The sequence below is a fragment of the Thalassophryne amazonica genome, chromosome 18 (genome assembly GCF_902500255.1).
Source record: "Thalassophryne amazonica chromosome 18, fThaAma1.1, whole genome shotgun sequence".
Lineage (NCBI taxonomy): Eukaryota > Metazoa > Chordata > Actinopteri > Batrachoidiformes > Batrachoididae > Thalassophryne > Thalassophryne amazonica.
In genome coordinates, this window is record NC_047120.1 from 68037846 (window position 1) to 68160988 (window position 123143).

Below are 123143 nucleotides of genomic sequence, written 5' to 3' on the forward strand. Positions count from 1 at the left end.
CTGTGATGAAAAAAGCGGTCCTTTTTATTTTTTTCAAAAAATAAATGGATTTGATTCATATGTTTTTACGTCAGACATGCTTGAACCCTCGTGCGCATGCGTGAGTTTTTTCACGCATCGGTGACGTCATTCGCCTGTGGGCAGGCCTTGAGTGAGGAGTGCTCCACCCCGCCCATCGGAATCTCTTTGTCTGAATAGCCGCTCCAGACGGCGTGCGTTGCTTTATCAACATTTTTTCTGGACCTGTGAGGAATATCCGAGTGGACACTACTCAAGAAATTAAGCTGGTTTTCGGTGAAAAGTTTAACGGCTGATGAGAGATTATGGGGTGTTTCTGTCACTGTAAGGACTTCCCACGGAGCGGCACGTCGTGCAGCGCTTCCAGGCGCCGTCGTCGGCCTGTTTTGACCTGAAAATATCCCAATTTAAGGCTTAATTCACCCAGGACGTCGTGAGAGAACAGAGAAGATTCAGAAGAGGCCGGCATGAGGACTTTATGCGGACATTCCACTGTTTAAGGACATTTTGTAATGAAAGACGTGCGCGCAAATTCGCCGAGTCGTTTCCGTGACGACTCAGCAAATCTGTGTGCGCCGCGACAGGAAAAACACCTCCGTGTTGAAAACCATTTGTAAAATTCAGGCGGCTTTTGATGGCTTTCAACAAGTGAGTAACTGAGAAATTGTTTAACAGCTTGGGCATGTTCCAACTTGTCCGTTGTTTCCAACGGAGGTGTTTTTCCTGCCGCGACCCCCCGCGGTCGGGTCCGGCCCGACATGCGACTCTGCCCGCACGTTCTTTCATTACAAAATGTCCGTTAACAATGGAATGTCCGAATAAACTCCTCATGCCAACTTCTTCTGAAAGTTCTCTGTTCTCTGACGACTTACTGGGTCAATAGAGCCTGAAATGTGGAAGTTTTCAACTTGAAACGGTGAGACGCTGCCGCCTCGAAGCGCAGCTCGCCATCAGGCGCCGTGGGCCGTCCTTACGGTGACACTACCAGACCAAAATGTCTCATCAGCCGTTAAAATTTTTACCGAAAACCAGTTGAATTTATCGAATGGTGTCCACTCAGTTGTGTCTTACAGTTTTTGAAAAATTTTTTATCAAACAAAGCAGCAGTCTCTGAGCCATTCCTAAACAATGAAAAAATCAACGAGAGGGTGGGCGACTCCTCACTCAAAGACTGCCCACAGGCGAATGACGTAACCGACAGGTGTGAAAAAACTCTCGCATGCCCACGAGGGTTCAAGCATGTCTGATGTAATCACACGTGATTCAAATCCATATGGTTTTTGAAAAAAATAATAAGGTCGGATACTTTTCTAATAGACCTCGTATATATATATATATATATATATATATATATATATAAATTAAACTAATTTGCAGTCGAACAAAGTTTTCTGATATCATCCCTAGCCAAACATTCTATTCATTCTTTAATTCCCATTTTACTTTTCTGTTCTGTTGGGTACTTTGGGTATTTTCCAGGGTAGTGGGCAACTCCCTGTGGTTGCTGACATAACTTCTTAGGGCCCTGTCCCACTGGGGAGAGGTTCAATTGCGCAAGAATTGAGTACACAAATTACGGGCGTTCATTGTCGTCTGCAACAAAAATGACAAATGTCCCAGTATGAATTACGGATATATTAATAATATATAGCGAATATATGATGAACAATCACGGTTATATAACGCATGTAGTGAGGAAACTGAACTGACAATTTGAGATTATCACGGCAGTATTACAGGTGTATTATGAATGCATCACGCACGTGTTGCGCGTGCACGGCATCTGCATTGCAGTCATAAAAGAAGCGCACTCGCTCCTTTCGACATCACTATTCACACCAACAATACAGCCTCTGGAGCATTTGCTGGACTTGGACAAGTTGATCACAGAGTTAATGTTCATTTTGTCATGTGAGGGTTAACTGTTCATGAGTTTGGGGAGCGGGAGGGGGGAAGCTGCTCGGGGTGTGAGACAGTGTTTTTTTTTTTTTTTTTGAGTGTCACAGAAAACAGACTTCAGCATGAGTTGTGGCTAAACAGCAACTCTTCCTTTTGCTGGTGTTAAATAAAAGTTCTGGTGGAGACCTGATTGCAGCAGCTACGTCTTTGTGGGTCTACACAGCCGGATCGGCACTGACTGGCAGGTATATCACTTTCTGCCACATATAATACTTTGGGTTTAATGTGACGTGTTTGTTATGTATTCACAGATTGTCTGCAAATCAGCTGCAAAGCAGATGTAATAAAAACGCTTTATTCGTGGCCAATTTGTATGCATTCGCTACAACTTATTTTAGTTTGTGATGTGGACATGATGGGCATGATATATATCTGTTTTACACACTGTCCCAGTCCGCTGCCAAGCCGCTAATCCCCGTCAGTTGCGGGTATGAGCGGTTAACGGCAGATATACAGCGCATAGAGTGAGTATGTATTGTGTATGAATTGAGTATATATGGAGTATGTAAGGCGGATGTTATCCGCATCCAGATTTTTGAGCAGCTCAAAAATCCTGGCTGCGGACATGCGTGCCTCTGCGGATGATCACGAGCGTGTTCGGATGACGGCGACTCATACAGGCATGTTACACGGATATTGCAGATGTTTGGCGAATATGGGCCAATTTTGTGTGCAATCCATACACAAATCCTCCTAAACGCCAGTGGGACAGGGCCCTTAGCTGACACTTGGTGAAAGCTGGCAGCTGCACTAAACATCCAGCAGGTGGCAGACACCTTTATGGGATAATACATAGGCAAAACAAAGTGAGGTGTTTTTTTGTTTTTTTATCAATCTGGTGCACCAAAGTTCATGTTCATTATCAGTGCAAGACATAACTACTGAAACGTAAAAAGAGAAAGTACACGAAAGAAGAAAGACAATTTAAAAAAGAAAAAAGTGGTGGGTGGGGGGGTGTTTGTATATCTATTTCTCAGTGTGAGGACATGTTAATGTTTTGTATTAGCATGTATATTTGTGGCATGATGAGTTTTAGCACCTTTTTCTTGTACTTTAGTGTTTGGTGCTTTTGAATCACATTGCCATCCATCTCGTCCTTCTCCCAAACAGATTTCTGTTTCATAGAAAGATTTGTCATCGTCCATAACACAATCATATATTGATTTATCTTTTTGTACAGACAAACAAACAAACAAACAAAACCAAAATCCGTGGACAAAACCCAGAAACAGATTGTACTCTGTGAAGTATAAACAAGTGAATATGACTTAAAGAATCACTCCTTCATAACTTCTGGCTGTAAATAAACACACACGCAAGAGAAAATGTCTGCATTTGAAGACATTTTAAAGACATTATTTGCACATAATAATAAAAGTATTAATAATAATTATTATTAAGTATTAATTTATTTTTAACAACTAAAACATCATTCTATCAATTTTGTGTTGCCAAAATAAAATTTTTAACTTTTTAAAGCTGAATAGCCTTTCAAATTTGTTAAATATTAGTTGCTACCAAAATCCCACCATTATGTTGCCAGTTCTTTTTTTTTTTTTAATGTGGTGCTCAGTTTTAATGAAGCGAACACAGTTCTCTTCATTAAAAGTGAGAACAGTTTTAATGAAGATGTGTGGGGAGAATTCCTTAGCATTAGGCTGCCTTTCTTTACTCCATTTGGCTGTCAGCGTGTCCTTCCCAGCATCCACACACAGATCGGGGGAAGCCCCCACGTGATCTATGACTGTTGGGGAAAGTGTAATGCACGGACCCACAACAGGGGGCGCAAATGAACGGTCAATAGATAATCCAATAAATACAATTTATTGTGGCAAATGTGCACAACAGGTCAAATACTGCTTTTAGACAGTCGATCACAAAATACAATAGGTGACGTGTGGGCAGGCCCGAGGGTAGGAGACGCCTATCCAGAGAAGAGCCAGGGCCCACTAGGTTCCGCCGCCAACGAAGACCTGCAGTATACTGAAGCCGCCAAGTCCCAAGTCCCGAGTCCCCAGGTGGCCTCTGCTTCCAGCTGTCAGATCCGGTACTGCTGGCAGCACCAAAAACAGGTTAATGGTGGGTGTGTGGACACCCAGTAAGCAGTCAGCAAACTCACAGCTCTTTCTGGAGTGACAAGTGCTTCACTCTCAGGTAGCAGGAAAACCAGTTCGTGCAGTGCCTACTGAACACGAAGAAATTTAGGAGCGGAATCGCCGACTCCTCCAAATTTCCAACACACCAGCTCCAAGCTGTTAGTTACGGTAGGTAACGACTGCAAACAGATTAGCATTCAATATGTGCGTACGGCACAGAGAAAGGCTGAGAAGGTTACCTGAGTGGTAAACTGATATCTCGGGAGAGATGTGGTGTCTCCTCCAGGCTTTGATGGTGCAGTGATGATGATTACTGACAGCTGTCAGTCCTGGCTCCTGGGTAGTAACTGCGCCCTCTGGTGCCTGAAACCCGACTACAGGCAGGGCACCCTCTGGCATTGGCCAGCAGTACCTCCTCTTCGGGCGGCCCACACAACAATGACGTCACTACCAAATGTAGTTCATGACATCTGATCCTCCCCTTCAGGGGTCGAAATTCAAAATTTTTCCAGTTCATGACATCTGATCCTCCCCTTCAGGGGTCGAAATTCAAAATTTTTCCAGACAGTGATAATTGTGATCATATTGGCAACATAATATTATGAATCCCTTATTTAAATGCTAAGGAATAAAAAAAATCCAAGGAATCTCAGGAATACTAAAATCCCAGCATTATGTTGCCAGTTCTTTTTTAATGTGGTGCTCAGCTTTAATGAAGAGAACACATTTATGTGTGGGGAGAATTCCTTAGCATTAGGCTGCCTTTCTTTACTCCAATTGGCTGTCATCGTGTCCTTCCCAGCATCTGCACACAGATTGGGGGAAGCCCCCACGTGATCTATGACATCACTACCAAATGTAGTTCATGACGTCTGATCCTCCCCTTCAGGTGAACAGTGAAAATTGTGATCATATTGGTAATATAATATTATGAATCCCTTATTTAAATGCTAAGGAATAAAATTATAGTGGTGCCAAAGAAAATTATTTTTATGATTGAAATCTTTAAAAAACACAAAGGCCGTAGACTTTGAAATGAATGAATAAATAAAACCATTAGGGAGCTATTTCGATTGAAGGTGTTAATTAATGCATGGCAGGACTGTTAAATCAAATATACACATCAGGTTGACTTTAATGTGTCTGCTGTGTGCAAGAGCAATATCTAGGAAAATACAAGTATCAAATGGAGACTCGGTATCTGCAGATGTGCTGTATTAAATGAGTTGGATTGGGGTATAAAAAACAAACCCCATCTGATCCTGACATCCCTTGCTCAAAGTCATGGTGGTGTAGCGAGAGTCAGTCTTTCACACTCAGACAAATCCTTCCATTCGCATCACACTGGTGTTTCAATTTCTCAGCCTGTTGATTAATCGCTAAATCCCGATGTCTGCCACAATAGGAGTCTAACTTGGCACATCTTCCCTGCTACTCCTTAGCCAAGACCTCCTGTAATGAGTCTCAGCTCGTCACGCCTGGTGGCAGATTGCTTTGATGCTCCTTTTTACCGCCTTGTTTTGGCCGACTGTACAGAATGTGCAAATCTGCCTGAAAATTAGACCAGTGCACTTGTGGTAATGAGTGAGAAATGAGATAGTATCTCCACAACAAATGGAAAGCAGAATGGTATCGTCACTCACTTTATAGTGATGTGGTAAGACGTACATTTCCAATTTCTGCAATCCCTCAGTTGGGGTTGAACTGCTGCGGCTGATTGCTCATCAGCAACCGATATTCTGTTGACGGCTGACTGTCTGCATAGTTCAGCTGTAAGGATGAAATAAGAAAATAGCAGCAAACATCAGTTGGCTCTGGCTTTGACGTTCAATAATTCCTCAGTGTCACAGTGGAATACTAACTTTGTTCCGGCTCCTGATCATTGCCCCACAGACAGTACGACTGTTTGTCGTTCTCCCTTTGTTCTTTGTCGACTTTGTCATTTTCTTTCCACATCAGATCCTAACAAGTGTGTGCAAAAATGCTCAAAAACCATGCATTAGTTTTATGGAGAAAAAAGCGGCAGACAAGTAGGATCTGACGCCATTAAAGCTGTCAAGATTCCAGTTGGTCTGAGTTATAATAAATGGATTTACTTAGGTGCCGTTGACAGGATGAAATGTAGGGTCAAGACAGAATTATGCACATGGAAGAGCATCACAGAAAACATGCGACATATCCGGAAGCGTCACATGCACGTTTGTTGACTCCAAAGATGGATAAAGAGACAACAGTGATGTGTTCATGAACATACTGTGAAACATTTTTGTTATTCTTTTGTGTTACAGTTGGACTTTGCACTTTGTGTTCCAGTCCACACCACGTTCCTGTGACTTGCAATAAATCAGACAGGTGAGCTGTTTGTCTGATGATCGTGCAATTATGAAGTGACTACAAAAACTTGATTAAATACACTGAACAAAAATATAAACGCAACACTTTTGTTTTTGCTCCCATTTTTCAGGGTGGCCTTTTATTGTGGCCAGCCTAAGGCACACCTGTGCAATAGTCATGCTGTCTAATCAGCATCTTGATCTGCCACACCTGTAAGGTGGGATGGATTATCTCAGCAAAGGACAAGTACTCATTAACACAGATTTAGACAGATTTGTGAACAATACGAGGTCTATTAGAAAAGTATCTGACTTTATTATTTTTTTCAAAAACCATATGGATTTGAATCACGTGTGATTGCGTCAGACAAGCTTGAACCCTCGTGCGCATGCGTGAGTTTTTCCACACCTGTCGGTTGCGTCATTCGCCTGTGAGCTTGCTTTGAGTGAGGAGTGGTCCAGCCCCCTCGTTGTTGTTTTATTGCCAGGAAATGGCGGAATGATTTGGGCTTTTTTTCCATCAGACTTTTTTCAGAAACTGTTAGAGACTGGCAGCTGGAAACCATTAGAAAAATTTATCTGGCTTTTGGTGAAAATGTTACAGGCTTCACAGAGAATAAGGAGTGTTACTGTCGCTTTAAGGACGGCCCCCAGCGGCTGTGGGGCACGCCGCCCTCCGAAGCCGCCATCGACAGGCTGAATGACCATTTCATTTCTAAACGGATGGCTGTCTGGATCCGTGACCATCGTGTGCCATTTCTCTGGTTATCACAAGAGCTGGACATCAACCATTTTCCGGCAGATTTCACTTTTAACAAGAGATTTTGTCATGGAAAGCCGAGCGGAGGCTTCGCGCGTCACGATGGATTCGCTACTGGAGCGAGACAAATCCACCTCTGTCTTGGTCTCACAGGACGGCTTTGAGATGGCGTTCAGACAGCTGTCAGTGGTTTTTCCATCGAGTGATTATCCGAGAAATTGTGGATGTGCCTGGACATGCCAGAACATGTCCCGTGAGGCTTCATCACGGTGTTGCTGTGCGCCATGCGGCACTGCTGTGACGCACGAAGCTTCTGCTCCTCTTTCCATGACAAAAACTCCTGTAATAGTGGAATGTGCCGTTCATTTCCAAACTGGACGCTGTGTTTTATCCAGGACGTCGTCTGACTAGCACAGGAATTGTGAAAAGACGTGGACATCAGCACTTTTTCGACACATTGAGACAGATGTGCGGAGGAATTCCGTGCATCGCGGCGGTGCCGCATGGCGCACAGCAACGCCGTGATGAAGCCTCACAGACAGCCAGCCAGCCATCCGTTTAGAAATGAAATGGTCGTTCAGCCTGTCGATGGCGGCTTTGGAGCGCGGCGTGCCACACAGCCGCTGGGGGCCATCCTTAAAGCGACAGTAACACTCCTTATTCTCTACCAAGCCCGTAACATTTTCACTGAAAGCCAGATAAATTTTTCTAATGGTTTCCAGCTGCCAGTCTCTAACAGTTTCTGAAAAAATTCTGATGGAAAAAAAGCCCAAATCATTCCGCCATTTCCTGACAATGAAAATCCGACGAGGGGCTGGACCACTCCTCACTCAAAGCCTGCTCACAGGCGCATGACGCAACCGACAGGCGTGGAAAAACTCACGCATGCGCACGAGGGTTCAAGCTTGTCTGATGTAATCACACGTGATTCAAATCCATATGGTTTTTGAAAAAAATAATAAGGTCGGATACTTTTCTAATAGACCCCGTATTTGAGAGAAATAGCTCTTTTGTGTATATAAAAAATGTTTTAGATCTTTGAGTTCAGCTCATGAAAAATGGGAGCAAAAACAAAAGTGTTGCGTTTATATTTTTGTTCAGTGTTTTTACACAGTGTTTAACACATGCATTGCAGAACAATGCAGTGGTCACACATTTCAGTTATTTCAATTAATTTTTCAGATAAAATTTATATTAGTTTCATAAATATATATATATATATTTGAAATGTACTGTATATGTATTTTTGAAATAGGGCAGTCGTGGTGGCCAAGCAGTTAAGTGCCTTTGTTTCCACTGAGGAAGGTTCCTGGTTCAAGCCCCATTTCTGCCTCTTCTCCATCATGTAATGTAGAGTTGCATCAAGATGGGCATCTGACGTTAAAAAAAAACCTTGTTCCAGATCCACCTCGCATCTACTGCTGTCCACACGTCCAGCGTTTGCGTGTCTCATTAGTGGAGCTCAAAGACTGTATTAATACTGAACAAAACCAATTATCATGTTATTTAGCTCAAACAGAAAGACCCCTTGTCTTTATAATTCTGTCTGTATAGTGCACATCCTTGGTTATTCTTCAGAAGTTGCTGCCACAGAGATGAAAAGCTCTGTTACCTTCTTCCATCACAACGGTGAGTCAGGCTTTTACCTTTTATGGATGTTTCAAAGGCAGTAAAAGAGAACATTAGGCACAATCGAATTTAACATCACACCTGTCCTTGCTGCAAAGAGAATATCTGACACGCCGAACGTCCTCAGATGACCCAGAAAAACAAAGATATCTGCAAGTCCGTGCATACATTTTTGATACCCTTCACCTCAATGCACATGTATTGTGTGTGTGTGTGTGTGTGTGTGTGTTTATGCAGCTTCTTCAGTCAGATTTGTCCTTGTTGGTTAAAACACTGTAAGATATAAATGGATTTTGGAGCTGTACTTCTACATTACTTTTATTTTACTGAAGGGAATTTGTCTCAAATTCAACAAAGTCAAAGTTCAAGCTTTACCACTGTATCTCGAGAGATTACACAGCGAAATGCACATACTGCACAAAGAAAAGGTGAACTCATTTTATTTATATATCACATTTCATGACAAGTAAATTAAATTTCAGCCAATATTAAAATGCAAAAACAAAGCCAAGAAGCTGTAAAAGAATTATGCTGGAGTGAAGAAAGTCAGGCACGATAATAATATGCACTTTATGGTAGGTTCCAGATAAGAAAAGAGTAGGAGCATCGACGGTGGGTTCAAGTTGTTGTATCATGGTGAGGATAGGGTCATTTTAAAGGAGGAGTATGTTAAGAATGTGTTGGCGTTTAAGTGAATGTCTGACAGAGTGATGAGTGTGAAGTTGGAAATTGAAAGGGTGATGATGAATATCATCAGTGCATATGGCTCACAGGTAGGTTGCGAGATGAAAGAGAAAGAAGATTTTTGGAGTGTGTTAGATGAGGTGGTGGAGAGTGAACCCAAGCATGAAAGAGTGGTGATAGGAGAGGACTTCAATGGACATGTTGGTGAAGGGAACAGAGGTGACAATACGATACGATACACTTTATTATCCCCTTAGGGAAATTTGTCTTGGACTCATGCTAAGTGCCTTTACAAAAGGAAAACAAACAAATACAAGTAGAAACACAGCCACATCTATAACAAATTAACATGACAGGAAATCAAGAGAAACACCATAAGTGTTGCACAATTCCAGTTTAAGACATTATTGTTTAGCAATTTGATAGACATGGGGACGAATTAGTTTTTGAGTCTATTCAGTCTGCTCCGAGGGACTCTATACCTTCTCCCAGAGGGAAGGAGAGTGTACTCTGTGTGGAGGACATGAGCTGTATCTGTCAATATCCTCTGAGCTGCTTTCAGAACAGACTCTTCGTAGAGTGAACTGAGGGACTGATATTGTTTCTTTCCAATTATCTTCATTGCATTGTTAATTTGTCTGTTAAGTTTTGTTTTAAGTTGTACAGAGAGGTTGCCGTACCATGCAGTTATGCCATATCTGACTAGGCTGTCTAGAACTGCCTGGTAAAACAACATTATTTTTTGATTGACAAGGAAGTAATGGGTAGATATGGTATCAAGGACAGGAATGTGGAAGGACAGATGGTAGTTGATTTTGCAAATAAGGATGGAAATGGCTGTAGTGAATACCTACTTTAGCAAAAGGGAGGAGGACAGGGTAACATATAAGAGTGGAGGAAGGTGCACAGGTGGACTACATTCTTTATAGGAGATGCAAGCTAAAAGAAATCAGAGATTGTAAGGTGGTGGCAGGAGAGAGTGTAGCTAGGCAGCATAGGATGGTTGTTTGTAGGATGACTTTAGAGGTAAAGAAAAAGAAGAGAGTGAAACCTCAACAAAGAATCAGATGGTGGAAGCTGAAGGAGGAAGACTGTTGTGTGAAATTTAGTGAGCAAATGAGAGAAGCACTGGATGGAGGAGAAGCAATTTTGGACAACTGGAAAAATACTGCAGATGTGGTGAGGGAGACAGCTAGGAAGGCACTGGGTGTGACATATGGACAGTGTAAGGAAGACAAGGAGACTTGGTGGTGGAACGAAGAGGTCCAGGAAAGCATAAGGAGAAAGAGGTTGGTGAAAAAGTTTTGGGATAGTTGGAGAGATGAAGAAAGTAGACAGGAGTACAAGGAGAAGGCAAAAGGAGTACAAGGAGTAAGGCAAAATAAGAAGTGGCAAAAGTGAAGGAAAAGGTATAATGTGAACTGTACAAGAAGTTGAACAGTAAGGAAGGAGAAAAGGACTTGTATCGATTGGCCAGACACAGGGACAGAGCTGGAAAGGATGTGCAGCAGGTTAGAGTGGAAAAAGATGCAGATAGTAAAGTGCTGACAAGCGAGGAGTGTGTGTTGAGAAGGTGGAGGGAATATTTCGAATGAATGAATGAAGAAAATGAGAGAAAAGGCTGGATGATGTGGTGAGAGTTAGTCAGGAAGTAAGTAAGTAAGTAAGTCAAGAGAGTAAGTCAGAAGTGAGGGCAGCTATGAAGAGGACGAAGAGTGGAAAGGCAGTTGTTCCAGATGACATGCCAGTGGAGGCACGGAAACGTCTAGGAGAGATGGCAGTGGAGTTTCTAACCAGATTATTTAATAAAATGTTGGAAAGTGAGAGGATGTGTTAGGAAAGTGTAGTGACACGGACCCACAACAGGGGGCGCAAATGAACGGTCAATAGATGAGCCAAAATATAACAATTTAATGTTGTGAATGTGCACAACGAACATACAGACAATCTCAGAATATCACAACAGTCAATACACAAAGGTGACGTGTGGGCAGGCTCGAGGATAGAAGACGTCTGTCCTGAGAAGAGCCGGAACCACACGATTTCCGCCGCCCCAGAACCTGGTGAATACTGGAGCCGCCAAGTCCCGAATTCCCAGGTGATCACCGTCCCCGACTGTCGGATCTGGTACTGCTGGCGAAGAACAAAGACAGTCAAGTGTGGGTGTGTGTACACCCAGTAACAATAACGGTGGGAATGCCACCTCCACCTCTCACTCAATAACTTGCAGAGTACTGAAGATTCCTCAGGGAAAAGAGTGCCTTCTAGCGCTCTCTCAGCTTCCACTGACAGCGGTACCGGTACTCCTGCAAACACTCACAATATACAAACAATATTGCAAAACGGCTGAGGATATTACCTCCAATGAAGTATGATATCTCGGCAACGAGGTGGAGATGACGTCTGGTCTTTATGGAGTGAGATGATGTTGAGTAGATGGGTGACAGCTGTCAAGAAGTAATGAGCGACAGCTGTCACCCCCGGCTGTGTCCATGGCGGCAGCGCCCTCTCGTGCCTGAAGCCCGCACTTCAGGCAGAGCGCCCACTGGTGGTGGGCCAGCAGTACCTCCTCTTCTGGCGGCCCACACACAACAGGATGCCTGAGTAGCGGAGACGAAGTGTGCTGATTCCTAGTTTTAAGAAGAAGGGTGATGTGCAGAGGTGCAGTAACTACAGAGGCATAAAGCTGATCAGCTACAGCATGAAGTTATGGGAAAGAGTAGTAGAAGCTAGGCTTAGAAAACAGGTGAAGATCTGTGAGCAGCAATATGGTTTCATGCAGAGAAAGAGCACTACAGATGCAATGTTTGCTCTGAGAATACTGCTGTAGAAGAAGGCCAGAAAGAGTTACATTGTGTGTTGTGGGCTTAGAAATATTTTATGACAGGGTGCCAAGAGAAGAGTTGTGGTATTGTATGAGGAAGTCTGGAGTGGCAGAGAAGTATGTGAGGGTAGTGCAGGACATGTACAGGGATAGTGTGACAGCAGTGAGATGCGCAGTAGGAATGACAGACTCATTCAAAGTGGAGATGGGAGTACACCAAGGATCAGCTCTGAGTCCTTTCTTGTTTGCAGTGGTGATGGACAGGTTGACAGAGGAGCTCAGACAGGAATCTCCATGGACTATAATATTTGCAGATGACATGTGATCTGTAGTGAGAGTAGAGAGCAAGTTGAGTCTAGTCTGGAGAAGTGGAGATATGGAATAGTGGAATAGTGCAGTTACAAGGAGTAGAATTGATGAAAGTAGATGAGATAAATTCTTGGAGTGAACTGTCCAAAGTAATGGAGAGTGTGGTAAAAAGGTGAAGAAGAGAGTGCAGGCAGGGTGGAGTGGGTGGAGAAAGGTGGCAGGAGTGATTTGTGACAGAAGAATATCAGCAAGAGTGAAGGGGAAGGTTTACAAGACAGTAGTGAGACCAGCTATGTTGGAAGGTTTAGAGACGGTGGCACTAACAAAAAGACAGGAGGCAGAGCTGAAGATGTTGAGATTCTCTTTGGGAGTGATGAGAATGGACAGGATTAGGAATGAACATATCAGAGGGACAGCTCAGGTGGAACAGTTTGGAGACAAAGTCAGAGAGGTGAGACTGAGATGGTTTGGACATGTGCAGAGGAGGAACCCAGGGTATATAGGGAGAAGGATGCTGAGGATGGAGCCACCAGGCAGGAGGAGAAGAGGGAGACCAAAGAGGAGGTTTATGGATGTGCTGAGAGAGGACATGCAGGTGGTTGGTGAGACAGAGGAAGATACAGAGGACATGGTGAGATGGAAACGATTGATCTACTGTGGCGCCTCCTAATGGCAGCAGACGAAGAAAGAAGAAGACTAAAGAAAATAAATGAAGGTGTCCTGAGCTGGTCCAAAGTGCTGGAACTGTTCTTACATAGTACATCACTAAAGTTGAAATATGAAACACAGTTAGTAGCTCATGCTTCTTATTTTTACAATCTGACATTTGACTGCAACAACCTTGACCTTCACCCAAATATTGACCTTTCGCTGACCTTTCCAGGGTAGTTCTGGAATCTATCTATGTGCTACATTTGGACAAAATTAAGTTGGAAATCAAATTCCTTTATGTTTGTCAAAATGAATTCTTTAAAGACAATTCCAGCCTCAATCTTCATTGACAACAAGTTTGGTTGAGATCAGCAGATGGACCTGGGAGAAGTCAGCCAAGAAACACACAGGCAGGTAGGGTCCGGACACCAGTGACACTCCCCAATGACCTTGACACTAATGACTGACCTTTGCCGAATCTAGCATCGCCTGGGCGATTCCAGAACCCGCCTACATATGTGTGTCAAGTTTCATGGACACCAGAGTGAAAAATCAAATTTTTGTCTTCGATCCCAACAACCCTAAACTTCTTCCGAAACAAACCTTTTGTTACTATCTCATTCTGCAGTGTTTCTGTAAAATAAAACGACATCATCAGTCAAAGCTGATACATTTATAACTGAGCAGCGTGGATCCTTACCATCAATCATCAGTGGAGGAAAATGAGAGTGTAAGAGCAGCTCTCAGTTTCCAGCGTCCACTCGTGTCATGATGCACAGATCATGGATCAAATTTCTGACACCTAAAAAAGAAAAAAGGATTGACAGCGTGGCAGTGCAGTGACCATCCGTCAGGAAGGAATGACGTGAGCGATGTTCCTCGCCAGTGGAACGTCTGAATGTGCAGCTGCTCTCAGGACGCAGTGAAGGAGAGGAATAACGCCTGAAGAGTTCCGCTTTGACACAACGCGCTCTTTGACCTTTCTTTAAAAGATTGTTTCTTTGACAACTAAATGGGAAAAACCTGCCTGATGCCTTGATTGTGGAGAAATCCAGGTACTTACAGACGGGTACACGCTCATGCTTGAAATGAGTGTTTAGGTGATAGATATGTACTGTATATGACGACTGTTTTTTTCTGGTGGTGTGTGTGGGTGTGTGTGTGTGGGTGTGGGGGGGGGGGGGGGGGGATGGCAGCATCGTGCCTTTTGAATGATGTTTTAAAAACAAGATCTTTTACTGCACAAACATAATGGATACTGTGAAATTACAGGAGTAATTTAGGATGGTGAACAGCAGTTTAATCACTTGCACAGAGGGTTGAAGGGACGTTTATCATCCGTCCTCTGTCTGCATCCTAAGATGTTTGGCAAAGAAATTAATAAAAGTCTGCAATCAAATGTTGATGAAAAAGGAAAGTGAGTGTGTGAGAATATTTTTAATGGAAAAAAAAACTCCATAAAATAAAGGGCCTGTGACCAGCCTGCAAATTACAGGCAGTTTACTGAAAAGTCATTTCGAGCAATATTATTAATGTCAAGTAGAATTCATTACAAGCATCTGAAATCGTACACACCTATAATGTATTTTCTGGAGTATAAGTCAGGTTTTGTGTTTTTTGCTTGTTTTGGAGGTCATGCATCTTATACTTCAATGCAACAATATACCAAAAAAACAAACAAACAAACAAAAAACACGTTTGTTATTAATAATAGTAACTAGCGAGAGCTTTCCCAGGAATTAAAGCAGTAAACAAAGTAAGACTGGGTGAAGTAGTCAAAATTTTGACTACCTCACCTGTAGTCAGTTCATGGAGGTGAAAACGCCATCGGCCTCCTTATTGTGAAATAACAGCCGGCGCACGTTACAGCATCACATACTATAACTAAAACAGAAAATTACACATCAAAATCACACTCTACAGGAAGGGATTATGATCAAGAACAGCTCTGAAATAATACTTTCTCATAACATTATTGAGTTTATTCGCAGTGATAACTGTCATATTGTTTTGACTTTGTGTTGTGATGTCACAGTTTCAGGTCCGAGTCTGTGGTCAGGTTTAATTGAGGTTTCCGGGTCACGGTTTCAAACCCAAGTGTTGAAGGCGGCATCGATTAATCTGGCAGCAGACGGAGAGGTCGTGTTTACTGAATACTGTGTCATATCCCAGGCAACAAATCAGCCTGTTTTTCTCTCGACTGCATACAAGGCAAACAGATTTAATGAGGAGCCGCTGTGCTCCATTTGTGACCAGCACACTGATAATTCACCGCCAAGGAGACGTCCTGCTACTGCACGGGAACTCATTTAGCAGGATTAACTGGAAGATGATGTTTGATTTGATTTTGATTTGATTTTTTTTATTTTACGCAGTATTTAGCCATGGTAATGCAGTATTTAGCCATCAATAATAATAGTGGGAAATATGTTAAATTAAATATGAGGCTAACAACACCAAGCACAATGTGAAGCTAACTGAATGAAAAATAACTGCAAAATGCTAAACTGACAACACAAAACCCAAAAAGATCAAATATAAAGCTAACTGAATGTACAGTAAATACATTTAAAGCACTGAATATATAGTTATGTGAAGAGTTCAGAGAATATAAATTAATGTGGGTGAATATAAAACTGAACAAAACTAACACAACGCAGGTAACTGAACAAAAAACGAGCTCAACAACTTGAAACTAGAAAATAACAACTATTGAACAACAACAACAACAAAAAAAACCCTAAATATACAAACAAGCTAAAGTTATCATAATATAAACCTAATAAGCTAAAACCTAGAGCTAATTGAATATAAAACTAAAATTTAGTGGACTATCATTGGAATTGAAAACACAGCAACATAAAATGATCTAATGGCTACCTGAATATAAAGCTAAAAGGCACTAAAACTACGTAGCTAAACTGAAAATTTTTTCAATTTTCAATTTATTTTCCTTTACATAGCGCCAAATCACAACAGAGTTGCCTCAAAGCGCTTTACACAGGTAAGGTCTAACCTTACTAACCCCCAGAGCAACAGTGGGAAGGAAAAACTCCCTCTGAGGAAAAAAACCTCAAGCAGACCAGACTCAAAGGGGTGACCCTCTGCTTGGGCCATGCTACAAACATAAATTACAGAAATAATTCACAGAACAGTTCACGGATGAATATACAAGAATTGCTGTTGGTGCACAGGACAGGAGGATCGCCAACATGAACACAACTCCCATGTCTGGATGGAGCTGCACCTTAAACAGAGAAAAAACAGAATCAGGCTTCAGAAAGACAAAAAATACTGTATAATTTGTCAGCATTAAACAACAAGAAAAACAGAGAAATACTAAGGTGATCGCAGGCCACTAGCCCTAAGCTTCACTAAAAGACCCAGAATTTAGATAAGTTGAGGCTGCGGCCCGCTTCAATTACTAATAACATGAATTACAAGAGTAAAAAGCGTAAAACAAAACTGTACCAGCATGCTAGACATATGAAAGGGAAAATAAGTGCGTCTTAAGTCTGGACTTGAAAGTCTCCACAGAATCTGACTGTTTTATTGACGCAGGGAGATCATTCCATAGAACAGGGGCATGATAAGAGAAAGCTCTGTGACCCACAGAATTCTTATTCACCTTAGGTACACAAAGTAGTCCTGCACCCGGAGAACGTAAAGCCCGGGCCGGTACGTAAGGTTTAATTAGGTCAGCTAGGTAGGGAGGTGCCAGTCCATGAATAATTTTATAGGTTAGTAGCAGAACCTTAAAATCTGGTCTCACTGGGACAGGAAGCCAGTGAAGAGGCGCCAAAATGGGTGTAATGTGGTCGAACTTTCTGCTTTGTGTCAAAAGTCTGGCTGTCTGAAACTGAAACCTCACTAAACAACATAAACCTAAAAAAAAAATAATAAAATATAAAACTAACTGAACGCATATTATATAGAACTTTGTGAATATAAGTGAACATAAAATTAAAACTTAACAGAACAGTAAGCTAACTCAACATAAAGCTGAATGTAATGCTAACTGATAGCTAATTGATTTCAAAGCTAGCAAAAGCTAGTATAGAATAAATCAAACTGAATGGAAAGCTTAATGAGCAATAAAAAACTAAAAGAACTAACAAAATATAAAGCAAACTGAACATAAAAACAAGTTATTCCAAAATTTCCCATGTAAAGGTAAGTGATATTAAAATAAACTGAAGCTAAAGCGGAGTCTTCTCGAGGTTGGTGCCTATGTCACTTTGGCGAAGCAGCCAATCCGATGACGAGAATTCGTACTTCCACGACTGGCCGCTCGGTGATGACTCACTCTGGCTGCATTGATTGCGTATTGAAATCAGACGGTTTCTAACTTGCTTCTAACGGCCAGCTGACAGCTCTCATTGCCTCGAAGATTTATACACCAAGCTGACCTGAAATGAACCATTATACATTAACTTGACTTGATGAGTCTGATTTCTTCGAAAAGTGACCAAATTACATGTATTTATATTGAGCTCGTGATGTTTTTACTGAGAAAAACCGCCCCTCGAGGTTAAATGCCCAGATGACTAACCTTGAGAATAAACCTAGATGGCTATAAGTGAACCAAATCACTGCAAAATTAACTGAATCTTACAATACTAACTAAATCTAAATCTAATGCTAGCCAAACATAAAACTAACTCAATATATAGTGCTTTCTAACCAGTCTTTTTCAGTGACTTCTTGTTTTTAAGTTGTTATACACACATACATTTTTTAAATTGGGCTGTTTGTCAGTATGTGGATAATTTGATGCAGAATTGAAAGGACGTGAGCGGTATAGAAAGATCTGTGGAACTATGTCAAAGTAATTGTGTGCCTAAATTTGCTGTGCACCAAAGCCTCTTGGGTTATTTGCTGTCACTTCCTCTGTTGAAATCCTTCCATCGTGGTTAAGGGGATTAGGCCTCTGCTGACCTTAAGAACACTTGTACATTAATATGTAACTGTGAACTCCATCGCAGTCGAGACCCAGCAAACATACTGAATTACGACATAAATCCAAGGCATGAGGGCATAAGCAGGCCTGGGTGCTTTGTTGGGTCTTAATCCAGCCCGAAACACCTCAACGGTGTCTCTAAGATGAGCTCCCGCTCATCCTAATTAACATCAAAATGCTACACATGGCATAGGGGAGGATGAGAAACCACAGAACCTATGGCGATGGTCATTATTTTAGCAGTGAGAGCACAGAGACATGCGCAGGCCCATGGGGGTATTTTCAGCCAATTCGCAAATGTGATTTTGCCAATTTATGAAAAATGACTGCCCACACCATTAATATATACGTTAATCAAACATCTGAACCACGATTAGCCTGTTATCTTTAGTTTATCGGGCAAGTAGGAGATGGAGGCTGTAGCTGTCACCCTGGCCAAAAGCTCTGCCTCTTTACCCCGTTTTGAGCTGTCTTAAAGTGAAGCAAAATCAAGCACTGCCAAGATGGTGCCATTTGGAAGGGCCCCATTTGAGCTTCAAACCCACTCTACAGAAAACCAGTTAGGGTAGTGTCACTGAGGTATTTGTCCAGTGTATATACCGTGTGTGCTTGTTACCTATAATCAGTGGTGGGCACAGTTCCGCTAATCCGCTAACTGTTAATTAGCAAAGCTAACATTTTCGTTAGTGGATTAGCTTTTCAGATAACTTTGAAAACCATTAGTGGACCAATTAGCTTCTGCCAAATTTAGTTCCGCTAACTTTCAGCCCGCTAAAATTTTTTTGCTGGTAAAGTGAGTAAATTTAATGGTCATAAACATTTGTAAACCCTAAAATCATACATGTTGGTTCCTGTTTATGAATGCAGAGATCTAGCTAACACTTCTGGTTCACAGGTCAAAGCACACAACTGCTGGTAAGAAGACAAGAAGTTACACTGTAGACAAAAATGGCACGTAAGCAGCTCAAAAGTCAGCATTTTTATTTATTTTTCGTTTATTTGTTTTGTATTTGTGAACGCAATACAGGTGAGCCGTAGCTCCATTAACGGTTTATAAATATATAATATAGAGCTAAACTGTGACTACTAATACTGCAGTTTCTTGCTTTTGATAAAGGTGATGACAGTGTTTGTGGTTTTACCTTTATTTGTTATTTTTGTGTATTCGTTTTGTGTTTGTGATTGCCTTTGAATTTACCCACCAGCCCCTGCAGTGCTTAAATTCGAAACTGGTTTATCGGTAGCCGATAATGAAATCCGATGTGGCCGCGACCGAGTCAATACTAAAGATTAGTGGTTGGCAGTAACTTCTGCTAAATTTTTTATTGGTTTATTGGTTTAGCGTTACAAAAGTTAACTTTTGTATTAGCGGTTTAATGGTTATAGAAGCTAACTTTTCGGATAGCTGTGCCCACCACGGCCTATAATTAAAAACCATTTTGAGTCATAATGTTTGTAGGAAAGAATCCCTGGATTCCCCTGAATTTACCACCTGTACATCACAGGTTATTAATAATTGTAAGAAAGGAACAAATGAAACCTTTTTATCCCGTAGCTATCACTAAGTCTAATAAGTTTCAGACATGACATCTTCCTAAGCTGAAATTTAACCTTCCACAGTTTTCCCGTCATTCCAGTGAGTTGGTCCCACTGTGTGTTGCGTTGTAGCTATTGTAAGGCTTCATATAAAGTGCGCGTTGGGGCATATGTTTGGCCTTTCATGAACTGAATCAAAGCTGCCTTTTCGCCTCGCGCCTGATTCCAGATGAAATGCCACTGCAGGGACGATGCAAAACAACGGACAAACTCCTAACAGAATTCCAAACGTCGCCAACAACATGAAGAATACCACTGCAGACTGACTGCTCAGATCTTTCTTTCTCTCATCTGAAGACTCCATCAACATGAGGGCGTTCCTCTGGGACCATCACCGCTATATCGGTATTAAACCTTTTAAATACTAACATGAATGATGAGAAAAACTATGAAAACATCTCCAGCTTATGAAACCGCGTACATACTCCACAAACGACTGAGGACTTCTGTCAAAGTGGGCATATTCTTGCACTGCAAGAGTCTTTGAATCAAAGAAAGATTTGATGCAACAGAACACTGTGGGGAAGTTTGATTCCGAGGACGCCAGCAGAAAAACATTCTCACGCTGTGTTGGACAGAAAGCCGCCAGTCGCTGGAGGCTCCGCACAGCTCGGATAATTGGAAGACTCTCCAGTGTTCTCTCACGCCGGACAAGTAGCATCAAAGAACAGAGTGTCGATGGTGCTTCTCTAAGTCATAATATGTCTTCAGTTAAATCAGGCACAGCATGGATTCTTTGTCACGAGTGGATGGACTCTGCATTTCATCTGCACCCAAAACCCCATCAGGGAGACGCTGTTCTTCTTGTACATTTGTGCGAATTCCACTGTGGAAATGACACTTTTAAAGCCAGCAAGCCTGAAGTGTGTGTGTGCATGTAAAATGACTTTTGCTGCTTCAAACGCTGAAAACACAGAATGGAATTCCCAACGCAAAACTAAAGGAGCCCTTGTGCCTCTGACTATGAGCTGCTGGAAAATTTATCTTCAGTAAAAATGTACACGAGTTTCTTTCAAAACGATAAAAAGTGGAAAATGTAAACCTTTCATTTTATGCTAATTCACCCTATAGAGTGACGAATTAACTCGTCCATATGCAGAAAGTTAAAAAAAAAAGCAATAAAAGGCTGGAAAAAGTAAAAAGCAATTCAAAGCAACCCAAATAAACAGAGCTGAGGGGCTTAACAAAGAGAACGTTTCTTGCTCATTTATTGCCAGCCGTCACAAGAGGTGAAACAAAGGAAAGAACTTGTACAAGTTGCTTAGGAAATACTGAGTCCTGCTGGAGTCCACTCAGTAAAACAAACAAACAAACAAACAAACAAACAAACAAACAAACAAACAAACAAACAAACAAACAAACAGATGAAAGAACAATGATCAGCGTAAATCTGTTGGAGTTGCTGCTGGAGAGGTGCAGCTTTTTAGTTTCTCCTGCTCTATTCCCTGAACATCAACCTGAAGTTCATTTTGATGATGTTTGTGGAGTTCTTAGCTGCTTGACTTTGAGATGCACTGTTGATGTCATTTCTGATTTAATTAGCAGTAAGGTCTTATGCCTTTGTTGACGAGGAACGTTTTACTGACCTTGACTGCTGTGATCTTCGCTGAATCAGTGGATACTCTGATAGCAGCACTTGAGAAGTTGAGCGAGGAATCAGAGTGTCTGGGTTTCTTATTGTCTTGCATCAAGACCAAGGACTCTTGGACTCGGCCATCAGAAGTCTAACTGAAACTGCTGAACTTTGTACAGACCTTCACTTATCTCGGCAGTGACACTCGTGCAGTCCTCTGTCTTTGAGATCGAGAATTGCCTGCAAAGAGATTGCGTAATCATGAGGTCACTGGACAGCGGCATTTGGAGATGCTGACATCTTTGGAGGAGAATGAAGGACTTTGTGGTCCTGGTGCTTCCAGTGAGGCTTTAATGTTAACCTGTGACCGAAAGCTATGACTGAATACCTTTTGTAGTACTTTTTCAGCTATTTACCTGGCGTGATATTCAGTGGCGCCTTATGTGGGTGGGTTCACAATGCGCGTACACACAAAACCTGAAGTGAACACAACTATCAAACAAAATTAACAGTAAACACTAATGGGAAAAATACAAAACATCACCTTACTGCTACACTGCTTCACCTCAGGGAGCTTTGGGGGCCTCCCTTCACTCACACACTTTGATGCATTACATGTTCATTAACTGAACAGTAAAGCTCTCATTTGAGGCCACTGCTGAAACAGCACTGTGCCACGTTCCAGTGCACGCAAATTAAAAGGCTAAATTCAAAGTCTTTTCACTTTGCACATTACTTTGCGCTTAGCTTGAGTGCTGTGTAAATAGCAAAGTGAAGTTGGGCAAGTGCTGAATGCACTTATCAAGTTCTTCAAAAAGGGGAAAAATACAACAAAAAAATGTACAAATCTGGAACCTCTGGTCTTCAAGAGTTCAATATCAATTCAGTTCACTTTATTTATATTGTTCCAAATCACAATATGACACAATATTGCCCCTTGACACTTCACAAGTGTAAGGTCTAACCCCACAGAGCAAGCACATAGGCAACAGTGGTAAAGGAAAAACTCCCTCTGGTGTTATTTGATTGTAGGAAGAAACCTCAAGCAGACCAGATGCAAAGGGGTGACCATCTGCTTTGGACAAACTACCAATGAAAAAAATCACTATAGTAAAACAGAGAAACGGCATGCCAAACAGAGAAGATGCAACCAAGTATCTTTGTGAGTTCCAGTGGTCGAAATGATCAATCTGTCTAACACAAAGGCAGCAAAAGTCCTGGATCCATGAAGGGTGCCCATCATCTCCAACCTACAGTGATGAAAGTCCAACAGGCTTCACAACGTGTCCCCCAACTGGTTCCTTGTAGTCCAGTAAGTAAGTTCAAACTTGATTAAGTTATATTCAGCAGTGAGGTAGAAGACATTGGTGGCAGAGAACCTGTAGTACTCCTCTTCTAAAGTGCAGCCATCAGTTATTTGGACAGCAGCTCAAATCAATTGGCTGGAATGAAGAACTCATAGAACAAAATTTCTCCGCTGCAGTGAAATAAATAGGATGCTAATGTGATCGCTGGAAGCCAGCCCTACACTTTACTAACAATCAAGGAATTTAGACACGATGAGACTGCATTAGTAGTAACATTAATCTAAGATGGAGAGGGAAAGGTCTTTAATCTGGATTTGAATTAATCAAACTGTTCAACTCTGACGGTTAATTCTTCTCAGAAGAAGCTGGTTTGGTTTTCATGGATCTGTCACTTTGAACTTCAAAACAGTGGATTCAGTGGGTTCAATTACACATAAAACTGCTTTTACGGGCAAAATAATTTGTGCATCTCATCTAACAAATGTCTATTTGCCAAATTTTAAATTATTCTTGTGAGAGCATGCCAAGTCTGTGTAATTAAAGTGGAAAATCTTGTAATGCAGTGTGTTTAACGACTCCAGATCAGACTGATGTCGGTGTTATTCATCACCAGAGTGGCTGGAATATAATAAGGGGAAGAAAACTGATGCCAGATTTTGCTTTGCCAAATGCACTTTTGATGCCAGGTAACAAAGGTTGTTGTTTTTGGGTTTTTTTTTTTTAAGTACCTGGCGTTGTGTGTTTAGTCGGTCCCTCTCTGTGGTGGTCCTGCTCATTATGTACACATCCGCGGCTTCAGCCTGTGAGTTTGACAAGTAAAGCGCCTCCTGTAATGCGCCTCGACACCACGTGGTAGTGCAGCTCATTGTGTCTCTCTGTCCTAGAAAAACACTCTCGTCCTTATGCTAATTCCTCACACCGACACTCACAAGCTCTCCGGTGATGGAAAACACACTAATTCCATGGAAGATCAGTAAAGAGCGAAGTCCCATTTCAGCCCTATTTTGGATTCCGTAGCGGATACAAGTCGCTGTGGACGGGATTCCACTCTGGCACAGGTGACTTCCCCGGCTAAGACCGATGTCGCCGACCGAACAATCCCCCATAAAACTCGGTCCGCCCTGCCTCCACTGCGCATGAGTCATTTTGGACCACAGCAGCTCGTCTGAGTCTGACTCTCCGAGTCTGACTCCCTACATCCAAAGTGATCAACGGGATTATGAACCATCAGATGACAAAGTAAAACCGCTTAAATCATTCTAAAGTGAGTTTTAAGCAGAAACGAGGCGATAATCTGTGAACGCCTGCTGACGCTCAGAAATGACGCATGCGCAGTGAAGGCAGGGCGGACCGATTTTTAGGGGGGACCGTTCGGTCAGTCACACCTGTACCTTTTACAGCTGAGTGGACTGGAATTTTGTTTTTGACTGTTGCTGAAGGCAGCTATCTTAAAAATAGCATAACTCTAAAAAATAACCCCTGACGCTTTTTTGTTTGGCTCATCAGTTCATTTTAAAGAGTACGAACATTATTACTGTTTGATTTTACCGTCATCTGTATGATGCTCCTCAGAATCCACCATGGATCCACGTTAGTATGAACATCTAAGCCTGAAACGGTTCCTGGGTTCCACTTCAGTGGTTCTTGGGCCTTCAGATAAGAGTTTGGAGCACGCGGAAGCATTTTCTGCCTGCTGTGCGTCTTATCACTGAGGGAGCAGATATTTTTATCAGCAGACTGCCAAACACTCTCTGAAGCTCAGGAAGCAGCTTGTGCGCTGCTGAATGATAAACTGATCAGGTTCTTCCACACTGCCTTTTATTTTTGTCTCCTTTTTACTTACGGTACTACTACTTCTACTTTTAACCTTGTCTTTGTCTTTTCTCTCTGGATGTTTTTCCATCTTTATTTGACAGATGTGGTGACATTGTGAAGGGGAACAGGGAGACTGACAGCAGCAAAGGTCATCCAGGCCAGAACTCAAACCCGGGGACATTACAAGCCCGACTGTTCCTTCACCTTCTCTCTTTTTGCTCGGGGTCACCACAGCAGACTGTGCAGAGGTCAAAGGTTAAAGCTGCTCCAGTTTTGTAAAGAAAAAAGAAAAAAGTGATGCAAATTATTTGGTTGAGCAAACAGGATTACAAATGGAATAATTTTAACTGTGTTTAATGTTTGGTCGCCAAAGTAAAGGTCAAACAAAGGTCAAACTCCACTGTATTCAATGACACGTTGCCTCATCACATGATATTTGAGGATGACAGACTGTTGATTTTTTTTAAAATTCTTCAGTCCCTGTCAGTTATTTGTGTCCCAGCTCCTGAATCACTTCAGTGGATTTGACTGAACGGATCTTTAGTTTTGGATTATTTCTGCACACTTACTGTATGTTGCACAAAGCTGCAGATAGACTCCAGAGTGTACGTTATCCTGCACATTAAAGCTTCATGTGGTTTATTTATTTCAGTGGGGGGAAAAATAAGTCTCAAACTAATTAAAGCTGCAGAGTCTGGAGAGTCATAATTAGTGTTAAGTGTGGAAAAAACTCAGCAAATTAATATCTGATGAAGCAGTCTTCTCATCCTCATGAAGAGCTGCTCTGTAGTAAAAGTCTCTTTATTGCATTGATACGTTGACTTATCAAAGAGCCTTTTCCTGATGCAAAATGAATGATTTCAAATACAGATTCTGGCACGGAGAAGTCATAAAAACTGAGTTTGTAGTATTATTATTATTATTCACATTCTCTCTGCAGTCTTCTGAAGCAAAACCATCAGGGAATGATGCAATATTAAGCGGCATTCCAGGAGTGGGAGAAGCTTTGGGAATGCCATTCTGCATCTGCATAACATGTTCTAATCTCGCATTCAAAGATGTCACGAATAATTTAATCAGAACTCAAAAAGTTGCCAGGTTTTTTCTGTGTCACATGTCAAATAGAAGGGAACTCTCGCTTCACTGTACGATCACGTGCAAACTGAGGATGGAAGTGAAGAAGTGATGATAGTTTAGGTTTGGTGATGAAACTTGCTGACAAATGAGTGACTGACCCATTTGTTGTGTGCATGACCTCAGTGACTCACTCCACTGCAGACTTTCAGCGTTTGTCTCCACAAGGTGGCCTGATTTTATTTCCCATCTCTCTCACTGTGCACGATGATTGAAAGGATAACAGAGGCGCAGGCGCATAATCAGAAATGATTTCTGACCCGTGAAATGAATTTGTGACAGGATTTATTCCGATCCGTGCTCACTCAGAGAGGCCAGTGCACAACTTGTGCTGAAATGACATCAGACCACAGAAGTTAAAACGTCCTCATATTAACATCTGTGCATCATACCAACTGTTCTGCTCCTGTTTCATATGTTCTGCTTGAGAGGTTTTGTGGGTAATAAAGCACAGAAACATACTTTATTGTTATTATACATACATACAACCATCCTAATTACAGTTAGACACAATCCAACCACTAGGGGCAGTGAGCAGCCACAGTCTGGCACCCAGGGGCCAACTCCAGATGTAGAGACGCTGCCTTGGTCAGGGGCAGAAAAAGGAGCAGACCCTAAATAACTATGTTTTTGACTGTGGGAGACACAGAGAGAACATGCAAACTCCACACAGAAAGGTCAGGAAGCGATCCCATGACCTTCTTGCTGTGAGACACCAGTGCTAACCACTAAGCCACCGTGCCACATTCACTTTGAAACAAAGCAGCTAAGATGCAAAAAAAAAAAAAAAAAAAAAAAGCCAGACTTTCTACGAGTAAGAATCACAAAATAAATAATACATTTTTTTTAAAATAAAACATTAAATGCATTATAGCAGTTATTCCAAAAGTGTGGGCTGTGGCCTCCTGGTGAGCCATGAAGGTATTGCAGATGGCCTGTGAGAAGTTATTTAAATTAATAAATTAATTAAAATAAAATAAATTAGTTCATTAAACCTTTCGTAATAAGGTTTAAAATGACCAGAAAATATTTAACATTATATTAAAATGTAATCTGATGTAATAAAGCAAAACCACTGGAGTTAAATAAGCAAAGTGCGCAACGCATCTGGGCATGCGTGGGTCAAATGGGGTCAAAAATTCCAGCTACCAAACACCTGCCGCTACCACTGAATTTCGTATATGGTAGCATTAGCGGACTGTGAAATTTAAGACTTTTACAGGGATTGTTTCAAAGGCTTTAAGCCTTAAGCGACATATACAGTAATGACAGGGGCGCATTGTGCTGTTTTCAAATGCTTGAACGGAATTTATAGGCTTGAAAGTTGGCTGAAAACACACGATTGCAAAGGTCTGCCGAGTCCACACAAAGACAGAAAGAAGAAGAAATGTGGTTGTAAACCTCCGTTCATTCTACACAATTTCCCCACAGAAAAGAAAGATCCAGACGGACGTAAAAGACGGACTAAAATTGTAAGTTTCTTGCACACACTTATTTTATCAATATCCTGAAACCGTGCCGAATTATAATGTGGCTGATGGCGCCGTTTTCGTGCATCGGCTTATGACTGTAATGTCGTGCCATGAATGACGTGGCGTGTAATATTGTAATAACGACATGTTCTATAAACAAACTGCATGCATGCACATATCACTGGATGTCTGTCAACTTATCAAAACAAACATGACACCAAAAAGGTTATATGTGAGACCCACCTTCCTTGTAGTCATTACGAAGCCGGCGGAGTAGCGATTTCTTATCCCTGCTTAGCAAATATTCTGCAATATCCACAGTTTCAGACCCTGGACTTTGTCTAACCATCCGTCAGTTGCCTTCAAGGGGTCAGAAATTTGTTTGTCTTCAACTATCAACAAGGACTGGTCATCATTTTTGACAGCAGCTCTCTCTTTGTCCTTTGTTGGCACCAACGGTGATCTCTGCTCCCCTCCACAGCATGTCTTTTTCCTGGTTCTCTCCCTCAGCCCCAACCAGTCCCAGCAGAAGACTGCCCCTCCCTGAGCCTGGTTCTGCTGGAGGTTTCTTCCTGTTAAAAGGGAGTTTTTCCTTCCCACTGTTGCCAAGTGCTTGCTCACAGGGGGTCGTTTTGACCATTGGGGTTTTTACGTAATTATTGTATGGCCTTGCCTTACAATATAAAGCGCCTTGGGGCAACTGTTTGTTGTGATTTGGCGCTATATAAATAAAATTGATTGATTGATTGATTGAGCCATTGTTATTGTCATATTTGAATTCAACATGCCAAAATCCATAATAAATATCACATTTTATTGCTGAAGCAGACTTCTAAATATTTGTATACCAGTGTAACCACTCATTTATAGATACTGCATGCAAATTACACTGTGTGAGTCCCCGTCTGTGATTGGTGGATGGTCTCAGGGGCGGAAACAAAGCAGTGTGTCGTTTATGCTGTGTGTCCAGCATAAACTACATACAGTTGCATCGTTAATTTGGAAAATTGTCTTGTCTTTTCCAGCCCAACATTTGTCTTTTGGACATTTATGAGGCCATTATTGTAGGAAAAGTATTTGAAAATGTGTATTTTGATCTCTCTGAGGGACCAGTCAGGCTTAAAAGGACAGCGATGAGCGATGTCATTGGTGCTTGTGCCCTCTAGTGGAGGCACACAGACAAGTCACGCACAGATATTTTTGCGCATTTGTGGATGTGTTTAAACACACAAACATAGATCAGAATACGCACACACAGATTGGTATATGCATTTGTGGATCTGTTTACACACACGCAAATCAAAATACGCATTTGCAAATACGTTTGCTACAATAATGGTCCCATAGTCCGGACTGAGTCAAACTCAAACTGCCAAATTGGTGGCAGTATTTTTGATAGTTGAAGTTCAAAGTTTGTATATGTATTCATTCATATTCTTAGTTATTTTTGATAGTTGAAGTTCAAAGTTTGTATATGTATTCATTCATATTCTTAGTTATTTTTGATAGTTGAAGTTCAAAGTTTGTATATGTATTCATTCATATTCTTAGTTATTTTTGATAGTTGAAGTTCAAAGTTTGTATATGTATTCATTCATATTCTTAGTTATTTTTGATAGTTGAAGTTCAAAGTTTGTATATGTATTCATTCATATTCTTAGTTATTTTTGATAGTTGAAGTTCAAAGTTTGTATATGTATTCATTCATATTCTTAGTTATTTTTGATAGTTGAAGTTCAAAGTTTGTATATGTATTCATTCATATTCTTAGTTATTTTTGATAGTTGAAGTTCAAAGTTTGTATATGTATTCATTCATATTCTTAGTTATTTTTGATAGTTGAAGTTCAAAGTTTGTATATGTATTCATTCATATTCTTAGTTATTTTTGATAGTTGAAGTTCAAAGTTTGTATATGTATTCATTCATATTCTTAGTTATTTTTGATAGTTGAAGTTCAACGTTTGTATATGTATTCATTCACGTTCTTAGTTATTTTTGATAGTTGAAGTTCAAAGTTTGTATATGTATTCATTCACGTTCTTAGTTATTTTTGATAGTTGAAGTTCAAAGTTTGTATATGTATTCATTCACGTTCTTAGTTATTTTTGATAGTTGAAGTTCAAAGTTTGTATATGTATTCATTCATATTCTTAGATATTTTTGATAGTTGAAGTTCAAAGTTTGTATATGTATTCATTCATATTCTTAGTTATTTTTGATAGTTGAAGTTCAACGTTTGTATATGTATTCATTCACATTCTTAGTTATTTTTGATAGTTGAAGTTCAAAGTTTGTATATGTATTCATTCATATTCTTAGTTATTTTTGATAGTTGAAGTTCAAAGTTTGTATATGTATTCATTCACGTTCTTAGTTATTTTTGATAGTTGAAGTTCAAAGTTTGTATATGTATTCATTCATATTCTTAGTTATTTTTGATAGTTGAAGTTCAAAGTTTGTATATGTATTCATTCACATTCTTAGTTATTTTTGATAGTTGAAGTTCAAAGTTTGTATATGTATTCATTCACGTTCTTAGTTATTTTTGATAGTTGAAGTTCACAGTTTGTATATGTATTCATTCACGTTCTTAGTTATTTTTGATAGTTGAAGTTCAAAGTTTGTATATGTATTCATTCACATTCTTAGTTATTTTTGATAGTTGAAGTTCAAAGTTTGTATATGTATTCATTCATATTCTTAGTTATTTTTGATAGTTGAAGTTCAAAGTTTGTATATGTATTCATTCATATTCTTAGTTATTTTTGATACTTGAAGTTCAAAGTTTGTATATGTATTCATTCACATTCTTAGTTATTTTTGATAGTTGAAGTTCAAAGTTTGTATTTGTATTCATTCACGTTCTTAGTTATTTTTGATAGTTGAAGTTCAAAGTTTGTATTTGTATTCATTCACGTTCTTAGTTATTTTTGATAGTTGAAGTTCAAAGTTTGTATATGTATTTATTCACGTTCTTAGTTATTTTTGATAGTTGAAGTTCAAAGTTTGTATATGTATTCATTCACATTCTTAGTTATTTTTGATAGTTGAAGTTCAAAGTTTGTATATGTATTCATTCACGTTCTTAGTTATTTTTGATAGTTGAAGTTCAAAGTTTGTATATGTATTCATTCACGTTCTTAGTTATTTTTGATAGTTGAAGTTCAAAGTTTGTATATGTATTCATTCACGTTCTTAGTTATTTTTGATAGTTGAAGTTCAAAGTTTGTATATGTATTCATTCACATTCTTAGTTATTTTTGATAGTTGAAGTTCAAAGTTTGTATATGTATTCATTCATGTTCTTAGTTATTTTTGATAGTTGAAGTTCAAAGTTTGTATATGTATTCATTCACACTCTTAGTTATTTTTGATAGTTGAAGTTCAAAGTTTGTATATGTATTCATTCACATTCTTAGTTATTTTTGATAGTTGAAGTTCAAAGTTTGTATATGTATTCATTCACGTTCTTAGTTATTTTTGATAGTTGAAGTTCAAAGTTTGTATATGTATTCATTCACGTTCTTAGTTATTTTTGATAGTTGAAGTTCAAAGTTTGTATATGTATTCATTCACATTCTTAGTTATTTTTGATAGTTGTTCAAAGTTTGTATATGTATTCATTCACGTTCATAGTTATTTTTGATAGTTGTTCAAAGTTTGTATATGTATTCATTCACATTCTTAGTTATTTTTGATAGTTGAAGTTCAAAGTTTGTATATGTATTCATTCACGTTCTTAGTTATTTTTGATAGTTGTTCAAAGTTTGTATATGTATTCATTCACATTCTTAGTTATTTTTGATAGTTGAAGTTCAAAGTTTGTATATGTATTCATTCACATTCTTAGTTATTTTTGATAGTTGTTCAAAGTTTGTATATGTATTCATTCACGTTCTTGGTTATTTTTGATAGTTGAAGTTCAAAGTTTGTATATGTATTCATTCACATTCTTAGTTATTTTTGATAGTTGAAGTTCAAAGTTTGTATATAGTCGAAGTTCAAAGTTTGTATATGTACGAGGTCTGTCCATAAAGTATCGTACCTTTTGATTTTTTTTTAACTATATGGATTTGATTCATATGTTTTCACGTGAGACAAGCTTGAACCCTCGTGCGCATGCGTGAGTTTTTCCACGCCTGCCGGTGACGTCATTCGCCTGTGAGCACGCCTTGTGGAAGGAGTGGTCCCGCCCCGTCGTCGGATTTTCATTGTCTGGAAATGGCGGAATGATTTGGGGTTTTTTTTCCATCAGAGGTTTTTCAGAAGCTGTTAGAGACTGGCACCTGGAAACTATTCGAAAAATTTATCTGGCTTTCGGTGAAAATTTTACGGGCTTCACAGAGAATAAGGTCTGTTAGTACAGCTTTATGGACCCCTTTAAGGACGCTCAGCGCGCCGCGCTCCGAACTGCGACAACACAACACAAGCCACCAGACCATTTCTGAGCTGATGGCTCTGTGGATACGAGACCGTCGTGTGCTCTTTCTCTGGTTATCACAAGAGCTGGACATCAGCCATTTTCCGGCAGATATCACTTTTAACAAGAGATTTTGTCATGGAAAGCCGCACGGAGGCTTCGCGCGTCACGACCGATTCGCTTTGGAAGCGAGACAAAGGAACACCTCCGTTTCGGCACGTCAGAGGACAAGTTTGGACATGTCCAGCTCTCCACAATTTCACTGATACTTACTGGACTGGTAAGCATTGAAAGCCGAGATAGACATGTCCAAACTTGTCCTCTGACACGCCGAAACGGAGGTGTTCCTTTGTCTCGCTTCCAAAGCGAATTGGTCGTGACGCGTGAAGCCTCCGCGCGGCTTTCCATGACAAAATCTCTTGTTAAAAGTGAAATCTGCCGGAAAATGGCTGATGTCCAAAATGGCTTTAAACAGCAAATGTAAATATTAGAATGGAGAAATATTTCTTCATGAAATTCACTTAGTGTTTTGTGACCATTAGTTTTGAAGAGCCTCTTGATAGACAATGTTCCTTGTCATGCCACCTGGCGAAAGGATGTACAGGCTGTTCTGGGTTACCAACCCTGGAGCAGCCAACATACAACTGGCCGTGGGAGAACACAGGCTCTGCCAGATTCAGTCCAACCACCTTAAAGGACTGTCCCTGAGCCTTGTTGATGGACATGACTGGGGTACCAACTTTGAGCACCAAGCTGTGTGGTGGAAGGCCACACAGCTTGGTGCTCTATTTTACAGATTCAATATAATGTTATGTTGAATCAAATAACTTCTTTGGTGGATTGTATTCAGACAGGAAGGCAAACTGGGTTGTATAGGAGAGTCAGGTGCTCAACAGTTGAGAAACAGTGGAGAAACCACATGGTACAACACTGGATGGTCTTACATAAAAGGCTATTTTTTACATAAAAAGGCTATTTTGGGGGTAATTTTCAGTTCAACTTTTTAAAAAATGGTACCAGTTTGTTCCCCATGTCATGAGGATTCAGAATATATATAGTTTTTAGGGCTACATATTATAGTTTGGGTGGGGTGGAATTAGAATGGACCACTTTATGCTTTTTGTACTCAGGCTTTCTTGATGACATCATTAGGATGGGAGGGGGATTAGAATTCTGACCACTTTCTAATTTTTGTACTCAGGCTTTCTTGATGACTTCGTCAGGATTGGGGGGGGGGGGGGGGGGGATTTGAATTCTGACCGCTTTATAATTTTTGTACTGAGGCTTGATGACATCAAGTAACAATAAAAGATAAATAGATAAAGAGAATAGATTAAAGCATTAAATTATTGGTTGCCCAAGAATATTTAAAACAATGGTACCAGTTTGTTCCCCATGTCATGAGGATTCAGATTATATATAGTTTTTAGGGCTACATATTATAGTTTGGGTGTTTATCCAGATGGGAGTTTATCCCATCACATAAAGGCACATTAAAGCTCATAGTACTTTGTGATGTCATTAAGGCACATTAAAGCTCATAGTACTTTGTGATGTCATTAAGGCACATTAAAGGTCATAGTACTTTGTGATGTCATTAAGGCACATTAAAGCTCATAGTACTTTGTGATGTTATTAAGGCACATTAAAGCTCATAGTACTTTTGTCACACAAAGGATTTGAGCTCCACATAACTGAGTGTTCAGAAGTTCAGGAGTATCCTCGTGACACTGACTGTGAGCCAGAATCATCACACATCAATAACTCCCTGGAGATATTTATCAGAAACAGCGAACACAAAGATCCAAAGTTGACACCAGAGGGATCCACTCATCATTTGAGGACCAGAGCTGCTCATCACCACGAGGAGATGCAGGAGCTGAGTGAATATCAGAAACTGGAGAAGAGACTCGGACATCTTGAGGAGCTGCTGAAGAAAAAAGAGCTGGAGATCAGGAGGATCAAGAGGCATCAACTCCAGCTCTTGAAGGAGGCCAAGGATGCTGAGGTTCTGACAGCAGAGCAACTGGAAACCTACCAGAAGGAATTAAGATCAGAGATGGAAAAACATGTCAAAAAAGTTAGGAACTATAACTGGAAACGACTGGAACTGCAGAAGGAGACTTATATGCAGTGCAGTTGGGGAGCTGTTGACCCTGACTGATGATATTGTCGGACGGTGGAAGGAATACTTCAAGGATCTCCTCAATCCCATTGTCACGGCTTCCGAACAGGAAGCAGACACTGGGGACTCAGAGGTGGAAGCAGAGACTGGGGACTCAGAGGCGGACTCATCCTTCAGCCAGCCCGAAGTCACCGAGGTGGTCAGAACGCTCCTCGGTGGTAAGGCTCCTGGGGTGGATGGCGGGAGTCCTTGCTCTGCCCCGGGTCTCATGCATTTGCTGTTTTTCAGTTCTGCAGGAGAGGAGAGCACTGTGCTAAGGTTTCAGCACTGTGCTCGCTTTTGCTTTTAGTCTGCACATTGTGTTTTTGTTCACATTTGCTTTTCCACTTTTGCTTTATTTAGTGTGCACATTGTGTTTTTGTTCACTTTTGCTTTATTTTAGTTGTTACATTGTATTTTCATTTACTTTTGCTTCATTTTAGTCTGCACATTGTGTTTTTGTTCGCTTTTGCTTTTAGTTTGCACATTGTGTTTTTGTTCACTTTTGCTTTATTTTAGTTGTTACATTGTATTTTCATTTACTTTTGCTTCATTTTAGTCTGCACATTGTGTTTTTGTTCACATTTGCTTTTCCACTTTTGCTTTATTTAGTGTGCACATTGTGTTTTTGTTCACTTTTGCTTTATTTTAGTTGTTACATTGTATTTTCATTTACTTTTGCTTCATTTTAGTCTGCACATTGTGTTTTTGTTCACTTTTGCTTTTAGTTTGCACATTGTGTTTTGTTCACATTTGCTTTTCCACTTTTACTTTATTTAGTGTGCACATTGTGTTTTTGTTCACTTTTGCTTTATTTTAGTTGTTACATTGTATTTTTATTTATTTTTGCTTCATTTTAGTCTGCACATTGTGTTTTTGTTCGGTTTTGCTTTTAGTTTGCACATTGTGTTTTGTTCAAATTTGCTTTTCCACTTTTGCTTTATTTAGTGTGCACATTGTTTTTGTTCACTTTTTCTTTATTTTAGTTGTTACATTGTATTTTCATTTACCTTTGCTTCATTTTAGTCTGCACATTGTGTTTTTGTTCACTTTTGCTTTTAGTTTGCACATTGTGTTTTGTTCACATTTGCTTTTCCACTTTTGCTTTATTTAGTGTGCACATTGTGTTTTTTTTCACTTTTGCTATATTTTAGTTGTTACATTGTATTTTCATTTACTTTTGCTTCATTTTAGTCTGCACATTGTGTTTTTGTTCACTTTTGCTTTTAGTTTGCACATTGTGTTTTTGTTCACTTTTGCTATATTTTAGTTGTTACATTGTATTTTCATTTACTTTTGCTTCATTTTAGTCTGCACATTGTGTTTTTGTTCACTTTTGCTTTTAGTTTGCACATTGTGTTTTTGTTCACTTTTGCTATATTTTAGTTGTTACATTGTATTTTCATTTACTTTTGCTTCATTTTAGTCTGCACATTGTGTTTTTGTTTGCTTTTGCTTTTAGTTTGCACATTGCGTTTTGTTCACATTTGCTTTTCCACTTTTACTTTATTTAGTGTGCACATTGTGTTTTTGTTCACTTTTGCTATATTTTAGTTGTTACATTGTATTTTCATTTACTTTTGCTTCATTTTAGTCTGCACATTGTGTTTTTGTTCACTTTTGCTTTTAGTTTGCACGTTGTGTTTTGTTCACATTTGCTTTTCCACTTTTGCTTTATTTAGTGTGCACATTGTGTTTTTGTTCACTTTTGCTTTATTTTAGTTGTTACATTGTATTTTCATTTACTTTTGCTTCATTTTAGTCTGCACATTGTGTTTTTGTTCGCTTTTGCTTTTAGTTTGCACATTGTGTTTTTGTTCACTTTTGCTTTATTTTAGTTGTTACATTGTATTTTCATTTACTTTTGCTTCATTTTAGTCTGCACATTGTGTTTTTGTTTGCTTTTGCTTTTAGTTTGCACATTGTTTTGTTCACATTTGCTTTTCCACTTTTGCTTTATTTAGTGTGCACATTGTGTTTTTGTTCACTTTTGCTTTATTTTAGTTGTTACATTGTATTTTTATTTATTTTTGCTTCATTTTAGTCTGCACATTGTGTATTTGTTCGGTTTTGCTTTTAGTTTGCACATTGTGTTTTGTTCAAATTTGCTTTTCCACTTTTGCTTTATTTAGTGTGCACATTGTTTTTGTTCACTTTTTCTTTATTTTAGTTGTTACATTGTATTTTCATTTACCTTTGCTTCATTTTAGTCTGCACATTGTGTTTTTGTTCACTTTTGCTTTTAGTTTGCACATTGTGTTTTGTTCACATTTGCTTTTCCACTTTTGCTTTATTTAGTGTGCACATTGTGTTTTTGTTCACTTTTGCTATATTTTAGTTGTTACATTGTATTTTCATTTACTTTTGCTTCATTTTAGTCTGCACATTGTGTTTTTGTTCACTTTTGCTTTATTTTAGTTGTTACATTGTATTTTCATTTACTTTTGCTTCATTTTAGTCTGCACATTGTGTTTTTGTTCGCTTTTGCTTTTAGTTTGCACATTGTGTTTTTGTTCACTTTTGCTTTATTTTAGTTGTTACATTGTATTTTCATTTACTTTTGCTTCATTTTAGTCTGCACATTGTGTTTTTGTTCGCTTTTGCTTTTAGTTTGCACATTGTGTTTTTGTTCACTTTTGCTTTATTTTAGTTGTTACATTGTATTTTCATTTACTTTTGCTTCATTTTAGTCTGCACATTGTGTTTTTGTTCGCTTTTGCTTTTAGTTTGCACATTGTTTTGTTCACATTTGCTTTTCCACTTTTGCTTTATTTAGTGTGCACATTGTGTTTTTGTTCACTTTTGCTTTATTTTAGTTGTTACATTGTATTTTTATTTATTTTTGCTTCATTTTAGTCTGCACATTGTGTTTTTGTTCGGTTTTGCTTTTAGTTTGCACATTGTGTTTTGTTCAAATTTGCTTTTCCACTTTTGCTTTATTTAGTGTGCACATTGTTTTTGTTCACTTTTTCTTTATTTTAGTTGTTACATTGTATTTTCATTTACCTTTGCTTCATTTTAGTCTGCACATTGTGTTTTTGTTCACTTTTGCTTTTAGTTTGCACATTGTGTTTTGTTCACATTTGCTTTTCCACTTTTGCTTTATTTAGTGTGCACATTGTGTTTTTGTTCACTTTTGCTATATTTTAGTTGTTACATTGTATTTTCATTTACTTTTGCTTCATTTTAGTCTGCACATTGTGTTTTTGTTCACTTTTGCTTTTAGTTTGCACATTGTGTTTTTGTTCACTTTTGCTATATTTTAGTTGTTACATTGTATTTTCATTTACTTTTGCTTCATTTTAGTCTGCACATTGTGTTTTTGTTCACTTTTGCTTTTAGTTTGCACATTGTGTTTTTGTTCACTTTTGCTTTATTTTAGTTGTTACATTGTATTTTCATTTACTTTTGCTTCATTTTAGTCTGCACATTGTGTTTTTGTTCACTTTTGCTTTTAGTTTGCACATTGTGTTTTTGTTCACTTTTGCTATATTTTAGTTGTTACATTGTATTTTCATTTACTTTTGCTTCATTTTAGTCTGCACATTGTGTTTTTGTTCGCTTTTGCTTTTAGTTTGCACATTGTGTTTTGTTCACATTTGCTTTTCCACTTTTGCTTTATTTAGTGTGCACATTGTGTTTTTGTTCACTTTTGCTTTATTTTAGTTGTTACATTGTATTTTCATTTACTTTTGCTTCATTTTAGTCTGCACATTGTGTTTTTGTTTGCTTTTGCTTTTAGTTTGCACATTGTGTTTTGTTCACATTTGCTTTTCCACTTTTACTTTATTTAGTGTGCACATTGTGTTTTTGTTCACTTTTGCTATATTTTAGTTGTTACATTGTATTTTCATTTACTTTTGCTTCATTTTAGTCTGCCTGGGGGTGAGTTGGATCCGCTGGGAGGGGAGGAAGCCGGTCAGACCTGGCAGGCCCAAACGTATCATGAGGGCCTGCTGGGAACGACTGGCGAAATCCGCTGTCAGCAAGGTCTTCAAGTCCCAGCTCCAGGAGAGCTTCTCCCAGATCCTGGGGGAGGTTGGAGACATGGAGTCTGAGTGGACCATGTTCTCCACCTCTAATATCGATGCAGCCACTCGCAGCTGTGGTCACAGGGTGTCTGGTGCCTGTCACAGCGGCAATCCCCAAACCTGGTGGTGGACTCTGTAAGTTACGGGATGCTGTCAAGCTGAAGTAGTCCTACTTGTCTTTGTTGGCAGGTGGGACTCTGGAGGCAGCTGACAGGTAATGGCAGGCTAAGCGTGCTGCAGCTGTGTGATCACAGAGGCAAAAACTCGGGTTTGGGAGGAGTTTGAGGAGGCCATGGAGGAAGACTATCTGAGGTGGTCAGAAAGCTCATTGGGGGCAAGGCTCCTGGGGTGGATGGCGGGAGTCCTTGCTCTGCCCCGGTTCTCATGCATTTGCTGTTTTTCAGTTCTGCAGGAGAGGAGAGCACTGTGCTAAGCTTTCAGCACTGTGCTCTCCTCCTGGTAACTGAGAGGTTTACCTCCCCTTCAAAAGGGACCTATCTGTACAATAGTAGAGACACAGTTTTCAGAGTCAAGAACCATAGGAAATCAAGGGACATTTACAGAAAGTGAATGGGAATGAAGGAGTCTCGTTGTTTGTAATTGTCAGAGCAGGAGTCCTTGCTCTGTCCTTGGTTTTCATGCATTTGCTGTTTTTCAGTTCTGCCAGGAGAGGAGAATGCAGTGCTGTTACAACACTGTGCCCCCACTCCTTGAAATTGAGAACTTTACCTCTCCTTCAAAATGTCCCTCGTCCTGGGCATGACGTAAAACTGCATCCAGCTGTGGCTCTCACATGAGAGTGGTGAACGTGAGGCTGCACCTTAACCACAGTTGCCTCCTGGCTCCCCTTGGGCAGAGGTCAGTACCTGTACATTGCCTACCTGCTCTGTGCTACGAGTTTATCCCTGTGTGTTTACAGATGGGGAGCACCTGGAAAGCTGACAGCTTGATTCCCATCTTTTGCGTGCATGCCTACGCCTGAGAGCACCAACTGGTGAGACACTCTATGCTAGATTGTGTTTACCGATGGGGACAACATGAAGAGATGGTGGACTTGGTGTGGGAACATGCTGTACAGGAGATGCAATGATCTCTAATTACTCACAGACCATCAGCTGGACCTCCAGTGGGCTGTCGCTGGTGTTGCTGACCTCCAGGAGTGCTTGCTTCCCATCTCTTGCCTGCATGCCTATGCCTGAGAGCACCACCTGGTGAAACACTATCTGCTAGATTGTGTTTACAGATGGGGACAACATGAAGAGCTGGTGGATGTGTTGTGGGAACATGCTGTACAGGAGATGCAAAGATCTCTGATGGCTTAGACGATGACAGTCACAGCCCATGACCCTGGGATTCCATTGGGCTGTTGCTGGTGGTGCTGACCTCCAGGATTGTTTGCTTTCCGTCTCTTGCCTGCATTCTAGTCTGCACATTGTGATTCTGTTCACTTTTGCTTTATTTTAGTCTGCACATTGTGTTTTTGTTCACATTTGCTTTTCCACTTTTGCTTTATTTAGTGTGCACATTGTGTTTTTGTTCACTTTTGCTTTATTTTAGTTGTTACATTGTGTTTTTGTTTGCTTTTGCTTTTAGTTTGCACATTGTGTTTTGTTCACATTTGCTTTTCCACTTTTACTTTATTTAGTGTGCACATTGTGTTTTTGTTCACTTTTGCTATATTTTAGTTGTTACATTGTATTTTCATTTACTTTTGCTTCATTTTAGTCTGCACATTGTGTTTTTGTTCACTTTTGCTTTTAGTTTGCACATTGTGTTTTGTTCACATTTGCTTTTCCACTTTTGCTTTATTTAGTGTGCACATTGTGTTTTTGTTCACTTTTGCTTTATTTTAGTTGTTACATTGTATTTTCATTTACTTTTGCTTCATTTTAGTCTGCACATTGTGTTTTTGTTCGCTTTTGCTTTTAGTTTGCACATTGTGTTTTTGTTCACTTTTGCTTTATTTTAGTTGTTACATTGTATTTTCATTTACTTTTGCTTCATTTTAGTCTGCACATTGTGTTTTTGTTCGCTTTTGCTTTTAGTTTGCACATTGTTTTGTTCACATTTGCTTTTCCACTTTTGCTTTATTTAGTGTGCACATTGTGTTTTTGTTCACTTTTGCTTTATTTTAGTTGTTACATTGTATTTTTATTTATTTTTGCTTCATTTTAGTCTGCACATTGTGTTTTTGTTCGGTTTTGCTTTTAGTTTGCACATTGTGTTTTGTTCAAATTTGCTTTTCCACTTTTGCTTTATTTAGTGTGCACATTGTTTTTGTTCACTTTTTCTTTATTTTAGTTGTTACATTGTATTTTCATTTACCTTTGCTTCATTTTAGTCTGCACATTGTGTTTTTGTTCCCTTTTGCTTTTAGTTTGCACATTGTGTTTTGTTCACATTTGCTTTTCCACTTTTGCTTTATTTAGTGTGCACATTGTGTTTTTGTTCACTTTTGCTATATTTTAGTTGTTACATTGTATTTTCATTTACTTTTGCTTCATTTTAGTCTGCACATTGTGTTTTTGTTCACTTTTGCTTTTAGTTTGCACATTGTGTTTTTGTTCACTTTTGCTATATTTTAGTTGTTACATTGTATTTTCATTTACTTTTGCTTCATTTTAGTCTGCACATTGTGTTTTTGTTCACTTTTGCTTTTAGTTTGCACATTGTGTTTTTGTTCACTTTTGCTATATTTTAGTTGTTACATTGTATTTTCATTTACTTTTGCTTCATTTTAGTCTGCACATTGTGTTTTTGTTTGCTTTTGCTTTTAGTTTGCACATTGTGTTTTGTTCACATTTGCTTTTCCACTTTTACTTTATTTAGTGTGCACATTGTGTTTTTGTTCACTTTTGCTATATTTTAGTTGTTACATTGTATTTTCATTTACTTTTGCTTCATTTTAGTCTGCACATTGTGTTTTTGTTCACTTTTGCTTTTAGTTTGCACATTGTGTTTTGTTTACATTTGCTTTTCCACTTTTGCTTTATTTAGTGTGCACATTGTGTTTTTGTTCACTTTTGCTTTATTTTAGTTGTTACATTGTATTTTCATTTACTTTTGCTTCATTTTAGTCTGCACATTGTGTTTTTGTTCGCTTTTGCTTTTAGTTTGCACATTGTGTTTTTGTTCACTTTTGCTTTATTTTAGTTGTTACATTGTATTTTCATTTACTTTTGCTTCATTTTAGTCTGCACATTGTGTTTTTGTTCGCTTTTGCTTTTAGTTTGCACATTGTTTTGTTCACATTTGCTTTTCCACTTTTGCTTTATTTAGTGTGCACATTGTGTTTTTGTTCACTTTTGCTTTATTTTAGTTGTTACATTGTATTTTTATTTATTTTTGCTTCATTTTAGTCTGCACATTGTGTTTTTGTTCGGTTTTGCTTTTAGTTTGCACATTGTGTTTTGTTCAAATTTGCTTTTCCACTTTTGCTTTATTTAGTGTGCACATTGTTTTTGTTCACTTTTTCTTTATTTTAGTTGTTACATTGTATTTTCATTTACCTTTGCTTCATTTTAGTCTGCACATTGTGTTTTTGTTCACTTTTGCTTTTAGTTTGCACATTGTGTTTTGTTCACATTTGCTTTTCCACTTTTGCTTTATTTAGTGTGCACATTGTGTTTTTGTTCACTTTTGCTATATTTTAGTTGTTACATTGTATTTTCATTTACTTTTGCTTCATTTTAGTCTGCACATTGTGTTTTTGTTCACTTTTGCTTTTAGTTTGCACATTGTGTTTTTGTTCACTTTTGCTATATTTTAGTTGTTACATTGTATTTTCATTTACTTTTGCTTCATTTTAGTCTGCACATTGTGTTTTTGTTCACTTTTGCTTTTAGTTTGCACATTGTGTTTTTGTTCACTTTTGCTATATTTTAGTTGTTACATTGTATTTTCATTTACTTTTGCTTCATTTTAGTCTGCACATTGTGTTTTTGTTCACTTTTGCTTTTAGTTTGCACATTGTGTTTTTGTTCATTTTTGCTCTATTTTAGTTGTTACATTGTATTTTCATTTACTTTTGCTTCATTTTAGTCTGCACATTGTGTTTTTGTTCGCTTTTGCTTTTAGTTTGCACATTGTGTTTTGTTGATAGATCTTGATAGTTGTGATTGCTGACACTGACACCTCCATTTCATTGTGTTTTTGTTCATTTTTACTTTATTACTTGATTGCACCCTGATTGTGCTGGTTCTCATGTCGATTACAGTGGTACAAACTCAAGGACTGAATGAATGTGCTGACCTCCAGGATTGCTTGCTTCCCATCTTTTGCGTGCATGCCTATGCCTGAGAGCACCAACTGGTGAGACACTCTATGCTAGATTGTGTTTATAGATGGGGAACATGTGAAGAGCTGGTGGACTTGGTGTGGGAACATGCTCTGCAGGAGATGCAATGATCTCTGATGATTTAGACGATGACAGTCACAGACCTTGACCCTGGGATTCCAGTGGGCCATTGCTGGTGTTGCTGACCTCCAGGATTGTTTGCTTCCCCGTCTCTTGCCTGCATGCCTATGCCTGAGAGCACCACCTGGTGAGACACTCTATGCTAGATTGTGTTTACCGATGGGGACAACATGAAGAGCTGGTGGATGTGTTGTGGGAACATGCTGTACAGGAGATGCAAAGATCTCTGATGACTTAGACGATGACAGTCACAGCTCATGACCCTGGGATTCCATTGGGCTGTTGCTGGTGGTGCTGACCTCCAGGATTGTTTGCTTTCCGTCTCTTGCCTGCATTCTAGTCTGCACATTGTGATTCTGTTCACTTTTGCTTTATTTTAGTCTGCACATTGTGTTTTTGTTCGCTTTTGCTTTTAGTTTGCACATTGTGTTTTGTTCACATTTGCTTTTCCACTTTTGCTTTATTTAGTGTGCACATTGTGTTTTTGTTCACTTTTGCTATATTTTAGTTGTTACATTGTATTTTCATTTACTTTTGCTTCATTTTAGTCTGCCTGGGGGTGAGTTGGATCCGCTGGGAGGGGAGGAAGCCGGTCAGACCTGGCAGGCCCAAACGTATCATGATCTCTATCAATGATCTCTAATTACTCACAGACCATCAGCTGGAACTCCAGTGGGCCGTGGTTTTCATGTTTTCATGCATTTGCTCTTTTTCAGTTCTGCCAGGAGAGGAGAGTGCAGTGCTGTTACACCACTTCACATTGTGTTTTTGTTCCCATTGGCTTTATTTTAGTCTGCACAGTGTTCTTCTTCAGTTTTGCTTTATTTTTATCATGAGGATCTGCTGGGAACGACTGGCGGAACCCCCTGTCAGCGAGGTCTTCAACTCTCACCTCCGGGAGAACTTCTCCCAGATTCCAGGGGAAGTTGGAGACATAGAGACCTAGTGGACCATGTTCTCCACCTCCACTGTCGATGTGGCCGCTCGCAGCTGTGGTCGCAGGGTCTCTGATGCCTGTTGCGGTGGCAATCCCCGAATCCGGTGGTGGATGCCGTAAGTAAGGGATGCCGTCAAGCTGAAGAAGGAGTCCTACTTGTCTTTGTTGGCAGGTGGGACTCCAGAGTACCGGCAGGCAAGTGTGCTGCAGCCTGTGTGATCACAGAGGTAAAAACCTGGGTCTGGGAGGAGATCAAGGAGGCCATGGAGGAGGACTATCTGTCGGCCTCAAACAAAATTCTGGCAAATCGTCCGACACCTCCGACGCCTCCAGAGGCAGAAGCAGCCATCGTCAGCCCCATCGTTAAGAGGGACAGCTACCCTGTCATGAGGACGGTGCTAACTACAGCACAATAGGTGATAATTAGAGCAGTTGTTTAGTCACTAGCCAATAGCAGTCTACCTCTCAGTAGGAGGGTTCTGGTTTGGTTTATACTCCAGCTTTTGTGTCTTCTGTTATTCTCCTCTACAGAGTCAAGACAGAAGTCGGACTACCAGAGCAAGAATTTTAGCTGAGGAAGCTTCTGCGATTTGAAGTGAAAAGTCCTCGCGTCAAGCAACCCAGTCCATTCAAAGATTCAAGCTTCTCTATTATCATCGACCTAAGATTTTTTCACCTGTTTTTTCCACGCCTACTCCCCTATTCTAGTGTACTGTAATTCTACAGTGTTACTATACTATTATTCTAGTGTTTATGTACTGTAATTCTAGAGTGTTACTTACACTATTATTCTAGTGTTACTGTACTATTATTCTACAGTGTTACTTATACTATTATTCTAGTGTTACTTGACTGTAATTCTACAGTGTTACTACGCTGTGTTACTACTTACTGTACTGTTATTCTAATTTATGTACTGTAATTCTAGAGTGTTACTTACACTATTATTCTAGTGTTACTGTGCTATTATTCTACAGTGTTACTTATACTATTATTCTAGTGTTACTTGACTGTAATTCTACAGTGTTACTACGCTGTGTTACTACTTACTGTACTGTTATTCTAATTTATGTACTGTAATTCTAGAGTGTTACTTACACTATTATTCTAGTGTTACTGTGCTATTATTCTACAGTGTTACTTATACTATTATTCTAGTGTTACTTGACTGTAATTCTACAGTGTTACTACGCTGTGTTACTACTTACTGTACTGTTATTCTAATTTATGTACTGTAATTCTAGAGTGTTACTTACACTATTATTCTAGTGTTACTGTGCTATTATTCTACAGTGTTACTTATACTATTATTCTAGTGTTACTTGACTGTAATTCTACAGTGTTACTACGCTGTGTTACTACTTACTGTACTGTTATTCTAATTTATGTACTGTAATTCTAGAGTGTTACTTACACTATTCTAGTGTTACTGTGCTATTATTCTACAGTGTTACTTATACTATTATTCTAGTGTTACTTGACTGTAATTCTACAGTGTTAATACGCTATTATTCTTGTGTTACTGTACTGTTATTCTAGTGTTACTGTACTGTTACTCTACAGTGTGCCCACTGTAACATACAGCAGCTTCTTAATGTAAAAAGATTACTGTGCTGTATTAAATTACAGTAAACAGCTGTATTTGCCAGACTAATTCTGTAAAAAAAAAAAAATCAGTAAAATAATTAAATGTTAGATCATAATTGAGTAGTAATTAATTCATTCAGTAAAAAGCTGTTGTATGTTACAGTGGGCACAGTATTAAATAACAGAACAGTAACACTAAAATAATAGTATAACAGTATGAAGCTGGAAACCACCCCTTAGTTATGCTGCTATAGACTTAGACTGCTGGGGGGTTCCCATGATGCACTGAGTGTTTCTTTCTCTTTTTGCTCTGTATGCACCACTCTGCATTTAATCATTAGTGATTGATCTCTGCTCCCCTCCACAGCATGTCTTTTTCCTGCTTCTCTCCCTCAGCCCCAACCAGTCCCAGCAGAAGACTGCCCCTCCCTGAGCCTGGTTCTGCTGGAGGTTTCTTCCTGTTAAAAGGGAGTTTTTCCTTCCCACTGTCGCCAAGTGCTTGCTCACAGGGGGTCATTTTGACTGTTGGGGTTTTTACGTAATTATTGTATGGCCTTGCCTTACAATATAAAGCGCCTTGGGGCAACTGTTTGTTGTGATTTGGCGCTATATAAATAAAATTGATTTGATTTGATACATATCTGATATCAAAAATAAATGTTTGAAATCACACATTGAACAGAAAGTTACCATTTGTGCAGAATAATGGTTTGTGTGTGTGTGCGCACACAGGGGGGTGCTGAAAAGAGAGGTTCACTCAGGGTGTCATACATGCTAGACCCGCCTCTATTAGAAGGCATGTAAGACTGACCAAAAAGCCTAGTTCTTTCCAACATTGTGGATGGACTATATCAGGAGGGATTTTAATCCATCATCCTGTAGATACATCTATGGGTGCACCTTTGGAACATAATGTCAATACTCTAAAGCTCATGTAAGTCTTTCAGTGTCTTCGTGTATGTTCTTGCTCAGTTGAACTGCATGTATTTAAGCTTCCTTTCACAATTCCCAGTCACAGACATGTCTACCAGATGAAACTGTAGAGTAATTTGCTGTTTTTCAGTTCTGCAGGAGAGGAGAGCACAGTGCTAAGGTTTCAGCACTGCACTCTCCTCTCCTGGTAACTGAGAGGTGGTTTACCTCCCTTTTAAAATGGACCTATCTGTACAATAGTAGAGACACAGTTTTCAGAGAGTCAAGAACCAGGAAATCAAGGGACATTTACAGAAAGTGAATGGGAATGAAGGAGTCTCATAACTGTCAGAGTGGGAGTCCTCACGGCGGCAATCCCCGAACCCGGTGGTGTACGCTTTTAGGTAAGGGATGGCGTCATTGTCGGGCGGTGGGAGGAATACTTCGAGGATCTCCTCAATCCCATCGTCAAGCCTTCCGAAGAGGAAGCAGAGACTGGGGACTCAGAAGCGGACTCATCCATCACCCAGGTTGAAGTCACCAAGGTGGTCAGAAAGCTCCTCGGTGGCAAGACTCCTGGGGTGGGTGAAATCCGTCCTGAGTACATTAAGTCTCTGGATGTTGTGGGACTGTGTTGGTTGACACTCCTCTGCAACATTGCGTTGCTGTTGGGGACAGTGTCTCTGGATTGGCAGACCGGGGTGGTGGTCCCTCTGTTCAAGAAGGGGGACCAGATGGTGTGTTCCAACTATAGGGGGATCACACTCCTCAGCCTCCCCGGTAAGGTTTATTTCAGAGTACTGGAGAGGAGAATTCGCCCGATAGTCGAACCTCGGATTTAGGAGGAGTAGTGTGGTTTTCATCCTGGTCGCGGCACACTGGACCAGCTCGAGGGTTCATGAGAGTTCACCTAACCAGTCCACATGTGCTTTGTGGATCTGGTGAAGGCATTCGACCGTGTCCCTCAGGGCACCCTGTGGGGGGTGCTCCGGGGGTACGGTTTCCGGGATCCTTTGCTAAGCTCTAGCCGGTCCCTGTACGGCCGCAGCAGGAGCTTGGTTCGCATTGCCAGTAGTAAGTCAAACCTGTTTCCAGTGAACGTTAGCCTCCACCAGGGCTACCTTTTGTCACCGGTTCTGTTCATTACCTTTATGGACAGAATTTCTAGGTGCAGCCAGGGTGTAGAGGGGGCCCGGTTTTGGAACCACAGAATCTCATCTCTGCTGTTTGTGGGCGATGTGGTTCTGTTGGCTTTGTCAAATCAGGACCTTCAGCGTGCACTGGGGTGGTTTGCAGCCGAGTGTGAAGTGTCTGAGAAAAAATCAGCACCTCCAAATCCGAGGCCATGGTTCTCGACTGGAAAAAGGTGCCTTGCCCTCTTCAGGTCGGTGGAGTGTCCTTGCCTCAAGTTGAGGAGTTTAAGTATCTCAGGGTTTTGTTCACGAGCGAGGGACAGCTGGAGCGTGAGATCAACAGACAGATCAGTGCAGCATCTGCAGTGATGCGGTCGCTGTATCGGACTGTCATGGTGAAGAGAGAGCTGAGCAGGGGGGCAAAGCTCTCGATTTACCGATTGATCTACGTTCCGACCCTCACCTATGGTCATGAGATTTGGCTCATGACCGAAAGAACGAGATTGCGAGTACAAGCGGCCGAGATGAGTTTCCTCCGCAGGGTGGCTGAGCACTCCATTAGAGATAGGGTGAGGAGCTCAGTCACTCGGGAGGAGCTGGGAATCGAGCCGCTGCTCCTCCATGTTGAAAGAAGCCAGCTGAGGTGGCTCGGGCATCTTTTCCAGATGCCCCCTGGACGCCTCGCTGGAGATGTGTTCCGGGCATGTCCCATTGGGAGGAGGCCCCGGGGAAGACCCAGGACACGCTGGAGGGACTACGTCTCTCGGCTGGCTTGGGAACGCCTCGGGGTCTCCCCAGAGGAGCTGGGGGAGGTGTGTGTGGATCTGGAGGTCTGGGTGGCGTTGTTTGAGCTGCTGTCCCCATGACCCAACTCTGTATAAAGCGGAAGAAAATGGATGGATGGATGGAGGAAGGACTTGACAACATAACAGAAGATCTACCAGAAGAAATCCATTGCTACAAACATCATCTATAAGGATTGTGTTCTTCTGGGGGATGGACTCATCCTTGGATCTTTGGTGGCATGTTTTGGAAAGGTCTAAATTTACGGAGGAACTTTGGGGTTAGAAACACCGGAAGTTGTGCGGTTGGGGTTAGAAACACAGGAAGTTGTGTGGTGTCAGCAGCTCCAGTCAGGCTGTGAGAAGGTTCGCAGCCCGCAGAGGGGCTCTGATCTAAGGCCGACCCTTGGCCATAACTCTCACTATTCGCACGGCAAGATTCTGGTGGCAAAACTTGGAACTACTTGTATAAACAAACATAATGCATTCAAGATGTCATAACTCCTTTAATATTTGTCTGAATTTGATGATTTTTTTTTTATTTGAAGCTGAAGATGTCTTCTTTACAGTACACAAATCGATTTCATCATACATACAATGAAAAGAGCGTGGCAAAGCGTCAAAGCAAAAATGTCTCACACTTCTAGATCTTGTCTACAGTCTGCATCACAAAATGATATTTAAAAGAGGACTTACTATATCCCTAAGGATTACACTGGTGTAAAAATGATTTAAATATCATACATCCTGTAAGAAAGAGCTAAGAATAGGCCTACACTGTCTTTTGATGCTCTGTCACGAGAAGCTGTACCATATACTGCTGTATTATGTCAGTATTAGTCAATATTAGAACTGCTGAGACTCAAAGATTTTAGATTATTTTATTTTATTTTTATTAATAAAGATCATTATTATTATTATCATTAATTTTTTATTTTTTTATTTTTACATGCGAGCATATGCCACTGACAGTAGATACACAACCACCCGTAAGTGGCTGATTTTATAGATTCAACAGTTTAATTCTAGGTTTCAGGGGGTGCTCTTTCTTTTTATGTTCTAGTTCGCCACCAGGGTCTTGCTGGACGAATAGTGGAATGAGAGTTATTTGCACGGCGGCCGTGCGAATAGCCATTTCCCTGATTCTAAAGCGATTGTCTTTGTGAAACCTAATTCCATCTTCTAGAGCAAAAACAAGCAGCATTTTCTTAATTGTCACCATTTCGTCGACGTTCCAACAGGCTTCCATTCAGGTAAAATACTTATGAAGTTTGTCTGTCTGCCCGCAGCAGGCGGGCAGACGTCACTGTGGCAGCCGTGACATGGACTGAGAGGTAGACGTGGGCGGATCTATCCCAATATCGATAATATCGATACCAACGCTGGTATTGATATTGAATGATCCTCATGTAAAAAGATCGATACTCAAGCTTTTTTCTCTCCCGCACGCACTGACTGCTGCACACGCAGATTCATCAAAGTCTACTCTCTGTCTGTAAGAGCAGCGTTGTGCTGTGTCACACAACACGGAGCAGCGCACCCTTGTATTGTGGTTTGTCAGCCCTCTACCTCAGGAGATTTTATTTTAAGTTGTGTTGAGTGATTTTTTTAAAACAAAAGTGTTGATTGTGATAATAAAGTATTTTGTTGTCACGTACAATGTTTGGTGAAATTCTATCCTAGGTCTTTTGGATCCTTTGGATCTATGAAGCTTAAATATGAAAAAGTATCGGTATCAATATTGGCGATACTGGGCCTGTATTTACTTGGTATCAGATCAATACCAAAATTCCTTGTATCACCCACCTCTACTGAGCGGACCGTTCATCACAACGCAATGTGGAGCTCTTAAAGAGCTGTGTAAAAAATGTTTAGATGCACAGAACGTGTGTCAAATACGCACTTTTGTGCGCATAAGACAAGCGTCAGGGCTGGAAAAGACAAGACAATTTTCAGTGTCGTTTATGCAGAAAAGGTCCAATGACAACAAACAGCTTTTAGGGATGAGCAAGTACACCAGTATCTGTATCTGTATCTGTTCAACCATCTAAATTATATGTATCCGTATCTGTACTCGTAGTGGGCATAACCTAAACCGTAAGTGGGCGTGGTTTAACCCGAAATAGCTGGGGCTTAAATCAGTACATTATTTTAAGTCTGAAATTTATATGGATTGATTCAGAAGTTGCTATATTTAATTGTTTGTTTGAAAACTATTTACAGAACAGCCTCATAACTGAGATTCAAATCAATATTTTTGATCACAAAAGTAAGAGAACTATTTGCAAAACAAGTTATTTTTAAATGAACTCAGAACATGAATATTCTTAAGTGTATGAATGAATATTTTACAGAACAGCCTCAGAATTGAGATTCAATGTTTTTGATCACAATAGTAAAGGAACTATTTTACAGAACAAGTTTTTTTTTAATGAACTCAGAACATGAATATTCTTAAGTGTATGAATGAATATTTTTACAGAACAGCCTGTTGGGAAAGTGTAGGGACACGGACCCACAACAGGGGGCGTAAATGAACAGGACGATGGATGAGCCAAAAAATAACAATTTACTGTTGTAAATGTGCACAACAGAATACAGACAGAAACAGAATTTAGATTACAGTCAATTACACGAAGGTGGCGTGTGGGCAGGCTCGAGGATAGGAGAGCACCATCCGGAGAAGAGCCGGGCCCCACACAATTTCCACCGCCACCGGATCTGGAAACACACAGGAGACGCCAAGTCCTGATCTCCCCAGGTGGCCACAGTCTCCAGCTGTCAGATCTGGTACTGCTGGCAGGAAACAAAACAGAAAAAAAGAGGTGCAGGGGCGTGAACACTGAATCTAACAGGGGCAACGGGTATCGATTGCGAAAAGTAATCTCATTCAGCCCTCTGTAATCAATGCATGGACGGAGTCCGCCGTCTTTCTTGCCCACAAAAAAGAAACCAGCACCCATCGGGGAGGCGGAGTTCCGGATCAGCCCGGCAGCTAATGAGTCCCGGATGTAGGTCTCCATTGATTTGCGCTCTGGGCGTGAGAGATTGTACAGCCTGCTGGACGGGTACACAACGCCCAGGATCAAATCAATGGCGCAATCATACGGACGGTGCGGGGGAAGAGTGAGTGCCAGATCTTTGCTGAAGACATCAGCAAGTTCGTGGTACTCCTCGGGCACCGCCGTCAGATTGGGGGGGACTTTAGCCTCCTCATTAGCCATCACACCAGGGGGAACCGAGGATCCTAAACACTCCCGGTGGCAGCTTTCGCTCCACTGAGGCACAACCCCAGACGGCCAATCAATCCAGGGATTGTGTCTTATCATCCACGGGAAGCCCAAAATCACGCGGGAGGTAGAAGGAGTCACATAAAACTCAATCTCCTCCCGATGATTCCCAGACACTACCAGAGTTACTGGCAGTGTCTTGTGTGTGATTAAAGGGAGAAGGGTGCCATCTAATGCCTGCACCTTCAATGGTGAAGGGAGCATCACCAGAGGGAGCCCTACTTCCCTTGCCCATTTGCTGTCCAGCAGATTCCCTTCTGACCCCGTGTCCACCAGTGCTGGGGCCTGAAGGGTTAGATCCCCACTCAGGATCATAACTGGGAGACGTGCAGATATGCGTGTATGTCCCACATGAATGTTATGACCCACCCATAGCCCAGTCTCTAATGGCGAGTGTTGTCGTTTTGGCCGTTTGGGGCAGTTTTTCTGTATATGCTCTTTTGAGCTGCAGAGAAAACACTCCCCGTGGGCCAGCCTCCTCATTCTGTCATCTGATCTCCTTTTGGCCCTGCTCGTCTCCCTAGCAACGTCAGCAGGGGGAGCTGTTGCCACATGGAGCGGCTGAGGCTGTGGAGCGTGGGGAGGGCGGAACCTTTTCGGACCCGGAAGGGAGAGGGACGGCGTGTGCCCGGCCACGTCCTTCGTCTCGCTCCCGATGGCGTTGTTCTAACCGATTATCTAATCGTATGACTAGATCAATAAGCCCGTCCAAATCCCGCAGCTCGTCCTTAGCCACCAGATGCTCCTTTAGGACCAGACACAGTCCGTTTACAAAGGCGGCGCGGAGTGCAGCAGCATTCCAGCCGGACCTCGCAGCCGCGATGCGGAAGTCGACTGCATACTCGGCTGCACTCCGACGCCCCGTCTCATAGACAGCAGCACCGTTGAAGCGGTCTCGCCTCTATGTGGGTGATCGAACACCAGTCTGAACTCCCTCACAAACTCAGTATACACGGTTAGGAGCCATGAATTCTGCTTCCAAAGCGCCGTAGCCCAGGCGCGTGCCTCACCTCAAAGCAAATTAATCACATAAGCCACCCGGCTTGAGTCCGATGCGTACATGACGGGACGCTGTGCAAAGATGAGCGAACACTGCATTAACAAGTCTGCGCACGTCTCTACACAACCTCCGTATGGTTCCGGGGGACTTATGTATGATTCAGGGGATGGTGGGGGGGTTCGTTGAATGACCAGTGGAACGTCTATATTCGGCACCAGGACAGCAGGAGGAGGAGCTGCAGCCGCGCCCTGTGCACGCGCTTCCACCTCCGCGGTGAGAGCCTCCATCCTGCGATTGAGTATATTGCTCTGCTCGGTCACTAAGTCCATCTGAGCAGTGAAGGCGGTTAAGATGCGCTGCAACTCACCTAACACGCCTCTTGCTGGCGCCTGTGTACCCTGCTCTTCCATTGGTTGTTCAACAGATGATTGACGCCCCTCGGAATCCATTACGTTGGCCGAGATATCCTGTTGGGAAAGTGTAGGGACACGGACCCACAACAGGGGGCGTAAATGAACAGGACGATGGATGAGCCAAAAAATAACAATTTACTGTTGTAAATGTGCACAACAGAATACAGACAGAAACAGAATTTAGATTACAGTCAATTACACGAAGGTGGCGTGTGGGCAGGCTCGAGGATAGGAGAGCACCGTCCAGAGAAGAGCCGGGCCCCACACGATTTCCACCGCCACCGGATCTGGAAACACACAGGAGACGCCAAGTCCTGATCTCCCCAGGTGGCCACCGTCTCCAGCTGTCGGATCTGGTACTGCTGGCAGGAAACAAAACAGAAAAAAAAGGTGAGTGGAGACACTCAGTAACTCCTCGGAATAGTCCAGTTCATGCAGGTGGGAAACAACACCTCCACCTCCGCAATACTGAACACAGTCAATCCACCAAACCCGACCAGTTGCTTGTCTTACAAGTCGTGAAGGGTGAGATCCAGCAGTGTGTGCAGTCACACTGCATTTTTTTTCGATTCATCTTTTTTTCTTTTTTCTTTTTTTACTTACATGTGAGTTTTGCCATTATCTCTTTAAGTGAGTTATTATTTAAAGGCCTTTATCATGTAACATCAACATTTGAGCTTGTAACAAAGTTATGATGTTATATTATATTCTCGTCAAAAACATACCTGGAGTAGTGTTTTGTTAAAGCAGCAGCACGTGGGCAGACGTCACTGTGGCAGCCCCGACACGGACTGAGCATTAGCCTGCCTATCTTCTGTGGGTTATAATCTGACCACAGTCCAGTTGCACACACAGCAACCTACAAAAACACATGCACACACAAATTGGTTAAACTTTTTACAATAAAAAATGTATTATCAGAATGTAATATGAAAATTATGAACCCCATGGCCTTCAGTTTCAGACAAAGCTGCAGGTGCTGGTCCCTTTTCTTGTCCAAGCAACAACAAGGATGTTAGTGAAGGTGAACTTATGGAGCCACTTTACAAGCAAATGATTTAACTAAAATGTAATTGAATTTTAGTAACGTTTACAACATTTTTTCCTGTTTTGTGTGTTTGTTTGTTTGTTTTTTGAGCTAATATTAGGATTACCTAATAAATGGTGTGTCTTTGTAGTCGCAGGAACTGAGGGATGGATAAAAGATGACTATACAAACTATACAATATTATAGAGAATTACAAAGTGTACAGAATAAGAATAGGGCTGTTATGGTTTATATGCAGAGAGTATATAATATGAATGAATCTTTGTCATTATTTTTAACAAACAAAAATATATTGCATTGATTTATTCAGTCTAATATGTTTAAGAAATAACAGGAATTACCTTCTTTTTCAGATACAGGGTTATAAAATATCATTTTTATTATGACATTATTTATATTACCTCATAAGACAGTACAGTAATTCCTTAATCTACAAGTTGTGGGTTAAGGAAGTAATATTCTGAAAGTCTGTTTGTTATTAATATGGACTGAGTTTAGTGAATAACTTTGACCATAAGATGGGTAATCTGTTCTTTAATGTTTTGATTGTAGAATATTGTGTTATGTATTTTTTTTTCCTTTAAAAAGAGAATTACACACTGTTAAGCCATGAATTAAACTTACTTTTATTTACTGATTTTGGAAAATTGTGTTAAAACAGATATTTTGCAGTGAGTGTAGATCTTATATCCCAAACCCTAACCCTAATTTGTAGTCAAGTTAACATTGGGGTATATGTCTATTAAAATGCACGAGAATGCACCAGATTGCATTTTTTTAGAAAATGGTGCAATATGGTCCCCCAGACTCCCCCCAACTCAATCTTGCTCCCCCAACTCCCAGGTGTGATCTAAGGTATACATGATTTAGACCTGGTTTGACTATGCATTAGAAATTTGGCGTTTCTGTTAATAAAAAAGAACATAACAGTGTGGTGGTGGTGGTGGGGGGGGCTTCAATATGGCTAATACCTAGGGCCCAGAATTTGGTGCTACGCCCCTGTACAGAGCAAGAGCCCAGACCCATTGATCTGTCGGAAGTGACCAGGTATATGGTGGGTACCATTCTGAAGGGTATACCATGTAGTACCTGACAAGTGGATCCCTAAGTGCACCCAGTGGTGGTCAAGGTCACGGGTCAAGTTCAAATGAGGTCAAAATAATTAATTTTAAATCCCCTGTAACTGCTCTGCTGGTACAACCCCCATAAGACAGCGAAGCTCAGCTATTAATACTGTTGCCTCCCATTGTCTGTCATCATGTGAGTTGTGCTTTGGCAAAACAGTGCCCCACCACCACCCCCCACCCACCTTCTCTGGTTCAGGTGTTGTAACTGCCGGATGACTGTTGAGCCTTGGTGAAGGTCAGCGGTGCCACCAGGGATTTTGGGCCCCATGAAAAGAAATCTTACTGGGCCACCCTCCATATTATATTTGTATTAGGGGCATCTCTGGGCCCCTGTCAGTCATGGGCCCCTAGAATCCTTCTCCTTATTCTCCCTTTTTCAGCACCCCTAGTGGAGGAAGGTATATGTCGTCTGATGATGAAAATTAAAAATGGATCATAAAGATGACAAACCTGTACACAAGCACAAATAAGCCAAGAGAAAGTTGGCCTCCACGTTGTGCAAACAAGAGTTCTGGAATGATCTTTTCACAACTAAACTCAGGAAGTCCTTCTCTTTCTTAGAATTTTTTTGGGGGGGGCGCTTAAGCTTTGAATTTTTCTCACAGCTGAAGTGATAGTTGTTGTGTGGGCCGCCAGAAGAGGTGGTACTGCTGGCCCACCACCAGTGGGCGCCCTGCCTGAAGTGCGGGCTTCAGGCACGAGAGGGCGCTGCCGCCACGCACACAGCCGGGGGTGACAGCTGTCACTCATTATCTCTTGACAGCTGTCACCCATCTACTCTACAGCATCTCACTCCATAAAGACCAGACGTCATCTCCACCTCGTTGCCGAGATATCGTACTTCAATGGAGGTAACTTTCTCTGCCTGTAGTAATTGATTCTAAGAGCTATTGTTTTGCAGCTGTCAACCAGAGGACCGGCGTGGGTCGCGACTGTTTCGTCCTATGTCCGTCAGATAAGTGGTTAAACAGACGCTGCACGAGTGTGTGTTAGAGGTGGAGGTGGCATTCCCACCGTTGTTGTTACGGGGTGTACACACACCCACACTTGACTGTCTTTGTTCTTCGCCAGCAGTACCAGATCCGACAGTCGGGGACGGTGATCACCTGGGAATTCGGGACTTGGCGGCTCCAGTATTCACCAGGTTCGGTGGCGGCGGAAATCGTGTGGTTCCGGCTGTTCTCAGGACAGACGTCTTCTATCCTCGAGCCTGCCCACACGTCACCTTTGTGGATTGACTGTTATCATATTCTGAGATTGTCTGTGTATTCGTGGTGCACCTTCACAACATTAAATTGTTACTTTTTGGCTCATCTATTGACCGTTCATTTGCGCCCCCTGTTGTGGGTCCATGTCACTACACTTTCACAACAGGATATCTCGGCCAGCGTCATGGATCCCGAGGGGCGTCATCCATCTGTTGGACAGCCAATGGAAGAGCAGGGTGCACAGGCGTCTGCAGGAGGCGTGCTCGGTGAGTTGCAGCAAATCCTCACCGCCTTTACCGCTCGGCTGGATTTGATGTCCGAGCAAAACGCCATCCTTAATCGCAGGATGGAGGCTCTCACCGCACAGGTGGAAGCGCGCGATCAGAGCGCTGCTGCGGCTCCTCCTCCTGCCGACCCGGTACCGGGTATTAACATTCCACTGGTCGTTCAACAAACCCCCCCACCATCCCCTGAAGCATACATAAGTCCCCCTGAGCCGTACGGGGGTTGTGTGGAGACATGCGCAGACTTTCTGATGCAGTGTTCGCTCGTCTTTGCACAACGACCCGTGATGTACGCGTCTGACGCCAACAAGGTGGCTTATGTTATTAATTTGCTTCGGGGTAAGGCACGCTCCTGGGCTACGGCGCTCTGGGAACAGAACTCACGGTTGTTAGCAGCATACACTGGGTTTGTGGGGGAGTTCAGAACAGTGTTTGATCACCCTAACAGAGGAGAGACCGTTTCAACAATGCTGCTGTCAATGCGACAGCGGCGCTGGTGCGCAGCCAAATATGCAGTCGACTTCCGCACCGCGGCTGCGAGGTCCAGCTGGAATAACGTTGCGCTCCGCGCCGCCTTCATAAACGGACTGTCATCGGTCCTGAAGGAGCATCTGGTAGCTAAGGAGGAACCGCGGGATTTAGATGGGCTTATCGATCTCCTTATACGGTTAGACAATCGGTTGGAGGAACGCCGTCGGGAGCGAGGCGAAGGACGTGGCCGGATACGCGCCGTCCCTCTCCCTTCCGGGTTCGAAAAGGGGCCGCCCTCCCCACGCTCCACAGCCGCAGCGCTCCATGGGGCAACAGCTCCCCCGCTGACGTTGTTAGGGAAACGCACAGGGCCAAAATGAGGAGGCTGGTCCGCGGGGAGTGTTTTCTCTGCAGCTCAAAGGAGCACATACAGAAAAACTGCCCCAAACGGCCACAACAACAACCGCCCTCAGAGACTGGGCTAAGGGGGGGGTCAAAACATTCATGTGGAACACACACAGATTGCCACATGACTCCCAGTTACAATCCTGAGCGGGGATTTAACCCTTCAAGCCCCAGCACTGGTGGACACGGGGTCAGAAGGGAATTTGCTAGACAGCAGATGGGCAAGGGAGGTAGGGCTCCCTCTGGTGGCGCTTCCTTCGCCATTGCAGGTGCGGGCACTAGATGGCACCCTCCTCCCTTTAATCACACACAAGACACAACCAGTAACTCTGGTGGTGTCTGGAAACCATCGTGAGGAGATTGAGTTTTTTGTAACTCCTTCTACCTCCCGCGTGATTTTGGGCTTCCCATGGATGTTGAAGCACAATCCCCGGATTGATTGGCCGTCTGGGGTGGTGGTTCAGTGGAGCGAAACCTGCCATCGGGTGTGTTTAGGATCCTCGGTTCCTCCCGGTTTACAGGCTAAGGAGGAGGTCAAAGTCCCTCCCAGTCTGACGGCAGTGCCGGTTGAGTACCACGATCTTGCTGACGTCTTCAGCAAGGATCTGGCACTCACCCTTCCCCCGCACCGTCCGTACGATTGTGCCATTGATTTGGTTCCAGGCGCTGAGTTCCCGTCCAGCAGGCTGTACAACCTCTCACGACCTGAGCGCGAATCAATGGAGACCTACATCCGGGACTCATTAGCTGCCGGGCTGATCTGGAACTCCACCTCCCCGATGGGGGCAGGTTTCTTTTTTGTGGGCAAGAAAGATGCCGGACTCCGTCCATGCATTGATTACAGGGGGCTGAATGAGATTACGGTTCGCAACCGATACCCGTTGCCATTGTTGGATTCCATGTTCACCCCCCTGCATGGAGCCAAAATCTTTACTAAGCTGGATCTTAGAAATGCGTATCACCTGGTTCGGATCCGGAAGGGAGACGAATGGAAGACGGCATTTAACACCCCGTTAGGTCACTTTGAGTACCTGGTCATGCCGTTCGGCCTCACCAACGCCCCCGCGACGTTCCAAGGAGGCGCCCGTTGAGGGGGGAGTCCTGTTGTGTGGCGCCAGAAGAGGAGGTACTGCTGGCCCACCACCAGTGGGTGCCCTGCCTGAAGTGCGGGCTTCAGGCTCACTCATTATCTCTTGACAGCTGTCACCCATCTACTCTACAGCATCTCACTCCATAAAGACCAGACGTCATCTCCACCTCGTTGCCGAGATATCGTACTTCAATGGAGGTAACTTTCTCTGCCTGTAGTAATTGATTCTAAGAGCTATTGTTTTGCAGCTGTCAACCAGAGGACCGGCGTGGGTCGCAACTGTTTCGTCCTACGTCCGTCAGATAAGTGGTTAAACAGACGCTGCACAAGTGTGTGTTAGAGGTGGAGGTGGCATTCCCACCGTTGTTGTTACGGGGTGTACACACACCCACACTTGACTGTCTTTGTTCTTCGCCAGCAGTACCAGATCCGACAGTCGGGGACGGTGATCACCTGGGAATTCGGGACTTGGCGGCTCCAGTATTCACCAGGTTCGGTGGCGGCGGAAATCGTGTGGTTCCGGCTCTTCTCAGGACAGACGTCTTCTATCCTCGAGCCTGCCCACACGTCACCTTTGTGGATTGACTGTTATCATATTCTGAGATTGTCTGTGTATTTGTTGTGCACCTTCACAACATTAAATTGTTACTTTTTGGCTCATCTATTGACCGTTCACTACACTTTCACAACAATAGTCACATTGTTCCTGCAGTGTCTTGTCTCATGCTCATGATTCCAGGCTGCATGTCTTATAGTTTCATAATTCAAAGTCAAAAACAGTTAACTTACCACCCATTCATTCATTCATTCATTCATTATGGTTGAAATGAGCAAGAAAAGTGCACCTTCTCTGCGTGCTCCTTTTGCTTCCTCTCATCTTCATCACCGCTTCCTTCATTATCTCTGCAGACGCCCGGAGATCAAGTAATTAGACCCCTGAAGCGGAACAGAAACACCCTGCACTCCAAATCAAGCGTTACCCTCCAGCGTGCACACAGCAGTCACAGGCCTGTTCCCTTCATCCAGGTGATCTTTAACACTGTCTGCACACGTTTACTGACGAGCTGCTTCTATTTTCAGAAGTACTGAAGAGGTGACACTGCTGTTAATTATGATGAGTACAATTAAAGCCTCGGAATGGTTTCAGTAAAAACAACAATCTGCGTGTCACCGACAAAATTGCCTTTGATAATTTTCCGAATGAATGTATAATTACTCATTAAGCTCACTAATTAGGAAATCATCAGGTCCTTCGAATTTAAATGTCAGAGATGAAGGATGTGAGAAGGAATGATAATTTTATTCCTATAAATGGGTCGACAGCTTGAGGTGCACAGCTGTCAGCGTCAGCGGCGGGTTCAACATGTGGCGACGGTCAAACAGGCAGAGGCGCCAAAGGTTAACGCAATCACAGCATGTGACAGGCGGGGGCAACACCTCATTAAACAACAATTAAAACATATGACGGCAGCGTGAGTCTTCTCAGTTAAAGGAGACGTCGTTTGTGTCCATCTGCTGAGTCACGTGTGTGAACAAAACTCGAAAAGCTTTAATCCACTTTGGACCAAACACGGTGGAATAACTGAGAGTCAGCCAAGGACAAAGGGACTTGGGTTCAAGGTCAAAACCTGGGCCCAATACTTACCAGATTTTTGGGGGTATAAGTCATGTTTTTTGTTTTGTTTTTTTACTAATTTGGGAGGTCCTTTGACTTATACTCGGGTGTAACTTTAATTTTAAAAAAGCAGATTTGTTAATAAGAATAATAACTCCGCTGGGGTAGACCCTTCATTGGAATAAGTGATTATAGAAACTAAGTGAATAATTTCAACCTTCATCCAAATGGTCGACCTCTTCCTGACCTTGCCTAGGCAGTTCTGGAATCCACTGAAGTATGTGCCACATTTGGTCCAAATCAGGTTGATCTTGACCATTGTCACAATACATTCTTTGATTTCATGGTCAGCCTTTGTTGACTTATGGAGTTTGGTAGAAATCAGGAAAAGGACCTGCGAGGAACAGGCCAACAAACATACAGGCAAAGTGAAAAATCATATCAGTTGACCTTTGCAAAAAAAAAAACATCCCCCTGAATAGTGCAGCAGATAACAGAATATTTGCAGAGGAATCCTTCAAATCCAGTCGCAAGCACCAAAGTTTGACCATATTTTAGAAAAATAACATTAGCCATTTGAATTTTCAATAGGGGGCCAAATAGGGGTCAATTGAAGAACTGCATAGGGATAAAAAGTTCCAATCATATTGAAAGCTATACCACATTATGTGTCTGGTCACAAAGATTCCAAAAAGGTATAGTTTGGACTATCTGTGACTGAATGTTCTGGAGTTATGGGGTAAAAACAACAAGCATGGTGACAAAGGTCACTTTCATTTTGTACAGGGGTCAAAAGTTAAAGTTGCTCCAATTATGGTACAACATGATGCAAATTATTGGTTGAGTTAGTAGGATTTTAAAAAGGAATAGTTTGCACCATGTGTCATGCTTAGTTATCATGTTACGGGGTAACATATGTCACATGTCATAGAATCCAAAGGACATTGACATTGTTTGATCTTTACTTTGGAGACCACACATTCAACACAGTCAGAACTATTCCATTTATTAATCCTATTAGTTCAACCAGTAATTTGCACCATGTTCTACCAAAACTGGAGCAACTTTAACTTTTGACCCCTGTACAAACTGAAAGTGACCTTTGTCACCATTCTTGCTGTTTTTACCCCATAACTCCAGAACATTCATTCACAGATAGTCCAAACTATACCTTTTTGGAATCTTTGTGATCAGACACATAATGTGGTATAACTTTCTACCCCTATGCAGCTCTTCAATTGACCCCTACTTGGCCCTCTATTGAAAATTCAAATATCTAATGTTACTTTTCTGCAATATGTACCAAAAGGTATACACAGTCAAATTTTGGTGCTTGTAACTGGATTTGAACGATTCTTACTTATCTGCTGTACTAGAAGGGCAATTTTGGTGTCAGCCTTTGTGCACACAACAAATTTAGTGGAAACTGGCTCAAACACCTCAAAGTAATGGAACAAATAATCAAATGTTTCTACAATTAGAGCATGACGAGGTCAAATGAAGTCACTGTGATGCTAAACCTTCAAAACTACAGTTTTTAAAGCTTTGATTGTTTTGATTGTGTTCCAGGGGAGCAATTTCTGCGGCTGTCCCTGACTGAATCTGGACTTCCACCTACACACACACACACACACACACACACACACACACACACACACACACACACACACACACACACACACACACACACACACACACACACACACACGTATCCCATCCTGATTTTACAGTGGGACAACAGATACGTCGCTGCCACCTTCTGGTCACCATCTCTTGCATCTGCACACAGTCAAACACAAAGTTCATTTGATTAATTTAATTGCATAATTTTTCTTTGATCACTTTGTTGTTGTTTTTTTTTTTTTTTCTTACTCTTCAAACGAGCTGCAGGAGGGCGAGAGACCAAACAGACTTTGGTTCCTCGGCGTGTATTTGGATGCAGACACACAGGATTCCACTGATTCCTGTCGTGCAGCGTTAGAGAGCCTCCGTGGAGATGGATGTTCTTTAGAGGCCTTTATGAAGCAGTAGGTGGCGCTGTGGCTCCTTTTTGACTAAGAGAGCCTTTAGAAGAGTGAACTTCATGGAGGAAAGAGAATAAGTGATATGAAGTGACACCGTGGGAAGCAATAGCAGCTTCTAGTGATGTTTTTATTCCAGATTTTTCACTCAAACAATAATGTGTGGAACAGGAATAACAGAAGGATCTACTCCAGTGAATTTAGCAAAGCGGCGAAGCTGTGGATACAGGCCCGTGGATGGTCCCTGATAGTGAGGGACGCCGTCCTCTTCTTTAAGACAGAAGCGTGAAAGCAGATCCGGATCCAGTGGGGGGCAGTTTTCCCACTCCATAAGGACCTTTATGGAGTGGGAAAACTGCCCTCCGCCAGATCCTTAGGCAGTAATCTTTCTAGGAAGAAGAATGTTAAGTCATCTTCAACTCAGCCCCACCTTCTAGGCTAAAACGGAGAGATTCCTGAGAGCAGACACATCTTTAGTCATGTCTGAAGTCGTGTACGGGGCAAACTGAGGTCGGCAAGAGGGCTGGAGGCAGAGGAAAGAGGCAGCCTTCCTGTTTCTAAGTGGGAGACAGTTGTGGCCAAATCTGGGCAGGACTGGGGGAACTGCTTGACCGTGGGGTCTGGGCCCCGTCCCAAGAACACACACAAAATTGATTGTGTTTATGAAGTGGGATTTATTGCAGGGACAATTCTGAAGGGATTCAGGCCGTGTTGATTTATATGAAGATTTTCCTTCAAGTGTTTTTCACCCATCTGTAGTGAAAACGCTGGAGAGCTAATCAAAGACCATGTAGTCTAGGAACATAAACCAGAGTCCAGAAATGCAAGAAGATTGCTGCATGTTTGTATTTCTTGCAAAGCAAGCTTCAGGAAGTAACATACGTGCTTATGCACGCACACACCCTGCACTGACCGTATAATTTCATAATTTGATACAGATGCACATTCTGGGATTTTCCAGCAGGTGGCGGCACAGCGTGTGGAGGCTGATGCTGGTGGTAAGATCACATTGATAACAAAATTTGTTTTTCAACTGATCTGACGTATCAAAGTCAATCACTGTCGAATCATTTCATCCTCATTACATGTTCCTTTAGTGTGTTGACTTATAAGGTGATAGCATTTATTATTTTTGAGTTATTGCTTACATCAGGTTGGCTGGGAGGGATTAAATGCTGGACAAACTAAAAATTTTCACTAATTTGGTTCATATAATAAATCTGTAGTCTTGAATGAAGAATTTGTATATTTCATCTGTAATCTTTTCTGTCATAAAAATCTGATTTATTTCTGTCCACATGCCCATCAGATGGCGCTGTTGTCAACTTTCTCGTTCTCTTGCATCCCTGACATTTTGGAATGAGTGTTGTCCCTCACTTGGGTTTAACCCCTTAACGCCCATCGTCGCATATATGCTACAATCTCTGACTCAAATATGCAACTTACCAAATTGACCTGTATGCCCGTTGTCGCAAATTTGCAACATACCATCATTATTATAACATTAGAACATAAAGTCATTACCAGAATACCCAATATTACTATCTAGTTTTTGTGCAAAAGTGAAATTAATAATCTCAACATTATTTACCATCTACTTAAAGGCAATAAATTCGGGCGTTAAGGGGTTAAGAACAAACATAAACACAGCAGCCAAAGAAACGTCCGGTGCTGCGGTACATGTTTACAGATGCTGCAGAGTTAAACATCTAAATTATTAATTATTTGATCGTTATCGGCTGACTGGAGCAAAACAAATGGAGGCCATGAGCATGCAAGAGGCCAAAGGACATGCAAAGAGGAAGTTGCAAATACGCAACAGATTAGACAAATTACAAATACAATACAGGATGACTTTCTTGACAGTTTGATCATTCCAAAGCATTTATGTAACAAACTCACTCATTCATCTTGTTAAATTTGTTGTTGCTATTATTATTATTATTATTATTATTATTATTATTATTATTATTATTATTATCCAAACTAAACCACATGTTTGAGTCTAACTTTTGGTGACATTAACAATATTGGCAATACCATTTGTCAAAATGACTGAGATGAATAAATTACTTTTTAATTGTATAATTTTACTTTGTTGCTGCTCAAAGACAGATTGATTGTTTCTAGTTTGTTAGAAGATTCAGTGCCGCCTGACAACACCCAGAGCAAACGTTCTCGTGGAAAAGTTCTGTTGGACTGAGTCGGGTTGTTTACTAGTCTTTCCCCTGAGTTTAAACTTTGGTGTTGAGTGCGTCTTCAGGAGAATGTAAATAGACAGTAAGTCTTTGGAGACCTCCGCTGACAGTTTTTCTCCCCTGCTTTGCTATTTTCCTGTAGACAAGCTAATCCTTCTGTCTCCCAACGGGTCTCCATAGAAACATGTATGTTTTAATAATAATACACTTTAAGCAGCGTTTCTCTGTTAGTTTGCTCCTCTATTCCTGTGAGCTCCTTTGGTCATTTTGCACCAAACTCATACAGAAGTGAGTTCTGAAATTGCCAAAACGACGTCAAATTTATCAGAGGTTGTCCACTGAGGTCAAAGGTGAAAAGTGACCCCCCCCCCCCAACTCTGATTTGCAGCACATTTGGCACACATACGTATGTAGGTGGCATCTGGAATTACCCTGGTAAGGTCAAATTTGCCAAAGGTCACTCACTGGGGTAAAGGTCATTGGGATAATAAAAGGTCAAATTTAAGTTGTTCAAACTAATGTGCACCAAACCTGACACACATATGTAGGTGGGTTCTGGAATTGCCCAACAAGGTCAGTCACTGCAGTCCTTTTGCTGATTTCTAGCAAATTGGGTTTGTCAGTGTAGGTTGACCCTGAAATTGACCTGCAGGAATGACTTTTGCCAAAGGTCAAGAAGTTTTACTTTCAACCTGATTTGGACCAAATGCGACCAGAACTGTCCTAACAAGGACAGACAGAGTTCAATCTTTTGGGTGAAGGTCTAAGTCATCTGGATCAAATATTAGATTGCTGTAGCACTTAATATTTACCTAGTACTAGTAATTTGTGCAATTGCACTGTAGTACAGTCTCAAGAAAAGATGATTTGAAAATAAATAAGTCCAAATGAAATGGAATGGCAGATTTTTCTTCTTGTGAATGAATAGTGAAACTTTTGGACAAAGTGTTGAACTCAGTTCAGCCAGTTTTACTTAACTGAGACTACAGCCGAGCTCAGCTCGACTTAGATTACTGGTTCAGATACTGTCAGCAATTATTGTATTTTATGGAGTATGAATCACAGTTTTTTTTTAAACTCAGGTGCAACATGTATAATGAAAAATCACAAATTTGTTTTTTAGAACAATAATAATAGTAACTATTTATTTTGGACTTTCACAGAAATGAAACAGATAAACAAAATAAACCCCAACTTTAAAACAGTATATGCCAATAACAAGAAGTACACAACAGCAGCCTCCTGGCGCCCGACCAGGTTTATCCGGGTGACGTCGGTAGAAGTCGGCCAGGAGGTCCGGGTCCAGGATGAAGCTCCTCTTCACCCAGGAGCGTTCTTCGGGTCCGTACCCCTCCCAGTCAACCAGGTATTGGAACCCCCGGCCCTTCTGACGGACGTCCAGGAGCCGACGCACGGTCCGCGCCGGCTCCCCGTCGATGATCCGAGCAGGAGGCGGTGCAGGTCCAGGGGTGAAAAGTGGAGAGGTGTGACGGGGTTTCAAACGGGACACATGGAAGACAGGGTGGATCTGCAGTGAAGCTGGCAGCTGCAGCTTCACTGCGGCCAGGTTGAGGACCTTGATGATGGGGAACGGTCCGATGTAGCGGTCCTTGAGTTTTGGTGAGTCGACCTGGAGCGGTATGTCCTTGGTAGAAAGCCACACCTCCTGCCCGGGCTGGTACGCAGGGGCCGGGGAACGCCGGCGATCTGCATGGGCCTTGGCCCTCGTCCGAGCCTTCAACAGGGCAGAACGGGCGGTCCGCCACACCCGGCAGCTCCTCCTGAGGTGGGCCTGGACCGAGGGCACTCCGACCTCTCCCTCCACAAGCGGGAACAATGGGGGCTGGTACCCCAAACACGCCTCAAACGGGGAGAGGCCGGTAGCAGACGAGACCTGGCTGTTATGGGCATACTCGATCCAGGCCAGATGGGTACTCCAGGCCGCCGGGTGCACGGAGGTCACGCAGCGAAGGGCCTGCTCCAGCTCCTGGTTAGCCCGTTCTGCCTGGCCGTTTGTCTGGGGGTGGTACCCGGACGAGAGACTCACGGTGGCCCCCAGCTCCTTACAGAAACTCCTGCAGACCTGCGAGGAGAACTAGGGACCACGATCTGATATGACGTCCGACGGTATCCCATGCAGACGCACGACGTTGTGGACCAGGAGGTCTGCCGTCTCCTGGGCCGTCGGGAGCTTTGGGAGGGCCACGAAGTGGGCCGCCTTGGAGAACCGGTTCACTATCGTGAGGATGACGGTGTTGCCCTGGGACGGTGGGAGGCCCGTGATGAAGTCCAGACCGATGTGGGACCAGGGGCGATGAGGCACCGGCAGGGGCTGGAGGAGGCCCGTGGTCCTCCTATGGTCCGCCTTGCCCCTGGCACAGGTGGTACAGGCCTGGACGTAGTCCCGGACATCGGCTTCCAGGGACGCCCACCAGAAGCGCTGCTGGACAACAGCCACGGTCCTACGCACCCCGGGATGACAGGAGAGCTTGGATCCGTGACAGAAGTCCAAGACGGCAGCTCTGGCTTCTGGTGGGACGTACAATCGGTTCTTAGGGCCGGTCCCCGGGTCCGGGTTTCTTGTCAGGGCCTCCCGGACGGTCTTCTCCACGTCCCAGGTGAGGGTGGCCACGACAGTGGACTCGGGGATGATGGTCTTGGTTGGATCCGACAGCTCAGCCTTGGCTTCCTCTTCGTGCACCCGGGACAGTGCGTCCGATCGTTGGTTCTTAGTCCCGGGGCGGTATGTTATCTGGAAGTCAAAGTGCCCGAAGAACAGAGACCAGCGGGCTTGCCTGGGGTTCAGCCGCTTGGCGGTCCGGATGTACTCCAGGTTCCGATGGTCCGTGAAAACCGTGAAGGGCAACGCTGCTCCCTCCAACAGGTGTCTCCACTCTTCAAGAGCCTCCTTCACCGCGAGGACTTCCTGATTGCCCACGTCATAGTTGCGCTCAGCTGGGGTCAACCTGCGGGAAAAATAGGCACAAGGATGGAGAACCTTATTGGACTCCCCGCCCTGGGACAGCACGGCTCCTATCCCCGAGTCAGAGGCATCCACTTCGACAATAAACTGGTGATCAGGGTCAGGCTGCACCAGAACTGGTGCAGTCGAGAACCGACGTTTCAACTCCTTAAACGCGGCTTCGCACCGATCCGACCAGGTGAAGGGGACTTTAGTGGAGGTCAGGGCAGTCAGGGGGCTAACTACCTGACTGTACCCCTTAATGAACCTCCGGTAAAAATTTGCAAAGCCGAGGAACTGTTGCAGCTTCCTTCGGCTTGTTGGTTGGGGCCAATCTCTCACCGCCGCGACCTTGGCCGGATCAGGGGCGATGGAGTTGGAGGAGATGATGAACCCCAGGAAGGACAAAGAAGTGCGGTGGAACTCACACTTCTCGCCCTTCACGAACAACCGGTTCTCTAACGACCGCTGTAGGACCTGACGTACATGTTGGACATGAGTCTCAGGGTCAGGAGAAAAGATGAGTATATCATCCAGATATATGAAGACAAACCGATGCAGGAAGTCCCGCAAGACGTCATTTACCAAAGCTTGGAACGTCGCGGGGGCGTTAGTGAGACCGAACGGCATGACCAGGTACTCAAAGTGACCTAACGGGGTGTTAAATACCGTCTTCCATTCGTCTCCCTTCCGGATCCGGACTAGGTGGTACGCATTCCTAAGATCAAGTTTAGTGAAGATTTTGGCTCCATGCAGGGGCGTGAACACCGAATCCAACAGAGGTAACGGGTATCGGTTGCGAACCGTGATCTCGTTCAGCCCTCTGTAATCGATGCATGGATGCTTTTTTGCCCACGAAAAAGAAACCTGCACCCATCGGGGATGTGGAGTTCCGGATCAGCCCGGCGGCTAAGGAGTCCCGGATGTAGGTCTCCATTGATTCGCGTTCCGGACGTGAGAGGTTGTACAGCCTGCTGGACGGGTACTCAACGCCCAGGATCAAATCGATGGCACAATCGTACGGACGGTGCGGGGGAAGAGCGAGTGCCAGATCTTTGCTGAAGACGTCAGCTAAATCATGGTACTCCTTTGGCACCGCCGACAGATTGGGGGGAACTTTGACCTCCTCAGTAGCCGTCATGCCGGGTGGAACCGAGGATCCTAAGCACTCCCGGTGGCAGGTTTCGCTCCACTGCGTCACAACCCCAGACGGCCAATCAATCCGGGGATTGTGCTTCATCATCCATGGGAACCCTAAAATCACTCGGGAGGTAGAAGGTGTTATGTGAAACACGATCTCCTCCCTGTGATTCCCAGACACAACCAAGGTCACTGGCTGTGTCTGATGTGTGATTAATGGAAGTAGGGTGCCATCTAGTGCCCGCACCTTCAAAGGTGAAGGCAGAGCCACCAGAGGGAGCCCCACTTCCTTTGCCCATCTGCTGTCCAGCAGATTCCCTTCCGATCCCATGTCTACCAGTGCTGGGGCGTGAAGGGTTAAATCCCCACTCAGGATCGTTACTGGGATTTGTGCAGATTTGCAGGGTTTTCCCGCGTGTGTTATGGCCCACCCTTAGCCCAGTTTCTAAGGACGGGCGTTGTAGTTTGACCGTTTGGGGCAGTCCTTTTGCAAGTGCTCACATGAGCCACAGAAAAAACACTCCCCACGGGCCAGCCTCCTTTGTCTGATCTTTACTTTCATTTTGGCCCTGCTCGTGTCCATAGCTTCGTCAGCAGGGGGAGCTGTTGCCACACGGAGCTCTCTGGCAGTGAAACGTGGGGACGACGACACCCTTTTGGAACCGGAAGGGAGAGGGGCGGCTCGGGCCTGGCCACGCCTGGTCTCGCCTCTGTTGGGATGATCAAAAACCTGTTTGAACTCCCGCACAAACCCAGCGTAAGACATTAGGAGCCGTGAGTTCTGCTCCCAGAGCGCCGTAGCCCAGGCGCGTGCCTCTCCTCGAAGCAAATTGATCACATAAGCCACCCGGCTAGCGTCCGACGCGTACATGATTGGACGCTGTGCAAAAACGAGCGAACACTGCATAAGGAAGTCTGCGCATGTCTCGACACAGCCTCCGTACGGTTCCGGAGGGCTTATGTATGCTTCAGGGGACGGTGGGGGGGGGTCGTTGAACGACCAGTGGAACGTCTGTGTCGGGCCCAGGACCAGCGAGAGGAGGGACTGCAGCAGCGCCTTGATCGTGCGCTTCCACCCTGGCGGTGAGAGCCTCCATCCTCCGATTAAGGAGTACATTCTGCTCGGTCACCAAATCCAACCTAGCCGTGAAGGCGGTTAGGATATGCTGCAGATCACTCAACACACCTCCCGCTGACGCCTGCGCCTCTTGCTCTTCCATTGGCCGTTCAAGCTCTGGTTGACGCCCCTCAGGATCCATGACGCTTGGCCGAGAAATCCTGTTGGGAAGGTGTCGTGACATGGACCCACAACAGGGGGCGCTAAGGAACGGACAATGGATAAGCCAACCAGTAACAATTTAATGTTGTGAAAACACACAACGGAATACAGACAGAGATATGGATTGCCAATGAGACACCAGGTGACGTGTGGGCAGGCTCGAAGATAGAAGACCTCTGGCGAGAGAAGAGCCGATTCCCACACAGCTTCCACCACCAGCGGGCCCGAAGAACACCGGAGCCACCAAGTCCCGAGTCCCCAGGTGGCCTCTGCCTTCGGCTGTCGACCCTGGTACTGCTGGCAGAGAACAGAGAAAATCCAGGTGAGTGTGAATCCACACACTCAGTAGTCCACTCAGAGTCAATGTTGTTTTTGGGAGGGAGCACCTCCACCTCAAATCACACACTCGTGCAGCTCCTGTGTAACCACTTATCTGCTACGGAGCGTGATGCGAAGTTGTCTCGGTCACGCCCTTCTCCAGCTCCGATAAGAACACCACAGGGCAAGCGGCTGCAAGGAAGAGTTATGTTAGCAGAGAAAATTACCACAGAGAAGAGTACCTCTTGGTTGCTGATTTCTCGGCGGGGAGGTGGAGTTGTAGTCCGGCTTTTATGGTGATGTGGTGAATGAGTGACAGCTGGTGCTGATGATGAATGACAGCTGTCACTCTCCGTTGCTCCGACGCCCTCTCGTGCTTGAAGCCCGCACTCCAAGCAGGGCGCCATCTGGTGGTGGTGGGCCAGCAGTACCTCCTCTTCTGGCGGCCCACACAACACACTCAGTGCATCATGGGAACCCCCCAGCAGTCTAAGTCTACAGCAGCATAACTAAGGGATGGTTCAGGGTCACCTGATCCAGCCCTAACTATAAGCATTAGCAAAAAGGAAAGTTTTAAGCTTGATCTTAAAAGTAGAGAGGGTGTCTGTCTCCCTGATCTGAATTGGGAGCTGGTTCCACAGGAGAGGAGCCTGAAAGCTGAAGGCTCTGCCTCCCATTCTACTCTTACAAACCCTAGGAAGTACAAGTAAGCCTGCAGTCTGAGAGCGAAGTGCTCTATTGGGGTGATATGGTACTATGAGGTCCCTAAGATAAGATGGGACCTGATTATTCAAAACCTTACAAGTAAGAAGAAGAATTTTAAATTCTATTCTGGAATTAACAGGGAGCCAATGAAGAGAAGCCAATATGGGTGAAATATGCTCTCTCCTTCTAGTCCCTGTCAGTACTCTAGCTGCAGCATTTTGAATTAACTGAAGGCTTTTCAGGGAACTTTTAAGACAACCTGATAATAATGAATTACAATAGTCCAGCCTAGAAGAAATAAATGCATGAGTTAGCTTTTCAGCATCACTCTGAGACAAGACCTTTCTAATTTTAGAGATATTGCGCAAATGCAAAAAAGCAGTCCTACATATTTGCTTAATATGCGCATTGAAGGACATATCCTGATCAAAAATGACTCCAAGATTTCTCACAGTATTACTGGAGGTCAGGGTAATGCCATCCAGAGTAAGGATCTGGTTAGACACCATGTTTCTAAGATTTGTGTGGCCAAGTACAACTTCAGTTTTATCTGAATTTAAAAGCAGGAAATTAGAGGTCATCCATGTCTTTATGTCTGTAAGACATTCCTGCAGTTTAACTAATTGGTGTGTGTCCTCTGGCTTCATGGATAGATAAAGCTGGGTATCATCTGCGTAACAATGAAAATTTAAGCAATACTTTCTAATAATACTGCCTAAGGGAAGCATGTATAAAGCAAATAAAATTGGTCCTAGCACAGAACCTTGTGGAACTCCATAATTAACCTTAGTCCGTGAAGAAGACTCCCCATTTACATGAACAAATTGCAATCTATTAGATAAATATGATTCAAACCACCGCAGCGCAGTGCCTTTAATACCTATGGCATGCTCTAGTCTCTGTAATAAAATTTTATGGTCAACAGTATCAAAAGCAGCACTGAGATCTAACAGAACAAGCACAGAGATGAGTCCACTGTCTGAGGCCATAAGAAGATCATTTGTAACCTTCACTAATGCTGTTTCTGTACTATGATGAATTCTAAAACCTGACTGAAACTCTTCAAATAGACCATTCCTCTGCCGATGATCAGTTAGCTGTTTTACAACTACCCTTTCAAGAATTTTTGAGAGAAAAGGAAGGTTGGAGATTGGCCTATAATTAGCTAAGATAGCTGGATCAAGTGATGGCTTTAATGGTTTAATTACTGCCACCTTAAAAGCCTGTGGTACATAGCCAACTAATAAAGATAGCTTGATCATATTTAAGATCGAAGCATTAAATAATGGTAGGGCTTCCTTGAGCAGCCTGGTAGGAATGGGGTCTAATAGACATGTTGATGGTTTGGAGGAAGTAACTAATGAAAATAACTCAGACAGAACAATCGGAGAGAAAGAGTCTAACCAAATACCGACATCACTGAAAGCAGCCAAAGATAACGATACATCTTTGGGATGGTTATGAGTAATTTTTTCTCTAATAGTCAAAATTTTGTTAGCAAAGAAAGTCATGAAGTCATTACTAGTTAAAGTTAAAGGAATACTCGGCTCAATAGAGCTCTGACTCTTTGTCAGCCTGGCTACAGTGCTGAAAAGAAACCTGGGGTTGTTCTTATTTTCTTCAATTAGTGATGAGTTGTAAGATGTCCTAGCTTTACGGAGGGCTTTTTTATAGAGCAACAGACTCTTTTTCCAGGCTAAGTGAAGATCTTCTAAATTAGTGAGACGCCATTTCCTCTCCAACTTACGGGTTATCTGCTTTAAGCTGCGAGTTTGTGAGTTATGCCACGGAGTCAGGCACTTCTGATTTAAAGCTCTCTTTTTCAGAGGAGCTACAGCATCCAAAGTTGTCTTCAATGAGGATGTAAAGCTATTGACGAGATAATCTCACTCACAGAGTTTAGGTAGCTACTCTGCACTGTGTTGGTATATGGCTTTGAAGAACATAACAAAGAAGGAATCATATCCATAAACCTAGTTACAGCGCTTTCAGAAAGACTTCTACTGTAATGAAACTTATTCCCCACTGCTGGGTAGTCCATTAAAGTAAATGTAAATGTTATTAAGAAATGATAAGACAAAAAGGGGTTTTCAGGGAATACTGTTAAGTCTTCAATTTCTATGCCATATGTCAGAACAAGATCTAAAGTGTGGCTAAGGTGGTGGGTGGGCTCGTTTACATTTTGAGCGAAGCCAACTGAGTCTAATAATAGATTAAATGCAGTGTTGAGGCTGTCATTCTCAGCATCTGTGTGGATGTTAAAATCACCCACTATAATTATCTTATCTGAGCTAAGCACTAAGTCAGACAAAAGGTCTAAAAAATCACAAAGAAACTCACAGTAATGACCAGGTGGATGATAGATAATAACAAATAAAACTGTTTTTTGAGATTTCCAATTTGGATGGACAAGACTAAGAGTCAAGCTTTCAAATTAATTAAAGCTCTGTCTGGGTTTTGATTAATTAATAAGCTGGAGTGGAAGATTGCTGCTAATCCTCCGCCTCGGCCCGTGCTACGAGCATTCTGACAGCTAGTATGACTCGGGGGTGTTGACTCATTTAAACTAACATATTCATCCTGCTGTAACCAGGTTTCTGTAAGGCAGAAGAAATCAATATGTTGATCAATTATTATATCATTTACTAACAGGGACTTAAGAGAGAGACCTAATGTTTAATAGACCACATTTAACTGTTTTAGTCTGTGGTGCAGTTGAAGGTGCTATATTATTTTTTATTTTTGAATTTTTATGCTTAAATAGATTTTTACTGGTTATTGGTGGTCTGGGAGCAGGTACCGTCTCTACGGGGATGGGGTAATGAGGAGATGGCAGGGGGAGAGAAGCTGCAGAGAGGTGTGTAAGACTACAACTCTGCTTCCTGGTCCCAACCCTGGATAGTCACAATTTGGAGGGTTTAATAAAATTGGCCAGATTTCTAGAAATGAGAGCTGCTCCATCCAAAGTGGGATGGATGCCATCTCTCCTAACAAGACCAGGTTTTCCCCAGAAGCTTTGCCAATTATCTATGAAGCCCATCTCATTTTTTTGGACACCACTCAGACAGCCAGCAATTCAAGGAGAACATGCGGCTAAACATGTCACTCCCGGTCCAATTGGGGAGGGGCCCAGAGAAAACTACAGAGTCCGACATTGTTTTTGCAAAGTTACACACCAATTCAATATTAATTTTAGTGACCTCCGATTGGCGTAACCGGGTGTCATTACTGCCGACGTGAATTACAATCTTACCAAATTTATGCTTAGCCTTAGCCAGCAGTTTCAAATGTCCTTCAATGTCGCCTGCTCTGGCCCCCGGAAGACATTTGACTATGGTTGCTGCTGTCGCTAACTTCACATTTCTCAAAACAGAGTCGCCAATAACCAGAGTTTGATCCTTGGCGGGTGTGTCGCCGAGTGGGGATAAACGGTTAGAGATGGGAACGGGTTGGTGGTGTATAGGGGGCTTCTGTTTAGAACTATGCTTCCTCCTCACAGTCACCCAGCCGGCCTGCTTTCCCGGCTGCTTGGGATCTGCTGGGGGACAGCTAATGGCGGCTAAGCTACCTTGGTCCAAACCAACTACAGGGGCCTGGCTAGCTGTAGGATTTTCCAAGGTGCGGAGCCGAATCTCCAATTCACCCAGCCTGGCCTCCAAAGCTACAAATAAGCTACACTTATTACAAGTACCGTTACTGCTAAAGGAGGCCGAGGAATAACTAAACATTTCACACCCAGAGCAGAGAAGTGCGGGAGAGACAGGAGAAGCCACCATGCTAAACCGGCTAAGGGCTAATAGCTGCGCTAAGCTAGCGGATTCCTAAAAACACACAAAGTGAAGAATGTGAAAATAATTTAGAGGTGATTCAGCAGAGAGGGTGCTTTAGTTAAGGCACGTGAAGATTACACTGTGAAATAAATCGTTATCTAGATCAATCTAACTACGCAGATTAAACACTAACAGATACAGAAAAACACCGCTTTGCTCCGGAACAGGAAGTGATACAATACCGCAGTGAGAGCCAACCACCAGTAGAGTGCAGTGATCAGTGATCAGTGAACAAACAGAAAAAAGACATGTTACAAGATCATTAGGAAGGCAGCTTACGTATGCTAATGTCAAGATCAGAGCATGCAAACTTCACACAGAAAGGCCACAGGTGGGAATCCACCCCATGACCTTTTTGCTGTGAGGCTACAGTGCTAACTGTTAATCCACTGTGCTGCCCTCAAGGTCAGTTGGTTTATGCTAATTTTTTGCCATTTGGTTTTTCTTCCGCCCCAGTTAGCCTGCCCACTCAGCAGCTAAATAAGCATTAACGTTTCTCCAAAGACAGTTTCATTCTTTTTCTTGTAATAAAGTAAATTTGTAAACCACTTTGACAGGATTTTTTGAGTTCAGCATTTGATGTTTGTTTGGAAGCAGCTAGCAGAGGAGCAGAATTAAAAATATCATTCTTTTTGATTCAAGCAGCCCCGAGGACACGTGGAGCTGCTGATGGGGAATTAGAGGGTCTGGTGTCGCGGCCCTCATCCACATCTCGGCGGGTCATGTTCTGTCCCCTCACAGCTACAATTGGCTACAATTGAAAAGACACTTTATTCACCTTTTCCCCAGGCTAGCTAAAGCTCGCTATACTGCCAAAAAAAAAATTTATGTGAATTTATAACACTCATAACTGCTGAAATGTGACAGCGTTATTTAGCACTGTTTAAAAAAAAACGCAAATGTTGGGTGCGTTGGTCGTCTTTGCTCCTCATACTGCATTTTTTTTATGTACTTTACTGTATATTTAGTAATGACTCAGACCAGGAAAAGTGATGTCATGTCAGCTCAGGTCAAAGTTCTGTACGAACAGGTTATTTCTGTATAACTAAACCTGCAAATGGCTCTTTATCAACACTGAAAACACAAACTGGTCAAACGAGGAAAAAAAAAGAAAAAAGAATGACATTTCTTTGGTGCCTTTTCCATCTGTCCCAGTTTCTCAGTTGACCAAGAATTGACATCTCTCATCTTATCACTGGCTGAAGATGTCAATCGCACATCCATCTACACAAAGCAATTACTTTGTAGGCTTTGTGCACACACCTAGTCCTCGAACATTTGCAATGTTGCTTCGCCAGCACTGACAGTTTCCAGTTTGCACTTTGCTACCACAAGAGATGCTAAGATTTGCTAACAGTGGGTTTCAAACAAGTTTACTAAAAGAGAAAATACAGTGTTAAGTTTGCATAGATATACCATAGTGCCATCATTGACTCCATCACCATCTGGTACACTGCTGCCACTGCTAAGGACAGGAGCAGACAGCAGCGTATCATCCACGCAGCAGAGAAGGTTATCGACTGCAATCTGCCATCCTTACAGGACCTTTACACCTCCAGGGCCCTGAGGTAAGCAAGGAAGATAGTGGCCGATCCCTCTCACCCAAGACATAAACTTTTTTTGTCACCCTCCCTTCTGGCAGGCAGCTGAGGTCCATCACAACCAAAACCTCAAGACACAAAAACAGCTTCTTTCTGTCCACAGCTGGACTAATAAATAATGCCTGGGACCCTATTTACCCTGCCCCCCTCTCCCACAAAGTACAGATTGATCATCCCTGCACTGAAAGGTACTGTACATCTGCATGCCTTTGCACAGCCCCATTCCACTATGTTATATTTATTTGACAGTGAACATAGTCTTGCCTGTTTGTGTATTTGACTCCTTTACTTCTAACTTAAGTATTTGCTTTCTTTTTACTGTTATTTATGCAACGACACCAGATCAAATTCATTGTATGTGAGAACTTACTTGACAATAAATTTGATTCTGATTCACTTGCAATGGAACAGCATGTTAAATATTGATCCTTGAATTGGGGTCTTGTTTCAGGGGGATTTAGCACAACTGGTGTCCCAAAGCAGACAACGATACAATGGAGCAAGTACAAAGTTCTTTGTTGCGATTCAGGACAAGGTGGGTAGGCTCGAGCCTATCCCAGTGATCATCAAAGAGACTTTGCGTTGCCTTCGTTCAGTAACACGTAGAGCCTGAGGACATTCTGCCAGCTGGTTTCACCATTTTAGGCAAAACAGTGCCAAGTCTACTTAAGGTATGTAAGAGTTTTAAGTTTCTGTTTGTTTACAGTCACAGAAAAGAGCATCTTCCTCCATGCACTCTGTCGGGCCCCGTGGTGCTGTTTGCTGTTACACAATATGGGAAATTCTGACACATAATTTGTTAGCATTAGCTTCACTGCCCACTCGACGCTCATTGGCTGCGTGCACAAAAGTCTGCGTGCTTCATAAACTTTAAATGGAAAGCACCTCCGCAGTGTGCGTCTCGTCCCTCCAAGCAAAACTGTTGTAATGCGCCGCCTACGCAGTAGCAATGAGTGTTTTACTGCAACAGTGTGAACGCAGCTTGACTTCTGACTCAGAGCTGTTAATTGCTGTTGCGTTAATTTTACCTTATTAAAGCCTCGTTAAAGTTACTGAGCACATCTTACTGCTGTGTGATGACTGAAATTCACAGTCAGACACATAAAAAAGGTGAGTGACCTTTAATTTCATTTCGTGTCTGTGTGGCCCCCAGTCTAACTGAGTTTGATACCTCTGAAACGTCCTCACACCAGATGGCCTCTTTCCATGAAACGATTTGACTCTTCACCTGAAAAATGCTCGTTGCTCCAAAGCCCAAACAGCGGCGTTGGCCTGCAGACATCAGAGGCCCAAACAGTTTATGCACCGACAGCACGACCTGTTTAAGCCTCTGCAGAGCACCTGTCCTGTCCGCTAAACACTTTCTGCACTCCTTTGCAGAGGATCGTAAACATTTGCGTGTGCGAACGTTGTATTTACCTAATGGACCTGCACGGACGTGCACTGCAGAAGAGTCAGGTGTGTGCACGTGGACAGCCTCATTCACCTTTCACTTTAAAATAGCTGCCCAGTACTTTTTAAAGTAGTGTGTTGCACAGTGAGTTTCAAATTGTTGCATACAATTACACAATCTTGGCTCACCTGATCTGACCTCAAGTCAGATCAGGTGGCGCCTGGGAGCGGAGGCGCCACCTGATATCTTCCACTGGCAACTTCGACAGGTGTGATTTTATTACATGTTGAAAACATAGTTTGTATTTATGATCACATGTGTAAGTGAAAGCAACTTTTAGTCCACTGTTTATGTGTGTATGTGTGTGTGTGTCTGTGTGTGTGGGGGGGGGGGGGATGGATATTCTGGGGAAAATATTGTAAATCTCTTAACTAAAAGGAAGAAAAAAAGGGGGGTTGAGGGGTGCACCAGAAAAGAAAACTAGAATTTATCTGACAGCTGCTGCTGGAATGCAGTCCTTTTCTTTTTTTCTTTTTTTCTTTTTTTTCTTTTTTCTTTTTTTTTTTTTTTTTGGAGGATTTTCATTATTTGTGCCTGATGCCAAAAATACAAACCAGTCTGACATAAAATTTAGATGTATGAACTGTGACAAATGTGAAGTCCCATTATTGCACCGCAATTAGCCACGTGGTGAAAATATGCTTTTTCTATAAAAATTATTTCTGCAGAAGCCAAAAACAGCTGTAACATCCCCCCCCCCCCCCCACACACACACAACGTACAGGGTCTCTCACATATTTTTTCCACAGTTTTAAAACCAGGGCCCAAGAATTAAAATTAACAGTGCCCATAAAGTCCTTTCATTTTCATTAGTCATTAAGGGGTACAGTGTTTCCTTCCTCGAGGTAATTAAGTCCACTTTTGAAGTTCGATGGAATTTAAACTGTGCACACATAAATTACAAATATTTAATGAAAGTCTGACAGGGAATTATGTCATAATATTTTATATCTTAGGAACCACTGCATCTTGAATATACAGCATACACTTTTCTGTCGGCTCTGACGGAACACGTAGCATTTCCATGTTAGCAGCTGAAAACAGCTACTCAGTAACCACTTTATAACGTGGAGAACAGAGCTTGGAGATCTAATAAAGGTTAATATGCATGAATCCTAACTGGGTTAAGAGACACTGGAACATGTTTAAAAACCATCTGAGACCATCAACCATTCTGCAGGTTTCAAATGGGAACACTGGAGCCGTCGTAGTCTGTCCTCAACTGTCCTCCTTCCTTCAGGTTGAATCTGAGTCCACCTCAGTGCAGAAGGATGGGTTTAGATTCGACCCCGAGGCCATGTCTCCATCGAGCTGCTTTAACTGTCAATTAAAGTTTCAGGAAACAGAATGGGAAATTTATCCTTATTTTTCACTCTCGCTCTAAATCTGATATAAATCCAGTTATTTAGACGTGTACAAAGAGCCGTGCGCTGCAGCTGCATGGAGTCACACTAAATTAGATTTCACGGGTTCAGTCATTTATTCACACTAACATAAAAGTATGGTTGCTGCTCCGTGCACTGCTGAATGACGATAATATTCTGTGTGTGTGTGTGTGTGTGTGTGTGTATATATATATATATATATATATATGTCACCTCCACAGTGGATTCTGTCACATGATCTCCACAGGCACAAACAACCAAAACACACAAGGTTTGCTTCTTTTTTCTTTTTTTAAAATTTAAACAGACACACCATATTGACCATCTATGTTTGTGACCACCGTTCACCAGCATCTGCCCGTAATATTAAACTTTGTTGACTCTGTTGAATTTGACCACGTAGTCTAGCAAAATGGGCGGGGCTAGAGGCTTGTTGATAGGACATGCTGCAGGTGGATCAGCTTCAACTGCACTATCAATGTGAAGCTAACCAAATAAATAGTTAACAGCACAATTGCAAGATGATTTAATAAATGCACTCAGTGTGTAGCAGTGACCTCATACCAAAGTCATCTAGGTGACCAGTAGATGTCTTTGGTCTCCTCAGAGGATTCTTGGGTACTGCTGGAATGACTTGGTGTCACTTTTGGAGACGCCAATGACAAGGATCACTTGCATTGTGAGGGAGTACGACAGCTACGACATTTTCACCACGTGGTGCTTTTTTTTGGACATGATCCAGGAAGCAGGTGCTTCAGACCCAAGTAATTGGAGAAATGCAAAGAGTGGCTTGCATTTCACCTGATTACTTTGGAGAAGTGGGGCTGGATCAGATGTCTGCCTGGGTGGTTGCCTTCCAGAACCCAAGGCCACATTTTTTACCTGGCTGCATTTGGTTCCAAGTCCCTCCCAAGTGGGTCCAACAATTGGCACAAATTGAAAAAATACTTTTTTCCCCCCAAAATTCAAACTCCCAACCATTTTGGTCCATCCTGCATTGATCTCACGACAACCAGGACAAGGTCGGAGCAACTCAGTGTAGCTCCAGTCAAACTCTAGTGTACACTCTATACTCAACTCAGGATAGTTTGGGGATGTTTTGCTGTGATCAACGTGGAAATCAGGTGCTGAGTTGCACCAGCTCCACACCACGCCAGCCAAGCTGAGCACAAATCAAGCCAAGGTGAGCCGGAGTCCAACCAAGCTTTCCCTTTCCTGACTTCCCAAGTCCATGAGCCATACAGAGTCCCCACTCAGGAAAACTGGGCACCAGACACGGCCAAGTGTAGACCCTCTTCACTGCTGGAAGCAAAAACAGCACCCCAAAGTCCTCATTTTTATCCAGTGATGTTGTTTTTGAAACGCTGAAAGTGAACAGGTGGGATGTGGCTTTTATTTTCTTTCTTTTTTTGCACTTGAAGAATTATGAAGTTGTGTCCCTTTAATTACCATCTTACAAAAGCTAAAGAGTTTATCCAGAACTATGCAGTGAGGCTGATTTAATCCAAGCGGGAGCCTCAATCGTCTGCTGTCCCATTAGGATGCCTGTGTTTGGTTTCAGTGTCATTAGTTTGCACAACGTTCACCGTCGTGTCAGAAATCCTGGATGATGTCCAGTTGCTGTGTGACGGAAATAAACAGAAGGTGCAGTCCGGACCGTTCTCCAGTGTCGTTGGTATTCTGGTATTGATGCAGGTATCATGACATTCTGTGCTGGTGTTTGTGTTTTTGGAGATGTGGCAATTTGAAAGGAAGCTACCGTGCTGTTCCTCTGGTTCATGTGTAATCAGTTTTCCTGGACAACAAAGTCAGTCCTCCCCGGGCCTCGTCTTGATTGGTTAGGGGAGGACTGGGTGGGAGAGGCGATCTATTGGAGAAGGACCCACAGACGCTCTCAGTTGCGTTCGGTCTGTTGGACGTACAAACACGTCCACGTCCTTCACAGCCTGACAGATCTTCATGGACAGGCAGATCGAAGACCTGCCTGTCAAAGGCAGACGCTTACTCCCACATGTTTCCTGCTAACAACCCAAATTGAAATAAATCATCCTTGGATTTCTCTGGATTGCAAAGACCAAGACAACACATTAAAGGGACAAAAGAGGAAACTTCTTCACCGGCAAAATCAGGTGCAACGAAGCATCACGGGCAGAAGAAGAGACGTTTGACAGAGGAGACTAGGGGGAGGTGACAGGGAGGCACGGGTGAGGTATGAAGGTCCAAACCCGCCAAGGACCGGTTTTAATGTAAACACACGACAAAATGCCAAACCTGCTGCCAACCTGGCACACCGGGAGGTGGGCCTCGCCAAGAGACACCACGCTGCTGCTCCTGCTGTTGCTGCTGCTCGTCTCCAGCCGCCAGGTAACTCCGGTCATGTCTCATATACACACACGCATTTAAAACCTCAAACTTTAGACTTTTATTGTAGTTTTTACCCCAATTCATGTATTTGAGGGCACTTTAATAAAAACTAGACGTGTCTGTTCTCCAAACAATGTGAAGTCTGATACAGATCTGGATTGTATTTTTTATTATTATTATTATTATTATTATTATTATTATTATTATTATTATTATTATTATTATTGTTGTTATTTTAATGGATCTGAACCTCTGAAAATTTTGATAATTTCAGACATTCAGAATCAAATTTATTGCCAAGTAAGGTCTCACGTACAAGGAATTTGTTCTGGTGTTGTTGGTGCATAAACAACAATAAAAAAGAAAAGGAAAAAAAAAACACTTCTGTAAGAAGTAAAAGGGTCAAATAGGCAAAACTATGTTCACTGTAAAATAAATAAATATAACGTAGTGGAATGGGACTGCAAACAATATGATTGGTGTGCTGATGTACAGAACCTATCACATGCATTTACATTCTGTCTTATATCTCAGATGATGCCTTTGCTAATTTCCTGCCCGTCTGCACAGAATAATCCAGATGGAATGACTCATCTGGCTCTGGTGATCAGAAATAATATCATCATACGTGTTCTCTGGTGGCGCCGCGAAGTTCTGAATAGAACAAAACGCCATCTCTTTGAAGAAATGCGGAACTTATCTGCAGGGCACATGTCTGGAATCTGTAATTGCTGTTGATTTTAGATTTCATAATGAAAAAACCAAAAGGAAAAAAAAAAATAAATAAAAACCTGCAAACAGCTGAATGTTTCACACGTTTAAAGGAACACACTGCCAAAATATTTGCAGCATTTGGACTGACACTCAACCAGAATATGTGGGTTTAGAAAATGAATGGATGTAATAGTTTTGACATTTTCCCAGCATGCAGTTTGAGAACGATAGTAAAACTGATATGTACACTACTGTTAGCTTCACTACGCTGAAGACACGTGGTTGTCTGTGTTAGCTGTAGTTTTGTGATACACAATAGAAATAAATGTAATTTATTCAAAGTAAAAATTGTCAACTTTGTGAAAAATGCAGTGTGGTGCTCACCACAGCCACGCGTGCAAAATCGTTGAATGACTTCCGCTTTGGCACCGCTGTCTTACGCCAACATTTTTGTTCTTTCCCTGAATATTTTTGCAAAAATGCACTCAGAGTTGCAGTTTGCCTCCGCGCCTCAGTGGTTAGCAATGATGCATCACAGCAAGAAGGTTGTGGGATCACTTCCCACCCTTTCTGTGTGGAGTTTGATGTTCTCTCCGTGTCTGCACGGGTTTCCTCTGGTTTCATCCCACATTCTAAAACATGTTTATTTAGGTTCTGCTCCTTTCTCTGCCCCTGAGCAAGGCAGCGTCTCTACACTCCAAAAATGAACCACTGTCTCAACAAGAAAAAGTGATGAAAGAATTTGCACATTTTTTTTTATAGTTATTTCAACTTAACTAAAGTTATTTCAACTTAAGTAGAGAAGTCTTGTGGCATTAACACAGTTGAAAGTTGAATAACTAAGTTGAAATAACTTTAAAATATCTATGACAGTTGTTACATCAGTTTTTCTTATTGAAAAACTGGAGTTGGTCCCCGGGCGCCCGACTGTGGCTGCCCACTGCTCCTAGTGGTTCGATTGTGTCTAACTGTAATTACGATGGTTAAATGCAGAGGACAAATTTCACTGTATGTATGTACAATGACAGTAAATGCTTTATTATTATTATTATTATTATTATCAGTGTTAGTAGCAGAGTCCCGGAAAGCTCTCCGAATATTAGCATTGGACATGTGAGTCCATGTGTAACAGCTGTTGGACAGAAACACAAACCAGAACTCTTCCATTGATTTTTTTCATGCCACATTGCCTTATGGGTAATGGCAATAATAATAACTAGCGCGTTGGCCGTGGGGATCCACAGGCTCTAGATTATGTAGTGTTTATAAAATAGGTACCTGACATTTTTCAAGGGTGGTAATAAATTAAGCAATGAGTTGGAACGGTGTGAGTCCAGAAGGTTTTTAGAACCTTAGACCTCAACAATTTTTAGAAGAGGAACTCAGCCCTTTTATGTCCTGTTAATTGTGTAATTTTTTTTATGTTAGTTCATGCCCGTATATAGAGGGGGTTCACGGGGTTCAACCAAACCCCCCTCCCCTGAGAATTCTGCTGATTTTTTTCTGCTGATTTTTTTATGATCTGGATATCAACATTATGTATTTTCTTTTCACTGATAATAAGCAACAAGCACTAACTGTTACACAGCTATTATCACACACCCTCAAGTTTCAATTTCCTCTGCCAGAGTAATCCCTTAAGTAATGAAAGGGGAAACTGCTAGATAAGCTTTTCCCATGGGGGTTGAGAATTTTTGCTCCCTGGTCCCTATCCTCCTCTGATATCAAACAGATTAGTAGGCTTGTAAATTCCCATGTAGACACACAATTACACTTGTCTGGTTTGTAAAAACATGTTTGTATGTATAAGCTGAGAAATAAAGGGAGCTTCTCCTTCCTGTTGCAAATACTGTAAAGGTGCAAATATTCGCGTGGGATTTATTATGCGAATTTCGCGAGTTAAACAAGGTCGCCAAATTAAATTTTAATGCATAACGTACATATACGTACATATTCATAATGTAAACGCGAATATTAATACCGCTAAATACGAGGTCTGTTAGAAAACAATCCGACCTTTTTATTTTTTGCAAAAACTATATAGATTTGAATCACGTGTGATTGCATCAGCCAAGCTTGAACCTTCGTGCACATGCGTGAGTTTTTTCACGCCTGTCGGTTGCATCATTCCCAAGCAAGGACTATTTGTATATAAAAATGTATTTCCTAAAATGATACATTTTGGGTTTCAAATGAAATTTATGTAGCTTTATACCCCTCAAAATCCTCAAAAAGCTTCTGCTTCAGGGGGCTTCGCCCCCCTGAGCCCCCCACGAGGGCATTGCCCCTCGAACCCACCAGGGGCCCTGCAGCCCACTGGACCCCCAACTCAAGGATTTGAACCCACCTTTCACATTCCTATATACAGCCCTGTAGTTTACTGTCTTAATGTATTTATAAATCTTTTAGGTTATTGCTATCATATACACACTATTATTATTATTATTGTTAGCATTATTATTATTATCAGTGTTAATATTATTATTATTATATTAAATAAAACCACACACACATGCACTCATGCTTTTAATATAACAATGATTTACCGCCCCCTGCTGGAATGGTGTGCTAGTCCGGAATGTGCTAGTCCGGAATGTAATTAGCAATGTTAGCTAATATCTGCAGTTTCTCCAAAAATATTAGTCCTATCAATGTTCCGTTTTGGCACATTTCATCCTTGACCAAAAATACATAAGCATACCAAACGACAAATGTCAGCTGTCCCCAGTCGGATGCACACAGAGCTTTTTGTTTTTTTCTGCATTCTGCTGCAAGCAGGTGCTTTTAATTTTTACACACGCACAAACAGAGACAGTGGCAAAAGACATCAAAAGCAATACTCTTTTCACTCATGGTAACGACAACATGACACTTAACTAAACTTACTAACCAATTGAAGTACAACATCACAATAAATCAATACACAAACAGCACTGTTAAACTAACATGAACCACAATAACATTTAAAACCTTGAACTCCCATTGTGCATTGTAGCACAATATCCATTGCTTACTGGTTAGCTAAAATTGCTAATTTCTCCAAAAATATTAGTCCTATCAACTTTCCATTTTTGCAGCATTCCTCCTTGACCCAAAATACATAAGCATAGCAAATGTCAACTCCCCCAGTTTCTCCGTGATCTAAGTCATACACACACAGAGGCCACTTGGCTATTATAATATGAGCGAAGCGCCGTTCAGTTGCGTGAAGCTCCCTCATGGTACAAGGAGTCCCAAACAGGAAGTGCCAAATTTTGAGTCCACAGTGAAACAGGCAATGTCAAATGTCATATACTTCCTGGATCGATACTTCCTTGATTGAGAGACAAGATCCCATGGTAATCTTGCAGGAACTCAGTGGCAAGTTCACACTGAAACAGGAAGTGCCAAATTTTGAGTCCACAGTGAAACAGGAAAGGTCAAATATTGAACACTTCCTGGCATGGGTGGAGCCAGAGTGGAGGCCAGGGTTGCACTGGACTCCCCTGAAATCTGATTGGACACAGATGATTGACATGTCACGGCACCACAGGTCTGGTTGAAAAGAGTTGCATTTTGAAATCAGTGAGTCACATTGACTGCTAGGTTCCTCCTGTCCAGTAGTTGGTGCTGTGTACCACAATAAGTTCTAATCCACCTTATGGCCCAGTCACACGGCACTTAACAAAGGGCAATGAAGCCCTAACAAAAAAAGAAATCTGGACTTTTCTTGACTTTCGTTGACATCATTTAACCTTCGCGCAGCTTCATTCCTGCAGCTGGCGCTTTGTCAGGATTTTTAAACTGTTGAAAAATTTGAACAAATGCCACCGAAAACCTCAGTTCATCCGCATTTCGTTTAGCTGTCGTTCTTGACATTTTTTATCTTGTGCTTAGTTTTTGTAACTTAGCGTTTAGTTTGACTTCAGTCGACCAGCTGAATGCTTTCACACAGTACAGAAGCTGGTTTGTGAGCGCTGCTGCATTTATATACCATCAGAAATTACAGGGCAAACTCAGCCTGTTTGCTTGGATTTTTTTATCTGGGTTGGGGGTCAGCTTCACTGGGCTCAGGCACCTTATATAGGCCAGAATTAATCTTTTGAAAATTATTTTGAAAAAGATTTGAAAATTTTGCCACAAGCAACTGCTGAATTTGAAACAACCAAAACATTGTGTAATTTCCGACGGTACTTGAACGCAACAGTGGCAGCAGCAGCGATCGCCTCCTGTGTGCACTTATTATTTTTTTATTAAATATAATAATATCAGTATAGGAATGACATTCCAGCCCTTATGTACATGTGGCATCAGGTAGATGATTCAGATGATTATATAAAGAGCTGTTCTGGAAGACAGAATTCACGTTGTGGATCAGCTGCTCAGTGATCAGCTGGTGGAAATAACTGCACACATGGCCTGATCAGTTTACTGCTCTGATATATTCAGTCATCTTTACACTTCTATTTATTCCCCCTTTTGACAGTTTTCTGTTATAAATCAATATATATGGCTTAGTAACGTAATACAGTGATAGAGCAGCTACCATGACACACCAGCTTTATTTTTTTTATTGGGGTAAGACGGAGCATGCAACGTGTCGTCAGACAGTGAGGATTCTGTTGATGAAGGAGATGATCCCTCTTTTGTTCTGGACGAGGAACCAAAGCAGGTAGTAGATCCAGCGACATGCTCACAGATCTCCACAGTGGGTCGGATAACATGCTTCTGTTTGCAGCTGAGCTCCATCCCAGCGCCGAGTCCTGGAATGCAAAGAGATGCAGACACACACTGCTCTAGCAGTGGCTCCAGGCATGTTTTGTTTAAAGCGTGGAGATCAGCGTTAGCTTCGGTTTCGTTTTGTTCCTCTTTCGTCCCTTTCGCGCTCTTGATTCACAGGCTATTCTGTGATGGGAAAAGTCAAAAGCACATTCATCGACCTTTTCTCGACGAATTGTGACTTTGTAGGGTTTTTTCCCCCTTCGTTCAGGAATCGCCGTTGCCATGTGACTGGGCCATTAGTAGAAGAAGAAAAATGTTTTCAGATTTAAACTGAACACGTTTTTTGAACCATGGACTAATAATGACACCAAAGTTATACTGGTGAATAAACGACTGTATTTTATGCCAGAAATGAGGTCCAGGTAGTTAAAAGCAGCATTTCTCCTTTAATTCGGGTTGTCTTATATATGTGTTTGTCTCCAGTAATTTTTAAACAAGCAGGCAGCTGTTGATTAAATAACCTCTTAATTTTACTGTCTGAAGGACTTAAATAACCTCTTAATTTTGCTCTCTGATTGACACCAGGATGATGCATTTCACTTAAAAATACACATGCCACGGAGTGTTTTAGCCATGCTAATGCTCCCCTGAAGCATTTACTCAAAAAAGTCTGAACCTAAATGACATGGTGAGATGCTAAAGAGTTTCACTTGTTCATGTCCGTAACATATACATATTACAGATAATAATCCAAGTATATGTTTCTAAAATAGTGGCAGTGGATTGTAGTTTTCTGCCCTTTGGCATTTTTTATCATTCAAAACAGTAAGCATTGACACGCCCTCTCTCAACAACAAGGACTTGGGGGCTTGGGCTGTTTAAGGGCCTGAGCCTTTAAATTTAGTCTTTTATTGGCTGTAGGAGGTTAAATGTGCTTGAACTTCCAGTTTTATGGCACTTAAAAAAAAACCAAACCCAACTTGATATTCATTCATTTATTTATTTCATACTTATTCCAACTAAGGGTCACACAGGAACTGGAGCTTGTCTCTTTGGGTGAGAGTCAGGGTTCACCCTGGAAAGGTCCAATCTGATATAGTAAGTCCCTTCAGCTACTCCTGCTCCCTTGTTTTCCTTGGAGTCACCACAGCAGACCTGCATGTTGATTTGGCACAACTTTTATGCCGGATGCCCTTCCCACATTACATGGAGAAATGTTGAAGAAATGTGGCGGGGGGTGGGGTTTGAACCAGGAACCTTCCACACTGAAACAAAGCGCACCAACCACTTGGCCACCACCACGACCTGAGGTCAATCTGATATCTGCTTTAGAAATCGTAAATCAGGCGGACGTGTTTCTGACAGGATGAGAAAAAATTTACAAAACACAACAACAAAACAAATGAGTGTCACAAATTTTCGAGAGCGTCATAACTTTCCACCGACTCAACTTTGACATTTTCAAACCAGTGAATTTTCCAGGGAGTTAAAAGTCTGGATTTGGATGAGATTTACGAGAACAATAGAGGGGAGACGGTTGATTCACTGCTACCGGTGACAGTTTTCTGGGCAGAATCTTGACTCGGACCCGTCAGCCGCCTCGCTGACATCTTTGTGCTGAAGATTCTGGCTGAGTCAAACACACACCGAGACACGTGGAAGGTTCAGCCAAGATGGGAAACCACAGATACGACACTCCTCAAACAAATATAAAAGCATGTCGTAAATTAAGGAGCGCTCCTCACTGAAGATTTGTGTGGATTAACGTTCTGCAGCAGCGTGAGGCCATGATTTGCTGCAGGTTTGACACTGAAGCAGGAAGCGGCTCTGATGAACTGCCTTCATGAATTAAAGACTATGCTCTCACAACCCAGTGGTCTCAGTCAGTCAGGGCACTGAGGAAATAGTCCCACCAAGTGGAAAAATGCAAATACTGCAACACTAATAAAACTGTGGGTTATTTATTTAAACATAATTATTAGGTGACAACAAAGGTCATATTTTATTTTATATTATTATAAGTGATAAAGAAAGTACATTTCAAATTTCAGGAATCTAGATGGCAAAAGGTAATTCTGTGGGTTTCCTGTAATTCAACTCAACAAAATCGGAAGTTCAAAATTAACACCACAGTGTTACTTTTAATACTTAATGATTATATTTAGCAAAAAAAATTGTAATCTGTCAGGACTACATTTAGTGACCCTTCAAATACTTATATAAACTCTCATAGAATGAATTCACCTCTATCACAGTGCTATGTCAAGTTGTTCAACTCCAGTAAGTGTCATTTGTATGATGAGAGGGTTGATTTCACTCTGTGATAGAATTTACAGTAGTGTTCAGAATAATAGTAGTGCTATGTGACTAAAAAGATTAATCCAGGTTTTGAGTATATTTCTTATTGTTACATGGGAAACAAGGTACCAGTAGATTCAGTAGATTCTCACAAATCCAACAAGACCAAGCATTCATGATATTCACACTCTTAAGGCTACAAAATTGGGCTATTAGTAAAAAAAGTAGAAAAGGGGGTGTTCACAATAATAGTAGCATCTGCTGTTGACGCTACAAACTCAAAACTATTATGTTCAAACTGCTTTTTTAGCAATCCTGTGAATCACTAAACTAGTATTTAGTTGTATAACCACAGTTTTTCATGATTTCTTCACATCTGCGAGCATTAATTTTGTTAGTTTGAAACCAAGATTTTGCTCATTTACTAGTGTGCTTGGGGTCATTGTCTTGTTGAAACACCCATTTCAAGGGCATGTCCTCTTCAGCATAAGGGAACATGACCTCTTCAAGTATTTTGACATGTCCAAACTGATCCATGATACCTGATATGCGATATATAGGCCCAACACCATAGTAGGAGAAACATGCCCATATCATGATGCTTGCACCACCATGCTTCACTGTCGTCACTGTGAACTGTGGCTTGAATTCAGAGTTTGGGGGTCGTCTCACAAACTGTCTGCGGCCCTTGGACCCAAAAAGAACAATTTTACTCTCATCAGTCCACAAAATATTCCTCCATTTCTCTTTAGACCAGTTGATGTGTTCTTTGGCAAATTGTAACCTCTTCTGCACATGTCTTTTATTTAACAGAGGGACTTTGCAGGGGATTCTTGCAAATAAATTAGCTTCACACAGGCGTCTTCTAACTGTCACAGCACTTACAGGTAACTCGAGACTGTCTTTGATTATCCTGGAGCTGATCAATGGGTGAGCCTTTGCCATTCTGGTTATTCTTCTATCCATTTTGATGGTTGTTTTCCATTTTCGTCCACGCGTCTCTGGTTTTTTTTTTTTTTTTGTCCATTTTAAAGCATTGGAGATCATTGTAGATGAACAGCCTATAATTTTTTGCACCTGCATATAAGTTTTCCCCTCTCCAATCAACTTTTTAATCAAACTACGCTGTTCTTCTGAACAATGTGTTGAACGTCCCATTTTCCTCAGGCTTTCAAAGAGAAAAGCATGTTCAACAGGTGCTGGCTTCATCCTTAAATAGAGGACACCTGATTCACACCTGTTTGTTCCACAAAATTGACAAACTCACTGACTGAATGCCACACTACTATTATTGTGAACACCCCCTTTTCTACTTTTTTTTTTTACTAATAGCCCAATTTCATAGCCTTAAGAGTGTGCATATCATGAATGCTTGGTCTTGTTGGATTTGTGAGAATCTACTGAATCTGCTGGTACCTTGTTTCCCATGTAACAATAAGAAATATACTCAAAACCTGGATTAATCTTTTTAGTCACATAGCGCTACTATTATTCTGAACACTACTATATGTAGCTAAAGCTCTTCTATTGTACCTGCATGAATGGTAAATGTCCACCAGGTGGAGATATTGCTCCATTTCAAGAATCTTGCATACAGGCTGCTGTAGGACACGACGACAGCCAATCAGTGACTAGTGGTCAAATGGTGGGCTTGAGAGCAGAGGATCAGAGGATGGAAACTCTGGTTATATTTCTGTACGTAAAGCTGTATGTACGCTATAATTTGGACAGTAGAGGATGACGATCCATCTTCATGGACAGTGCAAAAGTGAGAAGATGAACTTTAACTGGAAAGAGGGCCTTGCAGATCTCCAACCTCTGGACAACTTCAAAATGCACCACTAAAGACACTGATGGTGTTCGCCACATGGCGGTGGTAGCTTGACAATCAGGAAGACGTTGTTTGACTCTCCCCAGAGTGGGTTAAGAATGTTCTGTGTGTAGAAGTTGGAATGGTATAAATTTTCTGCTGGGTGGTTGCTGCTGCTTCTTATTGTCAACTACAGTGACCCACCCTCATGACCATTCCAGCTAATTTCATTGAGCTTTTCCTTGAATGACTGCAGGGTTCATCACACTGAGTCAGACACAGAGAGGCAATTCATGGCGTGTAAACACGCCCTCATCCCCGCCAAACAAAGATAAGGTTGGTTTTTTTTAGAGGCGGAGGTGATGTCCTTAATTATCTGGGATGTAAAAAGCACCGTGGTCATATAATACCTTCCAAAGGGCCAAACCATAAAAAGAGGGTACTGTGCCAGCTAGCTCAGCGTGGAAATCAAGATTAAATGCAAAGAAAGCTGAGAAAGGAGTCCTTGTTTGCTCCATATCACAGGCTGGTGGTTTCCAGTTGTTTGAAGATCCATCATACTCTCCTGACTTAGAGCTATCTAACTTTGCTTCTTTATTCCTTATTTTATCTTCATTTTAATTGTTTTTATGTATTTGTTTTTCTTATTCATCTTTAAATCTACATACATATTCTGAATTCCATTTGTTTGCCTCACATCTGAGGTACTTTGGGGCAACTCCCGCTGTTTTTAAAGCGCTATATAGATGAAGTGACTTCAGTTGAACAGCATCATGAGGAATCAGTGCGTATGTGTTTGTAATTATCCTGGATCAAGACGATCTAGGCTTTCATTGGCTTCCTGGACTCGGCCATCAGATGTGTATTGTATTTGGTGAAAGTGCTGAATATATCTCTGTATCCTGGGCCTTTGAGATTGAGAGACTCTTGAGAAGATCTTATGGAGTCATGAGGTGTCTTGATGTCTCTTGATGATGTCTTGATATCTTTGCAGGAGAACAAAGGTCCCAGTGATTAGGGTCCTGTCTGACTGGACGGTTGTTTCTTTTTTTTCTTCATTTAATTTATTTTCACTTATATAACGCCAAGTCACAACAGAGTTGCCTCAAGGTGCTTCACACAAGTAAGCTCCAACCTTACTAACCCCCAGAGCACAGTGGGAAGGAAAAACTCCCTCTGAGGAAGAAACCTCAAGCAGACCAGACTCAAAGGGGTGACCCTCTGCTTGGGCCATGATACAAATTACAAAACAATTCACAGAATAATTCACAAAACGAGTATACAGGAAATGCTGTTGGCGCACGGGACAGGAGGATCGCCAACACGAATACAACTCCCATCTCTGGATGGAGCTGCACCTTAAACAGAGAGAAAAAAAACAGAATCAGGCATCAGAAAGACAAAAAATACTGTATAATTTGCCAGCATTAAACAACAAGAAAAACAGAGAAATACTAAGGTGATCGCCGGCCACTAGCCCTAAACTTCACTAAAAGACCCAGAATTTAGGTAAAGTTGATGCCGCAGCCCGCTCCAATTACTAATAAATGAATTAAAAGAGTAAAAAGCGTAAAACAAAACTATACCAGTATGCTAGCCATATGAAAGGGAAAATAAGTGCGTCTTAATTCTGGACTTGAAAATCTCCACAGAATCTGACTGTTTTATTGACACAGGGAGATCATTCCACAGAACACGATAAGAGAAAGCTCAGTGACCCACAGACTTCTTATTCACCTTAGTGACACAAAGTAGTCCTGCACCCTGAGAAGGCAATGCCCGGGCCGGTACGTAAGGTTTAATTAGGTCAGCTAAGTAGGGAGGTGCTAGTCTGTGAACAGTTTTATAGACTAGTAGCAGAACCTTAAAATCTGATCTCACTGGGACAGGAAGCCAGTGAAAAGGTGCCAAAATGGGTGTAATGTGGTCAAACGTTCTGCTTTGTGTCAAAAGTCTGGCTGCAGCATTTTGAACCAATTGGAGAGCCCTAATGCTGGACTGCGGTAAACCAGAAAATAGAACATTGCAGTAGTCCAATCTAGAAGAGATAAATGCATGGATCAGGGTCTCAGCATCAGCCATAGACAGGATGGGACGAATCTTCGCTATATTTCACAGGTGGAAGAAAGCAGTCCTAGTAATATTTCTAATGTGGAGGCCAAAGGACAGTGTAGGAAAAATTATACAAATTATTGGTTGAAATAAAAGGATTAATAAGTGAAATAGTTTTGACTGTGTTGAATGTTTGGTCTCCAAAGTAAAGGTCAAACAAGGTCAATGTCCATTGGATTCTATGACATGTGACATATGTTACCCTGTAACATGATAACTAAGCATGACACATGGTGCAAACCATTCCTTTTTAGAATCTTATTAACCCAAACAATAGTTTGCATAATTCTTTTACTGAAACTGGAGCAACTTTAATTTTTGAAATTGACCTTTGTCACCATTTTTGCTGTTTTTACCCCATAACTCCAGAACATTCAGTCATAGATAGTCCAAACTATACCTTTTTGGAATTATGATCAGACAAATAATGTAGTATAGTTTTCAACATGATTGGAACTTTTTTTTACACTGAGGTTGGATTCTAAGTGTCGTTTTGTCACCTTAACTGGTACAGATGAGGTCAAACTTGATGACTGGCTCATGGACTAATATGTGACAGAAAATATACCAAATCAAAAGAACACTTCAGACCTTGTACATCTGAAAAACCACATCCATCTTCATACAGCGCGCCAGAATCTGACAAATTTACTTTTTCTGATTACCTGCTGTGTGAAATAACTCACTTCAGACAGTGAAATATGACGGAATTAGGATACGTTTTCTCTTGTTTATTGACTTATTTTTTGTCCGTTTTATCTCTTAAAGGTGACAGGATCTGTGCTTGAAAGTCTGATTGCTAAACGGACAGAGTACTGGGAAAACTGCAGCCGGACTCTAGCAGCAAGCGCGCTGACAGTAACTGGTGAGATACCTGCTCGCGCTTCGTCCAGGTGTCAGTGATATTGATTATTATTCCTGATGAGATCTTCCTGTCATTTTGCAGGAATCTACTGTAATGGATCGTTTGACATGTTTGTGTGTTGGCCCCATTCGCCTCCTGGGAACGTGTCGGTTCCCTGCCCTCCTTACCTGCCGTGGATCACTGAGGGTGATCATCTTCAGTTCAGTTATATTTTATATGAGGAAGTGTTACTGTTAGCTGTTGAGTTTGTGACTAAAATTATAATCCTTTTTATCACAACTGTTAAAACAAAGCTTACGGTGTCCACGTCAGATTACTGAAGGTCCTCGAGGGACTGTTGTCCATGTACAGGTTGAAGATTGTCCACCCATGTAATTCCTCACTGAATTTTCTTTCAATGGCCTGCAGACGGCTCGCGGAGCGCCCACAGGGAATGCCTTAAAAATGGGAAATGGCGGCAGGAGGAGAATTCCTCGGAGACCTGGAGAGATCACTCTGAATGTCAGGAGGAACTTCTTCATTACTTTAAAGACAAGGTGAGAAAGTAATCAATTCCGTTAACTCTTTGAGCCAGACATGAGTTTTGGGGTTTCTTCTCCTTCATGATTGTCATTTTCTAAAAGCCATCATGGACTTGAAGATGGGCTGTTCCTCTTCATCTCTTTCATTGTGTGCTTCCCTTCAGGAGGACACAATGTTCCGGCAGTCGGCCCTCAGGCTCATCTCCATTACTGGCTATTCACTGTCCCTCTTCTCCCTCGTACTGGCCACTCTCCTGATGGCCATGTTGAGGTCAGTGCCCACAGATGGAGCAGACGATACACATTATGTGTCCGGAAATGGGCCGTCCCAGGAATAATTCTTAAAATAAATATTTTCATTACTTTAAATTACCTCCACACACACACACACACACACACACACACACACACACACACACACACACACACACACACACACACACACACACACACACACACACACATATATCATTATGATAAGATGCACATGATCTATAACAGTGTTTTAGTCAAGGCCAAAACTCCCAGGGCTTTAACCCCTCAAGGCTCAGTCCAAAACTTTGAGCCCTCAAGGCCCAGTCTGAGGTTGTGATCCCTCAGGGCTCTGTCCATGACTTTGAGCCTTCAAGGTCCAGTCCAAACTTTTGATCCCTCAAGGCTTAGTCCAAGACGTTTATCCCCATGGCTCAGTCCAAGGCTTTGACCCCTAACCCCTCAAGGCCCAGTCTGAAGCTATGATCCCTCAAGGCTTTGCCCAAGGCTTTGATCCCTCGAGGCTCAGTCCAAGACTTTTATCCCCATGGCCCAGTCCAAAGATCTGACTCCTAACCCCTCAAGGCCCAGTCCGAAGCTATGATCCCTCAAGGCTTTGTCCAAGGCTTTGATCCCTCAAGGCTCAGTCAAAGACTTTTATCCCCATGGCCCAGTCCAAGGATTTGACCCCTAACCCCTCAAGGCCCAGTCTGAAGCTATGATCCCGCAAGGCTCAGTCTGAGTCCTTGATCCCTCAGGGCTCACTCTGAGGCTTTTACCCCTAACCCCTCAAGGTCCAGTCCAAAGTTTTGATCCCTCAAGGCCCAGTTCAAGGCTTTAACCCCTCAAAACTCAGTCCAAGACCTTGATACCCCAAGGCCCAGTCCCAGTCCTTGATCCCTCAAGGATCAGCCTGAGTCCTTGATCCCTTGGGGCTCAGTTGGAAGCTTTGGTCCCTCGGGGCTCAGTCCATGACTTTGACCTCTCAAGGCTGCAGCTGTCTTAGACTAGTGTCATTTATGGTTTCACAGATGATCTTTCAGTCGATGTGCATAAATAAAGACCATTGTTAATAGCATTATAAAAACACAGAGGCTTCACATTCATGTATCATCACATTATTTCCTGATGAATGCATTCGATAATGCTCTCACGGTTCCGCTGTGGATCAATGTTCTTCCACAAATTGCTCCTGTATCTCCTCACCAGGAAGCTGCACTGTACCAGGAATTACATCCACATGAATCTGTTTGTGTCATTCATCCTGCGAGCGATGGCCGTCATTTCAAAGGAAATCGTATTACACATCATGTACACCAACCTGCCCACGGACGACCCCGGGTGGAACTCCTACTCCAGCTCTGCGGTACGCAAAAACCGCGTAATCTTTGACTAAAATGCAAACAGTAAACCTATGTAAGATGAGATAAAGTGTTTCTCAGACTAATCCAGCCTAAACATTCTGAAACAGATAGCGGTGATGTGCAAACTCTCCAAAGTGTGCATGGAGTATTTTGTAGCCTGTAACTATTTCTGGCTCTTGGTTGAGGCCGTTTTCCTTCACATGCTCCTGTTCACCGCCGTGCTGACCAAGAGAAGGCTGCTGAAGAAATACATGCTCCTAGGATGGGGTAAGCATCAAATAATCATTTGTTTATACTCAGACTATTAAAAAAAATAATAATCTGTTTTATAACAAGTAAAGGCACAATTTGACTGAAAAGTCAAATTTTGCACAAAAACAACACACTCATTTCAAATGACGACATGAAACTATACAGGCCCTAGCTTAACAATCTGTGGTGCAAGGTGGAACTCGCATAGCACACGTGCAGTTAGGGTGTGTCCAAACTAGGGCACAGGGTGAAAAGTGGCATTATTTAGTGACATAATTACTCATGGGTGTGTTTTGGGCACACTGTGAATTACACCAATCAGATGATCATCTCTCATTTTCTTTGAGACACATTTATATTTCGATGGCAAAGTCAGAAGTGAAAGGTTTTCTGGCAAGGAGGCTTTTCTGCATGCAAATTGCCAAAGCACATTAGCAGCGGTCATCCACCTGGGCTCCCTGAGGTGAAGCATTTAAGCACTTCCTGCAACCACAGACACATTTTGTCCATTACTTTTTACTTTTATATCACTTTAAAACAAAATTTTTCAACTCTGCTTTGTTGTAGTTTGAGCTCCTTGTGTGTGTAAACAAAGTGTGTATTCATTGTGAATAAGCCGTACTTGAGCAATGCACTGTGTAATAAGCAGGAAAACTCTTTTTGGTGGTCTTTGATGCAGCTGCTCTCTGCACCAGCACTTTGCCTGTACATCTCTCATTTTAAGAACAAGAATGACAATGGGTGCACAGATGAGAGTAGGTACACCTGCTATTTCAACAAGTTGGGTGCTGGGCATGACTATAACAGACAGGGCTCTGTGTCCTTTTATAGTCAAGTACACTTATGTATTTATTGCTTTTTTCCCAACCTGCTTGATGATAATTTTGTATAAATTGCTCTACAGGTAATAAAGCTTAGTAATAACTGATTAATTAATAGTTATTTGGACAACAAATGGTAAATGGACTGCATTTATATAGTGCTTTTCCATGTGAATCAGAGGCTCAAAGTGCTTTGCAATGATGCCTCACATTCACCCATTCATGCACACACCAATGTCAGGGTGCTGCTATGCAAGGCACTCACTACACCCCAAGAGTAATTCGGGGATTAAGGACCTTGCCCAAGGGCCCTCAGTTATTTCCATCCTGACAGGGGTTTAAATTGTGGATCCTCTGGTCTCAAGCCCACCGCTTCACCACTGGACCATCACCTCCCGAACAAAGGGGGAAAACTACAACGCATAGGGGCAATCAAATTAAGGATAATAATAATAATGATGATGATAATAATAGTTTCAGCTCCATTCCTGATGATGATCTACCAATGGCTTGCAAACAAATAAAAAGTACTATCTGACAGTATAAAACATGTCATGTATAAAGGAAAAAACAGAGAATGGAAGAAAAAGTAGCAGATGACAGTTTTAAGACTCATCTGACTGAATCATGAGAATGTTTGATTTGAAAAAGAAAATGTTCTGAAGTGACATCAGCTGCACTACGCAGGAAAATCCACTAAAATCATCATGTTCATGTTGCGATCACTGTGACGCTGCAGTGCGTCGTTTCAACACAATAGTCCTTTTCATAGAACGCGTAGCTGACACTGTGACTATTTTTTCAGGGACGCCCGTCTTGTTCGTGACACCGTGGACGGTCGTTAAGATTTTATATGAAAACACAGAGTGAGTGGCAGTTATTAAGAAGAATATATACAGTATATATCTCACAGATTCTTCCATATGGATGTTTTGTTGTTGTTTTTTTTTTTTGTAAAGAGAATTCTTGTCCACTTTTATTTCCAAGCTGCTGGTCAATAGTGAACCGGTGGTTCTGGTGGATCATCAGGGGCCCGATCACTCTCTCAGTGCTGGTAAGTCAAAACTTGTGTCACACCGTGTTTCACGGTTTGTGTCTCATGCGGCCTCGTGAAGTCAGTTTTCTGCTGCGTTAGTTTCACATGCAGATATTCTGAGCGTTTGTCAAACAGAGCTGTTCTGTTCACTCTTTGTGCCTTTTAGGTCATTTTCATCATTTTCATCAAGATTCTGATGCTGCTGCTGTCCAAGCTGAAAGCAGATCAAGTGAAATTTACCGACTACAGATACAGGTACTTTGAGTTATTCCCTGCCTCCTAAATATAACTGCTGACAAACATCACTTATCAAATCCCCGTTGCTGAAGGTCCCAGCAGGAGAGACGCTTCATGGTGGTTTTTCCTCATATGTTAATGTCTCTCTTTGTTTGCCAGCTGGTTGTGAGTTATCTTGTCCACAGGCACTCAGACGTGCACACGTGCTCTTGGCCCGCAGGGTGAAAGTAAGAATAATTCCACATGTTAATGTGCCGATAGTTTGGCCAGAGCGACGCTGGTCCTGATTCCACTGCTGGGAATCCATGAAGTCGTCTTCACGGTGGTGATTGATGAATGTGTGGAGGGAAGCAGCCGCTATGCCCGGAACTTCATCAACCTCACCCTCAGCTCTTTCCAGGTACCCAGCTGACCCCCCTCCCTTACTTGAAAATCTTTGGGTCTATGTCCATCTTAATCCTAACACATGACGCTCAATGTTCCTCAGGGATTGGTGGTTGCTGTGCTGTACTGCTTTGCAAACGGAGAGGTAGGTTCCTTCTATGACAAAGACCATGGTGTAGACCTTCGTGCAACCTGTCACATTTTCAAAATGAGGTGCACACCTCTTTGCTGAATGTTGAAAAAGTATAAGTTGGTGGCACCCAGTGAATTTTGTAACTTTTTGAATCAATGGGTGCGGCTGAGCCGTCAGGCAGTTTGGTTTCCTTCCAAGCCAGATTCCTCCCTTGAATCACCATGAGACATTAGAGGCAACAGACTGGAGAAAATTACTCAGGTACCCTTGGGCAAGATGTGTAATCCTCAAGCTTCTTCCAAAGTGCAGTTGAAGGCTTTGTGTGGCAGCACATTGACATCAACAGGGTGATTGTGGTGCTTCATTGTAAAGCATCTTGCGCATCAAAAAGCACTGCTAAAATTTAGTCAGTTTAACTCTGGAGCTCTGTGATCTTCAATACTAATGGAGGTTACTGAGGCAATTAGCAGTTGTAGAAAAAGTGGCACATCAGTCGATTATTGCTCGACATCAGCCAGTGAAAGCAAACTGTTGGCGCAGATGGGGTTCTCTGAGGAGATTGGAGCTTCACTATCAAACTGGAGAAACAACTAACTAATGTTCCTTCAACACGTGAACCAGACCCACTACAGAGCGGTGCTTTGTGGTAGATTATCATTATCTGAAGTGCAGGGGTTAAAAAATAAGAAAAAGAATTGTTAGCCTCTTGGTTCCTGTTATCACCGCCAATAATCGCCCCCCACCCAAAAAAAAAAAAAAAAACCCAAAGCAAAACAGGTCATAATGATTCTCATGGAGCAGAACTCTGTCATTTGTTTGTTTTTAATTCCATGTTTAGGTCCAAGCTGAGCTGAAAAAGCGCTGGCAGCTTTTCCTGTTCACCAACCACTTCCAGGTCCGGGGCTGTTTTCGGGGCGTGCCCCTGAAGCATCTGTGGGAGCGCACCCGAAGGTGCCACCCACAGTTCTCCAGACCGAGTGACTTGTACGATGACGACAGCACTTCCACAGCCCATCCACGCTTTCTTCAGGTGGCTGTACATGGAAGGGATAGAGCGCTTAGAGCTGGAGAGGTTAAAGGTCACGGGGCGAGAGGCTGCGATTCTACAGGTTTTGACTTCCTCACTCGGAAGAGCTTGTCCAGTAGTGACGCAGAGATGACGCTCGGTGAAACAATGGAAGAGATTCTGGAAGAGAGCGAGTTCTGACCCATGTTAGCCTCACGGGTCTTAGCAAACACAGACATGTGTACATGAACCATAGACTGTGTGAATACTGGACAAGTGTCTGATGACCCATCATCCAAATGGTTCACATTGAGCTGACCTTCAATGGCAACTCTGGAAGTGACCTACATCTCTGCCATGTTGGGTCTAAATTGGGTTGAAAATCAAATATCTTGACCTTGACCTTTGCCACAATAAATTCTATCAGACCAATTTTGGGGTCAAACTTCATCAACATACCAAGTCTGATAGAAACCAGCAGAAACATAATTTTGTCCTTTGACCTCTGTGACCTTGATCAATGCCAAAGCTTTTAAGGGCATTTCCAGGGTTGACCTTCATCTGCATTCCAGGTTTGTTGGAAACTGGTAAAAAGGACCTGGGAGGAGGAGTCAGGGAACAAATTGACACATATGACATATTCAAACCCGTGACCGTTTCCTCACAACGCACTCTATTTTCCCTTAAAACGCTCATGAATCGCTTCAGCTTCACATGATCATAAAACTCCTTTTCACTGCAGGCGGAGATTGTTCACATTGTGCATCTTTACGTAACGTTCACAGTGGATGTGGAAGCTGCTGCAGTTTCGCCGTTAAACCCTGAAGCATCGATTAGTTTTTCCTATAAAATAAAACTCGTCATATATGTTTAGCCAAATAAATAAATAAAAAATCCACACGGTGCATCGCCTGGATTCAAACGTGCATTTGTTGTCTGAAAATGTGAATATTGGAAATGTGCAGCAAATATCGGTGTCGTTTTTAATCGGATGATGTTCTTGGTGTATTAACATTGTTTTACATTTCAGCGTTACCGAGATTTGTACATGTAGCCTCACAACGTCACGCGTGCACAAATAAAACCGCAGCATTTGAACTGTTAACGTATGTTTTGTGTATCAAAACAAGCACAGCTGCATCAATAAATGGTTAAAGAGGTCAAATTGTGCGGTTTGTTCTTTTAAACTTAACGCTTAAAGATACATGTGGTTAAATAAGCGGTTAAAGAGGGTGCACGCAACGCCATCCGTGTGTGACACGCGCACCTCTTTATCACGTGCTTCACTATTTCTTCAGGATTTGATATTTTGCAGAAGACGCGAGTTTTGTTGTGTTGTTCTCCTGAAATGAGCAGGGCAGGAGTCGTGCTGTTGTTGCGCGCCGCTGCTGCTGCTGCGTGCTGCTGCGCACCGTTGCTGCTGCTGCGTGCCGCTGCGCGCCGTTGCTACTGCTGCGTGCCGCTGCGCGCCGTTGCTACTGCTGCGTGCCGCTGCGCGCCGTTGCTACTGCTGCGTGCCGCTGCGCGCCGTTGCTGCTGCTGCGTGCCGCTGCGCGCCGTTGCTACTGCTGCGTGCCGCTGCGCGCCGTTGCTACTGCTGCGTGCCGCTGCGCGCCGCTGCTGCGCGGCTCCAGACCATCTCTTTTCAGGAAAACAATGCAACAAAACTCACTTCTACAGCAAAATATCAAATCCTGAAGATCAGTCCATTTTTTAAATTGCTTCTCGCTGCTGCACCATGAAGCAATTTAAAACACAGACAAACTACAAGATTTGCTTCAAACGATCTTAAAAAGCAAATTTTCAATCTGTAGCTCCCCAAATAAAAACAATAACAAGACCAATCCCAGATTTCTGCGCGTCTTGTATGGCAGCAGCCTGACATCGGGGTGAATGTGAGGCATTATTATAAAGTGCTTTGAGTGTCTAATGCAGATGGAAAAGTGCTATATAAATACAGTCCATTTATCATTTGATCATCCAAAGGTATACATTTCCCAACTCAGACTTTCCTAACCTTTGGTGTCTGAGAGTTCATTGTCATGGTGAATGTCGGCCATCTTAGCTAGCCTGTTCTCATGACCGCTAGCAAAGAAGAAAACAATTATGTATAGGTTTTGTATTGGTATTCAAAATCAAACTGATATAGTTTTTTTTTTTTCTTTAGATTTAGCACTGCATAATTTTAAGAAATGGGCTGGTTAGCTAATATCACAGATGTCACGTCTCCCGGGTTGAAAGTGTTTCTGAAAAAAAAGGAACGTTAATGGGGAGAAAAAACAAACAAACCCTAATTTCCCTAAAGGGAAGAGAAGCCGAGCTCAGGGGACGCATGTATAATATCAAAAGTGATTCTTAACAAGGATGATTTGTGTTTGTGGTGAATACAGTCAGTTGTAAAACAAAGATTAAAAAAAATTATACTTAAATAAGCTGACAAGTATGTGCGCACTTGAAGGCCACGTTTGGAAACAGTGAAGGGTTCTTCTTTTATGTTTTTATTATTTTTATTTTTATTTTTTGCCTGCGGGGACACTCCTGTCAGGTAGGCGGCGGTAAGGCACCAACGGGTGAAAAAGGAAAAAGAAAAGGAACCAAGAAGGAGGAGGAGGAGAAGGAAAAGAAGACAAACGGTCAGACCATAGACATGAATATCACTAGAGTCAAACGAGCCGCCATCTTGTGTAGGTTATTACGTCACCTACAATTTAAACAAAGAAAGGTGCTTTTTATTTAAACCACGAAAGCAGCAGAGCTGTTGGGGGGGGGGGGGGGGGGGATATATCTGTGAGTTGTTGCTATTAATTATGTGGATATTTTTAACTGTTAACAGAACTGAATTTGACATAGATTTAAAATAAAAAAAACCCTGATTGGCAGGACGTGAACCTGGTGTGAGTCCGTGTGCGTGTGCGTGCGTGAGATAAGTTAAAATTTATTATGAATGAGAGTTAACACTGATATATTACTTGGAGAGAAGCTATCAAAAATATAATGCATTCAAATTTTATATAAATTATATATATGAGATTTTGCGGCCATACAACGTGTTTCCAAAAAAATATAATGTAATAAAGGGTTTGTAAGACACCCCCCCCCCCAACCACCAAAACACACACACACACACACACACACACACACACACACACACACACACACACACACACACACACACACACACACACACACACACACACACACACACACACACACTTTAAGTTCCAGATGCAATTATACGTTTGATCATCTTTGCAAGTTTTGAAAAGTTAGTAAAAAAAAATCCACTTATTAATCCTTAAATAAAAACTGCACCGGTCTGATGTTAATGTTAATGTTTAAAGTAGAAAAACAAGCAACTGTCCTTTAGAATTCAAGAATTTTTCACGGATAGAGAGGGAAAATATAATTTAAGGGGCTTGTATTCTTTTGAAATTGCTGGCGTTCAGACGACCAGGAAAGGTTTCTGTATCTCCATTTGTGGCCCTAAAATACTCAAGCGATGTTCAAATATTAATCACTTTAAATATCAGTATAAAGAAATGATGTTCTCTAGATATGTGTCTGATGAAGTAAGATGAGTTTGTGCTGCTACATGTGATTGTAAATTGTTTGATATTATTATTGCTGACATCGCCCCCTTAATTTTTTTTTGTTTGTTTGTTTGTTTGTTTGTTTGTTTGTTTCTGGCGCCGGGCTTGATTGCTGTTGTTATTGCTATTTTTATTATTGTCATATTATTGTGGTTAATATTATCGTTAGTTGCAAATTTGTTTCACAGAGTATTTTGAAATCAACTGATTTTAGAATCTCAGCCTGCACCGAATTCGGCCGCACAAAACTGGAAAATGGTTGTTTTGTTTTGTTTAATGAGAGATTTCTTCTTTTCTTTGTTGTTGTTAACTGTGTGTGTGTGTGTGTGTGTGTGTGTGTGTGTGTGTGTGTGTGTGTGTGTGTGTGTGTGTGTGTGTGTGTGTGTGTGTGTGTGTGTGTGTGTGTGTGTGTGTGTGTGTGTGTGCCGCCGGATAAATTCATTCATTCATTCGTTTGTTCTTCAGTCACTGGTTTGTTGTAGTACCGGCCACAGCCGACAGATGGCGGGTTTTGTGAATCTTTTTTTTTTTTAAATATTTACAACAATGTATAATACACAAGTGGGGCAGTAATAAACGTCTCAATAACATTGCCAAAGCAGGCCGCACAAATAAAAAAATAAAGTGCAATACAACAAAAGAAAAGGAAAAAAATAGTATTCCAATTGTTATACAAGGGGCTTTCAGCAAATGTCTGGGTCATAAAATTGTGATGTAGATTTATTTGGTAAAATTCATACACCAAGGACAACACAAAGTATGAAAACGCTGATTTCCAGTGTGGTCCTCGGTGACAACGGATAGCAAAATAAAAGCAAAGAAACAAAATGTAAAGAAAAAAATATTACAGACGTACACTTCAACTAGGCAAGATGGCGGGCGGCTGCCTGGCAACAGCCCGCGCGGGGCTGCGTCTGCCACCTAGCGGATTAAAGAGAAATCGATGGGAAAATCATAAGATCGGTTCCGGAATTTTCTTACGCAAGATGGCAGATGAAAATATCTCGGAACGAGCTCAATGTCTGCTGTAGTATCTTTTTATATGTCTATAGGTGGGCTGGCGCCTCAAATCTGAATAGGTTTCATCGATCCTCTTTCTGACCGTGTAGCGGATTTTATTTCTTTTCTTTGCTCCGGATCATGGACGGTTTCTCCGTCGAACGGATCGCGTACATCACCCGGGTTCAGAGCTTCAGCGCCTGCCACCGACTGCACAGGTACGACCCAGATTTATTTTGTATTCTTTGCGTTTGTCCCCTCCGTCCGCTGAATAACGAGTTACCGCTGACCTTCCAAGTCACCCGGACGTATTTGGATTGTATTTTCTTCTCGGGGCTGTGGTTTACACACGATACAGTGAATCACGGGACCAGTAGAACACGCAGTTTTACTGCAATAATTAAGTTTTGGTTGCGCGCTGCTTTTTCCCCCAAAGTATAGACTCAGCCACCCGGCGGGCGGCGAAGGTACTGCAGGTAGGTCAAAAGCAAAATAAAGAGCAAAATCACCTCAAAAGGGTTCAGATCATTGTGTCTTATATATGATCGGAAAGCAAAATGTTACACACACGTATCTATCTATCTATCTATCTATCTATCTATCTATCTATCTATCTATCTATCTATCTATCTATCTATCTATCTATCTATCTATCTATCTATCTATCTATATATATATATATATATAGGTGTATAGATGTGTGAAGGTAATCTGAGTCTCAGGCCATCAGGTCTGTCAGTGGACAAACTGATTATTGTCAGTACAAACCACCTTTACAGACACATTTCTTTGCAAACTAAGTGTTCTGCAGTGTTTGGCTTACTGAGAAAAAACAAACAAACAACAACAAAAAAGCCCTGTGTCCTTGGCCTTATCTCTGAAAATACCTAGACAGTTTTAGAGCAAAACAAAACAGCATTCCACAGCTTCTCATCCATCTGGAAGTCATGCAGTGTTGGAATTTTGTTCTGGTCGGGCCACTTTTGGATGTAGACTAGACCATTCTAATATTGGCTGAAAAATTGGTATGCACATGCACCTGAAGCACGTTATGATGGCCTTGTAACATGTGTCAGGTGCCCTGTCTTGACATGCTATAGCACACGGTCTAAAGTGTGTAGTGCACTTTGGTATTCTCTCTTAGTTAGTCACCGGTGTGACATTCTCTGTAAGAGCTGGGTGCACTTGACTTTGGCATATTGCTGTTAGGTAGTGGATTCTGTAGGTGACAGAAGTGGGAGGTTTTCTGGCTAGGAAATAGGTGTACTCATGCCCAAGGTCAAAGCATGTGAGAAGATCATTTCCAGGAGCTGCAGGCATCAACCACAGCTCCCTGGGGTGAAGTAGTTGAGCACGGTGCTCCTGCAGTGCCGCCTCCTCCTTCTCCATCTCCATCCACCTCCATCTCCATCCACCTTACCAAAACTTTAACGTTGCAGAGACGCGGTGCACCTGATGGCGCCATTTGTCAATAAATGTTTCTACACATTTTCCTTGGTACTGCCTGCAAATTTGAAATGCAGAAGCACCGTTCCAAAATGACCATGAGTCAATCAATCAATCAATCAATCAATCAATCAGTCAATCAATCAATTTTATTTATATAGCGCCAAATCACAACAAACAGTTGCCCCAAGGCGCCTTATATTGTAAGGCAAGGCCATAAAATAATTACGTAAAAACCCCAACGGTCAAAACGACCCCCTGTGAGCAAGCACTTGGCGACAGTGGGAAGGAAAAACTCCCTTTTAACAGGAAGAAACCTCCAGCAGAACCAGGCTCAGGGAGGGGTAGTCTTCTGCTGGGACTGGTTGGGGCTGAGGGAGAGAACCAGGAAAAAGACATGCTGTGGAGGGGAGCAGAGATCAATCACTAATGATTAAATGCAGAGTGGTGCATACAGAGCAAAAAGAGAAAGAAACACTCAGTGCATCATTGGAACCCCCCAGCAGTCTAAGTCTATAGCAGCATAACTAAGGGATGGTTCAGGGTCACCTGATCCAGCCCTAACTATAAGCTTTAGCAAAAAGGAAAGTTTTAAGCCTTATCTTAAAAGTAGAGAGGGTGTCTGTCTCCCTGATCTGAATTGGGAGCTGGTTCCACAGGAGAGGAGCCTGAAAGCTGAAGGCTCTGCCTCCCATTCTACTCTTACAAACCCTAGGAACTACAAGTAAGCCTGCAGTCTGAGAGCGAAGCGCTCTATTGGGGTGATATGGTACTATGAGGTCCCTAAGATAAGATGGGACCTGATTATTCAAAACCTTATAAGTAAGAAGAAGAATTTTAAATTCTATTCTAGAATTAACAGGAAGCCAATGAAGAGAGGCCAATATGGGTGAGATATGCTCTCTCCTTCTAGTCCCCGTAGTACTCTAGCTGCAGCATTTTGAATTAACTGAAGGCTTTTCAGGGAACTTTTAGGACAACCTGATAATAATGAATTACAATAGTCCAGCCTAGAGGAAATAAATGCATGAATTAGTTTTTCAGCATCACTCTGAGACAAGACCTTTCTAATTTTAGAGATATTGCGTAAATGCAAAAAAGCAGTCCTACATATTTGTTTAATATGCGCTTTGAATGACATATCTTGATCAAAAATGACTCCAAGATTTCTCACAGTATTACTAGAGGTCAGGGTAATGCCATCCAGAGTAAGGATCTGGTTAGACACCATGTTTCTAAGATTTGTGGGGCCAAGTACAATAACTTCAGTTTTATCTGAGTTTAAAAGCAGGAAATTAGAGGTCATCCATGTCTTTGTCTGTAAGACAGTCCTGCAGTTTAGCTAATTGGTGTGTGTCCTCTGGCTTCATGGATAGATAAAGCTGGGTATCATCTGCGTAACAATGAAAATTTAAGCAATGCCGTCTAATAATACTGCCTAAGGGAAGCATGTATAAAGTGAATAAAATTGGTCCTAGCACAGAACCTTGTGGAACTCCATAATTAACCTTAGTCTGTGAAGAAGATTCCCCATTTACATGAACAAATTGTAATCTATTAGATAAATATGATTCAAACCACTGCAGCGCAGTGCCTTTAATACCTATGGCATGCTCTAATCTCTGTAATAAAATTTTATGGTCAACGGTATCAAAAGCAGCACTGAGGTCTAACAGAACAAGCACAGAGATGAGTCCACTGTCTGAGGCCATAAGAAGATCATTTGTAACCTTCACTAATGCCGTTTCTGTACTATGATGAATTCTAAAACCTGACTGAAACTCTTCAAATAGACCATTCCTCTGAAGATGATCAGTTAGCTGTTTTACAACTACCCTTTCAAGAATTTTTGAGAGAAAAGGAAGGTTGGAGATTGGTCTATAATTAGCTAAGATAGCTGGGTCAAGTGATGGCTTTTTAAGTAATGGTTTAATTACTGCCACCTTAAAAGCCTGTGGTACATAGCCAGCTAATAACGATAGATTGATCATATTTAAGATCGAAGCATTAAATAATGGTAGGGCTTCCTTGAGCAGCCTGGTAGGAATGGGGTCTAATAGACATGTTGATGGTTTGGATGAAGTAACTAATGAAAATAACTCAGACAGAACAATCTGAGAGAAAGAGTCTAACCAAATACCAGCATCACTGAAAGCAGCCAAAGATAACGATACATCTTTGGGATGGTTATGAGTAATTTTTTCCCTAATAGTTAAAATTTTATTAGCAAAGAAAGTCATGAAGTCATTACTTGTTAAAGTTAAAGGAATACTCGGCTCAATAGAGCTCTGACTCTTTGTCAGCCTGGCTACAGTGCTGAAAAGAAACCTGGGGTTGTTCTTATTTTCTTCAATTAGTGATGAGTAGTAAGATGTCCTAGCTTTACAGAGGGCTTTTTTATAAAGCAACAGACTCTTTTTCCAGGCTAAGTGAAGATCTTCTAAATTAGTGAGACGCCATTTCCTCTCCAACTTACGGGTTATCTGCTTTAAGCTGCGAGTTTGTGAGTTATACCACAGAGTCAGGCACTTCTGATTTAAAGCTCTCTTTTTCAGAGGAGCTACAGCATCCAAAGTTGTCCTCAATGAGGATGTAAAACTATTGACGAGATACTCTATCTCACTTACAGAGTTTAGGTAGCTACTCTGCACTGTGTTGGTATATGGCATTAGAGAACATAAAGAAGGAATCATATCCTTAAACCTAGTTACAGCGCTTTCTGAAAGACTTCTAGTGTAATGAAACTTATTCCCCACTGCTGGGTAGTCCATCAGAGTAAATGTAAATGTTATTAAGAAATGATCAGACAGAAGGGAGTTTTCAGGGAATACTGTTAAGTCTTCAATTTCTATACCATAAGTCAGAACAAGATCTAAGATATGATTAAAGTGGTGGGTGGACTCATTTACATTTTGAGCAAAGCCAATTGAGTCTAATAATAGATTAAATGCAGTGTTGAGGCTGTCTTTCTCAGCATCTGTGTGGATGTTAAAATCACCCACTATAATTATCTTATCTGAGCTAAGCACTAAGTCAGACAAAAGGTCTGAAAATTCACAGTAACGACCAGGTAGACGATGGATAATAACAAATAAAACTGGTTTTTGGGACTTCCAATTTGGATGGACAAGACTAAGTCAAGCTTTCAAATGAATTAAAGCTCTGTCTGAGTTTTTGATTAATTAATAAGCCGGAATGGAAGATTGCTGCTAATCCTCCGCCTCGGCCCGTGCTACGAGCATTCTGGCAGTTAGTGTGACTCGGGGGCGTTGACTCATTTAAACTAACTTATTCATCCTGCTGTAACCAGGTTTCTGTAAGGCAGAATAAATCAATATGTTGATCAGTTATTATATCATTTACTAACAGGGACTTAGAAGAGAGAGACCTAATGTTTAATAGACCACATTTAACTGTTTTAGTCTGTGGTGCAGTTGAAGGTGCTATATTATTTTTTCTTTTTGAATTTTTATGCTTAAATAGATTTTTGCTGGTTATTGGTGGTCAGGGAGCAGGCACCGTCTCTACAGGGATGGGGTAATGAGGGGATGGCAGGGGGAGAGAAGCTGCAGAGAGGTGTGTAAGACTACAACTCTGCTTCCTGGTCCCATCCCTGGATAGTCACGGTTTGGAGGATTTAAGAAAATTGGCCAGATTTCTAGAAATGAGAGCTGCTCCATCCAAAGTGGGATGGATGCCGTCTCTCCTAACAAGACCAGGTTTTCCCCAGAAGCTTTGCCAATTATCTATGAAGCCCACCTCATTTTTTGGACACCACTCAGACAGCCAGCAATTCAAGGAGAACATGCGGCTAAACATGTCACTCCCGGTCCGATTGGGGAGGGGCCCAGAGAAAACTACAGAGTCCGACATTGTTTTTGCAAAGTTACACACCGATTCAATGTTAATTTTAGTGACCTCCGATTGGCGTAACCGGGTGTCATTACTGCCGACGTGAATTACAATCTTACCAAATTTACGCTTAGCCTTAGCCAGCAGTTTCAAATTTCCTTCAATGTCGCCTGCTCTGGCCCCCGGAAGACAATTGACTATGGTTGCTGGTGTCGCTAACTTCACATTTCTCAAAACAGAGTCGCCAATAACCAGAGTTTGATCCTCGGCGGGTGTGTTGTCGAGTGGGGAAAAACGGTTACAAATGTGAATGGGTTGGCGGTGTACACGGGGCTTCTGTTTAGAACTATGCTTCCTCCTCACAATCACCCAGTCGGCCTGCTTACCCGGCTGCACGGGATCTGCCAGAGGGAAACTAACGGCAGCTAAGCTACCTTGGTCCGCACCGACTACAGGGGCCTGGCTAGTTGTAGAATTTTCCACGGTGCAGAGCCGAGTCTCCAATTCGCCCAGCCTGGCCTCCAAAGCTATGAATAAGCTGCACTTATTACAAGTACCATTACTGCTAAAGGAGGCCGAGGAATAACTAAACATTTCACACCCAGAGCAGAAAAGTGCGGGAGAGACAGGAGAAGCCGCCATGCTAAACCGGCTAAGAGCTAGTAGCTGCGCTAAGCTAGCGGATTCCTAAAAACACACAAAGTGAATAATGTGTAAATAATTTAGAGGTGATTCAGCAGAGGGAGTGCTTTAGTTAAGGCATGTGAAGATTACACTGTGAAACAAATCGTTATCTAGGTAACAAGATCAGTCTAACTGCGCAGATTAAACAGCTAACAGATACAGAAAAACACCGCTGTGGAGTCCAGGACAGTCAGTTAGGATGATGTGGGCGATTCCATAGAATGCAAATCAGAGGAGAAAATTTTACATGTATGTATACTGTCATGACAAAGGTCTACTGGAAACACATTTTTGCTGAGAAATGTGTATTAGAGCACTGACAGAGGTGATTCACCAACAAAAAGTAAAACGGTTAAAAATCTATATTTTACTGAGCCATCTGTCAACAAATCTGATGAAGTCATAATGTACGTGTTATCTAGAGACCCTGTCGAGGATGGGGTCAGTGCTCACGGAGTCACGGTGCATGTTTTTAACATTGCTATAAAGCAAGTTTATTTTATTCACACAGATCATCAACAGCGTGACTAGTCTCACTTTAACGGGTGCCATCTGTCACAGTCAGTGCTGCAGCCAAGCAAATTTTAAAAATATATATTTCGCTCTCATTTTCTTCAAATACACACCAACTCAGTTTCTGATGCATAGCACCGGACAGTCAGGTTGCAATTTTCCACATGAATAAATGGGTTTTTGTCCTCATCATTTCTGTTTTCCTTCTAGCCACAGAGACAGTACAGGTGTGTAGCCAGAGGGGCAACCAACCCCACCCCACCCCTCCCAGACTGGCCTAAAAAGCCATTCTTGTGCCTCCAGAGTCACACAGTCTTTCACTTCATGTCTTTTTCAGTGTTGACTTGAGCGACGAGGAGAATAAACGTGTGTTTGAGAAATGCAACAATCCCAATGGCCATGGGCACAACTACACAGGTGTGTTCTTCTGCACTCTGATTTCTGAACATGAATGTCTCCATCTGATTCTCTGCTCTGATGTCTGTATCCACAGTGGAGGTGACAGTTCGAGGAAAAGTGAGTAAAAGTGGTGATAAAACCCACATCATTCCTCCTGGAAGTGACTTGGTCTCAAAAACAGGACATCTTGCATTCTGCTGTGTGCTGATGGTAACATCACATGTTCTCGTCCACAGATTGACCAGGTAACTGGAATGGTGATGAACCTGACAGACCTGAAGAGGTGCATCAAGGTGAGCTGAGGTCAAGAACTTCAAAAAACAACTTTCATGTAAAACCTGGTCTCGAGTCTCCCTCATGACGTTGGGGTGACAAAAAAATGCTCTCCTTTTGCTTCAAAGCAGCTGATGAACCAGCCCTTCATAGCACCTCGTGAGGACGTATAGACAGCCAGCTACCACCTTCGGGAATAAAAATGAAAGCTGGCCAAAAAAAAATTCACAGAGCGCTATTAGATATGACAAGATCACAGTTTCTCCTTTTAAGTATCATTTGGTCTCGGAAGCCGTGACTTCCAGGTCCACTACTAATGCTAATGCTGCATTCAAGACGACTAGGAAATCCCAAGATGGAAATTTCCTACCACGTTCACTTGACGAACGCGGCAAACAATATGGATGCACACAGTAATATATTTGAGGTTTGAGATCTTTACAAGGAACACGTTAATAAGTTGTTTGTTTTGCACAACCTAAAAATAGAATTTTTTTTTCCACAACCTATGTAAAATTTTAAAGAATCTGCAATTCTGGACATTTTGTTAATGTTCCATCGATGTTGCAGATGAAGTGTGACATGCAGTGAGTACAGATGCAGTTAAGTGAAAGTCGATGTCTGGTTTCTTTCTCTATTCTGTGCAGCCATCCGCCCCCACAAAACTGTCATGTTCAAAATAAAGAAACTTAAAGTTGTGTGAATGACGTGAAAATTACATCATAGTAACCGACAACAACAAAAGTGATCAGCAGTCACGTAATAAGTACTTTGTGCTCTGTGACAAAAGTGAAGAACTGTGGTCCACCTGGTACACACAGTCATTTTATCTTTTTCACCAACAGGCATGAAGTAAACTGTTAACTCATTAAATATCCCCAGTGTTTACAATGATGAATTGTTTTTTTTTTGTGTCTGACTTTTTTTTTTTTTTTTGTGAAAGCTGCATTACCTCTATAGTCTTTGAAAATACTGTAATTCAGAATGCAGCACATACAGGCCGTTACCGCTCGTCAAAGACAGAAGTCAAAGTTTTTGCTCGTAGTGCTACTGGAATTTTAAGGTTATTTTTATATTTGCCACTGTTGTGATCCACAAGCATACTTGGTTCCCCACATCGTGCATTCTGGAATGCTGGAATTAAATGTTTGTCACAGCCCAAAGAGCTCGCAGAATTATTCTGAAAAACGGACACTTCGTGACAGAGTGTCTGTAATTGTACGTAAATGTCAAATGACGAAGCTTCACGGTTAAATTAATTTGAGAAATTGTTAAGTTAGTCGTCTGCTATTGGTCAGTGTAAACATTGTTTTCATGTTTTCAGCGTATTCATTTTTGAACCAACATCCGTGTGACAAACTGTTATTTTAACTAGCAACATTGTGACTTTAATGGTGAGTCAGTAACTTGTACACCATATATTTTACTGTCTGTTGTCGTCCTTTAACTGGTTGCCACGTGCTGTGAGCAGTTCATCAGATTTTTTTTTTTATTATTATTATATCGCCAGACGCAGCTCATTTCTTAGCTGTGACTATTTTCAACTCCAGCTTGTGATGGTAACATTTGTATTTTTGTAAAGTCTTTTGAGCAACTGTCAGATTTTTGTTTCTTTTTCTTTTTTTAAGATGTATGTTGCTTGTTACAAAGTTTTTTCAGAGTTTCAATCCCTTTGCCAGGAAGCCATCATGATCCCACTGGACCATAAAAACCTGGATAAGGATGTCCCATACTTTGCCGGCGTCGTCAGGTGTGTATCTACCAATACTGGTTTTTCCGTTGTGTCTGCAGGTTTGTTTGTACCGTTTACTCATTTGTTTTTCTTTGTCTTTTAGCACAACTGAGAACCTGGCGGTTTACATATGGGACAACCTGATGAAGGTTCTTCCCCCCAACCTGCTCTATAAGATTAAAATCCACGAGACAGATAAAAACATCATCACATATAGAGGAGAGTAGTCTTCCCTCAACTTTCTCAGCCGCCTGAGCACACGTACACCCACATTTGCACCTGGTGTTAAAATGTGTTTTTGGACAGTGGGTTGCAGTTGGAGAGTATTTGACAGCATGAAAGGACATGTGGAAGACGCATCGAGGACTCATTGTGATTTGATTGGCCAAACTGTCTCCAGAGGTGGTTGGGGTGGCGTGTAAAGGGAAATGTTGCCATCGCGGATCGATGGTCTCTGCGACACATTTTTGTTTTTTTGCTATGACCCTCTTCTGACTGTGACGTGAGCTTCCGGATGTCAAGGTGTTGAGTGGAGACGCACGTTAATACCAGGTGGAAATGTGGCTACGATGTCTATTCAGATTGTTTGTACTCGCCAAACCAATAGGTAACCTCAAGGTGTTGTACATGGCATGTTGACCAGGCGTTAAGAACCTTTAGAACACGGGTCCCGCTTTAAAATCTGAAAATCATCTGTGACCCACCAGAACCTTTAATCCAAATCTGGACAGACTCGTGACACCAAAATGAAGTATTTCCAACATTGTTAAACATTGTCAGGTAAATCAAGGATAATGCACAATTTAAATCCCATAGCTGTGTTTTATAACTTCTGATTACATTTTAAAAAATATTTTGAGGTAATTTAAGACTTTATTATAATTTTATTTATTTTTAAACTTTCTTGCAAATTTGAACAAGGATGTTTCTTAAAATTTTTAATGATCTCTCATGACCCACCTGCAGTACCTCCATGGCCCACCAAGAGACAGCTACCCCCCACACTTTGGGAACCATTGGTCTTGACCTTACCCTCTGTCTGAGCGAGCGTGATTACTTGTATTTATTTATTTATTTTTTTAAATGGGAAGAAGCCTCAAGCAGAGTTGCTTCTCGTAGGGTGCCATCATTGCCCTGTGAACTGTTGGTTTCCCCGTTTTGTGGGTGTTCTTACTCCCCATCGGACGAGTTAATTCTGCGTCCACTGATGAGCATTAGCTAATGCCTAGCTCGCAACCAGCCATATGTGTTTGGATGCGTATGGGTCGCAGGGTTTCAATACCGCAGGAATCCTGGGGGAGTGACAGTTATGGAGTATCGGTGTAATGTGTTCCTGTTTACATATGAATTCTAGCTGCACTGTTTTGAATGTATTGGAGCCTTTGAAGGTTTTTTCCCTGAGATCCCAAAGAGCAGGGAGTTAAGTAGTCAAGCATAGAGGAGACAAAGGCATGGACGTGTTTTTCAGCATCAATGATGACATCATACTGCAGTGAGTGTAGTCTGTGTCACCTAAAGAACTACCTGAGGAACAGCAGAAGGCATGGCCAAACCAGTGACCCAGTGTCACTCCTGGTAATTACCCCTCAGAGAACACGGCCTCTGGACAGCAACCAAATCAATGATGCTTTTGCTCTTAATCACAACAACAGGTGCATTGTGCTGTTTTGAAGACATCAATGGTAGGTGAAAGATTTTTTCTCTGCCTGTTGGCATTTTTCCCCTGAGGTTGTAGGCTACATGTGTAGGTCTGTGGATATGTGTATTGAACAGTAGCCTAGGTTTGTGTGTGTGATTTTTGGTCATTCTGTATGTAATTAGTGACTGTCGCAGATCAGAATGTGGCTATGTGTACGCACGCCTGTGAACGCGGCAGAGGTGTAGCAGAGAGCCGGCGCGACACACGAGCCCATAGCACCACAATAAAATTACCAAGCTCCCCCAAAGCACCTGCAGAAAAAAAATTCTCTGGAGCCGCCACTGCGTACGTACTGTGTGCGTTGTTGATTTTTCGCAAGCCCCATCAAATTTGCATGTTAAGGACCAAAGGTCTGCGACCTTCTACGGCGCTGAACACACGCAAGTGACGCACAAGTCTCAAGCGTGGCTTTGCCAGATAGACCGTAGTTTGCCTGTAGACTCCCCGTAGTAGCACGTACAGCGGGTTGTGAGCTCGGCTTTACACAGACTGAAAAGCTGTCTGATCCGGTGTGCCTGTAACCTCTAACGCCATTCTGTGAGCCGCTCTAACTTACAGACACGATTCTGGTAGAGTCACCTGATCTGACAGCGCCCTCAACTATAAAAACAAAAAACATTGTGCTAGCTGCCAAAAAGCATTAAAGGAAATAGCCTACATCACAGTTTTTGCGTCCCGACAGCGTGTTACTTCAGGGTCATCTGATAATGTTGAATTCGGAAGACCTGAGAGTTGCTTCTTTCCAAACTGTTTGCTGCGACTGAGGGATATTTAATTTAATGCACTTTTCAAGACAAAGAATATAAATACACATTAGGTTAAAAAAAAAAAAACAAAGTGAAACGTCGTATTTGGTTTCACTTTAATGATGATTGTTAACATTTGATTTAAATTTCTACAACAGTACACTTTAAATGAAAGCCACATTTCACATGAAGATATAATGTGAAAATTAGCAGTGTGCAGAATCTAAGTTATTTTTATGGATTAAAACCCTGCAGCTTTTTTTTTTTAACCTTGTATATTTTTAGTTTACTTCCACTTACTTAATGATAAAGTTCTAACAAAAGAAATGTGACATTGAAGGGGACCACAACAAAACCATCTGTCATAATATCGCCAAAATGATTCATAGTTTTTCTGGATTCTATTTACTGAAGGAGCAAAATTATGACGTCAAAACAAGCGAAACTTTCTCTGAACTTGTGGCATTAAAAACATTTTTTTTTTTCCATTTTCTTTCTGTTCATTGGTGCTCTCTGGGGGGGGGGGGTCATTTTTCTTTTTGACTACATTGCAGCACATTTGTTTTCATTTGTATTTTTACTGATGCATTATCAAATTTAGTCAAATGTATTTTCCATTTTCTTTCTGTTCATTGGTGCTCTCTGGGGGGGGTCATTTTTCTTTTTGACTACATTGCAGCACATTTGTTTTCATTTGTATTTTTACTGATGCATTATCAAATTTAGTCAAATGTATTTGACATTTAAAAAAACTAATACTGTCCGAGCACACCAGGGACTGCCACCAGGGGGCGACAGAACACGCATGAGAAACAAAAATATAAACGCAACACTTTTGGTTTTGCTCCCATTTTGTATGAGATGAACTCAAAGATCTAAAACTTTTTCCACATACACAATATCACCATTTCCCTCAAATATTGTTCACAAACCAGTCTAAATCTGTGATAGTGAGCACTTCTCCTTTGCTGAGATAATCCATCCCACCTCACAGGTGTGCCATACCAAGATGCTGATTAGACACCATGATTAGTGCACAGGTGTGCCTTAGACTGCCCACAATAAAAGGCCACTCTGAAAGGTGCAGTTTTGTTTTATTGGGGGGGGGATACCAGTCAGTATCTGGTGTGACCACCATTTGCCTCATGCAGTGCAACACATCTCCTTCACATAGAGTTGATCAGGTTGTCAATTGTGGCCTGTGGAATGTTGGTCCACTCCTCTTCAATGGCTGTGCAAAGTTGCTGGATATTGGCAGGAACTGGTGCATGCTGTCGTATACGCCGGTCCAGAGCATCCCAAACATGCTCAATGGGTGACATGTCCGGTGAGTATGCTGGCCATGCAAGAACTGGGACATTTTCAGCTTCCAAGAATTGTGTACAGATCCTTGCAACATGGGGCCGTGCATTATCCTGCTGCAACATGAGGTGATGTTCTTGGATGTATGGCACAACAATGGGCCTCAGGATCTCATCACGGTATCTCTGTGCATTCAAAATGCCATCAATAAAATGCACCTGTGTTCTTCGTCCATAACAGACGCCTGCCCATACCATAACCCCTGGGCTGGTGTGGTTACACGTGGTCTGCGGTTGTGAGGCTGGTTGGATGTACTGCCAAATTCTCTGAAATGCCTTTGGAGACGGCTTATGGTAGAGAAATGAACATTCAATACACGAGCAACAGCTCTGGTTGACATTCCTGCTGTCAGTATGCCAATTGCACGCTCCCTCAAATCTTGCGACATCTGTGGCATTGTGCTGTGTGATAAAACTGCACCTTTCAGAGTGGCCTTTTATTGTGGACAGTCTAAGGCACACCTGTGCACTAATCATGGTGTCTAATCAGCATCTTGATATGGCACACCTGTGAGGTGGGATGGATTATCTCAGCAAAGGAGAAGTGCTCACTATCACAGATTTAGACTGGTTTGTGAACAATATTTGAGGGAAATGGTGATATTGTGTATGTGGAAAAAGTTTTAGATCTTTGAGTTCATCTCATACAAAATGGGAGCAAAACCAAAAGTGTTGCGTTTATATTTTTGTTGAGTGTATAATTTTGTCAATATTTTTACTAATTGTCTTTTGAATGTGCAGTTTGCCTCGTGTGAAGAGAGCCCTGTTAAGATCCACTTTAAATATATGACCGTAACCGACCCCGTTACCTGAACCCTAACCCAATAATCCCTGTGTGTGTGGTGGGGGGAGCACACCTTCCACCGGGCTCCGAGCAGCAGGTCACGTATTATTTGTGGACTCCGTGAGATGAACCATAAAGAAGAACAAATATCCTGCAGAAACCTGATATCGACTCCGCATGTTTCCATTCTTCTTAACAACCGATCATCTACCTGAACAATATTCTCAGGCTTCATTTTTTTGCACATGACATCATCATGAACATTCCATAGGCAGTGAAAGCAAATGTATTCGGCAGGGGGTTAAGTGGTCCAATGTCAGGCGAGTTGTGCAGGTGATACCAGTGTCACATGGTGGTCAAAGAGGAGGTGGATCAGGGGGGATATAAAATTTCATTTACTTGATGTGCACTTTGTATAATAAAGTTTATACTTTGACATCATCATGCATTCAGATTATTTCAAAATTGTGTGTGTGTGTGGTGGGGGGTGGTTAAAATGTTTCTTGGTTTTGCACTTACACATTTTTTATTTTTTTACTTTTATTTCCTCCAATTGCAGCTTTCACCTGCAGTGTTTATTAACTATAAGAAGAAAACTCAAGCATACCAGACTCAGTGGGGCGGCCATCTGCTGTGGCCATATTAAAAAAATCAGAAGAAAGCACACAAAATGGCCATAACATGCAGAAACATAAAACCACATCCAGTACAGTTTTCACAATGAAGACAAGATACCAGGAGGTGAAGATTAGAATAGAACAGACTGCAAAGGGCCACATGCACCAGGGTTTTGTGATGTTCTTCTGATTTCACGTAGTACTGCTTGTGTTTTTTTTCCAGTTGAGCTCTTTGTAACGGTGTTTATGCTATTTCAGCATGAGTATATGCGACGGAACATTAATAATCTGGCATTTATTGTCAGTGTGCATACAATTAAACGTGTCCTCTGCATTTAACTATCCTAATACCAGTTAAACAATCCAACCACTAGGGGCAGTGTGCAGCCATAGTCCGGCACCCGGGGACCAACTCCAGATGTAGAGGCTCTGCCTTGGTTGGGGCAGAGAAAGGAACAGACCCTAAATAAGCCTGTTTTTGATTGTGGGAGGAAACCCACAGACACATAGGGAGAACATGCAAAATGCACACAAAATACATATATAGAATAGATTTTATTTTATTTTATTTTTTAGCGAAATGAGTTTTGAGGAAAATGAATGAATTCCATCTCAGGAGATTGTTGGATATATTTGGACACTAGAGGGCGATATTACTTTGAGAAAGGAGAAGGGACAAAAAAAAACCATTGTGGATTGACGTCCAGACTTTTTGGACAATGCATTATATGGACATTATAAATCGGCTTTAATTACGTATTGGCCTTCATATGGCGGCTTTCTTTATCATGTGGAATCTGCAGGTCTTTGAGTCATTTTGACATGTTTGAAATGATCAACTGCAGAAATGTTCTCTTGATGACTCTTCAAGTCCTTTTACAGACATGAGATAAATTCAGTCTGAGGTTAGGGGTCATCAAAACAAACTTTTTTTGATAAATGACTTATGTAATGCGCCCGCTTCTTTCCTGTGCCAACACGCCGCCTTAAGCACTTTGTCATCTGCATAGTGTCACATTTGCTGCAAGTGAAATGACCACTTTAACTTTTGTGTTTTTGCATGTTTGACCAAATTGTATTTAAAATCTGACCTCTCTGTGCTGAGGATGATCCCTTTTAATGCCCTTGTGATTTAATCATCATCACAATGAGCTTATTTTTTCTCTCACTTTTCTTTGCCAGCGTTGTGATCTTTGATTTGGTGTTCAGCTGCCAGCAGTGACTGAGGGCAGGCAGCAGGATGCCGACACAAACCTTTCTTTGATCATGTCTCATGAACCTGTATTGCATGACGTGCACGACGTGCCCGCGAACAAGCCACAGCAAGTTCAGGAGACGCTGCTTCTTCCAAGGCTGACTCCAGATCAGAATCCACCATGCTCTCAAGGTTCTGCAGAGGTTATAGCTGATCCCAGAACTGCACCAAAACACGTTTTACTGCAGCAGCATCATCATCATCGAACTCTGTAATTATCCTGTGAAAGAAGGCAGCAGGATTACTGCAATCACTCAGTAAAAGCTGGTGATTAAATGGTATTTTTCACTTCATGTTTTTATGAGCCTCAGCTGTATTTTACAGTCTGACAGAAGTGTCACCGTGATTAATGTTTTTCTGTATTTAGCCCATAGCAATCATCTGATTTGTCATTTCTTCTGATTGTCTTGGCGAATGCAATCGGTCATAATTTCAGATGTTTGGTTAAGTTGGGCTATAACTCAGCCACATGGGGTGTGCAGCCAGTACATTCTGAGTGCCGGTCCCAAGCCCGGATAAATGAGGAGGGTTGCGTCAGGAAGGGCATGCTGCGTAAAACAAGCCAACCCAACTATGCAGACTCAGAATCGAATTCCCATACCGGATCGGTCGCGGCCCAGGTTTTAACAACGTCCGCCACCGGTGCTGTTGCCCAACAGGGTGCCGGTGGAAATTGGGCTACTGCTGGGCGAAGACGATGAAGAAGAGGAGGAAAACGTTGCCACGAACAGCGGGAGAAGAGGAAAACTAGAAGGGTGGAAATGAGAGTGGGGACTTTGAATGTTGGTAGTATGACTGGTAAAGGGAGAGAGCTGGCTGATATGATGGAGAGGAGAAAGGTAGACATATTGTGTGTGCAAGAGACCAAGTGGAAGGGAAGTAAGAGCAGGAGCATCGGCGGTGGGTACAAGTTGTTGTACCATGGTGAGGACAGGAAGAGAAATGGTGTTGGGGTCATTTTAAAGGAAGAGTAGGTTAAAGGTGTGGGAGGTTAAGCGAGTGTCTGACAGGGTGATGAGTGTGAAGTTGGAAATTGAAGGGGTGATGATGAATATCATCAGTGCATATTCCCCACAGGTAGGTTGTGAGATGAAGGAGAAAGAAGATTTCTGGAGTGTATTAGATGAGGTGGTGGAGAGTGTGCCCAAGCATGAAAGAGTGGTGATAGGAGCAAACTTCAATGGGCATGTTGGTGAAGGGAACAGAGGTGATGAGGAAGTAATGGGTAGATATGGTATCAAGGACAGGAATGGGGAAGGACAGATGGTAGTTGATTTTGCAAAAAGGATGGAAATGGCTGTGGTGAATACCTACTGTAAGAAAAGGGAGGAGCACAGGGTAACATATAAGAGTGGAGGAAGGTGCACACAGGTGGACTACATTCTTTATAGGAGATGCAAGCTAAAAGAAATAGACTGTAAGGTGGTGGCAGGAGAGAGTGTTGTTGAACATCATAGGATGGTTGTTTGTAGGATGACTTTAGAGGTAAAGAAGAAGAACAAGAGAGTGAGAGCTCAACAAAGGATCAGATGGTGGAAGCTGAAGGAGGAAGACTGCTGTGTGAAGTTTAGCGAGCAGGTGAGAGAAGCACTGGTTGGAGGGGAAGCAATTTTGGACAACTGGAAAAGTACTGCAGATGTGGTGAGGGAGACAGCTAGGACAGTACTGGGTATGACATCTGGACAGTGGAAGGAAGACAAGGAGACTTGGTGGTGGAATGAAGAGATCCAGGAAATCATAAGGAGAAAGGTTGGTGAAAAAGTTTTGGGATAGTCGGAGAGATGAAGAAAGTAGACAGGAGTACAAGGAGATGAGGCGTAAGCTGAAAAGAAGTGGCAAAAGCGAAGGAAAGGGCATATTGCAAGCTGTACAAGAAGTTGAATAGTAAGGAAGGAGAAAAGGACTTGTACCGATTGGCCAGACAAAGGGACAGAGCTGGAAAGGATGTGCAGCAGGTTAGGGTGGTAAAAGATGCACATGGTAATGTGCTGACAAGTGAGGAGTGTGTGCTGAAAAGGTGGAGGGAATATTTTGAAGAGTTGATGAATAAAGAAAATGAGCGAGAGAAAAGGCTGGATGATGTGGTGAGAGTAAATCAGGAAGTAAAAGAGATTAGCAAGGAAGAAGTGAGGGCTGCTATGAAGAGGATGAAGAGTGGAAAGGCAGTTGGTCCAGATGACATTTCAGTGGAGGCATGGAAATGTCTCGGAGAGATGGCAGTAGAGTTTCTAACCAGATTGTTTAATAAAATCTTGGAAAGTGAGAGGATGCCTGAGGAGTGGAGACAAAGTGTGTTGGTTCCTATTGCAGAGAAAGAGCACTACAGATGCAATGTTTGCTCTGAGAATACTGTTGGAGAAGTACAGAGAAGGCCAGAAAGAGTTACACTGTGTGTTTGTGGACTTAGAAAAAGCTTATGATAGGGTGCCAAGAGAAGAGCTGTGGTATTGTATGATGAAGTCTGGAGTGGCAGAGAACTATATTAGGGTAGTGCAGGACATGTACAAGAATAGTGTGACAGCGGTGAGATGCACAGGAGGAATGACAGACTCATTCACGGTGGAGGTGGGATTACACCAAGGATCAGCTCTGAGTCCTTTCTTGTTTGCAGTGGTGATGGACAGGTTGACGGATGAGATCAGACAGGAGTCCCCATGAACTATGATGTTTGCAGATGACATTGTGATCTGTAGTAAGAGTCGAGAGCAAGTTGAGTCTAGTCTAGAGAGGTGGAGATATGCTTTGGAGAGAAGGGGAATGAAAGTCAGTAGAAGCAAGACTGAGTACATGTGTGTGAATGAGAGGAAGCCCAGTGGAATAGTGCAGTTACAAGGAGTAGAAGTGGTGAAAGTAGATGAGTTTAAATATTTGGGGTCAATTGTTCAAAGTAATGGAGACTGTGGTAGAGAGGTGAAGAAGAGAGTGCAGGCAGGGTGGAGTGAGTGGAGAAACGTGGCAGGAGTGATTTGTGACCGAAGAATACCAGCAAGAGTGAAGGGGAAAGTTTACAAGACAGTAGTGAGACCAGCTATGTTGTATGGTTTAGAGACGGTGGTACTAACAAAAAGACAGGAGGCAGAGCTGGAGGTGGCAGAGCTGAAGATGTTGAAATTCTCTTTGGGAGTGACAAGAATGGACAAGATTAGGAATGAACATATCAGAGGGACAGCTCAGGTGGGACGGTTTGGAGATAAAGTCAGAGAGGCGAGATTGAGATGGTTTGGACATGTGCAGAGGAGGGACCCAGGGTATATAGGGAGAAGGATGCTGAGGATGGAGCCACGAGGCAGGAGGAGAAGAGGGAGACCAAAGAGGAGGTTCATGGATGTGCTGAGAGAGAACATGCAGGTGGTTGGTGTGACAGAGGAAGATACAGAGGACAGGGTGAGATGGAAACAATTGATCTGCTGTGGCGACCCCTAACGGGAATAGCCGAAAGACAAAGAAGAAGAAGAAGATGGACTGTACCAACCGTGTCGATTTATTAGCTCACTGAGCTAACATGCTTAGCTAACTAGCATTAGCTCTTATCGTGCTGGCTACTCATTCATGCTTTTGTGCGTGTTTTAAAAACATAATGCTAATGAAATTAATAAAACACCATATGTGCTAGTGCACGTACAAACACTGCACGGACTGATGACTTTATATGAAATTTGTCATTCTGTATGGGTCCTCATTCTTGAAACATCCAGTAGGTGTCACTGTTTTGCGCAGTTTGCAAATCAGAAATACGTACATGTTTTCACGGACGCTAAAAGGCCGTGAAAACAAGCTGACCAGGTTTTAATTGTTTTGTCCTTGTTATATGACTTTTTATGATGGCTATGTACAAAATGTATTTATTGGTTTTGGAGTTAAAACACAAGCTGGCTATCCTAGATACAAGGTTGGGGCGATGCACTTGTGTCCAGATGTGATCTTCCGCGCCAGTTTGCTACATATCCTGAATTTTAAGAAATGCATTCATACAAG

The 123143-nt window shown here is 42.2% G+C and overlaps 2 protein-coding genes across 2 annotated transcripts; both read left to right on the forward strand.

The window, feature by feature from the left end:
* The first annotated feature begins 79868 nt into the window (after nt 1–79868).
* On the forward strand, nt 79869–99695 carry LOC117531473 (glucagon-like peptide 2 receptor). The gene is made up of 13 exons (XM_034194586.1): nt 79869–80712; nt 93116–93212; nt 93294–93398; nt 93621–93748; nt 93898–94004; nt 95195–95351; nt 95457–95616; nt 97228–97288; nt 97410–97476; nt 97625–97713; nt 97957–98095; nt 98183–98224; nt 99051–99695. The coding sequence occupies exons 1-13, from the start codon at nt 80611–80613 to the stop codon at nt 99417–99419; spliced, it is 1623 nt and encodes a 540-aa protein (XP_034050477.1). The 5' UTR covers nt 79869–80610; the 3' UTR covers nt 99420–99695.
* Nucleotides 99696–103858: 4163 nt separating this feature from the next.
* On the forward strand, nt 103859–115023 carry pts (6-pyruvoyltetrahydropterin synthase). Its single transcript, XM_034194469.1, has 6 exons — nt 103859–104025; nt 110640–110719; nt 110796–110818; nt 110938–110994; nt 112654–112724; nt 112810–115023. The coding sequence occupies exons 1-6, from the start codon at nt 103949–103951 to the stop codon at nt 112931–112933; spliced, it is 432 nt and encodes a 143-aa protein (XP_034050360.1). The 5' UTR covers nt 103859–103948; the 3' UTR covers nt 112934–115023.
* The last annotated feature ends 8120 nt before the right edge of the window (nt 115024–123143 follow it).

What these genes read in the sequence shown, in the direction of transcription:
- pts (XM_034194469.1), top strand. Translation starts at nt 103,949, where the DNA reads ATGGACGGTTTCTCCGTCGAACGGATCGCGTACATCACCCGGGTTCAG. An exon ending in CCATGGGCACAACTACACAG is followed by an intron (nt 110,720 to 110,795) that starts GTGTGTTCTTCT and finishes CTGTATCCACAG; the next exon opens with TGGAGGTGACAGTTCGAGGA. An exon ending in TACTTTGCCGGCGTCGTCAG is followed by an intron (nt 112,725 to 112,809) that starts GTGTGTATCTAC and finishes TTTGTCTTTTAG; the next exon opens with CACAACTGAGAACCTGGCGG.
- LOC117531473 (XM_034194586.1), top strand. Translation starts at nt 80,611, where the DNA reads ATGCCAAACCTGCTGCCAACCTGGCACACCGGGAGGTGGGCCTCGCCA. An exon ending in CTCCTGATGGCCATGTTGAG is followed by an intron (nt 94,005 to 95,194) that starts GTCAGTGCCCAC and finishes TCTCCTCACCAG; the next exon opens with GAAGCTGCACTGTACCAGGA. An exon ending in ACTCCTACTCCAGCTCTGCG is followed by an intron (nt 95,352 to 95,456) that starts GTACGCAAAAAC and finishes ATTCTGAAACAG; the next exon opens with ATAGCGGTGATGTGCAAACT.